The sequence below is a fragment of the Nesoenas mayeri genome, assembly GCF_963082525.1.
Source record: "Nesoenas mayeri genome assembly, chromosome: 1".
In the NCBI taxonomy this organism is placed as follows: Eukaryota; Metazoa; Chordata; class Aves; order Columbiformes; family Columbidae; genus Nesoenas; species Nesoenas mayeri.
Window position 1 is genome coordinate 72638236 of NC_137541.1, and position 144179 is coordinate 72782414.

Genomic DNA, 144179 nt, shown 5'->3' on the forward strand with positions numbered 1-144179 from the left:
AGCATATACTGGTGCTTGGGGTTGTTCCTCCCCAGCTGCAGGACTTTTCACTTCTTGTTGAACTTCATGAGGTTCCTGTTGGCCCATTTCTCCAGACTGTTGAGGTTCCTCTGGATGGCAGCATGACCCTGTAGTGTATCAGCCATTCCTCCCAGATGGGTGTCATCTGCAAGCTTGCCAAGGGTTCATTGTGCCCCATCATACAGATGAGATGTGAGACTTATCACTATACTAAATGTGTTCTTTTATCCACCAGATTTCTGATTATAATCTTCTTTCATGAAATCAAACCAGAATAAATATTTGCAATTTTTTTTTATAATGGATTACTTCAGAACTAGGTGACCAAGAACTAATTCTCAGAACTGTGGGATAGCTGTATTTTCTGTTAATATAAGCAGGAGCTCCTATCTACTTAAACCTGTACTTCTCATGGATAGAAACAGCTCTTTTTCTTAAAAAAACAGTTTTACTTCATGCCATTTCATGCTCTCTATTCAATTGGCAATAGAATAGACATCTTATAGTCATATTTTTATTGTGTGACTCACAATTATTTAAAAAATAATTATTCAGGTAATGTAACATAATGTATTCTAGAGAATCTGCAATTAGAGGAACTGTTAACACTAAAATGTCATTTGAATAACTCTGTATTAGTGGCTTTCACTTTAGTTAATTGATCCTTAGGCTGCTTACTTCCAGCAGTCTCATCTGGGGATTCTAGCTCACAAGGTAATAATGAGTTTCAAAAATGCATCATTAATGTCATCCTTTCTTTGTGATAAAAGAGAAAAAGCTGGGAAGAAAGTGGGAAATGAACCTATTTTAAAATTTTGTTCATGGCAAAAAGATACTGCTGATAATAATACTGCTGATCCAGATCAACTGCAAACTGCATTAAATAATCTGAGGTTTTCTGAAGCTGTTGATTGTCTTTCTCCTAGTTCATGGGGACAACTTTTCTCTAGCTCTTGACACTACCTGCCTCACATTGCCATTTCAGCTTTGGTGAAGATATACTTCAGTTCCTGGAATATCCACCTGGTTTATCCTCAGCACTGCTTTGGCTTCATTCAAGTAGGTACCTGTAGATAAATCAAAAGCATCCCTACCTTGTCAGGCTCAGTGGAATTCATTTCAAGTGGAAAACAAACTCAAAATTTAAAGAATTAGGTTTATTCAAACAGGACAGAATTAAATTTTCATTTAAAACTGGAAATAAAAACATAAAAGCAAGAAACACAGACTTCAAGCAGGCATATCCTTAGGTTTTGATCTGGGGTTGTCTGAGGCACCTTTTAGCTGCAGTCACTAAGGCCTGAATCAATAGAACTTGGCCTCCAGGGTGTGGTGCCCAAGGCTATCATCCCATCTCCATTTATATTCCTGGTTTCCTGATGACTCTTGAGTGTCAATGATGCTTCAAAATCCACCACAAAAAAAACCCCCTATTTTCAGAGGACCTCACCTGAGGCACTGCCATAGGCATCTGAGAGATTGCTGCCAGAGTGCCCTTAGCTTATCTGAGAACTAATGCCTTTGAAGGGTGGAGGGGTAATTCAGGAAGCCCATTCCTCTTCTCATGTTTATCTTTTCCTTCAGGAAGTCTTTTGAGTAATAGACTCAAATCACATGATAAATGTGTGTGGGGTTTTATTGTGTAGCAGTTTCAGTTGCCTTCTGGTTTACTGACATTTCAGGGGGACCACATTTGCATGGTAAAATGAGATGCTAGTTTTAAGGGGCATCTTGTCTCAAGGCAGCTGCATCTATTTTTTTGTTTTAGCAATCCACAAATGGTAAGTGCTCTGAATAGAGGTTTTAGCTCTATTATAAGAGGAGAACATCAATTTGCAAATGAAGTCCCAACTCTTCACAGGTTCAAGCATCTCTCAATAAAACAACATTCATTGAGTGACATTTAAGTAAAATAGCATTCCATTTTGGACAGTTTACTGCAAATTCAACTGTTGGCTATTCTTTGGGTTTTTTCACTTATTTCTATATCTTTTTTCAAACTCGAACAAGTTTGCTCTTTCAAACTTTATTCTTTAGAAATTTTTTTCCAGCTGCCCCAAATGAAAGTTGTTAGGATGCATATGTGGAAAGAATCCACTTCCAGATTGGATTTTGGTGCTCGTAGCAGAAGTCATGTAAAAATCCAAACTTCCAGACTTGAAGACCGAAGTAGGGTCAAATGATGGGTTTATTCTCGGTAAACATATTTATTTTTGTCACAGAAGGATACTTTATTTAAATATAGCTAAATGTATCTGTTCCCTTCTGGCGATGGTATTGCTGTTAAAAAGGGAACAGCAGGATCCCCTTACTGAGAAACTGAAGGCAACTTTTGTTTTATTGTGTTTGCAAGGTCCTGGTAAGGCTGTAACACAGAACAAGGCTCCTGCCTGCTCAGTGTTGTCAGGCACTGAAGACCTCACAGAACTGCAGTTTCTGGAGCTCTGGCCAACTCTCAGCTGAAATAATTCTGTATTTTACTCCTAGTAATTTAGCCTGTGTTTTTGGTTGCAGAATCCTTCCCTTCTGAACTGTAATGCTACAATGTTACCACATAGCTGTTTTTTTCATGCCCTGACAGCATCTGTATTTTACCAGTAAACCACATACTGGCAATACAGTTTTCATTTTCCTTTAAGAGATACTCAAGACTTCATTAATGTGAAAAAAGGTTTTTTGAAAGGTCTTGTTGAAAGACATTATACAAACATGAAGTATTTTTATTCACAACTGTTATTATTTGAGTACCTTTTTATTGCTCTAGGAATTCTCTACTACATGAAATAAAATCATTTATAGAGTGCTTGGAAAGCTTCTGAACTGTGTTTGTGAGGGGACTGAGGAATAGGTAGTAAGGAACCTTTGTTCAAGAGCGATTCACAGTGTTAGCAAATGAGACACATAACCACGGACGTAGTTATATGCGGTGCTTTTATTTCAGCGCTGGGAAACCAGAGGTTCGCACCCAAAGCTGGCTCCGACCACTGATTCGAACTCCACTACGTTTATACAATTTGGTTACATATATATTCATTAGGGTTACAATGTATGTATTGCATATTCATCAGATTACACAACTATTTCACAATATCAGTTGCAACACCTTGGAACTACTCTAAGCATGCGCAGTGTCCTCTGGTGGTCGTTCAGGGGGTCTTCAGGATGAAGTAAGGAGTCTTCTTCACTCGTGTACTTTTCACCTTTTGTCACTGCACATGCGCGCTATTCCTATGTTCATTGTGAAATCATGTAAAATTCTTGGATTTCTTAGATGTGCATTCTCAGCACATCCTATCCTTTCAAGATAAGATAAGGACTAACTGAGGACTAACTTTCACTTCTCTTTTTATATACAACCCGCAAAGCCTCAAGATAAGGTAAGAATCTTGGATATAGTTTACAAAACTTAGTTACAACTGTAACAACAGCTTCCCTCTTTCCCCTCCAAACAAAATCATAACATCAGCATCTACTGCTCACAGTACAAAATAATTTGTATTGAAATCACCCTTTTCTACAGTGCTTCCATGTGAGCTTTCTTCTGTTGTCACAAATTAAAAGTGAGGCACCTAATGAGTAGTGCTGCCCATGGCAATGAGATCTGAGCCTTGGCTTGAAGACAGTAGAAAACTAATTTTCATACAGAGTAACCTTTCTAAGTGTGGTGCTGGCTGAGGCAAATTGAGATAACTAACTGTATTGATTAGAATCAGCCTTAAAGATCGATGTTTTTCAGGGGAAAAACAAAGAAAAAGGACACTTTGGGATATTGGAAACTTAGGTTCTTGTCAGTACACCTATTGTGTACAGCACAATCCAGCTTCTGTTTTGGACTCTATAAAAACTACTGGGTGAAGTTAAGGAGTTTCTTAAGAAGCAATGTAATAGAAGGAACTGAAATGTAAACATGGCTGGATTGCAGTTTGAGGTATGTGCTGTCAGCAGTAGCCAGGAACAAAGTAGTGATAAGATATAAAGAGCTAAATATTTGGCTAGGAAATGCAATGAGTGCAGTAAAAATTCTTCCTGGAAAGGGTTGTCAGGCATTGGGACAGGCTGCCCAGGGAAGTGGTGGATTCACCATCCCTGGAGGTGTTTAAAAGGCGTTTAGATTAGGTTCTCAGGGACACGGTTTAGTGCTAGAGTTAGGTTGTGGTTGGACTTGATGATCTTGAGGGTCTCTTCCATCTGAAATGATTCTATGACTATTTCTGCATTACAGTCCACCTCCTCTTGGGCCTTGTCTTCATGGGAAACTACTGTAGAATACACAGAGGTATGAACATTGGATGCAAGAGGTATTCTGCACAACATTTTTTCTCACCACAATTATGCATATACTCACCCCCCACCCCCCCCCCCCTTTTTTTTTTTTACTTATTTTTGGAATTAGACTAAGTTTACCAAACAACCCTGTGAAAAAGCATCCTTGCATTATAAAAAGGCAAGCAGAAGGTGAATTGGGTACTCTGCAATCAGCTTTGTTGCATACATATGGGCCATAAAACACCCTTAGGCTGTGATGTTTTGAGGTAGGTTCTTAAATCCTCAGTTTAAATTTAGCGTCAAGAGGTTTCTGGAGCCTAAAGACCTTTTAATATCTGGCCCCTAAATGAACAGCTTGGTCCTCAAAAGCCGAAGCACCTTAGGCATTTCTCACTGACTTAAATGTGCCGTAGGACTTTTGAAAATCAAATCATAGTGGGCATACCAAAAATAGGACTTCAGGGTTCAAACTGCACTTCTCTTGTTTTGAAAGTGTTGATAAATATCTGTAATACAGAGTATCTCTCTTCTGGGAGGCTCCCAATACTCTCACAGTCCATCCAGGGAATGAACTGGGTGGTCTACTCCACTCGGTTTCTCTAGAGCTGAGCACACCACATGCAGTCTGTACGCAGGTTTTGCAACAGGTCAGAGACACTGTAGCTCAGAGGCAGCAACGCTGTCTGCAGGGGAGCAATGCAGCATCTCTGCAGCCCACTGCAGAAACCTGGCGTGAATCCCAATTCCTGACTTCTTTAAGTAGCTGTTCTTCCTGCCAGGACACAAGCACATACAGGCTGGAAGTGGGGAAGGGGTTAAAGCTTTCTTTTAAACCCTTCTCTCATTCAGGTCAACCCTTTTACAGTCACACCAGGTTCCAGGCTTCATAAATTCAAATTCCCCTTCGTGCTGATAGGGTGGTGCATCTTTAAGTACCAAAGATGAGGTCATCTTCTTTTTATAGAAACTGAAATCATCCAAAAAACTGCACAGCAGCAGGCTGACTGCATTTCTCCAGCAGCACGGAAAGAGCAATATCTGGGAATTTTTTTCCAAATGAAAAGAGAGCACATACCCTGCTAGATCTTATCTTGAAATATGGCTCCTAGACTCTGCTTTTATTTCTTTGAGAGAACTGAGAGTTTGACTGGTTTTATGCTATTACTTCTCCTGTCATTTAATACCACCCTTACAGTCATGGAAGTGAAAACCAGGTCTTTCTTTTTCCACTGGCTATCATGGAGAGATAATTATGACACTTTGAATCTCATCTCAGAAAGGAGAAATCTGTTGCAGTTATGGAGCTATTACTGGTCATCAAGATAAAGCACTAAAGCCCACGTAGAAGAGTGTGCCACCCGAATAGTGTTCGTTATCAGATATGCACATAAGAGTGAATAATTTTCATAAAAAAGGACACACGTAAACTCATGTAGAGACACAAACAGATACATACTCACATAGGCTGAGTCATTAGCTGGTTGAGCAAGGCCAGGCAGAGGCCAGAACTGGCATTCATTCCTGCAATAGCAATGATAACGTCACAAGGCATGTTTACAGTCATGGCTTGCCCCCTATAAAAATTCCAAGAACGTATTCTAAAATTAGAGTACCACAGGTGTATCCATAAATCAAAGTAATGCCTACATTTTAACCACACATTTCGAAAGCTAAGTGAGGTCACTTTTTTCCAGCTGTTTTGTACCTTACATTGCTTAGCATAAGTCATGCTAGAATCAGCTTCTCTCATGGTTCTTAGTTTTAAGCAAAGGTTTGGTAGTTTCATGCAAGAACTGAATATGTTGTGAGGTTTGTCTTTGACTGGTTTCATACACCATAGCTTTGCCTGGCAGAGCAGAAACAGTCCTTAAACTCAGGGAAAGCTCACAGAGAAGTGAAGTTATCTGACCAGCAACACATGTTGCATCAGTGGTGGCCAGAGATCAGGTCTAGGTCCCCAGACTGGCAGTCTGGTATCTTGTTCACCAGACCCTGCTGCTTCCCAGTGCCAGTTCAGAGGACAGGGTTCAAACAGGATTTTAATATTTGGTTTAAGTGGGACGGGAGGTGCTGGGCAGTGAGATGTGTTGAAGGTCTGTGAAGGTCTTTACTGGTCTCAAAGTGGCGAGGAGATGAAGCGCTGCTCTGGTGTTCAATGGCTTGGGTCTGGATCCCATCTCTCAGTCACAGAAGAAAGAAGATGGCCATGTAGGGTGACAACTATAAGGAAGCATTTCTCCTGTCATTAATGAGCCTAGACTGTGACAATAAATAAATGCCATGAGACAAGAATACATACTGGGCTGCTGGATCCTCATACAGACCAGAAGGAATCTGGGCAGTTCCTTAGCCAAGTCCGTTTCGGCAATCTTAAACTGCTCCACAGCTTAGAAGCCCCGTTCTGTTGAGACCTGTGAATGAGTGACCAGTGTGACAGGCTGTAGCAGGAGATGTGGCCACCCTTCACCATCCTGCAGCACTTCAAAAGCCACGTTCTGCAAGATCATCTGGGGGAAATGTAAAGCAAGGGACTGGCTGAGAAAAATTACCTCACCCAGTTTTCAAAAGCAGTGTGTTTGTGTGTATGTGTGCACTCCTCAGTAGATTTTTATGGGTATATTTGCTGAGTTTCACAATGTTACAGGCAAACCATTGTAGTATAGTATTACAGTATAGGGAGTCCTATTAGGAATGACATAGATCATAAAACCACAAAGAGAAAAAGGTCATTACCGTAGGAAATAATACCCTATTTCAGAAATGGAGCTCACATGCTATCTATCCTTTCAGTTTTGGCCTGCATAAGCCTCTTAAAAAATCAGCTGTGAAATTTCACTCCACCTTCATTAACAAGCAAAACCCAAGCACACTGCAAGCTATGAAAAGCAGGTAGTCTATCTGAGACAGTAAATATAATAAATCTTTAATATTACTAACACATGACCACTTGTAGACTGGCACAGCTCCATTGGTATGTAGTCAATACATCCCAGCTGAGAAGCCAACCTTAATATCTTATCCCAAGGACAGTCATAATACAGTCACTATCAATTTATAGAATATTTTGTTTCTTCTTCCTGTCATTTTTGATCTATTTTTTTAATCAAAGGGAAAGCCCTCCTTTTATGTGTTTTTGTATGAAACAAAGTGTATGTGATGGATATATATGGTGGGTTTGCATTTGATTAGTTTATTATGGTCGAATTCTCAAAGTTTATTTACAGCAGGAGAATGTACTTGAATTGCAAAAATATCAGAAATGTTCAGATTGCAAAGTCAGTCTTTCATTGTATCCTATTTTCATTTTAATTTGGGCTCTAAGTTAATTCATAGAAGATGGATTATGACCAGTAAATGGAATGATTACTGATACCTTACTGCATCTTCAGTAATCATTGTCTGGCCTTCTGTCATACTATGATGACTTCTAACTCATTCTACCATGGAATAATCAATAATCTTACAGAAATTCTTATAGTTTTTATCATAACTGTGTCTTATTATTTTAAATCCAGTAGCTGTATTTTCATACAATTTTTTAACGTGAGAGTGATATATACTCGTTTAACATTGAAAGCTTAATGTACGGAAAGAATCACACAAAAAATAACCCAATTACACTCATCTGGAGTACTCCATATAAGAAAGCAAGAACTGTATAATTTTCACCTCTTTTGCATTTTGTGTCATTTGTTCCAGGCACAAAAAGTGTGGACTTCAGTTTCAACTGATCTGATCTTCAGGAAACCATATTTATTATACTAGATGCATTCTTAGCTTCTGCAATATCTGAAGCACATATATTGTAGACTAGCTAGTCTACACAATCCTAAAGCAAACTAAGAGCACCTCCAGGTTGTGAGGCAAGTGTAAGAAATAGATGCATGAAGTGACAAAGGCTGCTTTCAGGTCTCACACACTGTGTTAGCCCAGGCATTGCAGAACTTCTGAGTTGTGCTTGGTTTTTTTCTCCTGCCTTTTTTTATGCCACCCCCAACATTTTAAAAGTGTTGACCAAGATGACTTAATATGATGATAAAAACTCAGTAAAACTCTGTAATTTTTATACACACAAGTCATCATCAGGTTTAGAACATCTCAATATGCTGCACAGTGCTCTGCCACTTCACCTGGAAGGAGGATCACCACTGTGGTCGGTGGCCACCCCTCCTGTGGACCTGTAGTTATCAGGATGTTACTGTCCTTTGACAATACATTCAACAGCATTTGTGGGCAGACAGTGGAACAACAGGGCTGAAAGGAACCAAACTCACATGGAAGACAATATTCCCTTGCAATCACAGACAGCCCTTCTGCTCGTGTTCATTCAGCAATCCTGGCATTTCTCATTTTGTTCTGCCAATTGCCCAACGCCAGCAGAAAGATATTCCTTGTGATTTGCTAACAGGCAAAGATAATGACAATCGCTACATCTGTGTGATTTCTGCACCTTCCAGTCCATTTTGGTAGTCAGGTGGAACCCTGGTCAGCCTAAGGCTGGTTGCTGCTTGCACTGTAGCCCACTTTTCAAGGTTTAGGAAAATTGGTGTAGCCTTTAAATAGAAGTATCATCCTACCTTTATGGTTATTACCCAAACTGAATGGGTAAAGTGTTTGAGAGTCATTTACTACTAACAAAATTAATATATAACCAGGAAACCAAGCAGAAGTAGGAGAGAAACCCCAAGCCAGATAACAACAAAGAATGAGTGTTCACGTACATGTGAATGTATGTTTAAAAGATTTTTGTATCTTTCCATTGTTTTTTCCTAAAAAACTGTCATTCTATAAGTTACACTATAGATTTAAAGCAGTCATTTCAAAGCCATTCCATTAAATAATTACCTTTTTTTTTCCTGCTGTCTAGCTAAGATACTGACTGTTGTAACACTAAAACAAATGTCAATAAAAGGAAGGTATAAAAGGAAGGTAGAGGAATACATATGGCCTCTTGCCACTGAACAATTTTAATAGCTCTAAAATGAAAAGCTCTGGCTTTTTTGTTAAGGTCCATCGTGTTGCACAAACAAAAGAAGGGAAGGGAAGGGAAGGGAAGGGAAGGGAAGGGAAGGGAAGGGAAGGGAAGGGAAGGGAAGGGAAGGGAAGGGAAGGGAAGGGAAGGGAAGGGAAGAGAAGAGAAGAGAAGAGAAGAGAAGAGAAGAGAAGAGAAGAGAAGAGAAGAGAAGAGAAGAGAAGAGAAGAGAAGAGAAGAGAAGAGAAGAGAAGAGAAGAGAAGAGAAGAGAAGAGAAGAGAAGAGAAGAGAAGAGAAGAGACATAAAAACAAAGCCCAACATGACTAACCTTCTGCCTTAATTGTGTCAGGCTAGTAATAGCTGAGCTGCTGCAGAGCTGTGCAATGTACCTCCTTTACAGCTACGCTTAGAGTGCAGTGTGCGTGTCATTAGGCGATGACATACTGCTCTGGGCTGCTTATCATACTGGCGATATCAGAGCAGGAAGAAGCGCTTCCTGCACTGCCCACAGGCTAAGCTCATAATATCCTGTTAAGACATGATACAAATGCTGAGCCATCACTGCAAGACAGCCACGGACTGAAGCTGGATAGTGGAAGAGCTAATGGTCCAACTTCAATGCCAGGAGAGCACATTAACTTCCATTTTCTTTGACTGATACAGAGTTGGAAAAAATGAAAGTTATCCCTTTAAACTGCATTTACCCAGAGAATAAGCTTGGTCAAGTTCTGATCTCAATTCTTTGTGATCTTGCCATGTTGTAAGTTCTGATTTTATAGGTAGCTGATATGAGAAAACACTCAGAGCCATTGTCCCCTTTAGCAAACTAAATGCAGCCCAAGTCTGAACAGATTTCAGCTGGACAGCTGTGGCTACATTTTTTCGGTGAAACACATGGCAGAGCAGCTTCCAATATAACATAAAGTTTGGGTGAACTTGCCTAGGCACAGTTCCCTGCTAATGCCATCAAGTCTGAACTAGCTTATTTTAAGCTACTTGTGGTATTTCTACACATTATAGACTGTAGACATATGGAATTATTTGATCTATAATTATAAGCCAGATTCAGCACTGTTCTTGTATAGTTACTTAACCAGTACAGAATAAATAATGCAGCCATTTTGATTTGTTGTTATTTTCTGTCAACCTTCCATAACGAAAAAAACATGCACAGAGATGATAAGTTATGTCTTTGTTTCTTTCACTTGTTTGAAAGCCACAAACCGTCATGCATTTGTCTCTCCACATACAGGAAGTTACCGCTTCCAAAATAGTTAGCCAAAATTCAGAGTTGCAGGTTTATTTCCATTTGAATCAAATATTGATGTCATAAGGAATGTGGATTTTTTTCGAGGAATTTTGTTTATTCACAAAATTTCATCTAGACATCTGTGAAAGGAAACAACACTTAAACATTTCTTTGATCATGAAGAATATAAAATATACTTCTCCATGTTTTCTCATGCTCTTATCAGTACTTTCCTACCCTGTTTTATATACACTCTGCTATAAAGTATCTTAACACTTTCTACAATCCACACGCCATTTCTTCAGCAGACCCTCCACTGTGTGCAACTGTCTGCCATGGGGAAGGAAATATATTTTCGTTTTTCTTCTTAGTATATCTATTTATTTTGATTAGTTTTGCTATAAACTTTGCATCAGATTCACCTAATAGCAGCTATTAGCATCTTTCTAATTTATTTAATTATGGTAATGAAATACATTAGTGTATTATAGCATAGAGACTATGGGAAAACATATTTACCGTACCATTTCGTTGAAGAACAGAAAAACAATTACTTGATATTTTTGCACACAGGATATTTACTTTTCTGCAGAAAGGTTCTTATGTCTATGAATCAGTATAAGTTTCAGTAAATATTTCAAAACTGAACCAGATTTTCAAAAAGATCAGAGTTTTACCTGACCAACACCAGCAAATCCTTACATTTTTCAGAGTCCAGCAACCACAACTAACATTTAAATTTATAATGAGTTTTTTGAAATAAATCACTGCCAGATATATGCAACATTTTTGAAACCCCCACTTAGCTGTGTGCATTGAGTTACTGTGAACATCCTGGTCGAATGATGGTTTAAGCTGTGTGCTCTGCAATGGCTGGCTGTACCAGTGTGAACTTCATGTACAAATCACAACCTGTCAGAAACTTCCTCTCAAGTTTAGGATGTTGATTGTCCTACCTAATTCTTGCTTCTTCTACACCACATATTTCCACAAAAACATGCTGAACAGGCACAGAAATCCATAGCCTGGATTGGCTAGGAAAAGAAGTAACATTTTCATAGACAATAAAAATATAGGGTCAGGATATAGCCCTGACAACTGGCATGAAATTGTCCATACAATTTATATTGTTAGTACAATCATTTGTACACTTTCAGCCCAGACCAACAGTGGTCTCTCAGACATCATGAGCAAGTTAACACAGCTCAGAGACCATTCCTAGTAGGGAAATTTGGAAGTACCCATATTTGAATGGTAAGAGTATCTAGCTTTGAGTGCAGACTCTCAAAAAGTTGACCTTGGCCTCTGTTATTTACTAGTGCAAACATAGAGATTAAGCCACAGAATCCATAAGTCTTTATCTGCAAAAAAATTAAGGGGACAACTCTGAATTGTCATAGCCTCAGTTCAAAATTTTGGATGTTTCTCTTGGCTGTTGAACCATCTTGACCCATCAAGTTTGCCTTTTTTCCTTACTTAAGTGGCATTTGGCAACCTTTTTCAATCCTACTTAAAATCAGAAAACAAAACAAGAAAACAGGCAAAACTTCAGAACTTCACAAAGCACTCAGTTGAATATGGAGAAGTATTTCACTATATGTTTCTTCTTCTTGGTACATACCAAGCATTTGAAGTTAGAAGCACAGGAGGATTTTTGATCACTTTCAGGAGTCACATTGTGGTATTGCATATATTCTCTGGCCCTTTTCATGAGAAAACCATGAATCCAATATCCTTGAACACCACTAAATTCACAGATGTTTGAATGCTAATCTCATGGGTGCACATTAGAGGCTCTCTTCAGACTGTCACCATTACTAACAAAGGACTTTAGTTTGAATCACCAAAGGACACAAAAGCAGCCATATAACTTTTCTTTGGTCGGAACCCAGGTGAACTCCATTTCATGCTGCTTTTTCCTATATGAGGGAAAAATTACCGCTCTTCAGTGAGTTTTTTGCCAGTTTCCTTCAATTACTGTTATTCTATTGACAGATTCAAGTCACTCAGCTTTTCTGATTTCATATTTCCACAGTCAACAAGCTCTCCTGCTCTTAGCCTCTTTCTATCCCTTAACCTTTTAGGATTCGCAACAGGTTCAATTAGTCATCTAAAACACTGCAATGTCTGTTAGAAGGTTGATGTCTAGCATCATTCTGCTTAGGCCCAGTTGATCATAGCAATGTCCATTTGTCAAGGCAAGTGCCAAGGACCATTTCTGCTATCTATGTAATTCCATGTGCTCAGGAGCCTCATGGAATTCTTTGTTGTTTCATGTCACCTTTGAGACAGTCCTATGACTGGCTTGATTTCTTAAATTTAGTAGATACTATAAGTTAAAGATGCTGTGTCTTCATGGACTGTTAGGACAATTCAATTCTGTTACCATACTGTTTCCTGAACTTAACCATGCTACAGTTATCAGTATTTTCTTTGCTCTCAAATATTATAATATGCACCAGTTAGTGAGCCAACATAGGAAATCTGAATAGCCATGCATCATGGATTGCTCCTGAACATCTAAGACATTCCAATAAAATTAACATCAAAAGTGCTGTGCTCATTTCTTCTGTTTCTAAAGTCTTCCTCATTACAGGAGTGGATATTAATGAATGATAAATAACCCCAAGGTCTTCTACCTCAGAAAAGCACTTCTCTGTCAACTGTTTTGGAAACAAGTGAAAACATCATTAATGTGATCTATTCATGACTCTAGAAATGGGATGAGACATCTGGATGCGGTTGCCTAATATCATTAGCATCACTTGTCATTTTGACCAGATCATAAAAATCTAATATGAGACAAAATTATTTTTCATACAGTTTTGACAGTGCAGTACCAAATCGTGTTCTTACTGGCAATGGAAGGAGCCAAGTCCTACTCCACTGCTGGGCTGAGAAGCTAGATTATTTTCTATCGATAGATTTGTCCTTCCAGAGCAAGATACAGACATATTAGAAGCAAGGGAAAGCTTGTATTGAAGTTCCCCTGTATATATCATTCACTGTTTAAATAGGGAGCTTCCTCCTTTTTAGCATTACTATTCTGACACTGCCTAAAGGATCCACCATGCTAAATGTATCAGCGCTTACTGTCTAGAGAAGTTTGACACAGAAGAGGTTGGACAGGGAACAGGCACACTGGTCTCATCTGACTCATTCAGGACTGGCCAACATGTCAGTGACACAGCCAGGAGGAGAATCCAGATTTCCCACATTCCCAGCTTGTGAAGGGATTTCTGCTCTTTGCCACGGATGGATTGCAGAGCCTCATTGCCTTGCCGTAATGCAAAGTGACGATCATAAAACACGCAGCAGAACAGCACACGCTGCGAGGCACCCAGTAATGCCTTTAAGGACTAGAAAATTATCTTGCTGCATCAGGTATGTTTCTGTGGAAGGTGGAGTTTCTGCAGATTTAACAAGGAACAAACTGTGAATTCATCTATCCTGAATGTTTGTTTTTCAGCCCATATTAGAGACGTAAGGCTACTTGCAAGTTCTAGTCTAGACAATTTTGAATGCATTAGAAGCATTTCCATAGTGTCCATGCTACTGTTTTGCATTTTGCTGTGCTCTTCATCTGTCTCTGTTCATTTTCTCTTGTTTTATGGTGGGATCATACAGTCTTTAAGGAAGAGTTTGTATTTCTGTTGTGTTTTTGGAATATTTAGCACAAAAAGCATCAGGTAATAATTACCACTATTATGGCAAAAATAACATTTTTCCATTATAGCCAGAAAATTTCCTGGTGTTACTCACAAAACTATCTCTTTATTGTTCTTTTTCCTTTCATTCACCATCTCATTTTCCTTGCATGGTTATCCATTTTAGTTGCTTGTAAGAGAGCTCAGGTTCTCCGTTGCCTAATTTTTTTCAGGCATTATCTCAACCTGAGAGAGAGGACACTCTGTGAGGTGAAGACGTATATTTTCAGAGTGCTCCTTAATCCCTGGTGCACATTCAGGATGTGGAGCTATCACCATGGCAGAAAAATGTTGTACGGCTCTCTGATAGAAAGTTGTTTTGTTGATTCTCTCTCTTCCTGAGGAAAAAGGAGAGTAAAGAAATAAGGGAGTTTCTGTGAAATATCAGCAGTCCCAACAGTCCAGTGCAGCTATATATATTTTTAACCAAAATCTCTTTTTAACAGAAAAGGAATACATTTAATTTGAAAACAAAACCTTCTACGGAATTGGTAACATATATTTCAGTTAGCCCACGCTGTCATCGCACCCCCTCAGTACTGGACCATTTGAGCAGCAGACCCACACTCCTCTAGACCAACGTGAGTTCCAAAACAAAGCATCCTACTTTCAGGCTGATGTATTTTGGTTTTGAAAGCAAACAAAACCAAAAAACAACCAACAAAAAAAACCCACAAAAAAACCCCAAACCAAACATTGACTATGGCAACCTGCTGTATATTAGGTTGTTACATATACCTACCACTTGCAATAATAGCTTTTATAATGCAAGATTATGACATTTGTTGCAATGACATCAAACCCTCATGCTCCTGAGGGCTAAGAGAATATTGCATCAAAACTCCTTTATATTGGCACATGGTCTTCAAAATTGAAAACCTCTCTGGGGTGACACAGTGGTGAATGACTGCCAAACATATCTCTTGTCAGGGTGCTGAGACAGCTGGCTGCTCCGCAAGAGGACGGCCATGAGCTACTGGGGATCCCCATGGGGCTGGCAGGGCAGGGTCCTGACCAGCTAGAGCCTGTCCCACTACCCCCAGCCAGGGAACAGGGCAGATTTGGGGGGCAGAGGGGGACAAACCCAGATCATCAGGCAAGTTTATGGCAACAGACTGGAAAATCAAGACCACAAGTTTGAGTCAGTGTCCAGATCAGTGGGGTATATTGCCAGGCCTCAGCTGTGAGCCTCAGCTTGAAAGCAGCTCCCAAAAGCAGTGTGAGGAGCCCTCACTGAGGCTTCTCAGCAGACATCTTCAGAGATAACCTCTGCTGAGGCTCCTTATCTTTCCTTCAAAGCTACCAGCTACATCTACTCTGGGCTGGCCTTGAGCCCCTAAAGCCCCAAGGCTCTCACAGCTCTCTCAAGCACCTTTTCAATTTTTATGCTTTGTCAGCTCTCTGCTTCTTTTCAAGGCTCTGCTTAGTCATATTTTTTTCCTTTGTGCGCTGTTAAGTCTGTTTACATTTTTATTATACCTCTGTAACATTTGAGGCTGTGGTACATGGCACTTGAATTCAACTACAGCAAGTTCCCCAGGCTGAAGGTGCGATCCCCTGGTGTTTTCCTGATTGAGTACCTTTCAGTGAATGTCTTGGGAGGTAAGTTCAGTAGGTGTTACTGCTCACTAGTTTGAACTTCCCCTACTGAGCTTATTTTTACCTTGAATTCTTTCTGAACTCTTCTACAGCTTCAGAGGCTGGCATATAAAACAGGACAGAGAGCGTTCTCTGCCCTCTAGATAAACTGGCACAACTGACATCCAGATAGCTGAGCTCCCTTATCCTCCAGGACATGCTGTCACCACCACAAGTCATTGTCCTGTGCAAGCCCCCAAATTACAGCTGGGAATCATTTCCCCAGACTGAAGTTGTGCTGGTGACTCTTACCAGTACAGAAGAGTTTTGTGGCACGGTTCAGGGCCAGTATCATGTTTGCCTGCTTTGCCAGTAAAGATGTGGAAAAACATTTCAAGAGTGAGCAGACTGAGCTGTAAACAGGTTTCCTTTCTCCCACGAGTTGCAAGATTCATCTAGCTTTGACAAAAATGTTGGAGAATGGAAAAAGAAAAATAAAAGAGGGAACGAGGCTTGCACCCAACTATATGGAAGACAGATTTTTGCTGATGAAGTGTCAAGTGACATCCAAGTTATAGCAAAGACCTGAGACTTTGGGATGCTATTGTAATGCCAATTTATTTATCTTGATTACTGCCATGTCTGATTTTTTTAAAGACTTCTAACATCTAATTTCTAAAGCTTTATGCATAAGGAATGACTAATCTCTTCAGAACAGGGGCTATCTCTTCCTTTGTGCATGCATAATAATTAGACCCAGCATAACTCAGAGCCTCTAGATGTTGCATGGGAGACTGGAGCATTCAAAGGCATGGCATTTTTCCTTTAGTTTAATTTTAAAATATTGCCCTTATTCTTTTCATACTGCCCAACAAATGAATATGATCTTTCTAAGTGGAATTGTCCCTTTCTATCTATTGCAAATACAGCTGTGTTTACATCTCTGAGCATATGGGCTTTACAAAGGGAGCCCTGACCCAAGCTTATCTGCAAAGGTGCAAGCAAGCCACTATAATAAAGAGTGACATCAAACCAGCTCATTAAGAGCAACTCTGGCAGTTATCAATTACACTGTTGAATGAAAGCATTTGTCAGAGGTAATATAGAGCCAGGCACCCATGAACAGACAATGAAGCACTAGCTAATTACCTACCAAGTCTTTCCATCTACTTGATAAGAGTTTGGCAAATAGATACAGCATGTGAAATCACCATTCTGCAGGGACTTAATGCTCGCACTTAGAGACATTAGCTCTTCCTGACAGGAAATTGCTTTTCTCCCTTAATGTTTCCACAAGGAGCTAGTAAGACGCAGGAAATACTTCTGTGCATTTGGCATCTGATGTTCATAAACCAGCAGTCCCCCTAAGCAGCTAGGAATTGTTGGCGCACACAGTAAATTTTTTAGACTCAAAGCAGCCACAGCAGCACCCCTTGGCACTCCTGACATGCAACACTTACTAGATAAAGGATTTTCCAGGAGAGAAGCTGACAGCAACAATGGGGGTGGATTGAAAAAAACCAAAAAAATTGTGTGAAAGACATTTGCAATACACTTTTTCTTTTGGCCATAGGAATAAAATTCATCTTTCAGGAGTGAAAAGTTTCTGCCTGAATGCATGACAGCAAGTAATCACACATAATGCTCTACAAGTAATTAGAACTGTGAAATTCAAATTTATGTTCTTCAGCTTATTTATGTTAAATATGCTAAAAGAAGCTTTTATTTTTTTTCCTAGTGGAAAGAGGCATCTCACTTTGTGAAGCTCCTTAACTGTCTGTTATTCCATTACAGTGCATCAGAAAAAGAAAGTTGGAGGAGTTAGAAGCATGTGGCTTTCAAAAGAAGGAGCAATATTACCTAAGAGTAAAAGGAAATGCCACGGTAAAAGTAGTAAAATGGAGATCTCAAGGATGAGTGATTTCAGTAATGACTGGACAGCAGCACAGGGAGTGAGATGAAGAAGAGGAATAAATGAAAAGATGTTATCTTGATATTTAAAGACGTTTTCCTATAGGTTCCTCTGGAACAGCAGTAGGTAAAGAAAAAAAGTGACAGAGATAAAAACCAGCCATTAATTTCATTACTCATGACTCAAACTTTCATGATTTAGGATAGCATTTTTCAGCAGGCTGTACATTTATCGAATGTGAAGATGTTGAAAAGTAGACATTTTAATAGATCCTGAAAGCATTAGTTCCACTTCAGCTCCACTGAAAAGTCTGGCTCCATATGCAGCATACACTTAAACTGTTTCATAAAGTCTGAGCTTAGCATTGTCCCCAGCTATGAATGCCAGTGACAGGAAACACTAGGAACTTGGCTTAGATCTGTTCATATCAATAAGCTGGGAAAAGTTAACAGGTTGTGGCTCTTTGCTTCTGCAAAGTTCAGAATTATTTTTAAAAATATTTGCTTTCTCTCAATAGGCTGCTTCTGCTGAGAATTTCAAAATGCCAGCAACTGTTAATTAAGCATTCTGCTAGTAACACCACACACTTACATGGGTAGGGAACCCAGAGCTCAAAAAAAGGTGGGTGGCACTAAGCACACTCTTGTCATTATAATTTGTGCACACACCTGGTATGTCAGTGACAAAGGGACAAAATGACAGAGTCTTCATATTTTTTGTCACTGTTCTAGCTCTTCCATAAAGCTTATGCCCTTTGTTGTCACTAATTACACCTATGTAAATAACTAATGTCTGTGCTGGAATATACCTACTACTCCTCAGATTCATTTCACTATATGCAGGTGGTCTTCATAAAGGCTGACTTAACTTTAAGTCTAGCTTTCTTTCATAGTCATTATTAGAATTTCAGATTTTTTTTTCCCATCAAAATAAGTTATCTTTCTGCCTCAGAATAAGTCAATAAAACAGATAAGCAATTTGTGTCACCAAGGCCAATGTAAAGCTTCTAGCACTTTCTTACTTTATGGATTTAGTGGCAAGCAGCGAGGCAAAATTAGTCTAAAGTAATACAGACTAATCGGATAGTTTAAGTGAGATACCAGTTTCTGGATCCATGCAAAAAATATTATACCATCTAGATTCTTGGTTAGTCAAGAATTTAAGAACTAGTGCATGGTATTGTTCAAGACACATTTGTCAAGACTACTGGTCCGGGTGGCTAGGTGCTAGCCTTCTGGCAAAACACATTCTTGGTTATAGACTTTCCCCGACCTCAAAAGTCTCTGTCCTTCCCTCTGTTGCTGTTCACCTTCTCACTCTGTTAAGTTTTGCGTTAAGTATGGATTAGCTTTTTGCAAATATGTACTCTGCTTGGATCAGTAATGCCCAAGGCTTCTTGAAATGTCCAAGTCTTATCAGGATTCAAGTCTTATTTATATATTTTCTTATGTTTCACCTTGTGAAGATGAATTTGCTTCATTTTACTAAGTATATGTTCATTTTCAGAGGTACAGTTGATTCAAATACAAGGCATAACTTGCCAGGCATTGCTGTACATAAGATACTGCATAATACACTAAAAGCACAATGTGTGACTATCAAGACATATATAGTCTGAAACTTAGGAGGTAATTCTTTTTTAGGTGGATGAAGAAAATTTAGGATGATTTGGAGTGATCATAAATTGTTGTTGTGAACTCACTAGATGGGTGCCAGTTTAAGAAATACATACATATTTCTCTGTTTTCTGTAAGAATAGCAGATCCCATGATTTATAGAAACATTTATTGAAAGGAGTATGGCTAAGAGTTCTCAGAAGTAACAATCACTCCTGGGCACTAATAAATGCTTTACAAGTCACTAAACAGTTGAGACCATTTTCACAGCTGAAGACTATAGCTACCTTAGCTAAATGTGACTTCTCAGTTCACCACTGGTGAATCATTAACATTGGTGGAAAAGGAAGATCTCATCGAGGCAACTGAATAGGCTTAATATCTTAGCATCTAACCTTGAGCTAGTGCTGAGAAAAATGCATGATGTCATCATGAAGATACTGAAAATCACCAACATACTGTAACAGTTGGAGACCCATCTTGAAAGTAACATTCCCATTTTCACAGGTTTCCTTCCACCCACCTCTGACCAAAATAATGATCATTATGTTTTGACCCTGAAGAGAGAAAAGGCAAAATTTCATGTATGTTCCTTTAATCATGAGTAGTGCCTTCAGCCTTCACCTTCTCTGTTTTGCTTTACAACTTGAACATAACTTCTCCTTCACAAAATTAGACATTGAGCTTCTTGCACATATAAATGCCTTGATGCCATTGTAAGAGACATTTACTATCTATATTCTACAGAAGCACATAGGAAAAGTATTAAGCTTAAAAATCACAAGATGAAGTCCTGACCTCACTGACACCAAGGCAAACTTTCACCTAAGGTCTTCTTAACAATAAAACTGTTTTTTCCTAAGCAGGAAAGAATTTGCCTAATTTGAAACTTGATTTCCATAATTCATGTACTATATAATATTACATGTATATTTATACAACTACCAGAATATTTTGCATAGGTGAAGAAATATTCTAATTAGATGTTAGTGAAAGAAGAAGCTCTGAGCAGAGTTCAGCCAAGTGATCTGTAGAGAAAACCTTTGTCCCAGAGGTTAAGAGTTTAAAATTACCTGAATTGCCTTGAATGTAGTTGTCCCATTCTGAATGTTTGCTTAAGTAATCATGAATCCAAAGAAAAGCAACCATACAGAGTGCTTTATCTAGGGCTGCTGCTCATGCAGTTTATTAGATCACTCCAGCTTATAAAAGCAGATCTTCTGGAGAGTATTGCTTTTGCTCTCTACTCACACGTTCTTTCTTATTTTGTGTGTTATTTTAAACATTAACTAATGCTAATTATACTTAATACTGAAAGACTAATACAACTATACAATATAGTAAAATCAGCCTTACATTAAAACTGCCAAAATAAAATTACTGTCCTATTACAAAAATTGTAAGCTTTTAAAAGACACTTCTGGTTAGGTGTTTCTAAAAATAAAAGATTCAGTCATTACTAGTTGCATTCATGCAATTGTTACTCATTCTCAAATTTGATTTTGCCCCTTCATTTCTGGAAGTGTACACAAAAATTCATGAGTTTAAAATCTCATTTCCAACTTCCAATATAATTATTTAGAATTACCTGCTGAAAGTTCAGCTTATTTTTGGAAAGTTAACACACATCTTTTCCCAAGAGAATTAAGAAGTTAATCACTGCATTCTTTGTAAACTGCGCATGATTTGATCGCTTCTCTGAACAAGTAATTTATTTTATACCCTCTATTAGTGTCTGTTAGACTTTAACTTTCTCCTTAAGGCAGGCTGAAACCTGTTCTTTGTGGTTACAAACAGACCTTGCAAAAGCCTTCAGCCTCACCCAAACTGGACAGCAAACATGCAAGATCCCAGCAGCAGCCAGACTGGTACAGCTGGTGTTAAACAAAGGCAGTTCACAACCCCGACTCATCTTGCTTAACCACTGCAGACTCGCCAACCAGTTCCCTTCAACCAGGCTTGTTGTCTCACAGGATACAGGTAATACTTGAGCACTCTTTTACACATTCAGAGTTCAAAAAACTTGCGTCCCTAAGAGGTGGCGAAGATTTACCTATTGCTGCCTATGCACTCAAAACCTGCAACATACATATAGCCTAAAGAGGACAGGCACATGAGGACAGATAAAGTAAACACTTCAAAGAACTTAGCAATATATTAGCATCAAGTAGCACTCCACTGAAAAGCAATGCCGAGTGTGTCACTGCTTTGGACAGACTTCGCAGCAGATATGTGGCCTGTGCAAGCCACACGCTACCTCTGCTGTCTGAGGCAACTTCCCAGACACTTCAGTTTTCTCAGCAAAATCCTGTACCCTGAATGCAAAGCCTTGTCCAGACTGGCAAGGTGTCCCCTTGCAAGGGGCTTGCCTTTACCAAGGGGCTGCCCTATTTCATCCTAGGCAAGAGCTTAGCTATGTAATTTAAAAAAAAAAAAAAAGAAAAAAAATTAATGAATTCCTACCTGGACTTCAAATTTGCTGAGCTGATGGAGGGCTTGGGGTGGGTTCATAAGAGGTGGGTTGTTTCTGGATACAATACAAGTACAGTTCAAGAAAAACAGTGAAACATTGATTCTGTGCAAGGAGCTTATGAAACTCACAAGCCTGTTATTACAAAGGCCACAGTTCACATCTCCGTCCTATTAAGATAATTGCACTCTCAGGAGCAGCACAGGAGCAATCTAAGATAAAAGGCTCAGGTGCAGAAGACTCAGTAGTTTTGCCTGCAGAAAAGAAGGATCAGGCTGAACTGAAAGCTATTCATACAAGTTCAAATATGTTTTACTCCTCCAATGCAAGACTGAGCACCTCTGGCTTGCATTCAGCATACCTTGTGGCAATTAACTGATAAAAGGAGTGACAGGTATGACAAAAGTAGTACAAAGAAAGAGGGAGGGACAAAAGAAAGCTAAACAGGTAGAACACCTCTAACTTCAGAAATACATGACCTTAAGTACTCTGCTGTGCATTCTGGGGAATAACTACAAAGAATAATTTTAGCTGGAAAAATCTTGTAACATTGTATAGATAAAATTTTCAGAAGCTTTAATCATAAATTTAATCTCTGGAGCAAAATTTGTCCAGTTCTGCACACTGGAAATCTCCACAAATAACTTCAAATTATATTTCAAGCTGACCAATTTAATACAATTTAAAATGGGAGACGCAGACCTGCTGTGTCTTAAGCCAAAATGCCTTGATGCAGTTAGAGAGGCAATTACGTAGAAACGGCAGAAGAAGTTTTTGCATATAAATTCACTGGATGGCCCACTGACCCACGAGCATGCATTCAGCAGAAAGCAACAGACTGTTGAAGATGGAGTTGCCCCTATTTATCCTATTTATGACTAAAATATGATTAGGACCTTTAAGCAAATTGCTTAATCTCTTCAGCACAAAACTGCATTTTACGCCCTGTGTCTTTAAAATGGATGCAACGTTCATTTGCCCAATGAAACTCTTATAAATCAGAAGTTCTTATTATCAGTAAAGAAAGAAATTTAAAAAATGAGGGTACTTTGCATACTTATAATGGGTTGAACAGGACTTTCAAAGCTTCAGAATTACAAAGTCTATTCTTGCAAAAGTTTATGCACCTACAGAGCTTGAAATATGTAAGTAATGCTGATCTTTTTGACAAGCTATTAAGTAGCTACACAAGTTTTGATGGGGTCGCTACCATAAGGCATATATAGTATACAACTCATCCACTAGAAGTACATTAAAATCCATTAAATAAGCCTACATCTGCTAACTTGCAAGCTTGTTTTCATTGTTAGATATTCAAACACCATGTAGTCTTATTAACATGCACTAAAGACTATCTCTGTTAGCTGCTACTAAAATAAGTAGCAAGAAAAATAAAACCTTACATAAATAACTTGTTTGACTTTTGTGTAAGTGTAGCATAGGTTGACTATTATTGACTAATTCAAATACACACTTCACAACATTAAGTCGGCTGGTTATTTACCATGTACTTGAGGGTTTTTTATTGTTTTAGGCATCTGTTGTATAGAACACACATCTTAAGTTAAAGAGGTGCATTCAACCTATCCTCTGACCCACACCCTATCCATTTTGTTGATCAATATACATATTTTACATCAGGACACAAAGTGCATTATTATATAAGAAAGCACAGGGATCTATTATCAGGACCCTGTGCTGGCGGGAAGCCCCCTGGGGGCCAGGGAACTGGGTGAGGAGGAGGGTCCCAGGTTAGCAGGGCCCTTGGGAGCCACAGCTCAGCCCTACAGAACCTAAGCAAAGGAACAGGGTAAATCAGAGCTTTGGTCAAAAGGTACCTCCCCAGTGATGAGGCAGGTCCACAGCCAAGCTGAGAAGTCAGCCTGCAGGTCAGGGTCCAGAGGAACATCATCCATAACCAAACACAGCTGTAGCAGCACCAAAGACAAACATTCCCTCACCATAACTCAGGTAGAACCTGAGAGCTGAGCTTAAATAGTGTCTCCAACTTGTGGGTGGGTGTGTAAGCCCCAGATAAGGCTGGTCAGGACCACTAAGGCCTATTAGAGCCCTTGGGGCCCTAATACCCATTAACCCCTCCGCAAGATAAAATATTTATTATTTTGTGTGTAATTGAGTTCAGTGAGAGCATGCATGGTATGATAGGGATCCTGATACCCATTACAGTGATAACATGGTGCTAAGTGTTGGTGAAGAAGACATTTATGAGCAATATGTAAAGATAGAATATAACCCTCCTTCTCCATGAAGAGTTTGGCTAGACAGAGGGGTTTGTTGTTTTAAAATGTACCATGGGATCTTTAAAACCAAAATCAATTAGCATTTCAGATTTCTAACTGATCCCAAGGGTACTTAATCAATAACCCTTTAAAGAAAACAGACTTTATCCCTCTCTGTTCTGATCAAGACCTGTGGTATACTAGGAGGTGTGCATGGCTAGGGAGGCCTATGAGAAGAAAAACAACCAAGGATTTTATCTGTGGCTTGTTTTGGTAGAAGTCAGAGAAAGTTGAAGGCAGGGTTCGGAACTGAGTAGGGGCAGCAATACCATTTTGTACAAAAGGCCTGGATGGGGCAGCAGAAGGTTAGCTTAGTTGCTTTTTTTAAGCAAGGTCGCTGGAAATTTAGGGTGGGTGTTCACGGCTCAGCAGAGGGGCTGAACTGCTGGAGGCTCTGGAGAAACTGCTGCAGGGTTGTCTACTAGCTGGTGACACAAGAAATGTCAAGTATTTCCATGTACCCATAACATGGCAGTGGTGGGGGAATCAACCAGTAATCTACTAGGGAAAAATGCCTGATCCTTAGCTAGTACAGTATGACGTGAGGAAAATGAGACTGCCACCTCCTTGGGCAGCACAGAGATTCCTTTCTCCTATCTCAAGTGCTATAACTTGTCATTGTCAAGAACAACTTGCAGGCTAACAGGACAGTCTTCTGCTGCTCTTCCCCTTTGTAAACCCATGGGATAAATAACTCTAAAGCATACATTACGGGGCCAGCGCGTGACTGCAAACCTTCATTCTCTCAGAGAACTATCAGATTTAAGAATGGAAGAGGTGCTTGAGTCCTATGATTGTGTGTCCACGCTTTCCATTTCTTCGTAAAAAATAGATATATTTTACTAGCAAAACACTGCATCGATTTCAAATTTACCTCATATTTCTGGTTCATAGTAGAGGCCTTCCGTACTCCTGTCTATACCCCTGTAAAGGGAGAGCAGTGTATGGTTGTAAATAGTATTCAGCAGATGTCTGACTGTTAGTTTATTGTGTTAGAAGTTGACATGAAATTGAAATTGGAAACATGGCATAAATGTATGCTATTTTGGAGAATGATCATGCAGCATTTGAAAAGTTTTCTTATTAAAATATAGCAAAAAGCCCAGGTCTCAAATGATGTCAGCTCAAGTTGTAAGTCCTCTGTCCCCTTCTCTCCTTCCCACCATGTCCTTCAAGGCCCACTAACTTTCAAATAGGACTTTAGAGAGAAGAAAAGGCTCCATAAGCCTTACAATATTTTTAGGAACTGAGGATAGCATAAAGGAATATTATAAACAAAAAAACATTGAGCAAATTTTTTGCAGAAGAAATGGGCATGCAGCTGTATTGCTCTTCATCTGTGGCTTAGCAAATCCTTAATTTATGAGCTGAGGAAGATCTGGCCGTTGTTGGTATCTGCTGGGGACAAGCAGCAGTGGGATTTGGGGTCCAATCTCTGCACCACAAGCTGGCTTATTCCCCGATCAACCATTCCTGTTTTATATTACGTCTCACTAGTAAGATGTCCCAATGCTAAGGGAGAGGTGACCTGGCTCTTGGAAGATGTTCTGGGGAATTCCTTACATTGGGTTTTGCCCCATAGTGCTGTACCCATATGGGCAGCAGGGAACAGGTGAGGAAGAAGGCAGATTTGATGTAAGGATGCAAAACAGTCAGTGAGGCAGACAGCAGAACTCTGCCTGTGGTAGCAGGAGTCTGGGGCCAAGTCTGTGGGACAGAGTGGAAGGGAAGGGTGTGGAAGAAAGTGGCCAGAAAGCCTGATTTGAAATAAAAGATCTCTGAACATGAGGGACACAGGACTCTGTGGGATGCCTTAGATGACAGTCAAGCGTGTGGCTCTGCTCTCCTTGCAGAGCCTGCCTGCAGGTAGATTTTTTGATCTTTCCGCTTGGCCTCACGGGGCCATCTCAGACCACCTGAAATACTGTTTTGCATTTTTTGCTTGGACAAACTTGGTTCTTTCTACAGGAAAATATATTTTTCGCCAGTGTTTGCTGGCGTCCTCAGAAGACCAGCCCCTTGACCTGCTTTTCCTGATGAAGTTTAACGAGGGCAAGTGTAGGGTCCTGCACCTGGGGAGGAATAACCCCAGTCACCAGTACAGGTTAGGGGCAGATCTGCTGGAAAGCAGCACTGCAGAAGAAGGACTTGGGAGTTCTGGTGGACAACAAGTAGACCGTAAGTCAACAATGAGCCCTTGTGGCCAACAAGGCCAATGGTATACTGGGGAGCATTGAGAAAAGTGTGACCAGCATGTTGAGGAATGTTATGCTCCACCTCCACTCTGCCCTGGTGAGGCTACATCTGGAGTACTGCATCCAGTTCTGGGCTCCTCAGTTTAAGAAGGATAAGGAATGACTGGAGAGACTCCAGTGGCAGGCTATGAAGATGATTAGGGGCCTAGAGCACCTTTCTTATGAGGAGAGACTGAGAGAGCTGGGTCAGCTGAGTCTGGAGAAGAGAAGGCTGAGAGGGGATCTCATCAATGTTTATAAATATCTCAAGGGTGGTTGTCAAGAGGATAGGATCAGACTCCTTTCAGTGCTGCCCAACAATAGGGTGAGGGGCAATGGGCACAAACTGAGGCATAAGAGGTTCCATCTGAATATGAAGAGAAACTTCTTTACGGTGAGGGTGCCAGAGCACTGGAATAGGTTGCCCAGAGAGGTTGTGGAGTCTCCTTCTCTGGAGACATTCAAAACCCACCTGGACACATTCCTGTGCAACCTGCTCTGGGTGAACCTGCTTTAGCAGGTGGGTTGGACCAGATGATCCACAGAGGTCCCTTCCAAACCCAACCATTCTGTGATTCTGTGATTCCTCACTCTGTTTGTAGCTTCCAGATGAAGTTTTTTCCTTTTCTAATCCGTTCAGCCGAAGGCATGTTTGTACACCAAGAAGTCAGATCTCCAGCACGTTTGCGTCGCGTAAATATTTTAGGTTTGTAGCCAATTATTGCCAGGAAAACTCCGCGGGGGTCAACGTCCCGTCAGCCACGGGAAAGTGGGCGGTCCCGCCGGCTCCTGGCCCCGCCCAAGGGCGGGGCCAGGAGCCGGCGGGACCGCCCACTTTCCCGTGGCCGCTGTAGCAGGAAGCTGCGGAGCGCGGCTGGTCAGCGCCTGTGGGAACGATCGTTGCGTCCCGGGGGCTGTCGGCAACGCCCGGGAAACTTTCTGAGGGGGAACCGGGGAGGGCGGCGCCCCCTCGCCCGTAGGCTGAGGAAGCGGGGCCGGAAGGGTTTTTCGTCGTTTGCCACCGGGCGGCTCCCGGCTCCGCCCGCCGCTGCCGGGAGAAGCCGTGCGGGGCGGTGGGGGCGGCAGCGCCGGGTGCCGCGGCCGCCTCCGCGGGGCGGCCTGACATGAGATCATCGCCGGCAGCGGCAGCATGGCCTCTGCCAGGAGCGGCGGCCGCGCCGGGCCGAGGGACGAGGAGACCAACGGCGAGCCGGACCGCTCCCTGCAGCAGATGCTGCGGGCGATAGCGGAGGAGCGGAGCCGCGCCGGCCTCCGACAGGAGATCAGCGGCCTCGGTGAGTCGGCGGCCGGGGCCTCCCTGCGGAGCTGGCGGGGGGAGGGCGGGAGCGGCGCCCCGGGGCCGGGCGGGCCCCGGCGGGAGCGGGGACCCCCCGCCCCTCCACGGCCGCGGGCTGGGTCAGTCTCCTGGTTCGGCGTATGCGGCCGGTGGCGGTGGCCGGGAAACCTGTTGTGTGCTGCCGGGCGGTGCTGCTGTCACAGGAATGGGCCCTTCTCCCTTCCCAAGTCCCGAGAGCCGGGGAGGGCAGCTGTCTGCTCCATTGTCTGAAATGCCCTTGGAGAAAAATGGTCAGAAAGCACCACGCACACAGCCTCTTTTATTTTTTATGTTATGGTATGAACTATGCATTATGTGTTTTGAAATGCAAACAGAACACATTTTTCATTACTCTTGCCAGCGCGTGCGATTGTATAGCTCTCAAATGATCTCTTTGGATGCTTTTTTCCCTCTTCTGAGTCAAACACCTCCCTTCTCTGAGTAAATGACTTCACACCGCATGCCATGGTCTAGTAAGCATATAACGTTGTGGCTTTTGGTGGTCAGTTGATTTTTTTTTTTTTTTTTTTTTTAAATCGTGGAGGTTTTCTTTAGCTTTATAGCGAGCTTGTTTATTTACATCTTGATCGATGCAAATTTTACATGACACGTCTTTCTTTAGCTTTTCGCAAAGCCTACGCATTGCGAAATAAAAGTTTGAAGTTGAAATTCTATTGACTTTAGGCGACGGAGTAGTACAACAGCTCCCTTAACCAAAATCCTTCACATCAGGAAACTCTTCTGGCTAAGCTAATAAATAGAAATAGCTTGTTTTTCCATGCAACAATAGAGATCATAGACAGAGGTTTCAATGTGAGGAATGGTTTCTACCTTATTCACAACTTTCTGTGTGTCCTGGACTGGATGTGTGCTCCAAGGAGATGATTTCACAGAAATCGTTGCAGGGTCAGGGCTTTAAATTATAAACTGCGATGTGCAACACTTTCTTGTTTCCTCCACCTGGCCTTTATTAATGGCTGATCCTCCCTCAGCTCATTTATAAGGTCTCAGAAGTCTCAATTTCTGAGTCTTCTTTAAACCTCAGAATGAGTTTTTATTTGAGTTTTACTGGCTTTGTGATGTGGATTGGCATGGGAAATCTCTCTGGTTCTCCATCTGAACTTTGTGCATCAGTTTGTCTGCCAGTGCTTACTGTGGTCTGCACAGGGAGAAACAGGCTCTCCCTTCTTTATTTTTGCCTTGCATATAATGAAAACTTGTGCAAATAAAGAGAAATGATGAGTCTTTCTTGTTTCTTTATGCTTTTTTCTAATGGATTTGGATCTTCAGGCTTTACTGTAGTGTAAAAATGTTAAAAGGCCAAAGAAAGTGTTGTGGCAAAGAAACTGTGAAAAACAAAACAGAAAAAATACCACAAAATCTAAATGCCTGTGAGATTGTATTCATTGAAAAGCTGTTGTGATTTCATGTTTGGCTATATCATGTTTGAATGAAAATAAAACCTCCCAGGAATAGAAATATCACCGTTGCTTTCTTTTACTGAAATTGGAAGAGGAGATACTGTGTTGGCTGGTAGCAATGTAGAAATGCTTTGTTTCCTCTTGTGTTTGAAGACATAAACAGAATAGCTTATCATGAGAAGTCCTGCAATGTAACTTTGGGATGATCATGCAATTAATGGGACAGCATTGCACCTTTCTTCTACTGGATGAAGGCTTGAAAAGAAAACCTCAGGAGAACTGCCTGGGTCATTGAACTGAGGGGCTAATCCTGACTGTGGACATTTGCTTGTCTCTGTACCTGCGTGGAGATAGGTTAAATGACACCACAGCAGTGCTTCAGATGTTCAGTTTTTCTATCCAGGGAATGGAGCTGCACTTTAAGCTGAAAATGCTGCAGTTTGCCAAGCTGCTATGCCTCTCCCACCAGTGTGGTGTCCAGCAGGTAGAGAACTGCCATGGAGCTCCTTGCCCTGGGAAGCGATGGGTGCAATGGACCTTCAGCCCTGGTGGTTGTGGGACAGTGTGACAATTTTAACGCAGGGAGAATCTGCTCTGTGGTGGCTATTTCTGAGCACAGTTGCTGAATATCAGTTTCCGCTGACATTCCCCTTGCTAGTCCCCAAGCACTGTGGAGTCACAAAGTGGGACCCCTCTCAGGATTAGAGGTTGCAGACTCGGGTTGCCACAGGGACATTTAAATTGTCACAGCTTCTGACCAGCTTTTAAAAATCTATTCATATTATTACATAAAGCTTGAGAGGAACATATTGGAAAGCTTCCTTAAGGCCTAGAAGACAGATAATCTCTCTGTGCTATAAATCTCCAGTTCTGTATATTGGAAGATTTTCCAAGATTTTCATTTCATTGTGTGCTGCACAATACCTGATATATAACAATGTCACTCCCAGTGAATGAGAGCTCTTTTTCCCTATTCTGTGATTTATTATGAGGGAAGTAAGTTGTTTAAATACTTCTCTTAGGAAAAATGGGGTGCTTTTGGAGTGGTGCTCCATAGAAATGGTAGATGAACAGAAGGTTATCAGGTGTAATCCTTTGCCTGAAATTTGTGCATGTCTTGACCGCGCTAGCAAATGCTGTTGCAGGGCATGTAACATAGCCTGGGCTGTTCCAGATTATGTTGGACACCCACAGCACAGCAGATGTAAAGGCTTTTCATTGAGTTTAGTGCTCATGAAAGTAGCCACAGTCCCATATGGGTTCAGGTGGGTAACACAGAGGATTTGTCTACTCTTTGTGCCTGGGTGCTGTTATTCAAAGGAGTCCAAATGACCCAGCTTGTGGCATGTCACCTGTTGGGCTGTGGGATGAACATACAGCTGGCTTTATGTTAGTGGTGTTTCTTTTTGTAGTGGCCCAGTCCTTTTCAGCTGTGTGAGTAGGTTAAACCTGTTGTGAGGTTTTTCTGAGCTTTCTTGAAACCAGCTGGCAAATACTTTGACCAGGTTAAATTCTGGGTTTTCCCTCAGCGCTGTTAGCCCCTCAATGATAAAATGGGACTCACTTGGTCATCATTTGGGCGGCCTCTCTCTTTTTGTGTGTTTTGTTTAAGTGAGCACATACTGTCCAGCCTAAGAATGAAATTGCTGGTTTTGCTGACGCTAGGTTTTGCAGAGGTAAATTGCCTTATTTTGGGAATATCACATAAGCATTTGGATAAGTATTGTCTGAAAATGTAAATCCGCTTCCATGGGATTTCCCATATTGTCCTGTTTGTGTAATTTAGAAAATATAGCAAATCTGACATCATGCTTCAAAATAATGACTCATGTGTGACTTCTTACCAAGGAAGGATGATGCCTCTTTGAGAAGAAGTCTTAGCTGGATGTTAGTGTCATCCAGTTGTGCACATTATTACACTACTATTGTGTGCAAACTCACTCTGAAATGCTGTTTGTTTGAACATTTCTCTGGCAAAATCATTCTCCTGGGGGAATGACAGACTTGCTGGGTGTCTCCTCAGCCAGGCTGTGTGTAGTGTTCTAAAAGTACCTTTTTGGCCAAAGCCCTGAACTGGGATGATTAATATTTGGTTGTGCTTGAAACTACTGTGTAATGTTGTCAGATGCTTAATTTCCTTGTGTTCTTTTGTTCTCTAGTGACAAATGGCCCTGCCTTTAGTGCAGCGAAGTGTGCTTGGGTGGAAGTGTGACTTCGTGCATATTGTAACTTAAAATGAGTAAGAAAAAATAAATAGGTAGATCTGAATAATATCTTGAACTGTGGCTGATCAGTAATGAAGATACGTAGCCGGGCAAAAGGTGAAGTCATAGGGATCCTGAGAAGCTGGTGGCTGCGGGAGACCAGGAATAAACAGGCAGTTGAAAACTGCTGCCAACAAGCACTGAAGGTCTGTAATGGTGGTGGTCACAGGTGCTGGTGGAGAGGCCGGACCCTGCAGTGGACCCAATAGTCTTGTCAAGTAATGAAGTGTTTCTTCTGTTTGATTTCCTGGTGGTAGAGGAGATGCTCTCGTATTTGACCAACTGTGGATAAGAGGAGGGCAGAGGAGGGTGTACTTGGCATAGGAACGTTCATCCTCTTAAGTCTGAGGATTGCTTGGGCTTGTTTGCGCAGCACTGCACCTCAGGGCCTGTCATGTGAGTACAGACAGGGATGATTCATGTGCCAAATTATCTTGATGAATAAATCCTAGAAATAAATAGGTCTCTAGCTTTCCTGAGAGAATGAAAGGTGAGGTGGCATACAGTAAGTGCTCGTGCATGTGAGTGTTGTGAAAATATGATCGAAACAAGGACCCAAGTGGGAAAACATCAGTAGAAGGATGAAGAACGGTGGAAGAAATTTTTGGAAAGCCAAAGGGGTTACAATGAAGAATTGAGAAGAAGAATGAATAACTTAGATTTGAAAATACTAGATTCAGGCTTTAACTCTATCACAGTGTAATAACTTTTAATTAAATTATAGTATTAAAGAACGACATATTTGCTTCTGAAACTTTGAAAAAAGTGTAGCCACTGAGTAGGTGGAAGTGTCTGCTGAGAATTTGCTGCAGCACGGAACTGGTTTGACAGGAGAAGCTTTCATGCAGAAACAAAATGTATTCTTCATTTGTGGTTCCTCCTGGAATTACTTCAGTGAGTTCTCTAGTCAAAGGTGAGAAACTACAAAAGCTGGGAAGCGTTGTTTTCTTTTGATCTATGAATAACAAGAAGGTATGAAAATCCCATTTGTCCTAACAAAAACTCAAGGGACATATACAAACAGATTCAGTAACTATATGGGTAATGTCCCCTGTAATAAGTTAGTTTAATAAGTATGTTGATAAATTTACTTTCTTTTCATTCAACACATTTAGAAGGATTTGAGTTTAAAGTACAGTTTTTACAACTTGTACTTGAGTATCTGTAAAAGTTCTTTTGTCCTATCTGTAAAACATTTTGCAGCTAATGAATATGAAATGTTCAGTTAAAAAAAAAAATGAATAGTCAAATACTGAAGGGAAATAATACTAATGTAAGTAACTTATAAATAGTAAAATAAAAAAAATGTTCTTAGAGTATCTTCCTAATCAGTGTAATAAAACCCAAACAACAACAAAAAAAATCAACCAACGCCCCCCAAAAAACCCCAAAACAAACAAACAAAACAACCGACACCCACCAAAAACAGTAGCACAGTGTTCCAGCCAGGAAAAATCTGTATTTCTTTCCAGGAAAAGTTCTAGGAAGTACAAATGCAAAGCAAGATCAGAACAGATTATTTAAATCAGAGTTAAAGTAGGTTCTTTGAAGTTAAGTGATTTAACCAGCTCACCCTGGGTATCAAGCCTCAGATTTGTGTTGGAGAAAGATGAGCAAATAGCAAAGAAACTCCTGTGCAAAAGTGGGTATAATGTGATGTGGTGGTTTTTGTTTGTATTTTTTTTTGTTTGTTTTGTTTTGTTTTTTTGAGGTAGAAGAGAAAGATTATTTTAAAGCTTCCTTTTTCTTTTTTTTTTTACCTGGCATAGAAAACTGTCTTTGAGGAATTTCTGAAATCAAGTGTGCATGTAGCTATTTGATGCGTAGTTGAATGCTTAGATGGGGTGGTGTAGCAGAAACCACAACTGGAGCCTTTTCTGAGACGCAGTGGGTTTGGTCATGGGGTGGGAATGTGCTTCTGCTTGTCCAGCATCCCTCTGTGCAGGACTGATGGGGCAAATGATGTTCTTGTTAGCTCCTGCCAGGGATCTGTCTCGGTGCTGTCCCACCAAGGCCCAGGGGCAAGGCGCAGGTCTGGACGTGCTGGAGAACAGAGGGTGGGAGAGAGGAGCTTGTGGTGCTGCTCTGGGGTGAACCTCAGCAAATAGTGCTGCTTGTGTGAGGAGAACCATTTGTACTGCAAGGACATCAGACTTAGACAAGTCTGATGGAGGGTAGTTTGGGATGCCTGTATAAGGGCTGGAGCGAGGGTGCAGTGCCAGTTTTTAAGGTAATGTCTCTTACTGTAATGTATTAGTTCGAACAAAGTACTTGAAGGTGGCTGCTGGGGAGTTTCCTTTCTGGCAGGGTTGTACTAGGTGACCTGCTTTGTGCTGTAAGAGCTATAGGTGCCCCTTTAGGTCACCCAGCTGTCAGCACCTACAGCCTCACACCTGGGGATGCCTCAGCCAGCACCGGCAGCCAAGCCCAGCCTTCAGCAGAACCACTAAAGGTAACTCTACACTCTCTTTTTGCTGGTTTGTGTTGCTTTCTCCTCACTCTAATACTTCTAGTCTTTAATACTTCTATCATCCAGAGATGTGGTAAATGCCCCATCCCTGGAGATGTTCAAGGCCAGGCTGGATGGGCCTCTGAGCAAAGTGATCTAGTTGAAGATGTCCCTGCTCATTGCAGGGGGGCTGGACTAGATGGCCTGTGAAACTCCCTTCCAACCCAAACCATTCTATGATTCACCTGTTTCTGTTGGTATCACAGAGCAGAAGAGAGGCTGTGCTTTTGCTGCTGTGTGTTTCTGTGCTGCGGTGATGGGGACTGAGAGGGGGACAAATGAGAAACTCACACTGGGACAGGGAGACCTTGTGATGTTGGGACAGGATTGTGTAGGATTATAGACAGAGGCAAATAATGTTGTTTAATATTAAGGCTGAAGAGAAAATAATGGGTATCAGAAGGATTACTGACATCTTTTGTCCTAGGATTACATCCTCCCACTTCTGCAGTCAAGCATAGGATATCTAGGAATATCAGTGTAGGATCAAGTCATGGAGAATGGCAATCTGGCGTAAACTCTAGGGCTGCAGCCTTCCAGGGTAAATACCTTTTCCTTTTTTTTTTTTAATGTTGGTTCATTTAAAATTCCATTTTCATTGTTTATTGGAACCTCGTTCATGCTTTGTCACTAATGGCCTGTCAGGCTTTCCATTATACACCCGTGTTTTCAGGGGATTTGTAATTTGGCTGTGAAGGTTAGCTTCTGTCAGGAACTTGACAGACATCATCCTAGATCAATAATATAATGTGGTCTTTCTTTTATTACAGCTTTTATGGTTTTTTTCAGCAGTTGGGTTATTAGTTTATTCTTTCTTTTGATGGAGGTGGAGCTTTATGGGATTTTCATGTCCTGCTCAAGTGTATACGTGTTCAAATTATAAGACTCAGACTGGAGATGCTGAAGTAAGGAGGTAAGCTTTTTTTTAAAAAAACAACAACACTGAATAGCACAAAGCCCCACTCCCCAAAAAATCCAAGATACCCTTCAGAACATTGTTTCCCCAACTAAATAAGCAGGTTAGTTTTTAAAACAAGTCATGGTGGTGTTTTTTTTTTGGATGCTAGCAGAAGTTGTTGGATATACTTTTTCTTTAATGTAGTCCCTCAGGGCTGAATTATGGATCTGTAAGCTTCACAGTGGGAATAGTCAAGGTATTTTAAAACACCCGTCTCTTATGTATGTAGTACTGTAGTTCTAATTGATATCCTAACTGTTTGGTTTGGTTATTGTAGCAGTGTATTCTCAAAGTCTTTAATAGGGTACTAGTTGTAAATCCATTTTGAAGTCTAAGAGAAGGATGGGAGGTGTGGTTTAGGGATTAAAATACAGTTTACCTTTACAGTTCAGGATGGATCTTCTAAGGATTTAACAGTATATCTGGTTGTGTTCTTTCCAAATACATGAAAAATTTGATTTCCTGAAGGATGAAGCATAATAGTCTCCCCTCTCATTGTCTATGTTCAGAATGCTGATCAATAAAGAAAGCTCAGAGGATGCAAAGTTTTCAGCAATTGAAGTACACTATGTTTTACGTTCCAGCTACATTTAGGGAAAAACAAAACCATGTGATTGAATAGTTATAATAAATGTTGCATGTACTTATCCTTGTAAATGGGCTAAGTAGGATCAGGGTAGCAGGTCACTGACATTGAAAGTATTACCATGAAGTGAATGATAATGTGTAAGAAGGAAGTCTGTACCAAATCAATTCATGGTTGCAGGAGCCCACTGAATAGTGAAGCTACTTTAGTCAGTATTCAAAAGAATGTGAAACAAGCTGGTTTTGGTCTGTTTGCAGCCCCTTGAGCTAAACAGGGTCAATGTCAGAAAATCAGGATTGCTCTTTTTTGTATGTGTGTGAGCCCAAAGAATGTATTGATTACTTTTCTTGATGAAGGCAATAAAATACAGTCAGGGTACAGAAGCACCAGATACAGCACCACACTGTTCCTGTAAAGGAGTTACAGTACCCTGGGCGCACTTCAGCAGCAGTTCCATTGACTGAAGTTAATCAGATGCAGCAACAGTCCTAAGTATTTTTTTTTACCTGAGTTCTTACTGTTTAAGGCATGAATACTACATGTAAGGATTTATAGGGTTTTCTACAGTCCCATTTTAGAAACAAGGCTTTAGAGCTGAAGCTCTTATTTTGGTTTGCCTGATCTCTAGTATTCTAGTACTGAGCATGTGCTAGTACTACACAGAAATTGAACCCTGAAAACAATAATATTATTTATCTTCCTTCTGTGGGGGGTCCTTAAACATGTTTCATTAGGGGGCTCACAGTTACATCCCTCTGAGGTGAGTGTATGCAGGCAGTGTGTTGCAGGCAGATAGGGTGTTGTGCCATGAAGAGCGATCCCTTTTGGGGCCGTGTCCTTCCTGCCCCTGCAGAATGAGGAAACAGCTACTGCTGCTGGTATTTAGGCTGTGTTTGGTGTTTCAAAATATTCTTTGCATAATTTTCTTTTTTTCACAGCTGGATCTGTCAGAAAGCATAGCACATGGCAGGCAATCAATAGTCCTTCATATTAGGACCAGTTTCGAAGCATTCCAGGGTGTTTCCTGGTGTGCTGGATTTCCTCAGTGAGTGGGGCTGAGGCTGCCTCTGGTTTTGATATTAGTGTTGAGGTAATGAAAATCTTGATCGCTTGATAGCGACCTAGTTTATTGTAAGCTACCGTGCAGAGGAGAGAGGCAGTGTATTAGTAATTGCCAGAGGCTGCCTCCGTGCCTGGATTTGTAATTTCAGGAAATTTGGCATTGTGTTTGGCACTTTAGCAATCCACTGGGGCTGCAGCATGTATGGTCTTCTGTAGGAAGATAGGCTGTGCTTAGCCTTTGAGCACTTGAGTGGTGTTTCCCTTGATCAAATGGATGTGGAAGATGTATTAATTCTGATTGTCTATATCTGGAAGTAATGTAGATAGTTTTAGCTCCATTCTCTGTTTGCATGTCTAACTACCGAGTTTGGATAAAAAGAAGTGAATTGGGAGTTTTTGGTCCTGTCTCACAGGGCTCCTTGTGATCAGCAGGAAGTTGAGAGAGAAATTAAAATGCTAGTGAAGCTTAAACTGTCTTTACGCTATGAAGAGTTTGATTTAGTTGCCTTGAGATGCGGAAACATCATCGAGGTGAGGGAAGTGTTTTGAAATGGATTTATAGTTTTCTGCTAAGACTTGTGAAAGATTTTACCAGAAATTTATTACTCTGCTATTTCAGAGAACAAATAGAGGAGTTCTTGAATGTCTAGCAATGTTTTATCTTCAATAAGGAGTACATTTACTTGCCTGCCTTAAGGGACCGTGAGAGGTGGATTTTAAATTTCCATAAACCTTAATGCACCATAATAATACATAGGATGTTTAGTGTGATTTAAGTAGTCCTGAAGAAGATGGTTTATGACCTCGTAAGGGTCACTTCTGCTTAGTTGTTGGCTGAGTTCATCCTTTCAGAAAGAAAGCAGCAAGCTCATCACTTAGAGCTGAAGCTCTGTGTAAGCCTATCGGCTTCCTAAATAATCATAATTTAGCTTTTTAGGAATGCTTAGTATTTTATTTTCTTGGTTTTAATGAGAAGTTTAATTCTGCCTAAATAATGAAGGTCTGAATGGATGACCTGTGTTTTTTTTAATAACAAGGCTGATGAAACTCTAGTCAAAGCATCATGTGAATTGTTAGTGGGCCATGTTGTACGTGAATAAAGGGAAACTAATTTCATCCTCTTTGATCTTTGATATTATAAGCAGAGATTACATTATGCTGTGTTCTTTAGTCTGACTCACCAGATTTGCACTGGATTGTTTTTCATAAGCAACTTTTTTTTTTTTTTCCTTTCAGTTAAAAAAGAAACAAAGATGTAAAGGTGTACATGAGGTGCTTTGGGGATGCAGGTGCTTTAAAAATGTTCCAGGATCAGAGTAATGATTGTGAAATTTTTCACTTTCTTCTGTTCAGCAATGTCAGGCTAACTGGTTTGTTTATATCTATATACATGCATATGAATATTTAATTAAATGCATTGAGCCTATGACAAGATAAAACTGTGTTTGTTTTTATGGAAGAGTGATGCCTTTAGTACTTGTTCCATTTTTGTGTGCCTAGTTGCTCCTAGAAACCAATGGGGAAAAAGTGATCCTAAGCCTAACACAAAAAAGTGAAAGAGCAGGCAAAATGTAAGATCCAAAGTATGCTGCTTGCTACTATAAAAATGTCGCTGGTTTGCATTTATTTCTAAAGTAAAATTTCTGGGTATCTCCAATATAAAGAGATTTAAAAGTTTGGACTTGCTTGGAATCCTGTCTTGAAGCTCACTCTAATGTTTTGCTCTGAGGCTTTATGATTTTAAGAGGCTTAAGCTTTGAGGCTTTTGTAGACAGTACTAATGATGTAGGTACTGTGCTCTGAGGAGGCTGGTGTCCCGTTTTGGGAAGCTGTGCAATCCTCTGCATGCAAGGCAGTCTGTCTTTCCTCCTTACTGCCAGGAGCACCTCCTTCAGCTGGTGATATTTTACTGTAATGAAAATTTTCAGGTGTTGCCAGGGTATAGAGTCATCGACTGTCCTGAGTTGGAAGGGACACACAAGGATCATTGAGTTCAACTCCTGTCCCTGCGCAGGACAACTCCGAAATTCACACCAGAAGACTGTCATCCATCTGGTGATTGCTTGAAACTTTGAGTCCTGAGTCAACCTGAGGTTTTATCTTTCATAGTTCTTTTTGCTGGATGTTCCTGACACTGCAGAAGGGAGAGGAATGAGTCGCTCTCTATATTGGAACATAGTTGAAGTCTGTAACCCTGCATGCAGACACCGAGGAGGGATATACTAACCATTAATGCTGAACTTCACAGATCTGCATTTGGTGTCTGCTCTTCTGTGGATTTCTTTTGTGATTTTGGGCAAGTTGCTGGCAGTCTTTCCACCTGTGTTCACCATCTGGTATTGGCAAGTAATAGGCTGTTACCTCAGAGGGAAAATTCTCCTATGGTTCACAACTACTAATATCTCAGGGACAAAGGGTGAGAGGGACATGAGAGTTCCCTCCGTAAGCAACATCCCAGGGGAGAGGAATAGCGTAGCCACAGTGCAGTGTACCAGGGAAAGCATGGGTCTGTCCAGCATGGACAGTCCTCTTCAGTCCTGAGCTCCTTGGTTTGGCAGAAGGATTGTTTAAATGAGAATAGAAAGGAAAAGTGAAGACTGATAGTTCACATCTTGCAGAGTTAAGTGATTTCATGGCTTTTTGTTCCCCGTCCGAACAAAAACAATGCCTGTAAATAACATAAATTTTGCTTTATTAACAAAAACATAAACACAGAGTTGTCTGTGGGTTTTTTGGGTCAAAACTTCAGTTCTTAGGTCCTTTCCAACCTGAATTGTTTTATGTACCTGTGTACGTGCCAGAGAAGAAGAAAGGTCCAGGTTAAATTTCTCATCCTGTATTGTTGTGAATGGGGCAAAAGGGGGATATCAAGCATAGGCATGGCCTTCTTCTTTCTGCTTTCCTGGCAAGAAACTTTAAAAGGAATTACAAATGTTTCTTCTTCAGCAAAATGCTGTGGAAAATGCAGCAATTAAAAATGTAATGCTTACCTTGCACTTGTTACTGTATCTTAAACATGAGGTTGAGGACATTATCTAAAATTTACAGAAAACAAAAGGACAGAGGGGAAACTGGAGTTTCTGTGACTGTATCTGAAGCCTTTATGTGGCTTTTCAAATGTAAGATCTGTGCTTCAGTGCTTTGATTGAATGGAAGAATATTAAGATTTATATTCTTTGAAACTCTAGAGGCAACATCAAAAGGTGGTAAGCTATGTAATCAAAATCACAGGGGAGGGTGTTCGTAAGCCCAAGGGTAGGAAAAAGCAGAAAAAGACATTGGCTTTTTGTGCTTTTGCTGAGGAATTTTCTAAATAAGACCTTTCTTTCTCAACTCACATGTTCCTACTTGAGACCTTGTAACTGTCATGAGATGGAGGTAGTGATTTCTCAACAGATAAAGGTTGCGACCGTTTCTGGTTTTATAAACCATATTTTGTAATGATTTTTTTTTTGTCTGTAGAGGGTGGTTGAGGGTGGTCGGTTGATGGTGAGGGAAGGCATGAGAAACAGAGCTGAAGTGTCAAACCATAGTCATGTTAGAGGCAAAAAACTAGGAAGGCTCTTAAATATTTCATTCAATATCATGTTCCCTGGGCCACTTCACTGTACTACACCCATGTGCAAGCCTTCCAGATCTGTAGGGATCTTAGCAGATCTTAGCTGTGCAAGTCTCTAGAGGAGAAATTGGAGTAGTGATGCTGGTTACAAATGGAAAGAGGTTGCATGTTTTCAGCAGCTAACATGTTAACACTAGGCTAAACCTCCATTTATTAAACCGAATATCATAGAACCTTTGCAGTAGTTGCTCTCTGTCTTAAGGAGTAGGGTACTGCTGGCTTTAGAGAAGTTGTTTTAGATTCTTTCTGACTGAAGTTAGCTTGTCACAGATATTACTAAAATTCCTCCTTTTTTTTTTTTTTTTTCCCCTCCTTTCTCTCTTTTAACCAGTAATGACCATTTCCTCAGAAAGAAAATTTCTTTTGTTTTCAATTGTTCTGTTGTGAACTACATGGAAATCTTGTGCTTTACTTGAGGTTGTCAAGGAACAATACCTTTCCTCACACGTGCAAGATGGCTGCAACACAAAAAGCCTGTGTGCTCTCAAGGGGATTGGTGTTCAGTTTTGGGCCTCTCATCATAAGAAAGACATTGAGGTGCTGTAGAGAGTTCAGAGAAGGGCAACGAAGCTGCTGAGGGGCCTGGAGCACAAGTCTGATGAGGAGCAGCTGAGGGAACTGGGGCTGTTCAGCCTGGAGAAAAGGAGGCTGAGGGGAGACCTTATCGCTGTCTTCAGCTACCTGAAAGGAGGTTGTAGCATGAAGGGTGTTGGTCTCCATGTAGCAAGTGCCAGGATGAGAGGAAATGGCCTCAATTTGTGCCAGGGGAGGTTTAGATTGGATAGCGGGAAAAAATTCTTCATGGAAAGCATTGTCAGGCATTGGAACAGGCTGCCAAAGGAAGTGGTGAGTCACCATCCCTGGAGGTGTTTAAAAGGCGTTTAGATGAGGTTCTTAGGGACATGGTTTAGTGCTACAGTTAGGTTATGGTTGCATTCAATGATCCTTAGGGTCTCTTCCAATCGAAACAATTCTATGATTCTATGGTCTCCAGATCTGCAGTTCTGCAAGCTACTTGCACTGCCTACTGGCCAGCCTTGGAATGGTTTCTTGCCCCTTTGATGGTTTCCCAGTGAAGTAATAAGCTTTTAGAAGAAACATTTTTATTTCCTTGTATAAAAGTGGTTTAAAGAGAGGGACCTGCTTTTGCAGTAAGAGGAGGTTTCACTGGGATGCATGTGAGTGGGCAGACACTTTTCATTTTTATTTTTAGCTAAACAGCTATATTTGTTATCCTATGTTAATACTAATGGAAATGCTAAAGGGAGTGCTGCCTAATTAACTGAATTATCTAGACACTGGCAAAGACATTAAATTTGGACATAACGTTACGTATCACTTTGGGTTGCTTTCTAAAGTCTGCAGGCTAAAGCAAAGTGGGATTTTTAAAGGACTTTTTTGAGAAGTACCTTCTTCTGTAGATTAGTCGTTTTATGTGTGTCAAGTTGGACATCCAGTTGAGAGATACAGTATCAAACATTATTTTTTTTTGTTTATCTTGGCTGCAAGATGGATGAACAGTGTTGGTTGTCAGCTTCTAAAAGTGAGTGGGTTTATGGTCTAGAAGGTGAGAATTACGACTTCTAGTGCGAAGTTGCCAAGTGCTCACTTGGAAAGCTGCTGCCAATGTTTCTACTTAAAACAAAGAAACTGAATTTGGAAAATACTAGTGTGTGCTAGTAGGCATGTGTAGGAAATAGCTCTGCTTCTCTGCAGACTGCTGTTGTAAGAGTTACTTCTTCCTTCTGCTGTGACAGCATGATGCTAACTAGCAGCCTGCAGCGAAGCTAAGGTGCTAGGGCAGGTACGGACATGAAAACATCAGTTACAACCACACTCTAGCTAGTTTTGTAAGGCTGAAGTTCTTCCAAAGTGTGATTTACTAGTTTTACCTGATCTACCACAGTAGCCTCTCAGATAGTGCTTTGACGATGGTATATATTAAGTGTGAAAATGGAAACATTACAGGACTCACAGTCTTTGATCAGGGTGATTGCTTTGGCAGAGAACAAAAGTAGCATGTGTATATAACATTGAAAATGCACATTTGTCCCATTACAGACAAGTGTCAGCACGCCAGCAGTGCCAGCAAGTGATCTTCCCAAACTGGTTTTAGGTCTTGGAAAGTTTGGGATTGTTGCTGGTAGATCCTGGAGGCAGCAGTAGGGAATATGTAACCATTTGTCCCTTCTCTGCTGGTTGCACCCAGTGGGATCAAGGTTGCCTTTGTTAAGGGAGGGTGATTACACCTGCATTAAATTCCCACAGTTCTGTCACTCATGAAACACAGAAGCTTTCTGCATTAGTTTCTTATGTGGAAGGCATAACTGATGCCTCTGGTGTTATCCTAGTGAATAAATTAAACCTCTGGAAGTGATGCTTCACTCCCTTATGGAGTTGCACAAGGGTTTGAATGAGGTTTGGATGCAACTTGTGGGGAACTGAACTACCACATGCTGTGAGACACTGAAGTACAGCAAAGTAGCCAGTGTCTGTTGGATGAAAATGAGTTTATTGTTTCTGTGCACTAAAGTTCAGTAGCAGGTAACTGTATCCTGTCAACTGTGTTGACCCTTGCTATGGTTAGATATTTAAAGTAAACTGGCAGATGCCTGTATGATGCTGTCTCAATTTGGTATTTCATACTGACACATGATGTTTAATTGTTTCTCTCTAAATTGAACATCTAGGATTGTTCTGTCTCAGAAAATATTTATCAAATTTTTTATGGTTCAATTTGAATTCCACTTTTTCAGAGTGGATATCTTTTAAATCTAGTGCGCTTTGATTCAATGTTGAGTGGTAACTAAAAAAGATGCTTTTCACGGTGTATGTAGTAAAGTACTTTAGAAAGCAGTTGAGGATGTAGGTAGGATGTGTTATTGGTATCTGGAATGGTGAGGTGAGTACTGGGCAGAGAATCTTCGTTTTGTAAGACAATATGAAGAAAAAAGAGAACCAAAACTACAAGAGGATGCTTACCAAATCTGGTACTTGAACCATGGTGTCCTTTCTCTCACAAGGTAACAGCCCTTAATGGGAGTTGTTCTACAGGTTTTCAGCAGTTTTCTGTATAAGGAGGTGCTCAATTTGACCCAGGAAAAACAATTCAGTCTGTGAAAGAACTTCTCTTTGTGTATTGTTCTCCTTTAATTGTGCATTACAGAGATGCCTAAAGCCACACTCAGGATAACTTCTGCGAATCACTTCCCTCTTGCGAGAAATTCAGTAAAACAGAAAGTAGTAGAAAAGAATGGTTTGAATTCAGAAACAGCTGTACAACATCTTAAGAGTAAGGAGGCAACTGAGAAACATGTTGTTTTGGTTGATTGCTTTTCAATTCTAAGGGTGTTCCTCAGGTGGGTATAATTGTTTCCATTGCTGATGCAGTGTGCTTTTTGGAATTTAGTCTCAGAAAATTAAAACATATTAAATACTGGGGTTTTATTTTTCTTAGGGCTCTTTTCCTGTGTTACATATTGTTGATAAAGAGGCATTCAAAGATCTCTGGGCTGAATTTACTTAAAGCTGTCCAGTTTCATACTATATCCGTATTTTAAGTGCTGCCAGGGCTCTATTGTACCCCCATCTAGGCCTGTTGATGTGTTGTCTTGTACAAGAGCACATTTGAAGTCTTGTTTGTTGTTCCTGGCTGTGCTTGAAGGAAGATTCTTTCTTCTGGTCACCTTGGAGCTCTGTAATGAGGAGATTGGAAGAGCAGGGAAGAGAGAAGGTAGTTTTGTGGAGGGGCATGTGTTTGCCCAAAACCTAGTTGCATTAGAAGCTCTGCCACTGGATTTAGCTGATTTACACACGTTGTGTACACAGAACAAATTGGTATTACCTGGGTTTGGAGCTGTAATACTTTCATAATAGTTCCTCTGTTCAATGCGATCCAAAGAGGAAGTCAAGTGTTAGAAGTGATGAGGGAAGGGGTAGAAGTCAATGTTTTGCTGCAGAATGATTCCATGGCATATGCTAATCTTTAATACTATAGACTTGAAAATGCTCAAAGAATGGCAGCAGAGGTGAGATAGGGATGGCTTCCATACAGGGGATGTTTAACAGGTAGGCTAGGACTTCTCAACCTGGAAAAAAGATGCTTCAGGTCTTGTGTGTGATGGAGCATGGTGCATGGGCATGGGCAGTTGTAGGTTGTAAAAGCTTCTGTGGGTCCATGGAGAGCCTGAACAGGTGATTAGAACAGAGATCCAGTGGAAGCTGCCACATATGCAGGTCTCTGGCACAAGTCACTGACCTGCCACTCACGGGGGGCTGTGATGGGACTGAGGAGAAAGGGAACGTGCTCCTGCCTTGGTTGTCTGCTCCTCCCTGTCCATCTACATTGCCTACAGTTTAAGACGTGATAACGGGATAAACAACCTTTGGTCTTGACTCACAGTTCTCATATGCTGGATTTGTATTCCTTGGAATTAAAAAGGAAAATGTTCTCCAAGGGACTTCCTCATCATGAATGCCCTGTAATAGCATTTCAGTAGGTAATGGCTTAATACAGAAATAATTTGAAATATCTCTTCTTTAATTTCATACTTTACAGTTCTTAGCTATCTGAAGGTAGCTTCTTTGTGCTATTTCTATGCTGTCCTTGTAGTAACTCTGTACTGTTACTGGATATGTAACTTTGATCATTAAACCCAATGTAAGAAATTGTGCTGCAGAATAATACTCCAGTGTTAATCCCAAGCAGCTAATGAGATTAAAAAAATAAGCTCTTTGTGTCATTGTTCCATTAACCAAGGCAGATCAGGTACTGACACGGAGCTCATTTAGGAAGAGGTTAAACTGCAATTTTGTGGTTTTGTGTCAGTGTACCTGAAGTGGCAGTTCTAAACGGTTATATCTAAAATATATCTTTGATATCTTTTCTATCCATTGATGCTCTTAGCCTTTTCTATGCTTACACTATATTGGAGTAGTAATAATCTACAGAACCAAGGGCATTTTTGGCAAAGAGTAGGTTAAAGCACGTTTTAATTTAACTACAAATGAAATATTTGGAGGATTTTTTTTTTTTTTTTTAATGAGCTGAGCTGTCTGCATAGGATGAAAATACTGCCTCATCCTGACAGACGGAATAGAGTCAAGCAGGGCTACTAAGTGACCTACTCAAACCAAAAGAGTTGGTGACAGGTGGAGACAACCCTCTTCTAGTGGTTTTTGACTTGAGCTTTTTTTGAAATGCTAACATTTTCAGTAAAATCTCAGATTCATGTAAAGGGCAGCATACTGCATTCAATCCCTACGTTAATGTTTTTGAGGTTTGTTTGAAGTCCATGGGGCTTTTTTTGGTCAACTTTGCAAAAGTTGAATCTTCAGTAATGTTACGCAGGGAATCCTGAAAACAAGGACATCTAAGTTTTCGTGGCTCCTGAACAAAACAGGATCATTTGGGGATAATTCTTTCTTAACTTAGTGTCTAAATATGTGAAAGAGCTCCTTCAAAATGGTCAAGTACTATGGTTATAGCTATCTGATTCTTCCCTCTGCTGGTTTATCTCCTTCTGATTAGATTCTTTTATGATGTGGATGTGCAGAAGTGTTGTGCCTTTTTTTCCGCTCACTTGGCTACTGAGGAAGTACTTAACTTTTGGACCCTAAAATAAAGGTTGAAAAAAACCCTTCAGTTGTTGAGTTGTTAAGCCCTGTTCTCCACTTTGTGTTCACTCCCTGGGGAGGTTTGCAAGGCCAGAACCTCTTTTGGGTGCTGTAAATGATAGAATTGGTACTTGTGTCTGAGGATTTTCTTTGCCCCTTTCCAAGTGTCTTTGAGCCTGGTAGTAACAATGGGGCTGAATTAAGTCCTTAAATGCATTAGACATGCATTAATTGTTTGTGTCTTTGACTAGAAGTGCCATCATTGTGTTCTTACGCAAAGTATTAATGTTCTGGAAAGACTGCATGGTATTATATTAATGAATCTAGAAGCTGTGGTCTGGTGTCCTTTCTGTCTAGATGCGCAGAAGGGAGGCAGTTTCTGTTAGGAGGAGGAGAAGTTAAAACTGTAGGAGATGCAGAAAAAGGTAGGTAAGCAGATAGCACGTTTTAGAGGTGGTTGTAGGATATCAAGACCAACTTCTTTAACTTCAGTAAAAACATGATTTAAACATAAAAGGCAAAGTAACAGCACCTGACGTGAGATGCATGTAGGACTTAGTTTTCTAGTGATAAATATTTAAAAGGAATAAGCACAATCACCTCTGAAAAATTGTTCTAGAAGCCAGGATGTCAGGTAGTTATATTCGCTAATGGTCATGTATAATTAGGTGTCTGCAGTATATTTAAGCACTTTTATTCCAGCACTTCCTGCTGATTTCCTATAAAAGCGCTACCACCTTTTCTGTTCTTTGTACAAAGTATTTCTTTTGCAAAAGTCTGCAAAGGGGAGCAGGTCAGTGCTTTCTCTGTATTTGGGAGATCATTACCGAGACTATTAGTAAATGGAGCTAACTGGTAGATCCACGACCTTAATGTCTCATTTCTGCTAACGTGGTACTGACTCGGATGAAAGTAGCTTCACAGAGGAACCGTGCTCTGATCTCTCGGCATTCATGGTGTCTGCACTCCTCCTGCTTGCCAGTGGCTAATTAGGAGGTAGAAAGAAGTACACGAAATGCATTACAGAAATACTATAATTACATTTATTAGGAACTCTGTGTACATGTGTTAGATTAGCACTGCCTATCCTCTTTAATTACTTGATTTTGGTAATTCAGTTGTGCAGACAAGCTTCTTGTAAATCAAGGCAGATTTACACAAAACCCTGATGTAATGCTTGAGTGTGGAAAGGCAACTGGGTGCAAGGATTTTGGCGGTGTTGCCTGTAGATGTCTCAGGACGGGAGTGGGGAGATCAGGGTGTGGATTGCTGAGCTGTCTGGGAGCAATGTGTTGGCAGTTCCCCTGCAGAAGAGTCCCTTGTCATGCTCATGTAGCCAGGCTGGTTGTTGTGATCTCAAAAAGTGACTTGCAAGGGCTTTTCCAAAGAGTCACTTGTCATGCTCAAGTAGCCAGGCTGGTCGTCGCGATCCCCTGGTTACTTGCAAGGGCTGTTCAAAAGGCTCATAGCAAGAGACGGAAAGGTCTCTAAAACAGACTAAGCGCTTTGGTGGAGGACGGCAGTGCAGGGAAATTTGTGTGATAAAATTTGGTGTGACACAGGAGGGAAAGATAATGCTGCTTTACCAGATGTCTCCTGAGGTGTGTTTCATGGGTCAGGCTGCTGTAGTTGGTGGCACTAAGGCTGAGGCAAGGGTCACTTGTGTGTGACAGGGGAGAAGAGATGTCACCTGCCAAGTCCTTCCCTTATCTCTTAACTGGAGAGGAAGGACTGGCTTTTGGGCAAGTTTGGCTTGTGGGGACGTTGTGTTTGTTTATCCACGTGGATTCTGTGGTTTATAAAGGTGAGTTCGAGCTTCATTCTTGCCCTGTAAGGAAGAAGCCTTGAACAGAGAGTTCCTTTGTTGTGCCTCTATTTCCTTGACGCTTCTGGGTGGATGTTATTGTGGGATGTGCCTTCCCTGGCCAGATGCGGTTGAACCTGGCCTGGGGGCTCAGAGGCATTGGGAGGTTGTGGTGGGAGATGTGGGCTCTTGGCAGCTTGTCCAGCGGCCGTGGAGGCAGAGAGGTGTGCAAGGAGAGGCTGTGGAGAAGGAGCTGGCTGGAGACCATGTGTCCCTCCCTGGTGCCATGTTGGTAGCTGATGTCACCGTGCTCATTTGCATGTGGAAGCCCATTGGCTGCTTGCATGTTTTCCCAGGAGCCTTAGCTCCCTGGCGCATGGTTGTGTGTTGCCGGGGTCTCTATTGTGACAAGGGGAGCTGGTGGCCATTCCTGGAGTGACCGCAGACGTGGGAGGAGGTGAGAGAGGCGGCTCTCCGGTTCACCCCAGGAGCTGTGCTCGCACGCCTCCCGTGGCTTCCGTGCCTCCCGTGGCTTCCGTGCCTCCCGTGGCTCCCACGTGTCCGGTGGCTTCCGTGCGTCCCGTGGCTCCCACGTGTCCTGTGGCATCTCTGGTGCGGCGTCTGCATCTCTGCGTGGCCTTGGTAGCTATGTTGCATAGGGAAGGGCAGAGGAACAACCGCCCCAAGCAAGTCCGTTTCCTGCTCCCCACTGTGGACTGGCGGGAGGAGCGTGAATGGTCGAGGAGAGAGGCAGCCACTGCGGAGTGGCAGAAGAGAGAGGCGGTGGCTCCAGATTGTCGGAGGAGAAGGGCTCGTGCCGAGTGGGAGAGGAGAGAGGCAGCTGTCACTGAGTACTCAGCCCCAACGGATCCGTTGATGGGTGCCCCATGTGCCTTGGAGGAGCACAAACAGGTTGTCAAGGATGGTTGGCCACCCGTCAAGCAGAATTGGTGGAGGAGGCTTCTTGCTCGTCTGCGTAGATGGAACAAGTGCTCTGGAGTGAAGACAGCCCCCATGGTGCAGACAGCCCCGCCGGCAAAGACAACCTCACGGGGGAACGAAATACCTTTTGCAGAGCCTGTATATCCTACCTTTGCTTGTTGGTTTTCTTTGTGTCTATATTGTAAATTTAGCTAATTTCACTTTTTAGAACAAAAAAACCCAAAAAAACTAAAAAACTCAACAAAACCCCAAAAGCTGCATTGCATTCGTAATGTGACCTGAATAGAGAGCCCCTTCTTAGCCTACTGTGAAGCTGTTCTTGTAGTTCCTGTTGTATTAATCTGTTTGTTAAATAACCAATAAAAGAATGTTCTCAGCCAAAAGCCTGGCCAAATCTTTAAAATCAGCATGGTGGGAGGAAGGTGGCAGCTCATGTACTTCTGAGCAGAGCTTTTTCAGATACGGTATTTGGGAGGAGCTGTAAGAACAAACTGATGGGAATCACCCTAGTTTGGTTTTGAAGGGAGTTGTTTTGTGAAAGTGAGTCTTCAGGAAAGTCTGTATTATTTGTGATAATTCAGTCACTGTCATATTCAAAACAAGAATTTTAGAACAACACTGGTTTTAAATAATTTGCAGGTCTACCTTTGGGCAACTGATCATTTTAAGTGATGGTTCTGAGTTGATGCATACTGCCACAGTCGTGGAGAATTGGCTATTTAATGATTAACCGTTAAGAACAATGAGCGACGAGCTGCTGGTGGTGGGCAGAAGAGCAGGATGACAGGCCGAGAAGGAACCAGGTGTGTGTGGCTGTGTATCAGGCTCTTGGGCATGTCTTGTGCTTCAGGAGCTGGAAGGAGGAAGGGAGAACTCCCGTGCTGGATGCCACGGATGACTTGGGGAGGTCCTGTCACTGTTGGGTTGGGGTGGGGTGGGTGGGACTGTTGTGTGGCTCTGGACCATGGTCTCCCCCACATGCAGGTCTTTATGCTTCAGGTGCTTGGTGAAGTTGGGGTCCTCCTGAACCTCTCGAGTGCTTGGGTTGACCCGTGGGTCTCCCTCTGGTGCCTTTGGAGGACTTTCCCCCAGTCTGGCTCGACATGGCATGTGGTAATCTTTCGATGCTGTATGAAAAGCCAGACTTTTAAAACTGCAGTGTGATGGTGTTACTGTTTTGCAGGTCTAGCACTGGCTAATTGGTTCACCTTTTGATGGTAGGAGTCGGTTGTTGTCAGTCATGGTTGGTTTTGGATGAAAGCACAAAACCCTGGTGCAAAGCTTGAGTATGGAAGGCAACCAGGGGTAAGGATTTTGATGTTGCTGCCTCCTTGCCTGTAGCTGTTTCAGAATGTCCATGGAGAGATGAGGGTGCGGGTTGTTGAGCTGTCAGGGAGCGATGCCTTGGCAGTTTACTGTAGAAAAACCCCAAGAGTCGCTTGTCATGCGCACGTAGCCAGGCTGGTTGTCGTGATCCCCTGGTTACTTGCAAGGGCTTTTCCAAAGGCTCATAGCAAGAGACGGAAAGGTCTCTAAAACAGACTAAGGGCTTTGGTGGAGGACGGCAGTGCAGGGAAATTTGTGTGATAAAATTTGGTGTGACACAGGAGGGGAAGGTAATGCTGCTTTACAGAATCACAGACTGTTAGGGATTGGAAGGGACCTCAAGAGATCGTCTAGTCCAGTCCACCTGCCGGAGCAGGAACACTTAGATGGGGTTACACAAAAATGTGTCCAGGAGGGTTCAGAATGTCTCTAGAGTAGGAGACTCCACAACCCACCCCCATGGGCAGCCTGTTCCAGTGCTCTGGCACCCTCACTGAGAAGAAGTTTCTTCTCAAATTTAAGTGGAACCTCTTGTGTTCCAATTTGAACCCATTACCCCTTATTCTATCATTGGTTGTCACTGAGAAGAGCCTGGCTCCATCCTCTTGGCACTCAGCCTTTATATATTTGTAAGCATTAATAAAGTCACCCCTCAGTCTCCTCTTCTCCAAGCTAAAGAGCCTCAGCTCCCTCACACTTTCCTCATAAGGGAGATGCTCCACTCCCTTCATCATCTTTGTTGCCCTGCGCTGGACTCTCTCCAGCAGTTCCCTGTCCTTCTTGAATGGATGGGCCCAAAAGTGGACACAATGTTCCAGGTGTGGAATTATTATTACCAGATGTCTCCTGAGGTGTGTTTCATGGGTCAGGCTGCTGTAGTTGGTGGCACTAAGACTGAGGCAAGGGTCACTTGTGTGTGACAGGGGAGAAGAGATGTCACCTGCCAAGTCCTTCCCTTATCTCTTAACTGGAGAGGAAGGACTGGCTTTTGGGTAAGTTTGGCTTGTGGGGACGTTGTGTTTGTTTATCCAAGTGGATTCTGTGGTTTATAAAGGTGAGTTCGAGCTTCATCCTTGCCCTGTAAGGAAGAAGCCTTGAACAGAGAGTTCCTTTGTTGTGCCTCTATTTCCTTGACTCTTCTGGGTGGATGTTATTGTGGGATGTGCCTTCCCTGGCCAGATGCGGTTGAACCTGGCCCGGGGGCTCAGAGGCATTGGGAGGTTGTGGTGGGAGATGTGGGCTCTTGGCAGCTTGTCCAGCGGCCGTGGAGGCAGAGGGGTGTGCAAGGAGAGGCTGTGGAGGAGCTGGCTGGAGACCATGTGTCCCTGGTGCCATGTTGGTAGCTGATGTCACCGTGCTCATTTGCATGTGGAAGCCCATTGGCTGCTTGCATATTTTCCCAGGAGCCTTAGCTCCCTGGCGCATGGTTTGTGTTGCTGGGGTCTCTATTGTGACAAGGGGAGCTGGTGGCCATTCCTGGAGTGACCACAGACGTGGGAGGAGGTGAGAGAGGCAGCTCTCCAGTTCACCCCAGGAGCTGTGCTTCCGTGCCTCCCGTGGCTTCCGTGCCTCCCCTGGCTTCCGTGGCTCCCACGTGTCCTGTGGCTTCTGCGCCTCCCGTGTCTTCCACACCTTCTACGCGTCCTGTGGCATCTCTGGTGCGGCGTCTGCATCTCTGCGTGGCCTTGGTAAATATGTTGCGTAGGGAAGGGCAGAGGAACAGCCGCCCCAAGCAAGTCCGTTTCCTGCTCCCCACCGTGGACTGGCGGGAGGAGCGTGAATGGTCGAGGAGAGAGGCAGCCACTGCGGAGTGGCAGAAGAGAGAGGCGGCGGCTCCAGAGTGTTGGAGGAGAAGGGCCCGCGCCGAGTGGGAGAGGAGAGAGGCAGCTGTCACTGAGTACTCAGCCCCAACGGATCCGTTGATGGGTGCCCCATGTGCCTTGGAGGAGCACAAACAGGTTGTCAAGGATGGTCGGCCACCCGTCAAGCAGAAGTGGTGGAGGAGGCTTCTTGCTCGTCTGCGTAGATGGAACAAGTGCTCTGGAGTGAAGACAGCCCCCATGGTGCAGACAGCCCCGCTGGCAAAGACAACCTCACGGGGGAACGAAATACCTTTTGCAGAGCCTGTATATCCTAGCTTTGATTCTTGGCTTTCTTTGTGTCTGTTTTTTTAAATTTAGCTAATTTCTCATTTAAAAGACCAAAAACAAAACAAAAAACTGCCTTTCATTTGTAATGTGACCTGAATTGAGAGCCCCTTCTTAGCCTACTGTGAAGCTGTTCTTGTAGGACCTGTTGTATTAATCTGTTTGTTAAATAACCAATAAAAGAATGTCCTCAGCCAAAAGCCTGGCCAAATCTTTAAAATCAGCATGGTGGGGGGAAGGTGGCAGCTCATGTACTTCAGAGCAGAGTTTTTCAGATGCAGTATTTGGGAGGAGCTCTAAGAACAAACTGATGGGAATAACCCTACTCTGGTATTGAAGGGAGTTGTTTTGTGGAAGTCAGTCTTCAGGAAAGTCTGTATTATTTGTGGTAATTCAGTCACTGTCATATTCAAAACAATTTTAGAACAACACTGGTTTTAATAATTTGCAGGTCTACCTTTGGGCAACTGATCGTTTTAAGTGATGGTTCTGAGTTGATGCATACTGCCACAGTCGTGGAGAATTGGCTATTTAATGATTAACCGTTAAGAACAATGAGCGACGAGCTGCTGGTGGTGGGCAGAAGAGCAGGATGACAGGCCGAGAAGGGACCAGGTGTGTGTGGCTGTGTATCAGGCTCTTGGGCATGTCTTGTGCTTCAGGAGCTGGAAGGAGGAAGGGAGAACTCCTGTGCTGGATGCCACGGATGACTTGGGGAGGTCCTGCTGCTGTTGGGGTGGGGTGGGTGAGACTGTCGTGTTGCTCTGGACCACGGTGTCCCCCACATGCAGGTCTTTATGCTTCAGGTGCTTGGTGAAGTTGGGGTCCTCCTGAACCTCTCGAGTGCTTGGGTTGACCAGTGGGTCTCCCTCTGGTGCCTTTGAAGGACTTTCCCCCAGTCTGGCTCAACATGGCATGTCGTAATCTGTCGATGCTGTATGAAAATGTATGCCATTAATACAAAGAGTGTGTGTACACAGATACTACCTGCCAAGATGGATGCAGCCACCCAGGCTTCTGGCTGTGCAGAGTGTCTGTGCCTGGCATTAGTACCAGAGAATGGTATGGGAGGCACCTGTGTACGATGTGACCAGGTCAATGACTTACTGTGCCTAGTGGCAGAGCTTAATGAAGAGGTGGAGAGACTAAGGAGCATTAGAGAGAGTGAAGAAGAAATTGACTGGTGGGGTAAGGCTCTTTTGACTCCTAAGGGTGTGCAACAGGAGATGGCAAAGCCTTGTCCCTTCTGCCATAAGGCAGATAGAGCAGATCTAATTGATGGGGGGGAATGGAAACAGGTCCCTGATCGGAGAGGTAAAAGAACCCTCTCTCAAACCACATCACCACCCTTGGTGCCCTTAACAAATAGATATGAGGCCCTGGACCCTGAAAATCAGACGGAGGACAGCCAAGAAGATCCACCTGGAGAGCCCCCTGGATGGACCTCATCTACAAGAAGGATTACAACTGCAGGTGTAAGAAGGAAAAAAAAAAGAAGAGTGGTAGTAGTCGGCGACTCCCTTCTGAGGGGAACAGAGGGCCCTATATGTCGCCCAGACCCATCCCACAGGGAGGTCTGCTGCCTTCCTGGGGCCAGGGTGAGGGACATTAATAGAAGACTTCCGAAGCTAATTCAGCCCTCAGACTGCTATCCCCTGTTAGTAGTCCAAGCTGGCAGCGAGGACATCAACAGAAGAAGTACTAAGATAATTTAAAAAGACTTTAAAGCACTGGGTCGGTCAGTTCATGGGACGGGAGCACAAGTGATATTTGCCTCAGTTCCTGTGCTATCTGGGATGGATGAGGAGCTAAATAAAGAGAGGAGTAGAAAAGCCCATCTCGTCAACAGGTGGCTTAAGGGTTGGTCAAAATTTTGGGTTTTTTGACCATGGGGCAAACTCCACGGTACCTAGTCTCCTCAGATCAGATGGGCTTCATCCTTCTAGGGAGAGCAAGAGGACTATAGCCCATAAGTTGGCAGAGCTGATCAGGAGGGCTTTAAACTAGGTTTGAAGGGGGAAGGAATTGAAACTGGGCTCTCCAAAGATCAGCCTGAATTAAGAGTGAAATCAGCAGCCCACTTGAAGTGCATGTACACTAATGCACGCAGTATGAGCAACAAACAAGAGAAGCTGGAAGCCATCGTGCAGCAGGAAAACTATGACATGATTGCCATCACAGAAACATGGTGGGATGACTCTCACGACTGGAGTGCTGCTATGTGTGGCTACAAGCTCTTTAGAAAAGATAGGCAGGGTAGGAGAGGTGGAGGGGTGGCTTTATATGTTAGAGAGTCACTTGACTCTGTTAAACTTGAGGGCAGCAGTGACAAGGTTGAGTGCCTGTGGACCAGAATCAGAGGGAAGTCCAACAAGGCTGACATCCTCGTGGGTGTCTGTTATAGACCACCCAACCAGGACGATGAAGGAGATGAATTATTCTACAAGCAGCTGGCAGATGTCTCAAAATCGACGGCCCTTGTTCTTGTGGGTGACTTTAACCTGCCGGATATCTGCTGGGAGCTCAATACTGCACAGAAGAGGCAGTCTAGGAAGTTCCTAGAGTGTATAGAGGACAATTTCCTTCATCAGCTGGTAAATGAGCCCACCAGGGGCAAGACCCCGCTAGACCTACTGTTTACAAACAGAGAAGGGCTGGTGGGAGATGTAGTGGTTGGAGGCCGCCTGGGTCATAGCGACCATGAAATAATAGAATTTTCAATACTCAGAGATGCAGGGAGAACCATTAACAAAACCTCTACACTGGACTTCTGGAGGGCAGATTTTTGCCTATTCAGGAGCCTAGTTCAGAGCATACCCTGGGAAACAATGCTTAAAAACAAGGGGGCCCAGGAGGGTTGGACATGCTTCAAGCAGGAGGTTTTGAGAGCACAGGAACAGGCTATACCAGTGTGCCGAAAGGCTAGCCGGTGGGGAAGACAACCGGCTTGGCTAAACAGGGAGATTCTGAATGAAATCAGAAATGAAAAGAGACGTTACCGACTGTGGAAAAAAGGGATGGCTACTTATGAAGAATTTATGAAAATAGCTAGATCATGCAGAAAAAAAATCAGGGAAACAAAAGTGCAATTTGAAGTTAATTTGGCCAATTCTGTCAGGGATAATAAAAAGTCCTTCTTCAAATATGTTAACAACAAAAGGAGGGGCAAGGAAAACCTCCATTCTCTGTTGGACTTTGAGGGAAATATAGTTAACAAAGATGAGGAGAAAGCTGAGGTACTTAATACCTACTTTGCCTCAATTTTTACCAGTAAGACAGGTGGCTCTCAGGACAACTCATCTCTGGAGGTGGTCGACAGAGATAGGAAGCCAAATAGGCCCCTTGTATTCCAGGAGGAAATAGCTGGTGATTTACTGAGCCATCTGGATCCTCACAAGTCTATGGGACCAGATGGGATCCATCCTAGGGTGATGAGGGAGCTAGCAGAAGAACTTGCCAAGCCGCTCTCCATCATCTTCCAACAGTCCTGGCTCACTGGGGAGGTCCCATATGATTGGAAATTGGCCAATGTTACCCCAGTCCACAAAAAGGGCTGCAAAGCTGACCCTGGCAACTACAGGCCTGTCAGCCTGACCTCGGTGCCTGGCAGGGTTATGAAGCAGATCATCCTGAATGGAATCACACAGCACCTTCAGGATGGACAAGGGATCAGACCCAGCCACCATGGGTTTAGGAGGGGCAGGTCCTGTCTGACCAACCTGATCTCATTTTATGATCAGGTGACTCAGCTGGTGGATGAGGGGAAAGCTGTGGATGTGGTCTATCTGGACCTCAGCAAGGTCTTTGACACTGTCTCCCATAATATACTCCTGCAAAAGCTGGTAGCCTGTGGCTTGGAAAGGTGCACTCTACGCTGGGTTAAGAACTGGCTGGAGGGCCGGGCCCAGAGAGTGCTGGTGAATGGGGCTGCATCCAGCTGGCGGCTGATCACTAGTGGTGTTCCCCAGGGGTCAGTGTTGGGTCCAGTCCTGTTTAACATCTTTATTGACGATTTAGATGAGGGGATTGAGACCATCATCAGCAAATTTGCTGATGACACCAAGTTGGGAGGGAGTGTCGACCTGTTGGAAGGCAGGAGGGCTCTGCAGAGGGATCTGGATGGACTGGAAAAATGGGCTGATTCCAATGGGATGAAGTTCAATAAGGCCAAGTGCCGGGTGCTGCACTTGGGTCACAACAACCCCCTGCAGCGCTACAGGCTGGGCGCAGAGTGGCTGGAGAGCAGTCAGGCAGAAAGGGACCTGGGGGTACTAATTGACAGGAAGCTCAACATGAGCCATCAGTGTGCCCAGGTGGGCAAGAAGGCCAATGGTATCCTGTCCTGTATGAAAAATAGCATGGTCAGTAGGACAAGGGAAGTGATCCTTCCCCTGTACTCTGCATTGGTGAGGCCACACCTAGAGTACTGTGTTCAGTTCTGGGCCCCTCAGTTCAGGAAAGACATTGAAGTGCTGGAGCGGGTCCAGAGAAGAGCAACACGACTGGTGAAGAGACTTGAACGTAAGACCTATGGGGAGAGGCTGAGGGAGCTGGGGTTGTTTAGTCTAGAGGAGAGGAGGCTTAGAGGTGACCTCATCACTCTCTATAACTACCTGAAGGGAAGTTATAGCCAGGTAGGGATTGGTCTCTTCTCCCAGGCAGTCAGCAATAGGACAAGGGGGCATGGGCATAAACTCTGCCAGGGGAAATTTAGGCTGGATATTAGAAAGAAATTCTTTACAGAGAGAGTGGTCAGGCATTGGAATGGCCTGCCCAGGAAGGTGGTGGACTCGCCGTCCCTGGAGGTTTTTGAACTCAGATTGGACATGGCACTTAGTGCCATGATCTAATAAACGGACTAGAGTTGGACCAAGAGCTGGACTCGATGATTTTTGAGGTCTTTTCCAACCAAGTCGATTCTGTGATTCTGTGAAACAGACTAAGGGCTTTGGTGGAGGACGGCAGTGCAGGGAAATTTGTGTGATAAAATTTGGTGTGACACAGGAGGGGAAGGTAATGCTGCTTTACAGAATCACAGACTGTTAGGGATTGGAAGGGACCTCAAGCGATCATCTAGTCCAGTCCCCCTGCCGGAGCAGGAACACTTAGATGGAGTTACACAAGAATGTGTCCAGGAGGGTTCAGAATGTCTCCAGAGTAGGAGATGCCACAACCCACCCCCGTGGGCAGCCTGTTCCAGTGCTCTGGCACCCTCACTGAGAAGAAGTTTCTTCTCAAATTTAAGTGGAACCTCTTGTGTTCCCATTTGAACCCATTACCCCTTGTCCTATCTATCATTGGTTGTCACTGAGAAGAGCCTGGCTCCATCCTCTTGGCACTCAGCCTTTATATATTTGTAAACATTAAGAACGTCAACCCTCAGTCTCCTCCGAGCTAAAGAGCCCCAGCTCCCTCACACTTTCCTCATAAGGGAGATGCTGCACTCCCTTGATCATCTTTGTTGCCCTGCGCTGGACTCTCTCCAGCAGTTCCCTGTCCTTCTTGAACGGAGGGGCCCAAAAGTGGACACAATGTTCCAGGTGTGGAATTATTATTACCAGATGTCTCCTGAGGTGTGTTTCATGGGTCAGGCTGCTGTAGTTGGTGGCACTAAGGCTGAGGCAAGGGTCACTTGTGTGTGACAGGGGAGAAGAGATGTCACCTGCCAAGTCCTTCCCTTATCTCTTAACTGGAGAGGAAGGACTGGCTTTTGGGCAAGTTTGGATTGTGGGGACGTTGTGTTTGTTTATCCACGTGGATTCTGTGGTTTATAAAGGTGAGTTCGAGCTTCATCCTTGCCCTGTAAGGAAGAGAAGCCTTGAACAGAGAGTTCCTTTGTTGTGCCTCTATTTCCTTGACTCTTCTGGGTGGATGTTATTGTGGGATGTGCCTTCCCTGGCCAGATGCGGTTGAACCTGGCCCGAGGGCTCAGAGGCATTGGGAGGTTGTGGTGGGAGATGTGGGCTCTTGGCAGCTTGTCCAGCGGCCGTGGAGGCAGAGAGGTGTGCAAGGAGAGGCTGTGGAGAAGGAGCTGGCTGGAGACCATGTGTCCCTGGTGCCATGTTGGTAGCTGATGTCACCGTGCTCATTTGCATGTGGAAGCCCATTGGCTGCTTGCACGTTTTCCCAGGAGCCTTAGCTCCCTGGCGCATGGTTGTGTGTTGCCGGGGTCTCTATTGTGACAAGGGGAGCTGGTGGCCATTCCTGGAGTGACCGCAGACGTGGGAGGAGGTGAGAGAGGCGGCTCTCCGGTTCACCCCAGGAGCTGTGCTCGCACGCCTCCCGTGGCTTCCGTGCCTCCCGTGGCTTCCGTGCCTCCCGTGGCTTCCGTGCCTCCCGTGGCTTCTGTGCCTCCCGTGGCTCCCACGCGTCCTGTGGCTCCCGCGCCTCCCGTGTCTTCCACACCTTCTACGCGTCCTGTGGCATCTCTGGTGCGGCGTCTGCATCTCTGCGTGGCCTTGGTAGCTATGTTGCATAGGGAAGAGCAGAGGAACAACCGTCCCAAGCAAGTCTGGTTCCTGCTCCCCACCGTGGACTGGCGGGAGGAGCGTGAATGGTCGAGGAGAGAGGCAGCCACTGCGGAGTGGCAGAAGAGAGAGGCGTCGGCTCCAGAGTGCTGGAGGAGAAGAGCCCACGCCGAGTGGGAGAGGAGAGAGGTGGCGGCTCCAGAGTGTCGGAGGAGAAGGGCCCGCACCGAGTGGGAGAGGAGAGAGGCAGCTGTCACTGAGTACTCAGCCCCAACGGATCCGTTGATGGGTGCCCCATGTGCCTTGGAGGAGCACAAACAGGTTGAAAATGATGGTCGGCCACTCGTCAAGCAGAATTGGTGGAGGAGGCTTCTTGCTCGTCTGCGTAGATGGAACAAGTGCTCTGGAGTGAAGACAGCCCCCATGGTGCAGACAGCCCGGCCGGCAGAGACAACCTCACGGGGGAACGAAATACCTTTTGCAGAGCCTGTATATCCTACCTTTGCTTGTTGGTTTTCTTTGTGTCTATATTGTAAATTTAGCTAATTTCACTTTTTAGAACAAAAAAACCCAAAAAAACTAAAAAACTCAACAAAACCCCAAAAGCTGCATTGCATTCATAATGTGACCTGAATAGAGAGCCCCTTCTTAGCCTACTGTGAAGCTGTTCTTGTAGTTCCTGTTGTATTAATCTGTTTGTTAAATAACCAATAAAAGAATGTTCTCAGCCAAAAGCCTGGCCAAATCTTTAAAATCAGCATGGTGGGAGGAAGGTGGCAGCTCATGTACTTCTGAGCAGAGCTTTTTCAGATACGGTATTTGGGAGGAGCTGTAAGAACAAACTGATGGGAATCACCCCAGTTTAGTTTTGAAGGGAGTTGTTTTGTGCAAGTCAGTCTTCAGGAAAGTCTGTATTACTTGTGGTAATTCAGTCACTGTCATATTCAAAACAAGAATTTTAGAACAACACTGGTTTTAAATAATTTGCAGGTCTACCTTTGGGCAACTGATCATTTTAAGTGATGGTTCTGAGTTGATGCATACTGCCACAGTCGTGGAGAATTGGCTATTTAATGATTAACCGTTAAGAAAAATGAGCGACGAGCTGCTGGTGGTGGGCAGAAGAGCAGGATGACAGGCCGAGAAGGAACCAGGTGTGTGTGGCTGTGTATCAGGCTCTTGGGCGTGTCTTGTGCTTCAGGAGCTGGAAGGAGGAAGGGAGAACTCCTGTGCTGGATGCCACGGATGACTTGGGGAGGTCCTGTCACTGTTGGGTTGGGGTGGGGTGGGTGGGACTGTTGTGTGGCTCTGGACCATGGTCTCCCCCACATGCAGGTCTTTATGCTTCAGGCGCTTGGTGAAGTTGGGGTCCTCCTGAACCTCTCGAGTGCTTGGCTTGACCCGTGGGTCTCCCTCTGGTGCCTTTGGAGGACTTTCCCCCAGTCTGGCTCGACATGACATGTGGTAATCTTTCGATGCTATATGAAAAGCCAGGCTTTTAAAACTGCAGTGTGATGGTGTTACTGTTTTGCAGGTCTAGCACTGGCTAATTGGTTCACCTTTTGATGGTAGGAGTCGGTTGTTGTCAGTCATGGTTGGTTTTGGATGAAAGCACAAAACCCTGGTGCAAAGCTTGAGTATGGAAGGCAACCAGGGGTAAGGATTTTGATGTTGCTGCCTCCTTGCCTGTAGCTGTTTCAGAATGTCCATGGAGAGATGAGGGTGCGGGTTGTTGAGCTGTCAGGGAGCGATGCCTTGGCAGTTTACTGTAGAAAAACCCCAAGAGTCGCTTGTCATGCGCACGTAGCCAGGCTGGTTGTCGTGATCCCCTGGTTACTTGCAAGGGCTTTTCCAAAGGCTCATAGCAAGAGACGGAAAGGTCTCTAAAACAGACTAAGGGCTTTGGTGGAGGACGGCAGTGCAGGGAAATTTGTGTGATAAAATTTGGTGTGACACAGGAGGGGAAGGTAATGCTGCTTTACAGAATCACAGACTGTTAGGGATTGGAAGGGACCTCAAGAGATCGTCTAGTCCAGTCCCCCTGCCGGAGCAGGAACACTTAGATGGGGTTACACAAAAATGTGTCCAGGAGGGTTCAGAATGTCTCCAGAGTAGGAGACTCCACAACCCACCCCCGTGGGCAGCCTGTTCCAGTGCTCTGGCACCCTCACTGAGAAGAAGTTTCTTCTCAAATTTAAGTGGAACCTCTTGTGTTCCCATTTGAACCCATTACCCCTTATTCTATCATTGGTTGTCACTGAGAAGAGCCTGGCTCCATCGTCTTGGCACTCAGCCTTTATATATTTGTAAACATTAATAAGGTCAACCCTCAGTCTCCTCCAAGCTAAAGAGACCCAGCTCCCTCACACTTTCCTCATAAGAGAGATGCTGCACTCCCTTGATCATCTTTGTTGCCCTGCGCTGGACTCTCTCCAGCAGTTCCCTGTCCTTCTTGAACGGAGGGGCCCAAAAGTGGACACAATGTTCCAGGTGTGGAATTATTATTACCAGATGTCTCCTGAGGTGTGTTTCATGGGTCAGGCTGCTGTAGTTGGTGGCACTAAGGCTGAGGCAAGGGTCACTTGTGTGTGACAGGGGAGAAGAGATGTCACCTGCCAAGTCCTTCCCTTATCTCTTAACTGGAGAGGAAGGACTGGCTTTTGGGCAAGTTTGGATTGTGGGGACGTTGTGTTTGTTTATCCACGTGGATTCTGTGGTTTATAAAGGTGAGTTCGAGCTTCATTCTTGCCCTGTAAGGAAGAAGCCTTGAACAGAGAGTTCCTTTGTTGTGCCTCTATTTCCTTGACTCTTCTGGGTGGATGTTATTGTGGGATGTGCCTTCCCTGGCCAGATGCAGTTGAACCTGGCCCGGGGGCTCAGAGGCATTGGGAGGTTGTGGTGGGAGATGTGGGCTCTTGGCAGCTTGTCCAGCGGCCGTGGAGGCAGAGGGGTGTGCAAGGAGAGGCTGTGGAGAAGGAGCTGGCTGGAGACCATGTGTCCCTGGTGCCATGTTGGTAGCTGATGTCACCGTGCTCATTTGCATGTGGAAGCCCATTGGCTGCTTGCACGTTTTCCCAGGAGCCTTAGCTCCCTGGCGCATGGTTGTGTGTTGCCGGGGTCTCTATTGTGACAAGGGGAGCTGGTGGCCATTCCTGGAGTGACCGCAGACGTGGGAGGAGGTGAGAGAGGCGGCTCTCCGGTTCACCCCAGGAGCTGTGCTCGCACGCCTCCCGTGGCTTCCGTGCCTCCCGCGGATTCCGTGCCTCCCGTGGCTCCCACGCGTCCTGTGGCTTCCGCGCCTCCCGTGTCTTCCACACCTTCTACGCGTCCTGTGGCATCTCTGGTGCGGCGTCTGCATCTCTGCGTGGCCTTGGTAGCTATGTTGCATAGGGAAGGGCAGAGGAACAACCGCCCCAAGCAAGTCCGTTTCCTGCTCCCCACCGTGGACTGGCGGGAGGAGCGTGAATGGTCGAGGAGAGAGGCAGCCACTGCGGAGTGGCAGAAGAGAGAGGCGGCGGCTCCAGAGTGTTGGAGGAGAAGGGCCCGCGCCGAGTGGGAGAGAAGAGAGGCAGCTGTCACTGAGTGCTCAGCCCCGACGGATCCATTGATGGGTGCCCCATGTGCCTTGGAGGAGCACAAACAGGTTGTCAAGGATGGTTGGCCACCCGTCAAGCAGAATTGGTGGAGGAGGCTTCTTGCTCGTCTGCGTAGATGGAACAAGTGCTCTGGAGTGAAGACAGCCCCCATGGTGCAGACAGCCCCGCTGGCAAAGACAACCTCACGGGGGAACGAAATACCTTTTGCAGAGCCTGTATATCCTACCTTTGCTTGTTGGTTTTCTTTGTGTCTATATTGTAAATTTAGCTAATTTCACTTTTTAGAACAAAAAAACCCAAAAAACCTAAAAAACTCAACAAAACCCCAAAAGCTGCATTGCATTCATAATGTGACCTGAATAGAGAGCCCCTTCTTAGCCTACTGTGAAGCTGTTCTTGTAGTTCCTGTTGTATTAATCTGTTTGTTAAATAACCAATAAAAGAATGTTCTTAGCCAAAAGCCTGGCCAAATCTTTAAAATCAGCATGTTGGGGGGAAGGTGGCAGCTCATGTACTTCTGAGCAGAGCTTTTTCAGATACGGTATTTGGGAGGAGCTGTAAGAACAAACTGATGGGAATCACCCCAGTTTAGTTTTGAAGGGAGTTGTTTTGTGCAAGTCAGTCTTCAGGAAAGTCTGTATTACTTGTGGTAATTCAGTCACTGTCATATTCAAAACAAGAATTTTAGAACAACACTGGTTTTAAATAATTTGCAGGTCTACCTTTGGGCAACTGATCATTTTAAGTGATGGTTCTGAGTTGATGCATACTGCCACAGTCGTGGAGAATTGGCTATTTAATGATTAACCGTTAAGAAAAATGAGCGACGAGCTGCTGGTGGTGGGCAGAAGAGCAGGATGACAGGCCGAGAAGGGACCAGGTGTGTGTGGCTGTGTATCAGGCTCTTGGGCATGACTTGTGCTTCAGGAGCTGGAAGGAGGAAGGGAGAACTCCTGTGCTGGATGCCACGGATGACTTGGGGAGGTCCTGTCACTGTTGGGTTGGGGTGGGGTGGGTGGGACTGTTGTGTGGCTCTGGACCACGGTGTCCCCCACATGCAGGTCTTTATGCTTCAGGTGCTTGGTGAAGGTGGGGTCCTCCTGAACTTCTCAAGTGCTTGGGTTGACCAGTGGGTCTCCCTCTGGTGCCTTTGGAGCACCTTCCCTTAACATGGCTTGCTGTGGCATGTGATTATATTGGACCTCTCTGGCCTAAATGTCACATGGGACATCTCACCAGATAGACTCATCTTACTGGGTCTGGCTTGTGTGGAGTTAACTTTCTCTTTAGCAGCGTGCATGGTGCTGTGTTTCAGGTTTGAAACTAGAATAGGGTTTCCAATGTGCATTTCTGCTTCGAACAGTCTGTTAAAAGTTACAACTCAGTTTAAGTGTGCAGTATCCTAATATCCCAATTTATTTATGGAGCTAGTGATTGAAATGAATTTATGCCAGTTTAAATAGTTATTTTTCGTTTAGAAAACGCATTGCTTTTTCATGCTTTGGGATATACTTAGAGATGCTACATACGCAGCATCCTTAGGGTGTTACATCAAGCTCGATTGGCTTCATGTGATTACTTTTGAGTTTAGGCCAGGACACTTTGAAGTTTCCCAAACCCAGGGGAGATCACGGGTGCCGAGATCAGCTGGAGCTGGTTCCCGAGCCTGGGGAAAATCCCGGGCCCTGGGGTCGGCCCGAGTTGGTTTCCGAAACCGCGGTGGCAGCGGCCGGAGCCGGTTCCCGAACTCGCGGTGCTCCCGGGCGCTGGGAGCGGCCGGAGCCGCAGGCGGGGGCGGGGCCGCCGGGCGGCTGTCCCTGGTGCTGACGCGCCCGGGCCGCCCCGCGGGCGAGCTCTGGGGTTACCTGTGCAAGTTTCAACAGGAAGGTTTTTTTGTGTGTGTTTGGCTTTCCTACCCTCTCTCTTACCTGAGGATAAGATGTTCAGGTGGCAAGGGGTAGATGATGCATTTTTCAAAAGTGTTTTGTTCAGTGCAGATAATTATGGTAAATTTGCTTTATACTTTTTTTTTGTGGTACTCTCCTTATTGCTGTGTCATCTGTGGTTTCTACAGTGATTTCATTCCGTTGCTTATGATGCTTTTAATGTGGCATCGGGTTTTGAAACTGTTTAATCATTGTTGCTAAGAACATAAGCATGCATGATAACCTGAAGAGAGGAACAGAGAAGATTCACAGCCTGAGCAGGAAAAGATGTATGTGGCATCATATAAGACTGTTACATCATTCCTGTCTGGTAGGGCAGAGCACTGGAAAATCTTTGGTGACAAGGGGATGCATAGATCTGGGAGGAACATGTGTGTTCAAACATGCCCATTCATGGCTATTCTTTGTAGAAGGCTAGAGGGACCTGCCAGGGCTTCTGATGTGATGTCTAGGGCTTGAGTAAAATAATCTCATCTCAAAGAGGAGGAAATGAGAACAACGTTGAAAATCACCTGCAGGTTGAAGAAAGACAATTGATACACTTTTTTTGATTAGTCAATTTTTACTTTTCTGGACACTTAGTCTTTATGCTGCTGGGTGAAGCAACATAAGAAAACCTTTGAGTTCTTCAGTATCTGCTTCTCTGTAGTGGTGCCTTCTGCTGGTCTCCTTTCTGTTTACCTCCATGAGGTTCTTTATTCTCTGAAGTTAATGAAAAAGAGGAAAGGAGCTCATCTTCCCAGACTCAAGGCAAGGAAGGGGGGCTGATTGCTTTCTCACTTCTGTTGGAAGACAACTTCTTCCCATTCTAATTCTCTACAGGTAATTTGATTGGTATCAAGCCAGCCACAAACAAAAGTCACTGATGCTGTGGGAGGACTTCCTGAATTTATAACTTCACAGCTTTATAGTGCAGTGTGTAGGTATGGATTTCCTTGAAATCAATACTTGCTTGACTGCAGCGAGGTTACACATCCTTTTATGGATTTCTTGGCTCATGTACGGCTGTGTTCTGGATAAGCATTAAGCTAGAGATCTCAGTTTTTCTGGCTGGGATAATATTGAGTCTAATTATTTTATTAGCTTAGTGCCTTTAATTTGCTGTCTTTTCTGTGAGCTCTAGAAGGCAGTTCTACCCTGTAAGCACTACTTATCTGTGAGACTACTGGCCCGGGCTTCTAGAGAACAAATACCTGGAATTAAAGTGAAAAGACATGTAGTAGATGATCAGCAGACTCATGCTGAGAGGATTTGAGAGACTGCCAGCCCCAGCTGTGTCCATCCTGCTGTCTGCTAGAGATGATTGCTTCCATAGCAGAGAATGCAGAATGGTCACTGAGTCTGTTCCTCAGGTGTTTACAGCCTGGCAGGCTACAAAAAATATAAATCAATGTTAGTTCATATTAATACTCTGAATTACAGCTGTTGAGGTGCAAATTTGACATGTATTCTACTGTCCCTGCTCTAGGGGCAGTAATTTATGGTGGAAAAAGGAACCATCAGCCATAGATGGCAACCTTTGAATTTTTTCTATAAATGTGTTTTGAGTTGCCTTGTGCACATCCATGGTGGAAAGGTGATACTTTTATATGTTCCCTTTTGTCCCCAGGCTACTTGTGCTAGTGTTGAGGATTTGGACTTTAGTTCATCCCAGGAGAAAATTTGTGATCCAAATAGGGCACTAAGCTATTTTCAGTAAGTGCTGTGCTAGAGGAAGGCTGTGTTTTTTCTTAATTACACATTTTAGTTGAGAGATTGATCTAACTGTACAAAATTCTAACATATGGAAGTGTCTTCCTCATGGCAATTGATTGTCCTGATATATCAGATTTAGGAATACTTTTTTCTCTATTTCAGGTATTACAATTATCCATGTTAATATTTGGAGGAGAGATCATTTCATACTTAACTTGTGATTTATTTTTTCTTTCCCCAGCCAGTTCACAATGATCATTTCACAATTATTTCTGCTGTTTTATTTTCTGTATTTTAATTTTACAGAAAATTTCTGACAAATGCTCTTAGTGCTTAAACAGGACAACAATAGTGATGTGGCAGTGATGTGAACGTTAGTCATCTTGACAGCTTGACAAGTGATACACTGTGAAGAAAGCTCAGTTTTTTCATGCAGAAAGAAATGCATATGTCAAAGGTATCAAGATGTCAGATTTCCTACACAAAACAAAGCTGGATAGGGGAGCAGATATGAATTGAAGTTTTAATTTGTGAAGTCCAAGTGCTGGGTCTCAGTGGTAACTCTTTTTTTCTCTCTCTTTCCCCTTTAGCAAGTCAGAAGCTGTTTATCCCTAATCTGCCATGCTCGTTTTCTTTCTCTTTGCCCTATGTACCCAAAACACCAGCCACCCATTCAGCTACATTTTCTTCGGTGTATTCTCTAACGGGATGAAGTTCTTGTTTCACCAGAAACAAGAAAGTTTGGGTTCTTTGTTAGTAAAACCAGAAATATTTCATTTCTCTTGTCTTCTCAGCATATGCCTTTCAGGTAAATGCCTGGTATTTTTCAGCTATGTTGAAATGCTGTAGAATAATTGTTAGGTATTTATGGCTTTTAATCTAAATTCTCCTTTCCTTAAGTTATTTTTCTTACTTTGATCTTTCACATGTTCTGAATCTTGGTGATATTTTGCTAAGAATAATTGACTCAAGAAGTCCATTAATTCTACATAGCTAGAAGTATTTATGTCAAAATGGCATTCAAAGCCTGATGGTAGATTCCATATTTTCCCCAAAAGATGCAGGAACATCTGTGATTTGGTCCATGGTATCAGGTGACACAAACACCAGAGGAAGCTGGATGTTGGCTTGCATGGCAGGTAAATAGATGTAGATTTGACTTTGCAATAGCATAACAAATCTGGGCTTTATGGAGACAAAATCAACAAAATGAGGTTAGAAGATGAAAGGTTAATTGTATTCCCCTTTTTATTGCTTCTGTTGTACCCTTATGTTACTGTTTTCACTGAGAGTAAGTTACAGTGGCTGTAGGGCACCTTATCAACAAAATAGATGTTGACTGCGCTGTGTAGTCTACTTTGGCTACTTGGCAAACAGGCTTGTGCTGTGGACTCTGCCCTGTTAGTTCCCTGCTTGTTGATGATATCATCACAGTTTGTATTTTATTCATGCGCTGCTTCAGGTCAGCCTGGGTAACATTCAAACAGCGTTCAATTAAATCTCAGTATGTTTTTTAGATATTGGAGCAGTTACAGGTACTAAGTTTGGAAAGGAATCTTGGTTGTGGCTCAGTGTTATGGCTAGAAAGCTAAAAAAGCAAAACAAATGCCAAAAAACAATCAACCAAAAAAAAACCCAACAAACCACCCAACCACCAGACCAAAAACCAAAAAAACACCAAACCACAAACAAACAAAACCAAAAAACCCTGCAACCAACCAAGTAAAAAAAAAAAGAACAGCCAGGGAGGATATCCTTTCTTATTCTTTGCCTGAGTATAAGGAATTTTAGATACTTAGCCTGTGAAGAGCTGGCATGTAATGCTGGTATCGCTGTTACGCTGTGAATGGGAAATGGTATTGACATGTCCCAGCAACCAGAGGCAGATCATGCAGGTGTGCCAGGTTGGGAGGTGTGTACATGAGGGTGCTGCATAGTTACTGACACCCATGCAAATGTCAAGCAGAATAGGCTGGACAAGGTCTTGAAATAGTATCTGAAAGCGTACAAAATGGAACTGATGTAGGGATGGGTGCATTTCACTTTTGTAATGTTTTTATTTTAGTCAGCGTAGCTTTCATTGCATGTATTATTATTATACTAGTGGAGAATTCAAAGACCATTAGAGAAATACAAAGCCTTCAATAGGAAAAAACAAAATTAAACCAAAACCAAACCAAACAAAAACCCAAACCAACCAAACAAAAAAACAACCACCACCAACAAAAAGCTGTATGTATTTTTGCAACTTAAAGAAGCAAAGAGAAAGCATGTGTGTGAATTAAAAGATTTTTAAGACATAATCCTATTCTACCAGGATGTTTATATCTCTCTGTTGTTACTGCTTTCTACCTGTTAGTGCTGTTTAAAAAAAAATACTCCTGTTTACTGAGAGCGCTATTTCGTGCGTGTCTTTTGCATTACATTTTATAAAAAAATGAAAGACTTCTTCACTCCAGTTTGATCTTGTGATGTAGGTATTTGCCATTCAGTCGTTACTCCTGATCTCCATGTGCAGTCACAACAAATCACAGTCCATTTAAAATTCCAGTTTTGTAGCCAGAGGAGGTATATGAAATTCAATACATCTAAAAGGTTATTTTTGTTATACTGATACTAGTTGTCTTATTATCTTGTGTTCTTAAGTGACATATATTTTAAGTATGTAGCTACTAGAATAGCACTAGAATTTATACCAATTCTGGTAATGATGACAGCTTGCAAAATCTGGCATCATTTGTGGTAGGCTCTATCTTGACTTAGTAGATCTGTTAGCATTTCCAGTAACCTTTCCCTTCTCTTTATTTAGTCCTTCATTTTCATCCCAGATGCTTTTGTTTGCATTAAAAAAAAAAAAAGCCATTCATTTATTTTTATGGAAAATAGCTTAAAATAAATCATATTTATGGAGAAATTCAGGGCTTTGGAAGGGGAGAAAATATTCATTTACAGATTCCATGCATGAATGTATTTGGGTTTTGAAAGATTCTATACGTTTGTCTGCTCTTCCTTAGCTGTTTCGATATCCTGATTTTATTCTGTTTGTTTTACGTATTTTCACAGAAAAGGAAATATACCATGAGAATTTTGAAATAAAGCCAAGGGATAAAGCAGTGGGAGATGTGTATAATAGCAATAATAATGTCCCATAATAAAACGGCACTTAGAAACCCAGGTACTTTGACTTGCCATGAAACTAACACTTTGAGTGCTTGCTGTTGCTTGGAAATGGGATCTAGATTTCTAAGCTAGATGTGTTTTTAAAGTATTACCATTTTCCATTGTAAGTGTGCTTTGTTGCCTTTGAGAAGCTTGGATTGTCCTTGCTTGTGGCAATGTCTGTCTGTAGGAAAAGCACTGTAGTGTACTCTAAAACTTGTAATGTTTGTCCATGGTCATTGCCCTCCGAATTATACACTTATCACCTGCTGCTAGTAACCAGGAGCTAGTATTGCTAATGTGTTCCTATGACAATACACTTGTTTTCTGTAAGCTGCAAGAGGAATTTTGTCTTCCTCCAGGAACGTGCTAGCTGGCTATATTGCAACCTGTTTTTTCCAGAAGTTGCAAAGTTAGTCTTGACATAAGCAGTATCACGTTTTCTTTTATTCCCCTTATCAAAATCAGTTCTGCATGTTATGAAATATTAAAACAAACAAACCCACAATGAAACGAACACCCCTCTAAAAATACTTAAACCACCACCAACAAAAACAAACAAACAAAAAATACACAGCTCTTTTATATCAAAATTAATTAAACAAATCTGAGAACCAGCCAAGTTTCAGAGAAGATTTCCTATATTCATAAGACCTTTTTTTTTTTCCCCCAAGTTATTGAGGCAAATTAGGGTAATTCCAAGGTTCTAGAAAGAACAAAAAAACTTAATGGTTTAAGATGCAGCACAAGATCCAGCTGCCAAGCATTAGGATGAGACTTGGGTGTGCTATGCATTATCCCATAGCGACCTTTTCGCAAGCACTATTTAACACTAGTATGAAAAAACTATTATCTTTGATTTCACTGAAAGAAGTGCATTATTACCTGATATTTATTCCTCAAACATTTGTATTTCTTTAGAATTTTTTCCAATGTAAGAGTAGTTGGTCACTGTCATCTTCAAGGGATTTAATTGCACCTGTAGGTCCTTATCCATAAAATATTCACCCTTTGTCATGTACCTTCAGTATTTTTATCCTGTCTGTGCTGCTAAGTTCATCATTGCAATAGTCGGCCTAAAAAGCTCAGGAAATACTGTTGTTCCAAAAGGTGGGATCATTACCCAGTGCACACACACCGGTTCACACGCACAGTCAAGGTATTTACTTTATTGACAGTTCTGTGCAGAAAAGGGTGCCAGGTGAGGCTGGCACACCGGAGGCAAGCTGGCTTACATATTTATACATTTCAGCTTTTAACCGTTCCTAACATCTTATACATGTTTATGCCTACTCAAAGTTCATTGCCCTAAACGTTTCTCACTTCAGTTTAAAGGTAACAGTCGGCTTTATTCTGCCACGTGTGCTCATTGAGTGATCGGCTTTTCTGAGCAGGGGGTGTTTTTTGAGTTGGAGGTTGTGATCCTTTCCCCTACTTCCTATAGCTGTGTTTCCATCTTTGCAATCTTTCATCCTTTGGCCACCAAAGCTTTGAATTTCTTGTCTCTCTTCCTTTCTATCCTTCAGGTGAGAGATAAATTTCAACTGAAAGTTCAACCAAGATTGCTTCTCCACATAATACTAATCCTAAGGTCTAGGCAGTAAATCATTACATTTAAAATCATATAGCAGCAAAACTGATTCAAATTACTTATTCAAATATGTCAAAGCTCAAGAACTGAGACATCAATACCACTCTGAAGCCTAATTTCAATGAACTTTTTTTGCCAAAAAGTGTAGAACATCTGCTGATTGTTGATGCATATAATGTTACTTGTTCTTTTTTACAGTTCGGGGTAATCTGGTGGCATTAGAGCACTGAAAAATGATCCATCAATGTGCAGAATTTTCCTTGTCTTACTGATATGGGTAACAGCCAAGGCAATGGATGACTAACGTTACGTTTGCACCCTTATAGCCTTGATGGTCAAGTTTAGTTAACTGAGGATTTGGCCTTCAGTTTGGAGCTATTAAAAAGCAGGTTTCACTAGACCCTTTCCAGAAACATGGCATTGGCAGAACTGCTTTAATGTTTCCTAAAAAAAATAAGTTAGGAAAAAAATATATATATTTTAATATCTTATAGGGAGTGTTGCTCTAAATTTTAGGCTGAAATCTGTGTCACTCTCAAGACAGATAATTTCTCTGTCTGGAAGTTTGTTATCCTTGTGTTTTCTTACTGTTGGAATGCAAGCAAACATAGTCAATATTAGAAATGTCTTCTGTGTATAACGCACCTTGTCCTATTTTCTGCAGACCATTCACAAAAGAAGGAACTTTTAGCTAAATGATAGATGGGTGTAAAGTTTTTTGTCCGATTCTTGTCTGTCTCCATTCTACTGGATATTTCAATAAGGTACATTTTGTGGCATCAAAATTATTCATAGATGATTCTTAGTTGGGAAGAATATGCACTCTTAACAACCTTGGGAGATACTGGGAAAGTTTAATTTACATGAATTATATTCTCTTCTAGGTAGAAGAGCTTGTGTATGATACCCCAAGTGATGCTGCAATATAAATGAACTATTTCATACTTCCCAGGGACATAGGAAACTGGTTGTAGTTGGCATGCATGCTGTGTTGAAGGAGGTAGTAAATTGTGGTAACAAACGGTCTGTGAAGTGTCTGCTGTTTCAATGTTTGGAAATAATACTATATCGAAACCAAAGCTTTCTGTCTTAACATTTATGGCACAAACCTATCCCATTCAATGAAAGAGCAAGTGGTTAGGTAGGAGTATGGTTATGGTGAAGGGAATCTGTACTTCCTAAAAACTATCTCTGCATGTCCCTTGATGCGTCAGCCTTCACCCCAATTGTATAGCCTCTGGGGCTAAAAGCAAAAGCTTTAGAATCTAGACAAAGTCTATATCTAATTATATAAATGAAAATGCATTTATTAGGCTTGAGGCAGAGTCTGAGGGGTCAGGAGGAGCCTGGGGCAATGAAGGGCCACCAGTAGTGAATGTCAAAAATACTTGAAGGTTAAATTTTGATCCTCAGAATCAAAAGGTTTTACATTGTGGCATTTTCTTTCATTTTTTCTGAAGTGATACAATTCCATTGCTTTGCAAGTAGAGGATAAGCATGTGAAGTGATTGACAGGTGCTTTGCAAGTGCGGACCATGAAGCTGCATCACTACAGCTGTGGCTTGAGTTCTATAGAGAGTTTCAAAGTTAAATCTCTGTGGTTTAGGAGGGAAGCTATTACTGGATAGGATAAACTGTGATGTTTAGAACAGAATTACATTTTACCTGCTATTTAGTTCAGCATAAGGCTTAAGCACAACTTATGTTTAGTCAGCTCTGAGTCATTTCTGTGTTTTAGGAAATGGAAATTATCAGTTGAAAATGAGATCAATTTCTCAGAATCTCAAGTGTTTTGGACCTGTTATTTCATTGAAATGTTCACAGGCCTTAATGGAAGACTTTATAGTCTATTCCTGAATATAGAAATGTGTTTATCTTTCCCTCTCCACACAGAGGAGCACATTTGTCTTTGATCCAAGTGGCAGCTTCTGCCTCATGTTATTTTGGGCCTTTGAGTCTATTATCTGGTGAAAACAGGTTTTAAATTTAAGGTGTGTACTGAAACTGCGTATTGATTCTGGGGATCGCAGTGATGCCAACCATTTAGTTGTGCTTAGAGAAGGTGATAAATGAGAGAGGTGATATCATCTATTGGCAAATGAATAAATATGGCACAGCAGCTCTAAGGGTAATTGGCCTAATGTTTTTTTAAGCCTTTTAACATTGATGACTCAATGCTTGAAGCTCAAATTTTGTCACCTCCCTTATAGATATGCTAAGAAGCCAAGGTTTAAATCAATTATAAAGCTTTAAAAAAGTCTAATATATGTGTACACCATTGAAAGCATGATAGAGCATGTATTCTTCAAATGCCCATGGAAAGAAAGGGAAGAGCAGCAATATTTCTGTTTGGTTTAGACTGCTCTTCTTCATTCAACTTCACATCAGCTTCCATCAATCCTTCTTGTAAACTACTGTCTTGGTAAAGAAGTGCGTGTTGTATTTGTTATAAAATGATTCTTTTATCTTTAATTGTGTTACAGAATCGCAGAATCACAGAGTGGTTGGGGTTGGAAGGGACCTCTGAGATCATCTAGTCCAACTCACCTGCTAAAGCAGATTCACCCAGAGCAGATCACACAGGAATGTGTCCAGGCGGGTTTGGAATGTCTCCAGAGAAGGAGACTCCACAGCTTCTCTGGGCAGCCTGTTCCAGTGCTCTGGCACCCTCAGAGTAAAGAAGGTTCTCCTTCTGTTTAGATGAAACCTCCTGTGCTTCAGTCTTGCCTGTTGCCGTTCATCCTGTCATTGGACAACACTGAAAGGAGTCTGGTCCCATCCTCTTGACACCCACCCTTGAGATATTTATAAGCATAAATAAGATCTTCTCTCAGCTTCTCTTCTCCAGGCTCAACAGACCCAGCTCTCTCAGTCTCTCCTCATAAGAAAGATGCTCCAGACAAAATCTGCTTATCCTCTTTGTGTTTTATTGGTGGATGTGTGCATGCCACACACAATGGGATAGTGGAATGGTTACCTCCATTTTAGAGTGAGGAAAAGAGGAGGGTTGTGTCTGTATCAGAGTGGGTTGCCTAATGTGTGGCATCTGTCTTGTCCCTGTCACTGCTATTACCATTATGCCTTCCTTTTCTAGCTAGAGTTCTGCCAGAAAAACTTATGTTGAAAGTGTATGTTGTGTTTTCTGGCAGATTTAGGACTTGCGTGCTTGCAGAAGCGCACTTCTCGCTGTGCTGTGTCATTACATGTGGCATCTGTGGTGGTGCTCCTTTCCCAGCCCCCATCTTTATGAAACAATACCTTGCTGCGAGGTTGTGCTCTGGGGCTTTTCATTGGGTAATGTGTGACCTGCTCTCAAAATGGTTGGGTGCCACTGAAATTCTGAAAGTTTGGTGAAGTCCTGTGTTTGTACAAGGTCAAACTGTAGGGATTAAATGGAGTCCTTTTATGTAGGCATGGGAAGAAGACTGAACTTCTGATTTCTAATGATGTGTCTCGCTGGCAACTGTCACTGAACAGGGAACATCCATTCTGATTTTATGCAGTCATATTATAGTTTTTTAATATCAAAGGTAGCTTTAATCTGTGTGAAATGCTTATCATATTGTCCTTGCAGAATACTTGGCTAAACTCAAAACAAAAATTAACTATAGTGTGAATCACTCAGAACTCTAGTTTACTTTCCATGCTGGGGCTGTAAAGATCTTCATGAACATTTGATTAACCCCTAAACATCTAAGGATGCTCATTTTACAGATAATAATACTGTGGCAGAATTAGATGAAACAAGTTTTATGATGTTTCACAGTTAAGAGCAGCTCATGGCAGGCTAAAGGAATAAAAGCATAGGAAGAAACACTGTCTAGCCAAAATTATTGTTCCTCCAAGCTCTGAGCAGTACATGCTGAAAGAATGATTATCCACCAAATAGGAAATCTTTTCTTCTATTCTTTTGAAGCAAAATAATATGCTGACACTTCTCTTTATCTACTGATTTTATTTGAAAGCATTAATTTAAAAAAAAAGCCCACAAACCAACTTCTTATGTGGATCTGGAGTCAGTTCCCCGGAATGAATGCTCAATATAAAAATCTAATAGGTAAAAAGAAAGACATTTATTACATAGCAGCTGGCATAAATCTTGCTTCTAATGAGGATAAAATCCATGTAAATGAATCATTAGAGTAAATTGTTGTAATTAGGATTTATTCATGACAAAGGTCTCATAATTATATAATCAACTTTTAGTGTATTAAGATTTATAGTCTGAACTCTTGATTCCATTTTATTCATTTAGAAGCAGAATTTGTTAGAGGAGGAGTGTTTTTGGGAAGCTGTCTTGCTACATCCTCTCAACTATAGATGGAATTTGATTCCTTTTCAAATATCATCTAATTCTGGGGTTGCAGAAGGCTCAGATTCTTCTGTGGCAAAAATAAAACTGTTAGCATTTTAAAAGGTCTCCCCAGATACTGAGGTCAAAGCTTCAAGGCCTTTTAAGTGCTAGGCGTTTAAGTAACTTCCAGCTTAACTGTGGTGTGTATTTGTGTGTGCACATCTTCTGAGTGTTGTGCAAATGGCAATGGACCAACATGACAGCAAGCTGCAGCCAACTCATTATTGTCTGGGCTATAGAAACTGGTCTCAGTCCTTGCCAGGTGAATAGAAGCCGGATTGACTATAATAGAGGAGATTTAAGGTCATCAGCAATCCAACTGCGAGCTGTGTGTGTCCACTTCTCCGGTGGGTGGCAGGTAACGGGGATGGAACTGCTCTCTGAGCCCTACCATCTCGAGTGCAGCTGAGACCCCTCAACAGGGTGCTGTGGAAGGGTCTGAGAAATAGAGGTCAATGGCTCAATATCCAGATGGAGATTGGGGCACAAGTGGTGTCTCTCAGGGGAAATTTGGGACCAGTACTGTTTAATACCTTCATCAATGAAGTAGATGGTGGGATCAAGTGCACCCTCAGCAAGTTCATGGATGACACCAAGCTGAGTGCTGCAGTTGACACGCTTGAGGGCAGTGATGCCATCCAGAGGGACCTGGACAAGCTTGTGAAGTGGGCCCTTGTGAACCTCATGAAGTTCAACAAGGCCAAAGGCAAGGTCCAGCACCTGGGTTGGGGCAAGGGCAACCCCCTGCATCAATACAGGCTGGGGGATGAAGGGATTGAGAGTAGCCCTGCGGAGAAGGACTTGGGGGTACTGGTGGATGAAAAATTGGACACGAGCCAGCAATGCGCACTTGCAGCCCAGAAAGCCAATTGTATCTTGGGCTGCATCAAAAGCAGCATGGCCAGCAGGTCCAGGGAGGTGATTCTGCTCCTCTGCTCTGCTCTGGTGAGACCCACCTGGAGTCCTGTGTCCAGCTCTGGAGCCCTCAGTACAGGAAAGTCATGGACCTGTTGGAGAGGGGCCAGAGGAGTCACCAAGAGGGCTGGAACAGCTCCGCTGTGAGGACAGGCTGGAAGAGCTGGGGTTGTTCAGCCTGGAGAAGAGAAGGCTCCAGGCAGACCTTATTGTGGCCTTTCAGTACTTAAAGGGGGCTTGTAAGAAAGATGGGGACAAACTTTTTAGTAGGGCCTGTTGCAATCAGACAAGGGGTAATGGTTTTAAACAATAATAACTTTGTCTGCTGGGCTGTTCGCCTGACAGTTTCAAAACCATTACCCAAAACAGTTTTGAACGCAGTTTCCAAGTTTCTTCTTGGCAAAACTGGAAGGCTTCCAGTGAGATGTTGTAAACCACCAAAATAATGCTTTACTTTTATTAATCTAGGAGTTGAAGGCAAGTTTGAGCAGATATATTGGATCTGACAGTTTCTGGCTTGAAATTGGAATAGATTTTTCAACCTCTGAAGTTTTAAGAAGTCTGAATTACAATTACAAATTTTCTAGTCTTCTTTCCAAGTTAATGCCATTTAATAGTTGATTTTAAAGGCTAATTCTTCTGTGTGCTGTTCCCCATCCTTTCTGCTTCTACTGAAATACAATAAAAGCAGCTGTGTTGCAGTGATTTGTCTCTTTTTGGCTTCAAGTCCTTTAGACGCTGCAGTCAGAACAGTTAGAACATCCTCAGGCTGGTTTTAATTACAGCAATGTCTGCAAGCATCCCTGAAGCTTGAAGGATGATTTTACATCTAATCTGTTGCAGGCAGGGTTTTGAATTGATGGCCATCCAACATTACTATAAGGGGTTTCAACTTTGTTTTTTGTGGCTTTGATTTTTATTTTGCCCTGCATTATGCTGCAGTGCTGCCAGCACTTCTGTCCCCTGGTTTTCTGTTCAGACTGGCATTGAATAAGTTGGATCAATTTGTCCTGTGTTCCCCAGCAAGGGCATAAGCTCACACAAAGTCCTGGTACTTGACCCGGCTCTGCCGCTCTCCTGCTCTCCTTGTTATGATCACTCATAAATCATTCAGAAGAGCATATTAACTCCTGTGCTTTATTGTGTAAAACGTATCTGATGGTGTAAGCAGCTCGTGTAACATCTTCTCAGATTTTTGCAGGTACTGCCAGAATCTTAAAGTTGTTTAACCCTCCTTTATACTGCTGGGTTTAGATAACTTAGTGATTTTTGCTTTATAAGGGAAAAATATTTCCCTCTGGTAGAAAAGCATTATTATATATATTTAGGTGTGGCTTGGGTAGGGTTATTTTGTGTACTCATGAAGCAAAACCAAAGTGGCATACTTCTCAACAACAGAACTTTTTCAGAGGTGGTTCTTACAGAATATAGATTCTTTTTTTTTTTTTTTTCTTTTTCCTTTGATTTTCCTAGAACTCCAGGTGAATTCAGGGCAATCCTCTTTCCACCTTTTGTCTCCTCTCCTCATTTAATTAAGTCTGGGCATTCAGGTACTCAAAACCCATGAGATTTAACAGGTTTCTTTGAGACCATTAATGACTCACAATGAATGCATGCCCTGTTTTCTACTCTTTACTAAATATAGAGGTGGGACTGGGTCACAGCATCCTCGGCTGTCATTGGCACCACATCAACCTTCTTAACCAAGTTGAGTTCTGTCTTTACAGCTGTAGGAATTTTTGCCTTCAGTATTCATACTGAGGGGCCTGCTCCTAAACTTCACAGCTTGAATGCTTAGGAATTGGCTTTGAATTTCCAGCCTACATGTGGTAGGTAGTTTAGAGGCATTAGTCCTTGTGTCAGTGGTATATCCTTCAGTGTTTAACTGTGGATATACTGACTGATGATAATCCTGTCCTTTCTCAGGCTGGTTCGGGGAGTCTGAATACTTTTGAACACATTTGAATGCATTCTTATGTGGTAGTCTCTCAAATACAGCTGTTTGCCACACTGTCCCATTGAGCTGTGCCCAAAGGAGGGGATTCAGATGTCCAGCATCCCCTGTATGATCTCTCCAGTGATTGATTCCCTCTCTTTGCTGGAAAAACTGGGCAGTGCTCAAGTGCACTGCAGAATTTTATTCATGACTGCACATTATGTTCTGTGCTGCCTTAAGTAGTTGAAATGACTTTATTACAGCCGTGCAAATGAAGCAATTGCAGCATGGCCTGGAATTAACTTGCACTGGGAACTATCTTGGCCTTTTTCTGTTCTCTCTCAGCCTTTTCTTTTTTTTTTTTTTAATAGATTCAACTATATGCATATTTTCAAATACCATCCTACTTGATGTTGATTAACACATTCTGTACACAGTCCATCAGTGGAATTTCATTTTGTCTTCAATATTACTTTTGGATTTAGTTAGAGAGACCTAAGACTTTCATTTCAATAACGCCTTTGTGTGCTAAAAAATTTGAAAGTCTAATTTCCTGCACACCACAGTAATTAAAAATTGGAAAAAAAAGATTTGGCTTGCAAATATTGCACACACAGTGAAGCAGGAAAATGTGCTGAGTTATACTTGTGGATTAAAAGATTGATTGGTTGCTTTATGAAGCCCTGAAGTTAGCCACCAGTGTCTAAGAAAAATCGTGTTCAAGGTTATGGTATGTGTCATCTTTCTTGGCAATTGACTGGAAAATCTTCTGAAGATTAATCCAAGTTTTGCTGTGAATAAATGTCACTTCTGTCTCCTGCAAGATGTCTCATGTCCCCTTCAGCCTTGAAAAGAGAAGGCTTAGGGGAGACCTTATCACCATGTTCCAGTATTTGCAGAATAGCTTCATATAGAAGATGGAGGTTCCCTTTTTACAAGGAGTCACGCAGAAAAGACAAGGGGAAATGGGTACAAGTTACTCCGGGGGAGAGTGATTGCACACAAACAGGAAATCTTTCACGATGAGAACAATCAGCCATTGTAATAATCTCTGCAGGGAAGAGGTGGATTCCCCAGCACTGGAAATGTTTTAAGATTCAGCTGGACAGGGTGCTGGGTCAGCTTGTCTAGAGTGTGCTTTTGCCAAGAAAGTTTTGTCCAGGTGATCGTTGAGGTCCCATCCAATTTGGTATTCTGTGATTCTATGATGAAGGTTCTTCTCTCTCCACAACTATTTCATACATGCAGCGTACCACTGGGAAGGAAACACGCCAACCTGAGTGGTAGCTGAGGGCTGGGAAGTGACGTGTATACCAGTCTGGCAGCCACTGTGTAGCTTTTAGGGAAATAAGCCACTGTGAAGGATATATGCTTTGGAGGATGGGTTGTCAGCTGCATGTGGGCACATACACGCACCCCCACCTGTCTCCCTGTCTTGTACATAACACTACCATCCGTCATCCCTTTCAGGCTTTTGCTGTTTCTTAGAAATGTAATTCTTTTTTTTCAGTGTTTCTTCACAGGTTTTTAAACAGCTAGGCTGTGGCTAACAGCTGCAGTTGTGTCTCAGTAGGGCTTTGGGTTGGAGATGCAATTACTCCATCAAGGAGCCTGCAGTAGGACTGAGGAGCACTGGAGAAATTCAGCTGCCTTGTCACTAGGCACAGTAGTGACTTTTCTCTTTGTTTCTATAAATTTTGGTCTTTAACAGTGTGCAAGTGTTACAGCACAAAAGAGTTGCAGCACCTTTTGCTGTTTTATTACAGTTCAGTGCTTTGAAGAATTTCACAAAATGTGATGTCATCTCTGCTGTACCTCTTTTGCCTGGTGAGAGGACAACTGCCATGCTATTGCTGATGCTGATGTAATTTGTCTCCTTGGAAAAGACTTTGTTGCTCGTTTTTCCCCTTTTCCTCCTACTTTTTTTGTTTAATTGGGATTCAGGGCTTTAAAGCTCCTCATTTCTTTGAGAAAGGGATGGGTTTTGTTCCTTCTCAGAGAGAGGGTGAATTACAGTTGCACCTGCACAGGTACATTCTTGTTCCTATATATGATTTAAGGAAGATGTCAGCTGCTATTTTCTGAAGGATTTGCTATACTCCCTGAGAGCATATATAAACCTGTTGGCAGCTAAGGGCCTCATGTCATTAAGTGGAGCATATATTGGCATTACATGCCTTTGAATTTACTCTTTGAGTGCTTCTCTAATGGATTCTAGCTCGCTGCACTACTCTTGTATTTCTCTGTGGCACAGGCATATCCAGGGTATACTCATGGCCCCTGATTTGTGTTTGTTCTGTAGGGGAGCAGATTGATTGATAGAAGATGGTTTTGGTCAACAATGGCCAAAGGTGGGTTGTGAGTTCATGCTAAATGACAGCTACGCTGTATATGTTAGAAAAACTTACTCTGAGCTGTACAGGAGTATTTCTGCTATGGATGGGCTTGACTGCACCATGTATGTGTAGCAAAGATCTCAGGTGTTGTCTTAAGCACAATCGAGTGTGACATGCTAATTCTACAGCTCATTTCTCCTTTCTTTTATGCCTCTTAGGTTGTTTCAAAGATGACCGGATTGTATTCTGGACTTGGATGTTTTCCACATACTTTATGGAGAAATGGGCCCCCCGGCAAGATGATATGCTCTTCTATGTCCGTCGAAAACTGTCCTATGTCAGTGGTGATAGTACAGAGGGGAAAAAGGTAAGTAATGATATATTTTAACCTAAGAAATTTAAGGTAACGTGGGATTCGGTGTTCTGGAGTACCTGAAACATCTGAAGAACTACAGACCAAGGATAAGGAATCCCAGCTCTGCCCACCACAAGAAGTTATGCAAAACTGGCCCGTAGAGAAATACTGTGATTAACACTGTGAACATCATCAGCAGTATGAATGGGCTTTGCTAGCGCATACTCAAGGAGATCAGAGAGTTCGTGTGATTTTTTGGGAAGCTTTTATGTTGGTCAGCCTGTATTTAGGGGGAAAGGGAGGACATCCGTGCTGATTTTTGTTTTGCTTTTCAATGATTATAATTTATATTAATAAATGGAAAGTTTATAGAAAGAGAGAAATAAAAGAAGAGGAAGATGGTCACTCTGGTATTTCTGAAGAGCCCTTCCTGAGATACCAGAGTATCAGGAATGAACACCTATTGGGTACTTGGTAGCAGAGTACATACAGTCTCCTGGAACTGGAATACAGTAGTGACAAACAGTGGAGAAATGACTGTATTTTTATAATGTACATTTAAAACAATATGCCCTCCTGTTGAACACATAATCACGTACCCTAGTGCTGCTGCACAGGTATTTTCTCATTAAAGTTCTAAGAAACTTCCCAGCATTTCATGGCAGTTTTTATCATAGTTGGGTGAAACAGAAGCAGAAATATGATGATTTTAGTGGGAATTAAGGAGTTGGCTGCAGATGATCAAAAGCAGGAAGAAAAAGAAAAGACTGTGCTTAACATATTGACATATGTAAATAACTTACATTGTTGTTGAATCACAGATGTATACTAATGGTGTATGTGGGTGTTTTTCAACCAGCTATACCAGAGTTCTCTGGGTTTAAATGTGGTGATATAAAGAACCATAGTTGCTAATTCTCTTGAGAAAAGGATATCAAAAGATTTATGCACATTTTTGTTGGAGATACAGAAAATAGGCAGAACTATCTTCTCTCTTTCCCCCACCCCTCCAAGTTCCATCATTACAATCACTGAGGAGAAGATGGCAAAATATTATTCTTTCTCAGTCAGGTTAGTGGTTTAGTAATCTTCATCCAGCATGCTTGGAGTTTTAAGAGCTTTTGAGTAAGCTTTCATCCTGATTGTTGTTTAAATGACTGTTCCTGTTTCACATCAAACAATATTGTGGCTTCATTTAGCTTAATAAAAGCATAGGTGGTTTAAACTCTTGTCCTTCCCAACAAGGAAGATGAACCTCAGAGGAAGCCTGCTCGCTTAGATACATTCAAAGACCCCGATCGATCTCTGTTTAACTTATTAATCAGTTTAAAGTGTTTGAACCTTTCATGGAGAGGAGACAGTGAAATAAACACTTGTATTTGCTCTAGAAGCTTTATTTAAGCCTCCTAAAAGCATCATAAATAATTTTTGGTTTTGAGAGTGGTAGTTATTACACAATCAGCATTAATTAATTGTTTGGTGTAACAACTAAGACGAGGAGTTTACCTTATAGCACACACAGTATGTTATAACTCCCCCTTGACTGTTGGCATTTTGATTAGCCTCTGAGAAATGAGCCTTTCCTGTGGCTTTGAAATACTTCAGATGCTTTGTGAAACTTCATAGTTCGGTGGTTCTTTGGTATCTGTTCAGCTTTCCTCCTGTTTGAATTAAATGACTCCTCTTGCATCTTATTTTTGAGCCTGTCCTGTGCCACACCAAACAAATACCTCTACTTTGAATTATGACAAGTTTTTATTTTCCTGTATGGTTTTGGCCATTCTTTCTTGACAGATGGGTGTCAAAATACCAAAGTCATATCATTAAAAGTGGAAAAAGCTAGAGACTGATATTTATAGAAGGTAAATATAACTTCAAACATCCCTGTCACTCACCAAACTGTGTGCTCTCATTCACATCCCCAGAGGTGGACTCTGAAAAGGCAGATGAAAGGGAGAGATTCGGAGTTGCTTGGCACCATGAAGGGCTAGAACCAGAGCTGCACTGTTGGGTCCTGCCTTGTGCCCAGGCTGTGCTGAATGGCCTGGTGATGATTTCTCCATGAGCCACACAGAATTTTAACCATTAGGTAATCGTAGAAGTGGGTCTCTTTGTAGCTTGGGTATATACTGAAGCAAGTTCATTGTCGTTCTTCCATAGATGCCATGTATTTGCTCTGCATTTGCCTGGCTGTAGCAGGTTGTGGCTGAAATTCTTCTGGCAGAGACATGGGAGGTGAATCGTTGTCCTATGATGTCTGAGAGCATTCGTTTATATACATGAAAATGAGATCTGCATGGCTTTGAGGACAGTAATCTTCTGTAGGGCTGATGACAATGACAACAGAAATGAATTGAGTGGGGAGGGGCTGTTTCCCTGAATGCTGACAATGGTGATGTTTGTCTTCTGAGATGACGAGCTCATGCGGCTTGTTCACATCATTTGCATGTCATGGTGTGATGATTCCTGTCAACGAGAAACAAGTGTTAATTTGTCAAATGGTTTCCAGGTTTTGATGGCTATCCTGTGTGATTAAAAATCATTCCTGCTTGTGGTTGTTTTTTTTATTTTTCTGTGCTTACTGGAGCTGAAGAGTGTCAGCAATAACTTTTGATTTCAAGTTGAAGTGTAGTAGAGGATAAGGAGAAAAAATCCTGATAGATTAAGATTAGAGGTTCTGCTCAGTTTTAAGGTTGAATGAGAAGGGCTTTGGATGCAGCTTAGTTACAACAGCTTGAAGTAATAATTCTCACGATTTGGTGTATTTCAATAGGTGATGATGGTAAATTTCCCTATAATTTTAAATTTATTTTTAAAAGGCCTTTTAAATTACCTGCTTTATAGACCCCTGGTCTAAGCAACTTTCCATTTGTTTCTCTTTTCCACTCCACCAATTTCTAAACTGTGCATGTACAGGTGAAACAGAAATTGAGCTCTTAATATGGTGTGTGCCAGGGCAGAACTTCTGTATTGAATTTTGGGCTGTAGCTGTTACACAGACTCTTGGATCCCAGAGATGTGCATTCAGCTCTGGGTTTCCTTGCTGTGTCACAACAACAATCTTGCAGTTTTTCTTGCCAGGTTTTGAAGATACTTCTCTTAGTGTCCTTAAGCAAAACCACAGACCCCATCTGTCAGGATCTGTACAGCAGGGTGCTGTGGAGCAGAGCTTTTCTCAAGGTGAAGGGATTTATTAGGCCTTTTTAAGGTGGAAACCCTTTGACTTGTTGCTCTTTATGCACTGTTAAGTCAAGACTTGAGAAACTCCTTTGCTGCTGCCTTACGCATCAGCTGATGTGACCTACTGAACAATCCTAAGCCCTAATCTTCACTTACACAGGGTCCCATATCGTGCCATAACATAGAGCTTTAAAGTTTAAAGTGGTTGGACTTGAGATTCTGATTATAAAACATTATTAGATCAAGATTTCATATTTTGCACTCTTTCCAGTGCAAAAGGCATTTATAAGGATTATGCTTTGTTACAGCTGCAAGCTGCTAATCTTTCTGTAGAGAGGAGCTTTACTTTCTTATGGGACTGTAGAAGATGCCAGTATGGTGTTAACAGAGACAACTGCTGGGTAGGGAAGCTGAAGTAAAACTTCAGTGACACACGAGCAGAGTTGTATTAACCCCTGCAGCCTTGCATCATGTCTTGCCACCTGAAAAGGGTGCTCTATTTATAAGGCTAAGCAATAAGAAAGATAAATTGAAGATGCTGTTGGTATATATTCTGAGCTTGCCTAAATTTTGGAGTAGGTCCTGTTTTCTTCTGTGTCCTATAATTGTAGAGGAGCAGAGTTGCTGCCAAATGCATGGGGTAGGCATTCAGGCTGCTAAGGCTTCAGAAAGCTGAAGCTGCTGATATTGTGGCTGCAGCTTCAGAAACAGAACTGTACAGGAGCCATGGTTTACACGTTTATGTGCATCTGGACGTGTGACACAACAAATATTGACTGTGGTGGGAGACCAGTTAGTTTCTGAAGCTAAACGACTTCAGGCACGTGTCTCTCTCTGAAAATCACAGGATTTTCCAAGCTGAATCTCTGATTCACTGCCACCATCTGTCTGGCTGGAAGATTTGACAACCCAAACTTAGCATCTAGCAGAAATGCAAGTTTTTAAAATCTTACATTGCTGTGGCTGTTGGTCTGTTGTATATTTTAGAGCAGTGCTGCTTTTTAAAAAAATTATTTTATTTTTTGAACACTGTAAAGAAACAGGATGTGTCCAGAAGAGCTGTTTGGTATACTTCATAGCAGTTCCACATCACCATCTGAATGCATCAGAGGAACAAATGGCAAAAAAAAAACCAACATTTTTTTTGACACATAAATTCTCTCCTTGTGCATGGATAGTATATGGGAACAAACAACGATTGCAACATGTGCAAGTCAATACAGAGACTGTTCTGCCTCAGCTCCTCTGTTGTGCAAAATGCTTGGAAGTGTTGCACTGAGTAGGAACTGTGGCTTCTGTGGAAGAGGACAGCATAAACACGTTCCTCTCATTTTGAAACATGAAAGAGGAACACTGGCATTATTGGATTGTTATTATGATTTCCTTTAAGGAGCTCAACATCTTAAATGCAAAGATTTGGCTTTCCTTTTACAATTATCCTCCTCAGAAATTCCTGTGTGCTCTCATGCTATTTTGCTGATCTTTGGTTCTCTAAATACATGAAGGTAAAGGAGCTGCTGATAGCCTCTGCTCATGATGCATCGTTTGCAAAGACCATCTCCATTTCCTACATGTGCTGTGACAGACTGCTTGGCAAAAGCGAAGAGAAGAATATTGCCACAGGTTTGACAAGAACATCTTTCTCACACAACATTGATTCCGGCTGGAATATGCTCATGACATACTTGGCAGGCTAATGAGCATTTGAGGTGGAGATGCTTTCATATTTTGTCCTATTTCCAGAGTAAAATTGTGTCTGAGGCAAAGCGAGCGTGCAGCTGAAACATCCTCACAGTGTCACTGTCGTAAACTCCTGACTCAGGAACAGAGCGTGGGTTGTGGGGCCATTTTTAATGAGCTGCTTTTTCTTGCTTCCAGTCTTTGAAGAACTCTCCTTAAGTAGTCAAATAGGGTGACAAGAAAGCCAGGATCAGAAGTTAATTTAATAAGAATTGCACTGAAACATGGCAGCTCTGAATCATGCGGCTGAGGAGGTGCTCTGTTCCCTGCGGCAGAGAGAAACTTCATTGGGAAGAAAAGCCCAGACTTGGTTCCCCTATCTGATAGAAGTGTAATGAATAATTCAGTGTCACAAATGCAGCATATCTGAGTCACTAGAGGGTTGAGGGACAGAAGAGCACTGCTGTGCTGGGCTTTGCACCCTGGAAAAGGTTAAAGTGTCTGCTTGAAGCTCCCTGAAAGCCTCATCAGGCTACTAGTTCAGCAGAGCACTTTGTGTGTTTGATCTGTGGGTTACAGTCAGTGTCAGCTTGCTTATTAGAGGTATGAAAATGTTTGTTTTCAGCGTTGAAATTAATATATAATTGAATTTATGCAATGGAATATCATAATGGAGTCTATAATAACAGTAGTAATTAAAACTTAAATACCTAGTCTATCCACCACCAGGTTTTCCCGACACACACATTTTCTGGTCAGTAACACAGTTTGTGCATTTCCATGTTCAACAGAGATGGTTTGAAATATGATGATTTTTTAACATTCTCTGGTTGTATTTCTCCCATGTCTTTGTCTGCTGCCTTCGTTACTGACAGAGCGTGCCTTCCCTGGTTTTGCTGACTGTATTTGGCAGGAGGTACAGTGTGTATTGCTGCAGGTACTTGTGCTTTTCTGCAGATTACTTCAGAAAGGCTGGGAAATAATATTACAGGAATAAGGTAACAGTGAGCAACCTGTTACATCTGAAAATATTGATTACTCTGTGGTCCGGGGCCATGTTTGTTAATGCTTAAATATTCACAACTGTATCTATCCTTTTCAAATTTTGAAATCTGATTTAGCAGATTTATGGAGCATTTGAATTGGGGGATGAAAATTTATGTGATTCACAGGGTACAAGTGTCAGGTAATGGCTAGGATTACTTTGTCATTATCTCAAATACAGTTATTTCTTGCTTCGTTGATACTTATAAGCATGTTTTAACTCCTAGCCTTGTATTGCTTAGCCACAGTTACAATGGCTTTCTTGGTGCCAGAGCTGTGCTGAGGGAAAGCAGTTTCTACAGCTTGTGTGTCTTATAATTTTCATGTTGTTGCTCTCCCCTCATTAGTTTAAGCATCATCAAGCATTCACACTGTTCCAGTAATTTGAACAACTTGCTCTTTTCTTATTTTTAACATTTTGTACCTCCTCTGTTATTGCTAGAATTGCAAAGATAAAACTAGACTTTCTGGTTCCTTTTCACATAAGGAATTTCAATTATGGTTGGTTGAAGCCAATTTTTAACTCTCTGGGTCCCATTAGCTTTTCTCAGTCTCACAATGGACTCATTGTTATCACTTCAGATTCTGCTGCTTCATGTACAATATGCAGATATTGGAAACAGTTACATGTGTAGGCTTGTCAAATCTTTGTTTTCTGTGACTGTGACCTGCCAATGCAGAAGGAATGTCTTGTGTTCACTGAAAAGAAGAAAGCAGAATACATTTGGTAGGAATTCTGTGTGATTAAGAATTACCTTTGCAAGAGCTATGATTAATTTTAAAGTGATTTCTTTATTACTGAGATGTAAACTTCCATAATAATGAAGAAAGAATTCAGTGAGAAAACACAATCTCAGGGTTGTGCAGGATCTAAAAAAAAATAGCTTTTGGTGTGTGCCCTCAAATGAGGAGGGCAAAGTATTTTTTACTACAGATTGGTGCAGTACAAAGGTTACAGGAGGGTGTCTTTTGTCTTTGAAGAGAGGGGAGGCTGCTGTTTGTAGCTGCCAACTGATGCTGTAAATTCCCCTGTGCACCTTTTACTCTTGTCTCATTAGAGACAAATAGGGTCTGACTTTTAAAGCTTTACCATTCAGTTCAGACCTAGTCAGAGACCGAAGTCTGTTCTTCTCTGAAAAATGAGTGGAAGGTGAGGATGCCAAGGGATTGAACTTGGGGGATGTTTGCAGTGTTGCTTCCTCTTTTTTGAAAGTGACTGGGATGATGAGCAGCATAATTAACCTTGAATTTCAAGGGCTGGGCTTCACAAATCAGAGCACTTCTCACTCTAAGGTAAGCTAAAATTTTGACTTTAGGGCACTCTTATGTCATTAGGCCATCATCTGCAACCAGATCGGTAACAGGAGAAAGATTAGGTTGTAAGGAATTACAGCAGCAATGACACTCTTGTGAGCAGTGGGAACTGCATATCAAGAGGAAAAGAAATGAGAAGGAATAAAGGCTGCATATGAGTTGGCATTGCTGTTTTCTAGCTTCAACTATGACTGTGCTTGTTCAGTGAACAGGTGATGAATTAACTGGTCTGTGGGTACAGTTACCTCTGTTATCCCCAGTTTGAGCCTCTCAGCGTTACTATGCATTAGTCTGTGGAAAATAGAAGAGGGTTCTATAATGAAGTGGTGCAAGATCAGAATTTCAGCATATCTTGCTCAGAGCTCTGTTCAAGGAATAAAGCCCTGCTTTGCTCTCCTTCACAGGTATATGAGGCTTTCCCCATAAAAGCTCTCAGCCCAAGAAAAAGTTCCCAAGCCATTTAGTTCATAATCATCTTATTCCCTTAAGGATTTAAGTCCTGTTTGATTGTTAGAAATGAGAGCAGTCAGCCTAGTAATTTTACTCTCTTTAAAATCCCAAATTAACAATGAAAAGAAAGTGTACTTCTAGCTCTTTACCTGATGAAAGCTAAACTTAAGTCAACAGCCTGGAAAAGAGGAGGCCCCAGGGAGACCTCATAGCAGCCTTCCAGCACCTAAAGGAAGCCTACAAGAAAAGTGGGAGAGGGACTTCTTACAAGGGCATATAGTGATAGGACAAAGGGTAATGGCTTTAAACTGAAAGAGGGTAGATTTAGATTAGAGATAAGGAAGAAATTCTTCACCATAATGGTGGGGGGACACTGGAACAGGCTGCCCAGAGAGGTGGTTGATGCCTTTGCTTGATTCCTTGGAACGTTCAAGGCCAGGCTGGATGGGGCTCTGAGCAACCTGGTCTGGAGAAGGTGTCCCTGCCCATGGCAGGAGGATAGAACTAGATGATCTTCAAGGTCCCTTCCAATCCAAACCATTCTGTGATTGGGAACCATGCTGAACCTTATCAAATATGGTGAAATCACTGCCCATTTTAACATCCATAACCAGTATAAATCATTGAGAATAAAAAAAATAATAGTACATGTTATGAAAATCATGCTAATAATTTTCCGTATAACGGCTGTCTTTCCAAAACATATTTGTCCACTTTTGTAATTGCAAGTGGAGTCTTTAAGTGATAACAAAATATAAATTATATTTTTATAATGCAGTATTTTACTGTCCTTTGTATTTTTGTATCAAATAGACGTGTTTTATACAGTCACATTTTCTTTTTAGCTTCCCCAGCACTCATTACCTCATTTAAAACCGTTACTGTTGCTTTGTATATTTCTTACATGAAGACTAATAAACCTTACAAGGCCTGTGGCTTTTAGTGATAGGACTGCAAATAGGTCTATAAATCCAGTAAATTACTTTGGTCCAAAAGAAGAGATCCTGTGTGGTGAGTCTTCATATTAATGAATGTCATATGTAATTATTCCTCTTTGGAATCTGATCATAGTTACAGTGGTTTGCCTGGTTTGTAAACATTTAGATCTAGACTGCTGTAGATACACCAATGTCAAATTTACCTTGAGGTATGTGTATATAAGTTAAAAATAGCTGGAAAATCTCCAGGTGAAATCCCAGCTCCTCTGAAGTTACTGAGAATTTTGGCATTCATTTCAGTGGGAAGAGTTTAATTCCTGTTAAATATAGAGGTCTGATTAACTGGTTGTCATGATGATACAATCTGTGAGATGTCTGTCAAGTTTAGTCTGAAGTTGACCAATGCATTTGATAGATGGGGGGAGTGGGAAGGAACTCAGTTGTGTAAGTCCCATTTTCTTAAACCAGATGTTGCATTCCCCCCCACCCCCATTAGATGCACCATTATGTCAGTTACCCAACAGCTTTATATGCACATCACCAGTTTGCTCTGACATCCATCACCTGAGGTCATTGCTGCTTATGTGGAGCTTTAAATACAGGCAAGAGATGTGAGGAAGAGGACAGGAGGGGCGGAGACATTTTGCAACAAGTTTAACTGCTTATTTAAACTAACAGGGCTTCTTCAGGGTAGGAACTATTGTAGCTATTCTTGCAAACTAGTCTGGATGATGTTGACTTGAATGTGCCTCCCATTTAGAGAAAAGTGTGACAAAACAGAGTGATTTGTTTGTTTACTTTTAAATTTAAAAAGCTTATTGGCTGGTAGCCTCCTGTGAACCCCCTGTTTCTGATTACTGTGGGCTGAATTAGGAGTGGTGTCTGTTGCAGCAACACCTTTCATGTGTGGTCAGCCATCCTGCAGCTTGGGTGAGGAAAGAAGATAATCCACTAATGTTCTCCAAGGCTCTCATTCCACCAGCAAACACCTTCCCCTGTCCTTGCCCACAGATACATTTAGCGTTTGCAGTAAATCTCCCAAGTTGAATGTTGACGCTAAATATCAGCATGGTATTGGCAGGAGTAGGGCATAAATACTGCCTTTTGGGATGATCCAGGCTGCAGGAGTTCTCGCCTGCAGGTCATGAATGAGTAGCAGAAATTACTGTCACCCAACATTTCTCATGCCGACAAACGTAAGAGGGTGTCCAAAGCTGTGAATAGACTCTCCTGGGTAATTGCACCATGAAAAAGATGAGCAACTGCTGTTGGGCATGCAACCTGCTCCATTCAGACCTTCGAAGGAACCTCTGCAAGACGCTGGAGTGCGAGATATCTTCTGCCTGTTCTGATTTATTCAGAGACTTAAATTACAGTCAGCTTCCTAGATCATTTACTGCTCTTTCTGTTGGTTTGGCTTTTGATTATACAAAGTGGTTGTGGGGAGAGAATTCTAAGTAATTAATATTGAAGTGAATTTTTAGAAAGTGGGTGGTTTTGCCTGTAGCTGAACTTTTGTCTCTTGCACAAAACAGTTTATACTCCCATTATTGCAGTGGACATTGTTTCAGCTTTATAGCTAAGGTGGGTGTTGAGTTGCCATAGCTACTGGATATTATGCTGCCTTTATGTGGGCTCCGGAGTGTGTTCCAAGAGGATCTGGTGCAACTTCTAAATAATTAATAGTATCTGGGCAAAAGGAACTAGAATTTTGTTTTGGAGGGTTTTCTTATTGTCCTCTACAGTTACTGCCTGTAAAAATTACAGTAGCCACGATCCTAAGAAGAAGATTCAGTATGACATCTGAAAGACTCTTTCTTTTTTCGTTTTAGTACATTGTTGCATTGTTAAATACAGTTGTCCTCTTTTAAGTAGTATCTTGGATATAAATATTCTAGGCAAGGCTTATAACGTAATCTGTTGTCAATGTCATTGTCCCTTCTGCAGCTTCTCTGTGTGACAGGACTGAGGATGTTCCCTTCCCACAGGGCTTCTCTGCACGCTCCAGAAAATACCAGACTACTTTGATTTTCTTCCCATTTAATAGAGACAGGTCTGTCGATGTGGAGCGGATGAGTGAGCAGATGGATTTTCATGGGTGACTTGGTCGGATCAGTTCATGTTGTCTTATTGGGTGTATATTCTATAATGATGCCTGTTACAAAACACAAAAACATTGCTTCGTGTGCAGGTCTGTGTTATTGCAACTCCCAGCTTGTTAAATACCTGTGAAACCAAAGTCTTCGGAGATGAGAGTAGTCACCTCCATGCCATTTGTGGTGATTTTTCATTCTGAGAAAATGCCGTATTTATGTGCCAAATAGTCCTGGCAGCTCCTGAGGTACTGTCTTTTCCTTCTGAATTGCATCATGTTGTTGATATGTTCAAGTACATAGGCAATGAAGCAGAGTGAGATGTGTCTCAGCGGTCCAGAGATGGAGAATTTCTGCCCAAAGAAGCAAATGGTGTTGTAATGGCACCTCTGCTCTGTAGGGAAAGTTTGGATGCATTTTGGCAAATTTTTGGCAGGGCAGTCTCTGTGCAGGCAGCCTTGTTCCGTTCAGCTGGAGGAAGTGCCAGAGACACTGCAAAGATTTCAGCGTTTGTCACACAGATCTGTATTGCTGCTGAGTTTCAGGCAGCAGTCTTATTTTTCACATTTCCATCTTTTCAGTGACTTACCTCCACCCCCTCCCCAAGGGCAAGGTGAACAGGAATTGCTGCACACAAATCCTCCTCTGAGTGGCTTTGGCTCAGACCGAATCTGCCTTCTAATATGTGCTGCTCTCAGACCTGACACCTGCTGGTAAAAATACCATAAAATGTTCTGGCCAGGACAGAGTGCTCTGCATTAAATCATGATCATGGAGCTTATTGATTTTTTTTTTATTATTCTTTTTTTAGATGCAGAAATCAATATAACCCTTTCTTTTTCTCACCACTAGTGTATTAAATTAGCTTGAAACCTTTTGTGAAGCTGATACAAAACTTAGGGTTGCTACATCTTTAGATTAAAAATATTCTGAAAGTTATAAGGGAGAGGTGAATGTATTTTTTTCTTTTAGATAACTTTGTTAGGAGTGAGCCTATGCTGGAGACAGTAGGAGTATTTCCTTGATGAACTTGTGTTGTGGAACTGGTGTAGAATTTTGTTCACAGTATCTTCTTCTTCTCCCTTTTCATGTTCAGCTGCCTCCCCTTTGCTGTTTTTTGAATGTGGTCTGAAAAAAATCTGACGAGTGGTGCTACCACTAGATAGACCTGTAATCCTATTAGACTTCTCTTTAACAGAAAACCAGAATCTGTTTGGTTTGGGTTTTTGTGGGTTTTTTTGGATGGCTTCTGAATGCCAACAGAATAGCACTTCTTACAAACCCTGTTCTTATTGCCCCATCGTTTTTGTGCCACCCGTCTGACAGCCTGTATTGATTTTGATTGTAGATTTCCTTGAAGGAGTTTTTCAAAGGCTTATGCGCTAAGCAGTACAAACAAGGTGGTTTTCAATTCACACGGGTTTCAGCAAATGGCTCTAATGCCTTGGGAACTCTATAGAATTAATACTCTCCTGAGTGAGAGTTCTTCTTGGGGGTGGAGGATCTAAATATCCCAGTGATCATATTCTTAATACCAATTTAAAAGACTGATTGTATTCTGGAAGTTTTGGGGAACAAATAGGCATTGTGGAAAAAGTATCCAGTTTATCACAACAATTTTAAACCTAGACTGAGGTCTTAGATGGGTTTTTCTGTGTTTTATGATAAAAATGTTCCAACTGCCTGTAAGTGTATAACTTAACACATGCATTATATTGGCTTCTAGTACAAGACCTTGGATGTCTTGAGTTCTTTTGTAAAGATAACCAATCCATAATATATAGGTCTATGAAAGATGTATTTCTATATATAAAATACATCAGTGTTAATAAGCACCTTGCACTTAGCACGTTCTTTTCATGCAGATGATAACCCGTGACAAGAGTCTTGGTAATAATGTGTGTTGTGGGTGGGAGTAGCTGCAGCTGGAAGTGGCTGTGAGGGTCTCCAGGACCTCTGGTCTCACTCCAGAGTAGGCACAAGTACTGTGGCACAGAAGCTCATGAAGTCCCAGGGATGGACCATACTAATCCACGAGAGCTGTGCAAGAAGGTGGCCAGAATGTTTGCCAAGAGCAGTGAAGAAGTGGGCTGAAGAAAAGCAGGATGATGGGGTCCTGGCTGGCAGGAATGGTCAAATGGAGCAGGTGAATGTGGAAAGGGTGGAGGTGTTAGTCAGGGGGCTCTGCGGGGATCAGTGGCTGGGATTGTAAAATTGCACAGGATTCAGATTTGCAGATGACACACATTGATGCTGCATAAATTACGAGGGAATGACTGTCGGCCTGCGCAGCCTGACCCCTAGGAAACATGGATCTGTTTATTGATATAGTTCAATATTTCTGTGGCAGGAGTGCACACAGGCTCTGGAAAGGACAGACAAGGCACATTGTGTGAGTTATTTACCATGCAAATGTGTTGATTTGCAGGAAAGGTACAATCCTGAGGGAGGAGTAAGGGTGTCTACACCAGCGCTGTAGTGGTACCAGAAAACTCCAGTGCTAGGGAAATGCTGAGAGGGTAGGAAAGGAGCCACAAGTTCTGCAGAGATGCCCTGCTGAGAGGCAGGGAGAACTCCTAAAGGAATTTTGTCAGGTTTATCTGCAAGAGTAACAAATGACAACAAACCAATAAGCACCAAAAACCCAAACGAACAAAACAACCACAAAAACCCAAAACAAACAAATAATAAACCCAAAGACAACAAACACACACAAAACCACCAAAAAAACCCCACAAAACAAAACAAATGAACAAAAAATCAACAACAGGAAAAAACCCACAACCAACCAAACAAAAAACCACCAACAAAAAACCACCAAACCAAAACTGAGTATTAGAGAGCTTCTTAATATAGTGGAAATAGGCATGACAAGAACCAGAGACTGTCAAAAGGAAAGCAGCTGAATGAAATGAAGTTGCACACTTTCAGCCAAGATGATGATTAATCATTGGAATGAGTTCTCAAAATAAGGTATTTTCCCAGGCACTGTCTAGTCAAATGTGTTTAACTGGGGTTTGTGAAGAAGTAAAAGGATAAAATGTCTGTGACACATAGGAGGTTGGCCTAGCTGACGTAATTCTCCTTTACAGGCTTAGCTCAGTAACCCTGTGAAAACTTTATAAAGGCAGCATAGTGTGTTTTAACTCACTGAAACTGTAGAATGGCCATTATCTTGACTTGAATGAGGAAATACCCAGCTTGGCTTTTGGATTTAACTGGGAAGAAATTAGTGTTTATGTAGTCTATTAGTACATTATGTAGTACATTAGTACATTTTCATGCTTGCACGAAGGTACATCTGTTCTAAAGCCAAACAAGCATAGAAGTGAGGCATGGCCAAGTGAATCAGCAGCAGACCTGGGAAAAGACCCAGCATCTCCTGGATCCCTGACTGGGACCGACTTGTTCTTTTTTAGGAGGACTCAACTCTCTGAAATCCAGCATGTTCTGCATTCCATATAATTTCTTAACTCCAGAAGGCCACACATAACAACATGAATTAAACCTACAATATCACAAAATGATGTTCTGATGAAAAGCATGAGGTAAACAAAGAAGTTACATTTTAATTGTTTGTTTATATATACATATTTTGATATGTATCTAATTTTACATATATATATACATACACATATTAGTCTCACATTTACCATATGATTTCTGTGTAAATATAAAGGCTTCTGTAATGCAGGTATTTCTCTCCACTGAGGAAGTGCTGTGCTCAGCACTGGCAACACTAACTTACTTAAACTCAGGTAGTGGTTTCTGTTACTGGGAACTCATTGAGATTTTGACGGCACCCCTATTTCTTGATGTCTGAGAACGTAGTGCTCAGGACAGTGAACACATTGGTCTTCTGTTTCCCATGCTGCCAATCCCAAATGCCTATATTCTCTTGAAATGATTCACTTAAATATAAAAGGTTAGTACTTGCCTCTTGATCTTTGGATTGGGACTTAAATGAAGAAAATCCCTTGGTGTCAGCTAAAGCAGCTGGTTCTACAGTATTTATGTGATTTTACAACTGCAGTTCTTATGCACGTAAGGAGCCTGAGTAATAGGGCTTTCTGAGGCTTCAGGTTTTGATTTTATGTTCTTGGCATATGTGCCATTTATATCTAATACCAGACAGATAAGCATGCAGGTGCTGAGCAGGCTTCCTTGGGACATGGAGAAATTAGATCAGCTGCCAAGAAATTTAGATTGCTGATTTTAAACAATAGTGGTTAAGATGTATGGAATGGTGAAAATTTGTGTTTAAAGTTCTTTGTATGAGGTATTTTAAAACTGTATGTTGTGTTTAATGGTTGATTTGGATGCCTCCTTTATTGACTAATGCTGAACAAGTGGCTACAGGATCTGAATGGAGTCAGCCCCAGACTTCCTGCATCCTTGTCCTCACCTGAGACTCCACAGTGTCCCAGTGACAGCAGGATCATTTGCTATGCATTGAACTGAGCCTGTTGATTTATTTCGTATAATAACCTCATGGCCACCTTCACATGTCCAGCGCCATGGCAGTAGAGGGTAGCTGAGATTAATTTGTGAGCTGCAGCACTTGCATGGGAAATTGAGCCCTTGGAAAGTGTTCTTTGTTTTGGCCTACCTAGATTTAGCACTTTGCTTTCTGCTATGATGTCTTATGGATGACTCTTTGCCATTTCTGGAAGAATTGTGTAGAAATGAGTAAAAGAGATGTTGCAGATAGAGGTGTTTATGAGATAAGGGGTGGGGATTTGTTTTTTTTTTTCAAAAGTGACTTGTAATTTGGGTGCCTGCACTGTGAAGCGTCTTGCCACTCAGATGAGAAGCGGTGGTGCTGCTTGTTATGGCACCCTGGTGAGGGGCATTTTATAAAGCAAATCCTGCGGTGGTGCGGGAAATCACGCATGCAGAACTGCTGGCTGCTGTAGCAAACGCTGGCTTCTTGGTGTAGCTGGATCATTCCTCTGAGAGTCACTGAGGACACTCACCTGGGCACGAGCAGGAGCTGCAAAACACGTCCAGCAGATGCCAATGCCGTGGAGAGCGTGTGGAAGTCCATCTGCTGCCTTCCCAATGTCAGATGAGAGCTGCCTCTGGCTGCTGACAGCTCCTTTCTCTCTGGGAACAGGTCGCCCCTGTCCTGCCCAGTTTGACCTGTTGAACAGAGATCTGTATCCTCTGCAGTTTATTGCCTGGCGAAAGACAAAATTTCTTCAATTCCCTGCATTAATTGCATTTGGAATACAGAGTGGCTTAAGCACTTGGCTCAGGGAATGGGTGTTGTGGCAATTGACGGTGATCCACCATGCTATAACCCACAGGTTGTACCGCCTGGGAATTCTACCCCGAACTAGTGCATAGGCAAAATGTGATTAAAGAAAGGCACTTTTTTTGTCTTTATCTGTGGCAGGGTTTTGGGGACTTTCTGTGAAAGAGCTGTTGTGCAATGGTTTTGTAATTGCTGGGGAGGAATAGTTCAGCGTGTGAATTAGTTTCACCAGCAGAAAAAATTGGTGACTGGCTTCTGCAAAGGGAGGCTTAAAATTTATTGTTAAGAAGAAATTAAACTCTGCCTGGATTAAAATTAAGGCTGCACAGATACGGAGGCAGAAGAGACTGAGGTGGTGTCTGCTGAGCCTTGGTCTCACCCTGGCATTAGTTAGAGCTGGAATTTTACCCTGCAGTTACTCAGTCCTGCATTCAGCCTGTCCTCTTGCTGAGTCTTCCCTTCAGACACAGGATGGCTTTTGTTTCACAGGGTATTTCTGGAATCTTGCAACTGTGATGTTTCTGTGCATTTAGGCACGGAAGTGCAAAATATCACCTTTGTTTATTTGGAGATGAATTTAAATTAGATAACTTCCCTCAGCTGCTCACATCTTATTTTTTTTACAGTAACTTTCATTAGTTTGTGCAATTACATTGCCAATAGAAAAAATCATGGTTAGGAGCGTTAGAAGAAATATTAAAAAACCCCAAAGGAATAATGATGTATGAGTCTATAGGCATTTTTAAAAGATATTTGTAAGTTTAAAAAATTATGATAGAAAACTGCATTTGGCTTTCGTGGTATCTGATGATGCTGTCAGTCTTGAAATATTGTACTGTTTCACTGTTCTTCACTATATTTAAGTCTTGTAGCTTTATCACAGAGGAGTAGAAGTAAATATAGTTACTATAGGGCTTAATCTTACTCCATTTGATTTAATCCACATATTCTGACTTTTGTGACAACCTGTTTTCTAACACATCAGCCCTACCCTTCTTTGTCTGCCCTGACCAAAGTAAAAAAAGGTTGTGAATTGCCCTGTTTACAGCTGTGTGAACTGATCACAGTATTGCAGATATTTCTTAAGCATCCGTTAAAGTACGTTACTGTTTTAATAAAAAAAAGGTATTTGACAAAGAGAAACTAATGCTTTTCCAGGTATTCTGTCAAGATAGTGCATAGCTTTGACATCTGTTAAATGTACTACTTGTCACCCTATTTTTATTACACACCAATTCAGAGATTAAGCCATGCTGCAGATTTTTTAAGTTTCAAACTATCGTTTAACTTTGTGTACTACATCAACTGAAGTTTTGTATTTATCTAGTTGCTTCATTTTTTTTTAGCATTGGTAGACCTGTTTCTGCTTTCTGAGATTATTTGGGATTCTTCATTTGCTTGTTTTTAGTTCACCTGTGAGTCTCACATGTTATTGGGTCCAATCAGTACTGTCAGTGTGAAACCTTTAGAGGAGGGGTTACCAGAATGTCCCCCATGAGGTACTGATTAGTGGACACCACAGAGTCTTCACAGAGACTCCCACCTCAATGGGCATCAAGAAACAACTACCTGCTAGACAATGTTGAGCATCAATCAGCCAGCTGAACATCAGCCAGCTGAACATGAGCCAGCAGTGTGCCCAGGTGGGCAAAAAGGCCAACAGCATCCTGGCTTGTATCAGGAATATTCTGGCCAGCAGGACTAGAGAAGTGATAGTGCCACTGTACTCAGCACTGGTGCGGCCACACCTCGAATCCTGTGTTCGGTTTTGGGCCCCTCATCATAAGAAGGACATTGAGGTACCAGAGAGAGTGCAGAGGAGGGTGAGGAAGCTGGTGAGGAGCCTGGAGCACAAGTCTGATGAGGAGTGGCTGAGGGAGCTGAGGCTGTTTAGCCTGGAGAAAAGGAGGCCGAGGGGAGACCTCATTGCTGTCTGCAACTACCTGAAAGGAGGTTGTAGCATGGAGGGTGTTGGTCTCTTCTCCCAAGTAACAAGTGATAGGACAAGAGGAAATGGCCACGAGTTGCATCAGGAGAGGTTTAAACTGGATATTAGGAAAAAATTCTTACTGGAAAGGGTTGTCAGGCACTGTAACAGGCTGCCCAGGGAGGTGGTGGAGTCACCATCCCTGGAGGTGTTTAAGAAGCGTTTAGACGAGGTTCTTAGGCACATTGTTTAGTGCTAGAGTTAGGTTAGGTTATGGTTGGACTCCCTGATCCTGAGGGTCCCTTCCAACTGAAATGATTCTATAATTCTATGACATGTTTGGTTCTGAGGGTATGTGTTAAGAGAAATACATGTCTGTATTCCTGACTTTATTGATTTCATTTTTGGTAAAACGTACCCATCATAATGAAGCTGCTGTCCAAAACTGAGATTTCCCTGCAGATACCTTTCTCACCTGTTCTCTTTCATATCCCCTGTCCCCCTGCTTCACTTCCACACAAACCCTTCCATGAGGGCTGACCTTGCATAGTTAGCAAAATCCCATCCTGACAGAAAAAAAAAACATAGCAGGAAGGTACACAACATGTAGCTTCTGGCATCAATTTTTTGTTTTGTATTTAAGTACCTTTAAGTGGTATTTTTCAAGGAGATGTGATATTTTCTTAGCAGGTTGAAGTTGAAGTTTACCGGAGAGATTCTAAGAAGCTTCCTGGCCTGGGAGACCCCGACATTGACTGGGAAGAGAGCGTCTACTTGAACCTCATCCTGCAGAAGGTAACAGTGATGCTTCTCTAATTTTTGAACACTTGTGGAGTATATAAAGAAAACAGGGCTTTTATTTTGCCTTTCAGAGTCTAAATGAACATAAACAGAGATGTTTATTTTTCAGTGAAGCTGGGCTGAATTTTATGCTCTGTAACAAAATTTTGCAAAATGGAAGGTTTTGTCAAGTTTAATAGTTTTTGTGAGCAAACAGCTCTGTCAGACAAGCAACATTTCTGTTAGAGTTCACAGTATGGGAGCAGCTAAGAAAGGGAACTGCCAAGTGGAAAAGCAGTAAAGGTGTTCTGTATTACACTGAGAGTTTGCTGCTCTTGACATCAGAACTTGAATAAAGCTTCTTTTTATTGTTGGTGGAAACATGAAGCTAGCACAAATTATTTCTTTAATTAACTCCTAGGTTGTTTAGTTATTGCATATGCTACATTGGTGCTTAGGGAAGCTGAACACTACTGTAGTCATTTGAAATCCCTTAAAAGTTTTGTTGATTATGATCTCAGAATGAGGCACTGCTGGCTCATTGCACGCATCCTGGAAAATAAATTGTTTTCATCTCTCTCTCCTTCCTCCCAAAAGTCTCATTGCAGAACTTCTCTGCAGACAGCAGTTTCTGCCTTTATTTGATACTGAACAAAACCAGAATCTGTTTGCTACAGTCAGAATTCAGAAATACTGTTACAGCTGGGTAGAGTGTCCAGAGCTATCGTGCTTGCTCCTTACAAGTTTTCAGTTTGTTTGGCAGGCTATGTTAGTGATTTCTGAGCTCTCTAATGTGGGTCTTGTGTTCACTACTGTTTCTATTTTTCCCTTTTCAAAGGGAGGATATATTTTCCATTTCTGCCTTAAAGTGTGCTTATGTGTGTGTGGCCCAGCTGGCCAGTAAACTAGTGTTAAACAATATTGACAGGAGTTTCTTTACCCATAGGTTGTGCACCTCAGCAAGCATCTGTACAAAAGAATTCAGTATCACTGAGTTAATAAACACAGACCTGAAAATTGTAGGAGGCTCAGTAAAGAGAATAAAGAAAATGGCATTAGCAAAATATTTTACTTTTTAGCTGGACACCTGAAAAAAAAAAGACAGAATGTGTTTTGCTTCATGCACATGAATGTTTTGTCTTTCTGACTCTAAACCTTTATTTCTCTCTCTGGTGCTCTGTTTTAGCTGGATTATGTAGTGACATGTGCTGTGTGCACACGCTCCGATGGAGGAGATATTCACATTCACAAAAAGAAATCTCAGGTGAGATTACTCTGTTATTACTGTGGATAAAAAGTTGGCAACCCATATTACCTAATTCTAAAAACTATCAAAACCCAGGGCAGTTGTTCTCAGTTTGTGCTCTGGCAGATGCCTCCTTGCGAAGCATCTCAAGTCTTTGTCTAGTGACATTTCATGCCAGTCATCTAAATGTGAGATCTAAATGCCCTTTATAGCCCCTCTCAAAAAATTGTAAAGACCTCTGCATGCTTTCAAGATTTATATCTTTGCCTACTGGATTTGGGCAGGAGGAGTGCTGGGGGGGAGCATGCCCAACTGTTAACAAATCTGAGACCTGACTTATGAGAAGCCTTCAGGGTAAATCTGTAATGTACGACTATTAAATAGTAGACAATTTACTGATTACTAAATTTCTTATTGTTTCATGAGATTCTTATTTTCTCAAACTGCTCATTCCTTCCATCTCTACACTGAAGACTTCTTTCACTTGCTTGTGTGCAGCACACAGTTAATGCAGGGTTTAGCATAGTGGAGGAGACTGAATAGTAAGCATAGAGGAGGTAGGAACAGGAAAACCCAGGTTTCTTAGTTTCCAGCAGATCTTGTAACAGCTTCTCCTAGTTGGCAGAGGAGTGGCTGACACGCCAGAAGGCTGTGCTGCCATCCAGCGGGATCTGGACAGGCTGGAGAGTTGGGTGGGGAATAACCTGATGAAATTTAACAAGGGAAAGTGTAGAGTCCTGCATCTGGGCAGGAACAACCCCAGGTTCCAGTATAGGTTGGGAAATTACATATTAGAGAGCAGTGTAGGGGAAAGGGACCTGGGGGTCCCGGTGGATAGCGGGATGACCATGAGCCAGCACTGTGCCCTTGTGGCCAGGAAGGCCAATGGCATCCTGGGATGTATTAGAAGGGGAATGGTTAGTAGATCGAGAGAGGTCCTCCTTCCCCTCTACTCCGCCCTGGTAAGACCCCATCTGGAGTATTGTGTCCAGTTCTGGGCCCCTCAGTTCAAGAAGGACAGGGAACTGCTGGAGAGGGTCCAGCGTAGGGCAACAAAAATGATTAAGGGAGTGGAGCGTCTCCTCTATGAAGAAAGGCTGAGGGAGCTGGGTCTCTTTAGTTTGGAGAAGAGGAGACTAAGGGGGGACCTTATTAATGTCTATAAGTATATAAAAGGTGAGTGCCATGAGGATGGAGCCAGGCTCTTCTCAGTGGCAAACAATGATAGGACAAGGGGTAATGGGATCAAGCTGGAACACAAGAGGTTCCACTTAAATTTGAGAAGAAACTTCTTCTCAGTGAGGGTGCCAGAGCACTGGAACAGGCTGCCCAGGGAAGTTGTGGAGTCTCTTCCAATCCGAAACATACTGTGGTACTGTGAAAAGGCTCTTGTTGCCTTTAAAAGGCTGTTTTTCCCAGACATTTCCATTCCTTTAGCTCATTCAGCTGTTTTTGTGGCTTTTCCTAAAATAAACCAATGCTCTTTAATCCTTTAATTTTGTTTTACCATTTTTAAATGATTGTTGCTTTGCCTACAAACAAAACTAGCAATGCCGATTATTGTAGTTGTAATTTGCATTAATTAGGCACATAATTCCCTTCTGCTGCTGTTGAGACATCACATTACACCACTGATTTAGGCCTTTTATTTCTCATTGCTTTTTTCACTCTTTACTAGTCCAAATTACACCCCCAGTTAACTTCTGCAAAATTCTTTTGAGAAAAATCTGTAAATATTACTTGCAGACTTGAAAACTAGGAAGATGAGGGTGCGGGACCTGCCCTCTCTGCATGTGAGCAGCGTTCAAAATGAGGATGAGATTTTCTGTTCCTCCTTCCTAGAGGCTCCTACTGTGGGACTGTGTATAAATTTTTCTTTGTCTCCCTTTTCTAGGAGAAACTCAGCACACATTAGGACTTTCCTGTACGTATTAGTAACATTTCAACGTCATGAAGTTGATCTGTGGAGAGAAAAAGCAATTCCATATACAATGGAAAGCATATTTGCAGTAGGACATTTCATTGTAACATACACCATTGAGGCTCTTAGTTTTAAATGAACAGAAGCCAACTTTTTTGCATCTATGTTACTTGCCCTTATGGTTCTTGCTTTAGAAAGTGTAAATTATGCTGCCAGTGTGCAGCCAGATATTAAATAGGTAGAAGCCCTATTCAGGCAAAGGACTTGCTGCTCTACTCCAGACTTAGGACAAAGCTACTGTGTTCATACCAGTAGAGTACCTAAGGCACGAAACCAGTGTAAAAAAGGCTGACGTTCCCCTACATTTATTTTTGGACTGCATTGATTATCTGCTGGCTTGACAATGAGACCTCTACAAACTGTGTTTTCACCACATGTGTCTGTCTGGAAATGAGTTTGGATTTTTTTTTGCTTTACATTGGATAGCATGAGAACAAAGACGCCTGGAGGATGTTCTTATTTCAAGTGCTGGTGCAAGTGTCATTTTTGAGGAGTCCTGTTACTTTCTAATGCTGTTTCTTGTCATAAAGCGACCTTTCTTTTTAATTATCTGTATTTAAACATGCATGTAGGCTTCATAAGTACAAATAAGGAAATCAACCATCTCGAGAATATCTAAAATCCTACCCTTCGTCATGTTTTGTGTTGAATAGTTTGTAGCAAGAGTATCACAAGCCTGACAATCCAGGCAGATTCAGAGCTTTCAACACATTCCCAGTGGGCTAAGATTTGACAGGCTTCTTTAATTCAAAGCTTTGTTTGTAAACAAAGGTAGAAGCAAAGCAAGCTACGTGGTATGAATTCTTCTCCCTCTTTACCTGCTCGTTAATCTCATTGGAATCATAAAATCTAAAGCCTTTAGCTATTTAAACATAGGATTTTGGGAGTGAAGAGACCAAAGGAGTTCAGAAACTGTTTCAGAGAGAGAAACATGCAAGAGGAAGCACAGTGAATAGAGAAAGAAACAGAAGCAGAAGAGGAAGATAAGAAATCAAGCACTTGTCCTCCTGAGGGCCATGCTTCCCATTACTGAGTGATGTTGATCTTATTGTGACACTAAGCAAACAATAACAATGAAATTAACTGTACAAGCAAATAGTGTTAAGTCAGCTACTCTGTGGTAACTTTCTTGCTGTGTGTGCTTTTCCTTTGCGGCGCATTGCAGTAACTTAAAGGCAGCTCAAGGTGGTTTTCTCTGCTGATGAAAATATACCTTAGCTGTGCCATAGGATGGTGAGAGGTCAGGCACGCACAGGGACGTTTATTGTGGAGCAACTAGTATTTGATAACTTGCATGTGAAAACTCAAGGATTTCACAAGTGTCATTATTGCAAACCAGGCCGTAATCAAAAACCAGCTCAGCTTTGCCTGCAGGATGTCCAGCATCTCTAGTGTAAGTGAAAATGTTGGCTGACTGAGCAGCATTGGACTGTGCTGTTTTGCTGTTGCTTGCCTTGTATTCAGTGTGTCCATTCCTGAGTACATTTAACTGACAAGATGTTTGTTTTGTTTTGTTTTGGTTTGGTTTTGTTTTTTTCCCATATCTTTTTCAGCAAGTGTTTGCATCTCCTAGCAAACACCCAATGGACAGTAAAGGAGAGGAGTCAAAGATCAGCTATCCAAACATATTCTTCATGATTGACAGTTTTGAAGAGGTGAGTTCCTTGTTGCAGTAGCAAAGTTTTGTCCTATTCTAGTCTTATGTCCTGATTAGCTGTTTTCTTGTACCTCTTGAACACATATTCTTGGCTAATTTGAGGGTTATCTTCCATTAGTTTTTGTTTTATTTGACCATACTATTCCTTTAACGTTTGAAATCTGAGCTTAAAGCTGGGTTTTGGTGTCCATCTTTAGGATGGGCTAGAGCAAGACAGGCTGATGTGAGAGCTGCTTGTTCTTGACACATGATCTACAGTGGGAGCTGCCTGAAGTCTGGTTTTCTGAGGGCCTGGAGTGGAGCTTACAGCTAGCTCCCTGGCTTCCTGCCATTTGCATTGAAACTGCCTTGGGCCCAAGGAGAATCATAGGAATCTGAATGTATTTGAACTTTAACACCTGCAATTTGCCTTGAAATGTTTCATCTTGCATCTTTGGCAGGTTTTCAGTGACATGACTGTGGGAGAAGGAGAAATGGTCTGTGTGGAGCTGGTGGCCAGTGACAAAAGCAACACTTTCCAAGGGGTGATTTTTCAGGGCTCCATTCGCTATGAAGCACTCAAGAAGGTCTATGACAACAGGGTAAGATGCTTCGGAAAGACAGTGTCCTTTGCAACAATGATACTCTGACCGCAGTTTTTCTTTGCTGCTGAGGCTGTTAGCTTTTGGACCATCTGCATCATGGTCTGTCTTTTTTGGCTTTGAAAGTTACCTGAAAGCTAATACTTTTGGCAGACAGCTGGGGGTATTTAGATCAGGATACATTACTCTCGTGTTTGCAAAAAGGAGTGAAGTTGTTAAGTAGTGAAGAGTGTGACACAGGAATGGATCTGAATAGCAGAGTTCTGGGAGTCCATTTTCTTGAAAGCTTGTAGATACTTCTAGTTGCTTCAGAGAAGACATGTTTTGCAGGGAGATCTTAACTTCTGATGACTACCTTGCTATATGTAAAACTTCTTTTTCTTTAGAGTGTTTGGTACTCACAACTATTTCAAAAGACCACTGTAGTTTTACTGCCACAGAAACAAGCTTTCTTTGCTTTCCTACAGAAGCATGGAATGCCAGTGCTTTCAGCTTCCAATTCAGTACTTAGCGTGGAAGTCAAGAGGGTGCAAGAGCCAATAAACTTCTCAAAGAGTTGGTTATGAAGAGAGTCCTGAGAGATTTTTAAGGGACAAACAAAAATAATCCTGGCAATATCTACTGTGACTGTAAATTTAATTTCCCTTTGTTCCTACCCATGTCAGGAGAGGTTCTGAATTAATTCCACTTTTCCCTGTTTTAAATGTGAGTAAATATACTCTTCTAGAAGTTTTGTGAGAGAATATGAAACTGAAATTGTTTATCTGTCACACCATCATCTTACGGCCTCACACAGTCAGCAAGTGGGTAATTAAAATACATGGGAATGTAGAATCACTGAAGACAACTTAAAAGCCCTGCAGTGGAAAGACAAGATTTGATGTGGTAAAGTCACCTCGTAGCCTAGGAATGTCCTGTTTGACCACACAGCTACTTTACATTGTTTTGTTAGATTAAATAAAATTATTAGCTCTTCAAATACTCAATTATGGTTGAAGGCAAAACTTGAAATTTGACCATTCTTTTAACAGAACAGAAGCAGTCTATCTGTGCTTTTTGATGGTTACTTGATTCCAGTTGTGTCTGTATTAATTCTTAGTATAATATGAGTTGTGTTACATGATGAGCATCCTGGCCCTTTCAGGCAATAAACTGCTGAAAGTTGTGATAAACCACTTAAACTTACGGATAAGTCCTACTTACTTCACTTGGCAAAACCATGACTGTTTTCATATTGGTCTGTTCCTTTTTTCAGTTCTCAGTTCAGTTTTCAGTTCAGTTGTGTTAACTGGAAAATTGAGCCCTTCTGTCTGTCTGAGAGGGTTCAAAAGCTGTCAGGGTTTTGCGGTGAGCGATGCGACGCAGGTCAGTTGTGCATGGAGGCTGGTTCTTTATGCTTTGGCCTTGACAGTGTGGGCACACACATGTCCCGATTGATTGCCACGAAGTAGTACCAGAACTGTGCAGTGCGCTTTGCTGGTTTGAAGCATCTGGTGTGCGTCTCTTGCTTTTTGGACTCTAACAAGTGTCCCTGCACAGGCTGCGTGGGGTTGTGCACGTGCCTGCTTGTGCTTTGGTGTGCCACGTTGTGTGGATCCAGATAAAAACCTTTTGTTTTATCTCGGTGTGCCATTGAGTAACTCTGCCTTTTGGATAGCTGAAGGAGTTGATTCCTCTCTGAGCCACTGTTTTTCTATCTGTAAAATTGCTTCCCTTTTGGAGATCACTTCACATTGTGGCTTAAAATGCTTCTTAGGATTGACAGTAATTATGATTATCCACTATGTTTTTGGCTTAGATAAATGCTTTCAGAGATTATTATTTTTTTTTAATATCAGGGTGATATTACATGGTTTTCTCTCATCTTGATGCATTGTAGGTGAGTGTTGCAGCTAAGATGGCTCAAAGAATGTCTTTTGGCTTTTATAAGTATAACAACATGGAGTTTGTGCGGATGAAAGGACCCCAAGGCAAAGGACATGCAGAGATGGCAGTGAGTAGAGTTTCTACTGGTGACACTTCACCGTATGGAACAGAAGAAGATTCAAATCCAGACTCACCAGTGCACGAGAGAGTAAGTAGCAGACAGAAATTCTGACTTGAGGTTAAGCATGAACATGTTTTGTTCCAAAGCCAGTAGATGGACCAAAGCTGGGATTAACTCACATCACAGTTTTGAACTTAAGTTTGCCTGTGTGTATTTTGAACATACTCAGTATATGCAGATGTATTTTTAGCAGTTTCCCTTGACCAAATACTGAATACAGAGATGACTGGATGATTCATACTCTGGAGGAGTGTTTTGTTGAAACAGGAGCAATGTTGATGCCAAGGAAAAGGACGATTCTGCTGGTTTCCTATGAAAATTATTAGATTCCATTTCTGTACAAGATGGGATTTACCTAGAAACATGGAATTTTTGTATTATGTAGATTCCTTGCTGACTCTCACAGGAAAAGGTACTGTTAGGAGATACTGCCACAGATGAATGCTGCCAATGTGAAGCTCATATAATATTGAAACAAAAGTTATAGATCTAGATGCAGTACCATATTAGTCATATGTTTAATTTTAACACAGGTACAGTAAAATAACAGTAGAATCAGTCCGTAGATGCTGATTTCGCCCTTATTCAGGCCTAAGCCTTATTTTCCATTAAGGCATTTTACCTAGTTAATGGGGATTTGGCAACTCATCTTCAAAATAGCTGTACAGGTGTGTCCTGACCTGGGCTGGGTAGTTCCTGATGAATTCTAGTCTGGTTTCCCGTGTAACAGAGCTAACCTGTGTAGTTTAAAGGTTTACAGGACTGCTTCTAAAGGTCTCCATGCAATATGTGTGTTGGGTTGGTTTGTTTATTTGTATGGTGGAGTTTTTGGTTTTTATTTCTGGCTTCCTAAAAGGCAAATGAGCTCCCAACACACAGCTCATTAACTGGATGTGCTTGCTCTCTACAATAGAGATACAACCTGGAGAAATCAGGCCTGGAAGGACTTCCTGATCTTTTGGCTCCAAGACTTCAAATGTCAACTGGAACATGTCAAAATAGATTTGATAATGTGTGATCATTGCTTTTTGCTAATGGTTTTAACAGTGATTTGTGTGTTTCTGGTTTGCCATCCAGGTGTGATATGAAATGGCTACAGAATTAAAAATACAGACAAGCACAAATTACAGATCAAGTGTACTAAAGAGAGGATCAGTTGGGTGGCACAATGCTTCTACTTCTGTTTTTTTTAGTGTTAATGATAGAGAGACGACAGAGTGCTTCTGCAGTGCAATACCAACCTGGCTGTCATCCTTGCTCACAAATCACCTCCCTCCTTACTTGTATGGACAGATATGAGCAATATCAGCTGTCATCTGAGGGAGACTCATGGGATTGTTGAATTAACTGTGTGAAGAAGGAAGGATGAGATAGAAGTTATCCCTATTTTTTTATTTGAAATGAAACTATTAAAATATTTCTAGCAAAACCGATACATAAGCACTGCATTTCCATTCTTTCTGAAATCGGGATGGTTGACTATAATTGTGGTTTACTGGAGAGCACATAATGTTCTGAAGGAGGAGTGTCTCTATAGTTTCATCTCTAACCTGTATTTCGCCATAGACAATTATATTCTTCTGCTTGTTGTCACTTAGACTAACTAAAACATAAGGGGCATCTCAGCTTGTTTTTCTCCATCCTGTGTTGAAATATAATCTACATATGTAGATTTGTAGTTACTTTTGCTTTCTCTGAGAGACTGCAAATAATAAGATGTAGACATTAACACTTCGTGAATACATTTAACTTTTCATCTAGCTATAGCTTTATTCAGCATGACTGTAGATAAGGGTAGCAGCAAACAATCGTTGGAGCTTAAAGAACATTTTTAAAATAAGTACCAAGGCCTCATATATGTTCTGAAATGGTTTGTTTTGTTTTCAGGGAATACTGTTTAATTTAATTGTCTTGATTTTTTTTTTGCACATTGCTTTCAGTACATTGCCTTCACTTTTGTGTTAGCATCTTGGGTTAAGTAATTGCCATGTGACCCTGCTTGGCAGAGACACTGTGACCTTCCACAGTGATCCCGTTTGGCATCCTTCTAAGCAGGGAAACTGCTGCTCTGTGTTTGCCAAAGAAATGAAGATGCACAATTTTAGCATGTCCAGTCCAATGGATTCTTAGGCTATTAAGTCTTCTGAATTTCAACATGCAAAAATGAGATTGTCATTCTTGGTGCCTAAATTATTAATCTTGTTCCTTTGTATGACTATAAATCCTTGTTAAAAGTGATCAGCTGAGGAGAGAGGTTTTTCATTATTCACTTAACCATTGAGAGAGATGATATATCAAAATATTTTCATCTTGATGATTGTCTTGAAGCTGAGATGACTATGATTGACATTCTCCGGCCACTCTGATGAAACTTACAGCTAGGCACCAGTCGTGATTCTGATTTTTATGCATGTGACAGCCTTAAGGCATGTAATTGAGACTGATTATTTCTTACTAGAAGCACAGAACTTTTTAAACAAAACTTTTTCTAGCATTTCCTCTGTTCCCCTTTCAGGTCACTTCTTTCAGCACACCGCCAACCCCAGAACGCAACAATCGCCCGTCTTTTTTCTCCCCATCCCTCAAGAGAAAAGTGCCACGAAATCGAATTGCTGAGATGAAAAAATCCCACTCAGCAAATGACAGTGAGGAATTCTTCAGAGATGATGATGGTGGAGGTGAGAGAAGTAACATCAGCTGAACAGACTTGTCTGGAGAGGGCACAGAGGGATCCTAATGCTGGATTTTCCAAAACATTTGCAGTGTGAAAAAAACGAGCTCCACAGAAAGCGCAATGCCATGCCACTCTGAAAATGGGGTTGTTCACAGGCTTAGCATCTTTTTGAAGACTGGAGAAAAATAATTCCTATGTGTACTTAAAGCTTACCTCCCCTTTTATATAAACCCATTTGAGTGCAACTTGAGCAGGAAAGATCCTCCCCATGTCAGAGATACCACACTCTCAGGTGGAGTTCTCCCAGTAGTCACAGTGTAGTGGGGTAGAGCGTGCTCTCATGGGCAAGTTCTTTGAATTCCCTGATTCGATCCAGAGCTGGGGAAAGTTGGTGAAAAGGTATTTACTTCAACTGGCTTTGAATCAGTTCTGAACCCTCTAAAAAGAAAACCTAACAAATTTGTTTATATAATGGTTTAACGCCTTGTGGAACTCTTCCTTTGAATTCTAGTTACTCAATATGAGACGAGCATCAACATAAAAAAATGAGTCTGATTCAGAATATAGTGTATCAATCTGACCATATTGCAGTTTTGTAAGGTGGGAAACTTGAAAGTGTCAAAGTCGAAACTGCTTCTAATATGATTAAAAACAATTTTGTAGAAAAGCCAAAAAAACCTTAAGTATCTGTTGGCATGCTAATAGATAACACAAAGGTAATTTCCAGATCACAAGTTCGGTTTGTAGTAGCGAAGGTATTGCCCATTAGTGGTACTGGAGCAGCTTAGCTAATGAGAAATTGCACATTAGAAAGCAAGCTTAATTGATAAATTTTAATTCAAATTTTGTGCAACTTATACTGGTTGTAACTAACTCAGGGTTCCTTCAGCACAAACCTTTCCTCATCACTTTCTCCTTAATTTGCCTAGTCAAAGCATCTGTTACTTCAAATGAGAGGTGTTTTAGCGTGTTTTACTAGGCAAGGAGTAGGGCTTGGGTCAGTTACTATGCAGTGTGGGAGAAGGGCAGCTTTCCCAGGTGGAGTCTTGCTTTTGATATCTTTCTCCTGGAGGCTGCACAGGGTAGAATGGAGTTCAAGACATTTATCCAGCACCCCCCATGGGTGTTGGTAGTGTCTGCTCAGTATTGTTTTGCAGGGTCTGATCCTAGCATACTTAATCATAATGATGAACATTCTTATTATTTTCATTTTGTCTTCCTTCTAACCTATTTACAGAAGTGAACAAATTCCAGGTTTTCCAGACATTTCATAGCACGCATATGAAATACCAGGAAGTGTGGTTTCACTTAAAAATGCTTTGACCTTACTGTTTCTGGTCCTAAAAATAAATAGAGAACTATTTTAACAGCTTATGCTAGGAAGCTGAATTTATTCCAATGTGAGATTTCTACATGGAGAAGTAACTAAAATGAGATTTTCTTACAAATTCCAGAAACCTGAGTGTCCTACCAGTGTTTGCTCAGGAACTGCAGTGGTGAATTTTCATATCATGAGTGGGAAAGCTGACTTCAGTTCACCTACTGATGGGTTTTTGTAGAATAATGGTTTACCACTGCTGCCAGCTGCTGATATAATTCATTAATTTCAATGTAAATGCTCTGCTAGGCAAGATCTGAGTGATTAAAAAAAAAATACTAATAATAGTGACCTGCATGTGATTTCTCTAGACAATGACTAGTAGGCTTTTCTTTTTTTTGACTTTCAGAAGCTTTCATTGGGTCTTCCAGTAAAATGCAGGAAGCATAATGACTCTAACCTTACTGTTTTCTACCTTTACAGATCTGCACAATGCAACAAATCTGAGGTCGCGGTCCTTATCTGGAACAGGACGGTCTCTGGTGGGCTCCTGGCTGAAGCTGAACAGAACAGATGAAAACTTTCTACTCTATGCACACTTAACTTACGTCACTTTGCCATTGCATCGAATTTTAACAGGTACATGTTAATTTGTATTATTCATAAACAGGGCATCCTTTGATTCCAAGACAGCCTTCTGCATTGTGGTATTTCACTGTTAAGACAGAGGAACGAGTATTTCTCTGTAGGGAAAATACTGTAGCAGCAAATGCGTAGGAACAAGTGGAATGGTGGCAACCTTTTTGTCTGGCTTTGGGCCAGTTTTGCTCGGTGACAATTCAAACAAGTCGGTAAAATGTTGTAACAAACTTCCAGAAGAACACTAGTTCCTTTAATACTGGAATTCAAGCTTCGTCCATCTCAGGGGTGCAAGGCAACTCATTGTGAGCCCATGAACCCATGTGAGCCACTGACAGCAGTAGTTGTAGCAGAGACCTGTGACTGAGAGGGTAACAGAAAGGCAGCTCTGGAGTTTGGAGTGACCTTCTTTGTCAGTTTGGACTCTTAGATCTCGTTTCCATGTGTCGTGGTTTAACCCGAGCTGGCAATACAACCAGGATAGCTGCTCACTCATCCCCTCCCCTAAGCCCCCCAACAAGGGGAAGAATCAAAAGGGAAGGGAGAAACTTGGATTGAGATAAACACAGTTTAATAAAATAATAAAATGCTAATACACTACTAGTAATTTTATATATATATATATATATAAAAAAAAATATAATAGAAATGAAAGATACTCAAGGCAATTCCTCGTGAACTCTGTCCACAACTGAGCAGCCAGTCCCAGCAAGCCACACCTGGTCCTAAAACCAATCCCAGAGAGAAAAAAAGAGAGGAAAAAGGCAGAAAAGCCCAGAGGCCTTTTCAGGATGGCAAAAGGCTGAGCTAAACGTCCTGACTGAACTCCCCTGGCTCATTAGCAAGAGAAAGCAGAAGAGCCAACCAGAAGGCCCCACACTTAAATCTGGAGCATGATGCTAATGGGATGCAATACTCTCATTGATCAGTCTGGGTGTCAGTCAAGCTCTGCCCCTTCATGCCCCCCTTCTTGATGCCTCACACCTGTGGGCAGAGCGCTCAGAGTGTCCTTGGCTCTCAGACCAGAGCAATTAAAAACATTAACTCTGTGCAGAAAATAAGGGTTTCTAACTGCATGAAGAAAATTAACCCATTTTCAGTCAAACCAGCACACCATGTAAGCTGCTTGGACTGATCAGAGTGTTCAGACTGATGCCCATAGTCTGTCTTCAGCTAGACATAGTAATGCTTGTGTGTTCTACCATGAATAATCAGAGTTCCCCATGTTGTTGGTCTAACCGTGCCAATTACTACCTTGATGACAGACAACTCTGCATTTGTTCAGCTGGGCTAGGATAGCACAATAATTTGGGTTTTAAAATCTACAGGCAGTGCTGAAATTCTGACTTTTCATCCAGATAACTCATCAGCCTACAAATATAGGTGGACTAGAGAAAAACAGCTGGTCTGTTTGAAATCTATCCATCAGCGAGCCTGCCAGTCTTTTAGGGATACAGCTTGCAGTATGGGGGTGCCCACAGGACTCTTGAGTTACATCTGAAAACTGAGAAAGCAGCAGCAATTAAGGGCTCCCTATCTAAGCGCAGTGGAAGTTTCTTTCATATGGGCATTACTAGTGTTACTGTCCATTCTCTTCATTCTTCTGAAGTGAAGCCTTGAAATATTTCGTCATTGACCATTGTGGGCAGAAAGAAAGTTTGATCCAGCTGCACAGTAGTTTCTTAGGCAAAGGTATTGCTCAACTCCACAATCTAGACCAGAATAAAGCCGTGATCCCAGGACCATGTAAAGTCCTATCTCTGTCCTTGGGAGATCCTTATAGCTAGTAACTCCTCTAAGAATTTAATCTGTTTCCTTCTCTTCCCATCCTGCAGCTCGGGTGAGTTCTGAGTAGGTTTGTCTGGACCGTGAGCTTTTGATTAGTGCCTGCTTTTTCTTGTCTGGGTCTAAAAAGAGAACACAGCTGAAAACAAAACCGATCTGTTACACAATGGTTATTTGCAGACTTTTCCTGAGAGGTAGCTAAGAGGAGAGGAGCTGGGAAATCTCTTGTTAAACAGGTTAATCTGCTGCTGAAAGACATGAGAAGATAGTATGGGTATTAATGTCATCAGTTTTACGATGCTAGTGCAATAGTGATAGCTGCAGTCTTCTCACTGCAGGCTGAGAACTCAGAGCCTGTTGCAAAGGTACACTGGCTCTTACTCTACAGAGAAGGAAATTGTAGCCGGTAAGGTAGAGGTGGAAATTACACTTAGCAAAGAGGTATTTCTACTTTTGCCCCTTCACTGCACGTAGGGATTGATTTCAATTTAGAAGAAATTATGGATTCCAGTAAAAATTGATCCTCAGTAATTAAGGGTGGATTTTGAACAATGTTTCAGTAAAAACCATAATTACTCCTTATGATAATTGTGTTCATAATCTTACAGCTAGTTAGCTGGTGTTTTCAAGCTCACTCATTCTCCCACCACACGCATTTTGAACTTCACAGAAGATGTATTGTTCCTGCTGGCATTTAGTATTCACTCAAGTGGGTGGCGTAAATGCCTCCATGCTCAAATATTTGCTTTGAGCTTGAACATCCTTTTTCGGATTTAATTTGTTTAACATACAGTTGCAGGAGTTGGTGTATATATTGAGATGCACAGAAATAGGACATGAAATGTCTGGGCTGTAAGGCAGAATTTTAATCTCCAGTTTTTCACTACCCATGTTTGCTTTAGCTCTGGCACATCAGGTGGAGCCCATTTCTAGTGCCCGTTTGTAATTAATGCATTTGCGCCAGCAGCAGCTTTCCAGCAAGCGGGAGCATTACACGTGGGGCAGGGTAAAGTGAGAAAGATGCTCATCTCTCTTGGGTAGTTTAGGAAGCCTGTACTAAGAAATTAAAATCCTAGTGATAGTCATCGAAGTACATTTTAAAATGTCTGTAGTTCATACATATTGATAAGACTTCCTTTGCTCTAAGCCTTCTCTTCATGCTAGATAATCCCAGTTCTGTCAGCCTCTCCTTGTATGTCAGATGCTTCAATCCCTTAATCAACTTTGTGGCCCTTCACTGAACTCACTCTGCTGTGTTTCACTCTTCACAAGTGTGGCTTGAGGCCTTTGGAGCTGTGGATCAATTTTTACTCACGTCATCCTCTTTGTGCAGCTGTGTGTGATCAGCCTGTTAATTAAGCATGCGCTCCCTTTTCCCGTGTTCTTTATTCTCTGTGTAGCCTTGGAAAGGACATAGCGGCCTGGTTTCTAGATATTTCTATGTACTGCTATGCCAGTATGTTGGGTTTAGTGTCCACATTTGGAAAGATGCCTGTTATTATTACAGATATTTTATAGGCTCATATTCTGTCACATCTGGATGATATGGAGCTGAGGAGCCAATAAAATGTTTTTTGTGGCAGCTGAGTGCAGAAATGTAGGCTTTGGGCTCTAGAACTGGTGAAACAATTGAATTATTTGTGCCCACATCTTCAGAGCCAAAAGTCTCCTTAGGGGGCCTTGAGGATGGTGTATTTTTCCCTTCAAGAAAGGGAAACCCCTTGGGATCTCCCGTCATGGCAATTCCACTTGTTTATCTGGAAGATTACGCCATTCTGCATCTGACACTTGTTGCTTCATTCCGCTATAAATGATATTTAGTAGATTAGCTGTCATCTCTATGTGATGGGATATATTTGTGGCTTACCGCCTCTCAAGTGGGATGCAGCTGGGGAGGAATTAAATTGGATTTAGTTAACAGTCAAAGTTGCGTGCTTGTTGCGTTTTAAATTCCTTTAGTGGTGTAACGGGGACTGTGCCGCAATCCACAATTGCATCTCCAGTTCTTTGTGCTTTCTGATGCTGTGGCTCCTTCCAAGAGCATCCTAAGTTTTCTATATCTTTTTGTCTCTCTGCCTTGCCCAGATATCCTGGAAGTGCGGCAGAAACCAATTCTGATGACATAGCAGAGAGCGGGCACTGCCTTGGAGCCTTGTTGCCAAGTGCCTCACCACAGCGGTTTTCTGTGCTAACACTACCATCTAGTGTCAAGAACATAAACCTCCGCAGGAAAAAGGGAAGTCCAAGAATACCAGCCGATCAAAAGTGCCTCTTTCTTCCTTCCTCTGCTGTCACACACCATATGCACACTTGCAGTACATCGCTCGAGCGTTTCTGACTGGAAGAGGACTTTCAGCGAGATAAAACGAGAAGGGGCTGTTCTTAAAACGAGTCAACGCTTCATGGACAGTTTGTTACTGTGTTTACTTTATATAACTGAGAAACCAACGATATGTACAAAATGTGTAAAACTTTATATTCTTTGAGAGAAACAACCTGGGAATTTCATAATGATGTACTAATGAACGTCGTTCCATAGACTCTGGCCCGTACACTGTCCTTGTCGGTTTGGCTTAACGTGTGTGTGAGTGTGTGTGTGTGGGGATTGAAGGGATGAGAGAAAAATTTCCTACTGTGGGAGGAAAAGGAAAAAAGATGCTACAAGGGTACGTCGCTATTTTGGTACGTGCAGCGGGTCAGGTCAGAGCTTAAAAGAGGCTGAAAATGTTCCCGTTTGTTCATGTGTCAGTGTTAGGACAGGTGAACTCTGCTTACAGATTATCCGTATCTACCAAAGAACAGCAACATTTTCATCCTCAAGAACTGGCCAAGAAAATGAGCCAGTGAAAGGCAGGCTAAAATGTGCTGCTATAGTAAAGCCAGGGTTCATATCCAGTACTAATGCTGCTTATCTCTCTCTGTTAGCTGAGCTGATACAAGTTTGAGTCCAAAGTGGAAAAATAGGAGACCATAATTGGACTCCAAAACCTAAAAACCTTACCAATAACCAACACCCTCCTGCGTGCACTGAACTTCAGGGTATGTAGAGTTGTCCTTGAGTTTGTAGCCAAGGAGGGCATGAGAGCTGATTAATGGTTGGGCAGCTTGCCCGGATTCTTCATCTCCTGGTGGTGTTTTTCTGTATTGTTATGTGCTGAAGCGCAGAGAGTTTTGTTGAAAGACAGAAGATTGAAATGTAATTCTGCTCTGAAAAGTGACTACAAATTGCACAGTGGGAGGTCTGAAAAGTGGTGTGTCAGGAGCTCTCAGGAAAAAAGCCTTATGTTTACAGGTAAAATGCAGCTTTCTTTAAATAGCCAAACTCTGCTGTCCTTGACATTTGAAAGCTAAATGGTTGAATACTGAGACTACTACGGTCTGGTTCACTGTTTTGATATGGGAGCCAGTCAATACTTCAGTTTATTTGCGCCTGTGTGACTGGCACAGCAATGGGTGGGGTAGCGTGCCGCTTACAGCACGTGAGACTCCAATACACGCACAGAGGGAGAGCAAAGATGCCATTTTTGTCACTTTTCAGACTCCGAGCACCTAAACTTAATGCTGTTGGCACAGTAACCAAATGGCATGTGCTCCGAGCCTGGACCTTAGTCTCCCTCATACTCAGCCTTTCCCAAAGTGCTTTGTTGTTATTCTCTCAACAGAGAGGATGATGGCACAACCTCTCAAATAGGACTTTCTGCTTTTTTTTTTTTCCCTCAGGCCAGGTTCCATGTGAATAGCTCCCCTTCAGCATAAAGGTAGACTAACCTCATCATTCAGTGCGGCGTGGTGAATCCAGCATGGTGAGGAGGTCTTGTTTTCATTAGAGGCTAAGCCTAGCAGCAGTCGCCTTTGCGCAGATCGATGGCATTTCTAACACGGGCAGCACAGGTGCGTGACGGGGGAGGCTGACCAGTTTTTAGCTTGCTTCCAATGCGTTGCAACAGCATCAGAAAAATGTTCGCTTTGTCATTCTCAGCACGGTCACTTTTCACGTTGCAGCCTTTGAACTTTGCTCCGCGGGAGCGTGCGGTTGTGCCCGTGTGCGTGTGAGGGTGTTTGCACAGTCAAACCTGAGGCGGGTAATTGGGGTGCCTGGGCTTGCATCCTGAGGTGGAGTCCTAAATGAGCAGCTGAAGTGCCCTCTCCAGGAACTCGCTGGGCAGCCTCGGTGCTTACCAGAGATCCCTGGGCTGTGTGCCTAATGTTGGTTGTTATAAATATTCTCCCCTGCGCTCATGCTGAGAATTAAACCGCTCTTAGGTGGAAGACCAGTCCTACTCTGAAGCCTTTCAAGATGCTGCTTATTCTACACTTACATACTGCTGGGCTGGGCAAATCAGTGCTCGGTTTTCCTTTAAATATTCATTGGGGAGGGAAGGGAGGGAGGATTAATATTCGTACTACTAGTGACAATTGATACCTTTCAGTCAAACAGCCAGAGGAATAACACATGTGAAAAGGAAATGTATCCAGATTGGAACCAAAGTGGTAGGTGCCTGAATACCTCTCAGTCGACAGTGATTTGTAATGCTTTCTTGATATCGTGTATTAGGTTTAGGTAGCTTAATTTCATGTGATCTGAAAGACCGGTCAAATCTTGCTGCATAGGATTTCAGAGCAAACGAAGAATTATTCCAAACTAGTACACTAGTACAAAGGCAACATTATAGAAAGGATATTTCAGATCCCAAATCTATTACACAGAAGGTATTATCTGCTTTGTTACATCTACGTGGGTGGATTTTGATGTGTAGTTTTTGAAGGGCTGCAATGTAAACGTCCTGAAAAAAAGCCAGTGTATTTCTTGTGTCTTGCTAGTGGATATGCTATAGGTAGGTTAAAGACTCACCTTTTTTAGTAGAAAAGGGCTACAAGTGTGCCCAGATGGACATTCATAGAAAACAGAGGTCAGGTAGTCTACTGAATGTCAATAGTGCTTTTTGGAAACAGATAGATGTGCCAGATTCTCAGTTATTCCTCCCTAAACAACAGACTTAGACTTCTCATGTATAGCCCCTGGTTCCTACTTTCTGTCTTCAGGTGGTGGAAAACAAATGCCATGTTTTGTTCTGCTTTTAAACAAACCTTGAAAATTGTGATTTGTTGTCCTCATATAGACAGACAGGGAAGAGTTTTGCTTGGGTCAAGGTGGTACAGCTGGGCCCTTTGCATGCTAGTGCACTACAGCAAAAAATAAAAGGCAATGTTAATAGGAACCTCTCGCCCCTTTAATTTGGAGGAGTTTTAATTCTGTAGCTCCGAACAGTAAACCATTTTGAGCCTCTGTTGGCCATTTAAATAATTGCTGAGGAACAAACTGGCATGTTCTGCATGCCGGAACAGCTGTGGCTGTCAGTCTCTCAACTGTTAGAGCACGGTGGTTTTCTTTAGTTGTGTTGATGCTTGAGAATGCAGCTCAGTTAACGAATTTGAGAAGCTTTGCAGAACAGCTTTATTTCTTTACAGAATCTCAGCATACCTCATTATTCACTTAACTCTTTCCATCTTTCTGCCCATTCACTCCCTCTGAAAATGGAGGCTTACCACTTGAGCCTCTCCATAGACGATGCACATTGATAGATGTCAAATGCAAGGATGTAAATCTTTTCACCCTTAACAGCTTTTTCACTGCTATCAATTTAACAAGTAAAAAGCCTTTGCTTCTAAAGAAAGATCTTAAATCACTTATTTTGTATTAGCAGATTATTGCTTTACCTTAGGGACCACCATGTATGTGAAATTGCATTCTCTCATTGCCAGCCAGCACAAGGTGGGTTCCAGGTGTCCTTGTTAAAGAAGACGATGTTTTCAGAAACACCACAAGTCTTTCAGCTGTCTTGGATAATCCGGTTTGTGTGGGTTCATGTTCCTTTTCTTTTTATACTCCCGGTCTTCATTGTTTACAAGACTTGAGCACATTGGGCTCTGGATCCCTGGTACTTGTTTTTTTTGTTTCTGGACATGGTGTCCTTTCCTGAAAAGATAATTGTTTGCAGGGTTGACTTTCCACAGTAGAATAGTTTTCCCAAAGTCTATTCTTACACCAAGTTTAAATTAAAACAGCGAAGTCCTTGGCTCTCCAGACAGATTTCTTCTGGCAGGCCCTCACGTACAGAATCCCATCTGGTCACTGGGGATGTGAAAGTCCATGTAAACAGTCTATGCTTTTAGACTATCGACCTGCTTCTTCCAATCATTATTTTTTGCCTTTCCAGATGATTGCTTGCCCCGTATTTTGTAGTCTAAAGCCTCCCCTTATTAAAGATAGATATAAGATAAAATCTTCAGAAGTGCCTAAACCCTGTTGTTATCCAGCGGGGTTTAAGAACAAATTTTTATTTAAGAAATGAATAGTCTTAAATTCTGTCTGTATTATGTGTAGCAGCAACAAGAAATGACAAGTTAATAGTTCTCGGAAGAACTGGCCGTCTCCTACGGACTCACCCTTCGTGTTTGAAAGACTCTCGTGGTCTCCTAAGGTCATGGCTGAAAGCTCTGGAAAATGGATTTCTGGTGATCACAGCAGTCAGATGTCTGCGAATGCCTTATCTTGTTTCGTGAGGTATGACTGAAAGCGTGTGGTGCTGGTGTGTAGGAATTCTGTGTCACAAATAGATGCGGTAGAATCCAGTTAAAGGCATTGTGAAATAAGTAGCTTTTACACCAAACCTTAAATGAAAGAGTGTTTTACACCAGAATGTAGCTGTTTGGATGCTTGGTCAAGATAATACAAGGCTGCAAGCAGGTTACAGTGTTGAACGTTCTCTGTGTAAATATATAAATACTCTCCGCCTCATTTTATCAGACTAACACATGTTGCATGGTTTGGGGTTTTTTTTTGCCTCATTGATCATCGGTGTTGATTAAAAGATGATGGGTTGAAAATCACGCTGGCGCTGTACTGAGCCCTCTGAACAAACAGCAAGGAGAACCTTTGTGCACCAAAAATGGAGTTGACTTTGCGTACGGCAGCAGTGCAGAAAGCGTCGGACCCTGCAGCCAATAAACAGACCTCTTAAATGACCCTGAATTTGTTTAGTAGTGTTTTCTCTCCTACTGTGCCTAGTGGTGGCTTTCTTACTGGTGTATTTCTTACTGGTGGCAAGAATGAACAGCAGAATAATAAATACTCTGTGGTAGCCAGGGTAAGCATTGCCAGACAGGCCCTCATGAGGCAAAGCAGCCTCTTCACTCTGTTCTTATTCCTCTTTGAGCCAAGCCCAACTTATGACTCTGCTGAATCTTTCAATGGTCAGCCTCTGACACCTTGACACTGTGTAAGTGGGAAGGTTAAAAGTCAATGCACTGCTTTATTTGCTTAAACAGGCTTTTTGCTTTTTCCTTTAGATGCTAGCATGGAAAGGAAAGGGGAAAGGAAAGGGGAAAGGAAAGGAAAAAGGGGAAAGGGAAAAGGGGAAAGGAAAGGAAAAAGGGGAAAGGGGAAAGGAAAGAGGAAAGGAAAGGAGAAAGGAGAAAGGGGAAAGGAAAGAAAGGAAAGGAAAGGGGAAAGGAAAGAAAGGAAAGGAAAGGGGAAAGGAAAGGGGAAAGGAAAGGAAAAGGGAAAGGAAAGGGGAAAGGAAAGGGGAAAGGAACCTAAACGGATCTGTGTTTTGTTTGAAACTTAATTAGATAGCCATTAACATTTAGGTTTGCGCAGTGTATGATATTGAGAGGCTGATGGCTGTAATGATTTCTTCCTGATAATTCTACAAAAATTCAATACAGGTTTGTGTAATGTTGTAAAAACGAGATTGCCCTTTAGCTCTTAACCGCTTATACTGCCTTAAACTGTGCAAACCAACATTGAATTGGTTCTGGTTTAAAGACCTGCAAGGCACTGCATCCTCCTCTACCTGGTTTTTGTCACTGACATTTCACAGTAGGCTTCTTTGGGGGATTTTTCTATCTAAATTAGTTAAAATGAAACACTCATCAAACAAACCTTACGAACTATAGATAGGGGGTGACTTGCTGGTTCCTGCTCCAGCAGGGGGATTGGACTAGATGATCTTTCAAGGTCCCTTCTAATCCCTGACATTCTGTGTGATTCTGTGATGATTCCATTTCACAGAATCCCAGAGCAGGACTGTTTTATGAAGCCGTGTGTGGTGTAACATCCTCTCTGCTGAGCCCTGCATGGCAGCGTGGAGATGCCTGGTATGTTAGGCAAAACTGAAAAACAGAGCTTAGGAAGGAGAACAGGGTGTTTTAGTTCTTTATATGGGTATTTGAGCGGATCGCTGGCAGTCTTGTTCTGTGCATGCACGTGCAACCAGACAGGAATCTTAACTGATTGGGAAACACTAAAAAAATGGCTGAGAAACAGTGTGATTTTCCCTGAACGCTTGAAATCGAAAGCTTTTGAAAGCAGCTGTAGCAGAGAAAGCGTTATTTAAAACAGTACAAAAGGCAAAGAGTAGCAGAAGTTGACAAATCGTTGTCATAACCCTCACCTGGTTAGTTGATCTGTCAACATGAGTTAATGACAGGAAAAGTGGACCTGATTTTGGTTTTAAGCCAAATGCTGGTGGGACAGAAGACTGCCACATACATCTCTGAAAAGCTTTCACAACTTCAATGACTTAATTTCATGAATATGCTAACAGTGTGGCAGTATATCTTGTTCAATAGAGTCCTTGCTTTGGGGAGCCGAGTTAACTCAGGTCCTTTTGTCCTGGAGTGTTGTGTCTTGCCTGTCCACATCTGGAGAGATAAAATACCGTAATATTGCTTTGCACGCAGTTTTATCATGAAGGTCTGATTTTACAAAGTAAAATAACACTTTGGAGACTGAAATAAAAATACGCATCTTTGCTAGCAAATAGTTTCATGTATATTCCTGTCAGAAATGTTGTTCCCAAAACTAGTAATTAAAATGTTGAGGTGTGAGTACACTCATGTGAAGCTGCTGAACATCAGGCAATAACAAAAAAATGTGAATAATAAGTGTGCAAGTAGTTAACTCGCATGGTTCTGAATCCCCTTCAAAGAAATTGGTTAAAGGAGGATGGGAACAAACAATTTTAAAACCTATTGAAATAAATGGAGCTGGCTGATAATTTTCAGAAAGACCAAGTCACCCTTCACAGGTCAGGGTAGACCACCTACATCTAAAAAAAGCTCTATCTCAAAGTGTTAGTTCCAGCAGCTTTAATCTTTTCCCTGCTACCTGTTTATGCCACCATTCAGTTGATTATGGTGATGCGTAATTTAGTATTTCACAATACGTGATTATGCAGCCCATGCTCTTCTGCCTCCCATCTCCCCCCAGCCTAACAGGGTGTTTATGGTTCTGCTTTTTCTGCTGAAGCAATATCGCTGAGGAAATCCAGCAAAAGCAGTTTACTAGTCTACAAACCCTTCAAAGTTTGACACTCAGACTTTGATGCAGCCGCTGCGTTCATCAAAACCTTATGGTACTTAGAAACAGAGAATGCCTTAACCCTGCACCAGGTCTAGAGCCATTTCTTTTCTTCTGAAGGACAAGAAGGTTGGCAGAACCCACTCTTCCATCCGTGCTCATTGCTGCAAATGTCAGACTAGGTTTTGGGTTGAAAATGAGTGATAGCTGTGGCATCATGGAGCAAGAAGAGTTATTATTCATGTTTCCTTCTCAGCAAGAATTCTGAATTATGTGCTTCCTGGTAAGTGCCTCCATGGTTGGCCCACCCAGCACATAAGGAGATCATCAGCATTAGGCGATTGTTCACAGTAGTCATTTCTTAGTTTTTAAAGGTAAGGGAAAAAACACTTATTTCATGAACTGCCAAAGTAATTAAATTTGATATATAATCTGATGTTTTCTCTTCAGCATTAGGAATTTGTTTTTTACAATGCAAAAACCATCTGTGCGTTTTCCCTGGAACTGGAGTCAACAGCATTACCGTTTGCAGGTAAGAATGCCCTGAGTGCCCACCAGTTCAGGTAGGGCTCCAAAACTGGCATTGACTATAATTTAAGCAAAATATCTTGTATGTCATCAGTTATGTAAGGTAGTAAACCAAAATCAGAGACTTTTACTTAGTGGTGCTGTCTGAGCAAGCAAATTCTATTCAAATATTTGAAGCTTCCACAGACTTCCAGAGATGATCAATTTCTTCTCTCAGTAAAGGTCATAATGTTCCTAATGGTAACACCCACTGAACTGATGATTATGAATATTTATGCTTATTGTAATACTTATTCAGGATGCTCAGATGCAAGTAAGATTTTCTAAATTAGTATAATGCCTTAAAAAAAAAATTAGCAGCATACTACCCTAACAGAAACTTGGGCAAGTACATCAATGATTACTTCAAACAATGTAAATTCTTCCTCTACCTCTTTACTCATCTTGTGAAGCCTTTGGTTCTTGTGTGCTGCTCCTCCTGTATTTCATACAGGGCAGCTATGGGTGTTTACACCGTCATGTACTGTAACGTGCAGCAGTGCGGAGGTTTGTAATCTGGCGTCATCTGCTCAATATCCAAGGCAGTTTGTTGCTTTTCTCCAGCTAAACTTCAGGTGTCCATCTGTCTTACAACCTTTCTATGAAGCAAGTATTTTACCAAAACAAGCTGTTTGCCAAGCCCCGAGTCTGTACTCATTCACAGCTTCAAATGTCATGTCATATGTAAAGCTGCTTTACTCAATTACTCGTCTGGCTGTTGCTCTTCATTTGCCTTCCAGTTTTGTCTTCTTAGCAGATGATTGGTTACAGTAGGTAACGTGTCCTGTCAGTATGTTGTTTGGATCATCATTAAAATTTGTCGTCTTCACTATTTTTCTAGTACCGACATGTACGTAGCCTTTAGCTTTATACCTGGTGGGATTTTCAGATGAATGAGTTCTGACTTCTGTACAACTCGGTTGCTGTAACTTGTCTGCTGTGAGGAGAGTTTTCCTGCTGGATTAGGAGACTGATTTTGAGCCATGTAGACTGTTCTTGGAGTGTTGCATTTTCTTAGGCTGGATGTTCAGGACTTCCTGTCTTCTGCGTTGTTGCTTTTGCCCCTCCCTGTTGTACAAATGCTGAAATCTTTGGCGATTAGCAAAGCATTAAAGCATTAGAAGTCCTAGATTGCACCAGCCTGAAATGAATAAGCAGCTTTGCTTTCTTTTCATTATGGCTGCCAAAAGATAGGGAAATTCTGCAAGCCGCGCTGGCTGTGTTTTTAAGATTGGAAGACATGTCCAAAATGTGCCATAATGCCAACATCTGAAGTGCATTAAGTTTTTTGTGGTTTTTCTTTTCTATTTTTTCTTTTCTACTGGGCAGTTTAGGTAGAAATGTGATTGTTGATAGCAACTCCAACCTTAAAACGACAACACAGGCTTGTGGTTTTCCCAGTCATTGTAATTGGAAGGTGCTGATGGGGAGACCGTAGAGATAGTTTTTGCTAACCAATAACTGTATCCTCACACAAGCAATTCCCACCTGTGGGCATAAAGCAAATAGACAGCTCCACAACTATGGACAGAATTAGGGTTGTGCTAAAGAGCACAACAGTGGCCAGTAGCAGAAAGTGCAGTCACGGTCTCAGCGGTCCCTGGTGCACTGGAAAGCTGATCTACACTGTTCATGACCTAATCTGTATTGATTTTAATCTCTTTTCTTGCCAAGCGGTCACAAACCACTGAAGAATCACTTTGTGGCCTGGCTTTAGGCTAGTGCTTTTAGGCTAGGTCTAAAATAAGTTCTACATATGCCATCGGGCAAACCCAGCTAACTTTTTGCTCTTAAATCTTTTAATATTCAAGCGGAGGGATTTTTGCATCTCTACAGCCATTCTCTTAGCATGTAAGATATATTTTTGTGTTGTTTTTTTTCTCTTTAGTCAAAGGCAGCGCTACCTCCTCCTCCTGAGCTGGTTCAGCTCATTGACCTTGCGTTTTGGCTGAAGAAAGGATTTTTGCTGAACGGGCTGTGAGCAGTGAGACAGGTTTCAAAGCCGGTCTGAGGAAGGGGCAGGGGAGGACACTACTCCGCAGGATTTTCTAGGCAGGAGTTCACCTGCAAGAAACTGATTCATAAAATTCATTTTATTAACACAGTGTCTTACAGTCAAAGTGAAACACACGAGACACTTATCTCCCATTCATTTATTCACATTTTCCGTGGATTTTTGTACAATTCCTCAATGTATTAGAACTAATGAAGACATTGTTACATTACATGACGAGTTATGTGAAACTTAAATATCCACTGAAGAATTCAGAACGGTTTGAAATCTATTAACAATGAACAAATCGTCACATTCAGCATTTTGATTGGATTTATACTAGCTCATGCCACTTCAAATTGTTTAATGTCAGTTAATTTCTGCACACAGGCACCAGCTACAAAATTTTAGCAAATGCAAATAAGTTAAGGCATCAGAAAGAAAGTCTTTAAGGACATTTTAAATGTTACAGTGCTGCAAAGGGAGCTGAACTGAAATTCTTAATAGCAAAGCGTACCTCCTAATTGCTTTATGTTCTACAACATGTTCATTTGAACTTTAAATTTAATTTAAGCCTTCACATCCATCAACCAGAAGGGATTATAGGAACACACTGTTATGCTCCTAAATAGATTATTTTAAGTACAGTACAAAAAACCCTGCATATAGTAATTTAATATTTTAAAATAAAATTCAAACCAACTGTAATAATCTCCCTTACAGATGATTCTGTTAATTAAAATAAGCAGAGACCTTGATTTTTTTCTATTTGTGGGAGGTGAGAGGGAAAGATTTCTAAGCAGCTGACATTTCAAAATTAAAGCAGAAGGAAGAATGCATGATCCATGAGATACTCCAACACCTATGTAGAGCTAAAACAGGAGGCATTAACTCAAATTAGGGAGGAAACTTGCATCTTTAACATCAGGTATCTGATATCCAGCTGTTACATATACTAAGTATCTACAAAGATACAGGAATGTCTCATTGAGTTGGAATTCTGATCAGAATGCCTTCCCTGTATAGAATGTGCCACTTTGTTAGGAAGGCATTAGTATATTGATTTCTATGCCCTCCACTAACTTTTGCTTTTAAGTCATTTTAGGCCTTTATTTCTGTATCATAATCTCTGGGTTTTTTACAGGATTTAAGTAGTTTAATATTTCTTAACTAGAAACTGACTTGAAGCATCATCAAAATGTGTTCTTATAGAAGTACTGAAGAAGGGTTGTGCTTTATAACTGAACACTGAGTGAAAGGCGTATGACTGACTTATCCTGCTTTAGTCCAGGTAATTGCAGGGTCACTATGCACGATGTTGATTAAAAACTCTAATTTGCAGTAAAATTCTTCCCTGTTCTTTCAGTGGCAACTTTCCCCATGTAAAACGTTTAAAATCGTTATGGTTTTGGCTATATTAACACAAGATTCCGACTACATACCTTCCCCTAGGCTTTACTGATAGATATGTATGTTGCTAAAGAATAAGGTGTCTTAAGTGTTTCCCACAGCTAACAGAAGATACTATTTGCTACCACGGATATTGAGATCTATTTTTTCCAACATAATTTATTATTATTCTACTTAATTTTCCTTGCATTCTGTGCTGTCCCTCAGACTGTCCACCCTTACAAACATGCCAGAGAGGCACCGGCCATTATTCAGTTTTGGCAGCTTTGGAATTGGGCCAGATACGTGCGTGCAAAACCCCAAGGCTGCCCCACTTCGCAGGCAAATCATAAGGATACGCAGGAAGTTCCATTTGTTTCTCGCTTGTTTAAGTTAGTTGGTCCACATTTCAATGGATGAAGAACGGGCTACACGTCCATGAACTTTTGGGAAGTAAACACACACAGACCTGAGACCACGGATACAATCTGTACAGAGTTGCCCTTCGAGCGGGATGCGCAACAAATCTGCTTCCCACATGTGGTCTATAAACCTTTCTGCGCAGAGACACGTGTAAGACACCACAGGCAAAAGACAAAATGCAAAATTAACTGAGCCCTTGGACATTAAACCTGAGCCTGTATTAATAATAAACTTCCAGGCAACGTTCTGCTTTTCATTCATACACAGTTAACATGCAAGCCTTCAGCTTTTGGCCTCCAATTTCTCTATTAGCAAGCCTTTTTTTTTTTTAAAGCACACATTATTTTGAGGAAAGTAATGTCACTTAGTTTTAAGTACTGAGCCAGATGCACAAATAAAAAGGCACCAGTTTATATTTCAAATAATATTTGAAATCCTAGCTAAGCTTCCTTTACACTTGTTAAAAATGCAATTCCTGTGACCTCAGTGTAGCTGATATGTGAGCAAAGGCCTTTGTTTTAGAACTTTGGTCAAGGGGGCTATAGATCATATAAAGTTTTCCCTCCTTTTAGTTAAGAGGGGATTTAAAAAGGCCATAACCTGAATTGTGCAGTCAGTGAGGACTAAAGGCAGCCATTTGTCCCCCCCAGAGAGCAGTGGGAAGCAGGTGAGATGTGCTGCATCTCATCAAACAGTGCTACTGTTTTTCCCCCACCCACAGGACACCACTACTGTGGATTTCCAGGTTGCTTGTGAATTTTTTTAAGAATGGGAGTTTCTTCTGTGCCACATTAGCCAGAGACAGGTTGGCGTGTTTTCATTCCCCAGAGCTGGTCCATGTGACAGATCACACAGCAGTTCAAGTTTAATATTAACATCTAGTTCTTGGATAGTTTCCAGAGCTTGAAGTGAAGCAGAAAAGAAACCACACTAGGGAAGGTGTTTCCAGCAAACAAGATTTGAAAAAGAAAAGGATTAAATAACCAAACAAGGTCTGATAAAGTTGAGATGGAAACTGAGACCACAATGATGTTCTGATCCACAAATTATTGCCAAATGGTTAATTTTAACACAGCTGAAAACTAACTTGTAGATTAACCCAGTGCTCCCTACTTTTGTGAAAGCTTGTCCTAAAGCTGCAAACTACTGCTTTACTTAATGTAACGCAGTAAAGCACTGTAGTTTTAGCACACGGGAAAAATGATTACTGACACACAGACACATTTATGCACGTATTCTTGGTAATGGCCAGAGGCAATATAAAGATCTATAAAAATCCTGAAATTTGTTTGTGAAAAGAGACATCTTCAGAAAAGTACGAGTAGCACGACAAGTACGACATTTACAATTCTGCCTCTGCTGGGTTTCAGTTTTAGCCCAAGGGACAAGGGAGGAATACCTGGGAGGGACCATAATGGAAGTGCAACCCTTGGCCTCTGCCTTGGCAGCAGTCAGCAAATGCCAGCTGTGGTTGTGGTCCAGGTTAAACAGTCTTCCAGTTTTCTGCTTGTACTATTGCACATCATTAGCCTGTTGCTACAGTAAGAACCAAACTGACAGTTCTTCTCTAAGAAACACTACTGTCAACAAGACTACGCAAGCAAATTTTCTTTTAAGTATCTGGAGATGCAGTCTCTGAGTCCCAAAAGCACACGAGTCTGTCAGAGTTAAACCACAGTACAATATATCATATCATTGTTGCTGCAGTACATTGTTGTCACCAACAGCCTGAAAAGTCTCATCAGAATATGACAGACCACTTAAAATTAAAAATCTGGAGTCTAGAAACAGTTTCAACAGTTCAACATCCTCCCTTCTTCAAACAGGAAGTTGTTGCATTGCACTGCAGTCTGTGAGGAAGCTCTGGTACCATTTTTGTACTCTTGATTTCAGTCCCTTTGATCAAATCGACCGGTGTTAAAAACATACGCTTTAGTTTACATCAGTGTGCTTTATCCACAAGAGGTCCTGCATTTAGACAGTGAAAAATGAGGGAGCACAGTCCAACACTTGTGTTCTGTTAAAGCTTTTATTAGCTAGTTTAGCTTTTCCTCACAGAATTTTTCCATAATTCCTCTAACAGTTCTTAATATCAGAGTAGAGTTAAGTGTTCAAGTGAAGATATGGAAGAAGAAAAGAGCAGCAGCAGTTTGGCAGTAATTCTTCAGATCACTGACTGCAACTTATTTAAGCCTCCTTTTTCTCCAGTAAGATTTTGTGCAACTCATCTGCATCCTCACTTGTTTTCACCCTTATTAACATAGTGACAGGAACAGCTGGATTCTTCTCATCAATCGGTGGATTAGGAACACAGACTATAAGAACATTGTTTTTTCCGGTTCTTGTACATGGCATCTTAGGTGGAATTAGAACATTCAACAGTATGTTTCCTGCATATGAGGAAAAAAATTAAAATTAGCAATTTTTCACCTTTTATCATAATACCAGTTATGTTAGTATACTTAATAAAGAGGAATTTAAGTTTGTGTTTGGAAGGAAGGCAATTCACTGATGTCATATATACTTGTGTCTTATTCTTCCCTAAGCATCTACTCATGGCCACTGTTCTTACAGATTTATTTCCTCATTAGGACCAAGGAAATCTCTGACACTACTGTGTCTTCCTTTTTTAATGGAAGGAGTTTAAACAATATCAGATTGTAGTAGGGACACACAAGAAAAAAAGAAGGGGACATGGGAGAAGCAGCAAATGAGGACACAAGTCACAGAGCTTAGTTTATGCTTATGCAAGTTACTCATTCTCACCATCAAGCACAGTTCATAAGCGGAAGCAAAATGTTAGCTTGAACACACAGACCTGTCAATTTAAAACTGACAAACTAGGGTAGAATAAGTACTTTGTATCCTCAAGTTGTACAACACATCTGATGTGATCTACCTCTGGGTTACTAACAATAGCTCTATGTCAAGTTGTTGAATTATGTAGGGAATTTGAGAGCTTCAGTACTACTGGTCTATTAAAACAGTTGCAAACAAACTCAAATTTGCTTCCATGAAGATGCACACATTTTGTAAACCTGGTAAATAGTTCAGAACACGGCAGTAGTATTTAGGGAAAAGTCCATCTTCACCTTCCTTTCCAGTTCAGTTTTTCAACACAGTGAGATGTTAGGAAAGGATTATGGCACTGTGTGAGACAGCAAAAAGGAAAGTGTGCATCGCTATGATTGCAGCGGCTTCTAGAAACCAATGCTTGGAAACAAGACACAAATGCCTTAGTGTACTCCTCAGGTCTTTCATAACCATATTTATTGCATTTTGTGGAACTGGATCTCAGATGCAAGTTCATTGAAATTAGGTACTGAAGTGTAGCAAAGCTTCCCAACAATCAGTATGAAAACATTGATTTGCACAGTTAGAGTGTAAACACTCTTCAGCCAGAATATTACACCTTAAAATCTTTAATACATCAGGTCCCTCTAGCTTCCAAAAGCAAAGAAATGGTTGGGGTTTTTTTCTCTTTAATTAGCTGTATGTGCCAATGTTCATTTCAGAAGATATTCTGAAGTTTCTCTAATATTGTAATCTCAGCCTACCATTTGAGATCCAACTGGAGGTAGCTAAAACACAGTGCAACAGCTGGACTTAAACATGCATTTTAAGAGCAATGCATCTAGCAAAATCCTGCATGCCTGATCTATATAGTGATAGTGCACTCAGAGTACAATGGATGTCCACCCACACAGCCAACTATTTACACATTCAGGATGAACTACAGATAAATGACAGTTGGCCTCAGCAGAAAGTTTGTTCCTCTTCATCACAGCTTATACACAAATATTTCACTGTGGATCTTAAGCCATGCTTCAAAGTCACTCAACAGTTCAGGGATGGAGAAAAGCTATTAGAAAAAGGCAGCGGGGGGAGGAATACCCAAACATACACCACAACTTTATACTTCCTTGCACTGCTTCATGTGCACTCTTTGGTAATCTCATTAGGGGCATCCAATTGCTTGTTCAGTACTTGAAATTATAAAAAACAAACAAACAAAAAAGGTAGAAAGGTTTTCACACTTGTCTGTTATGCTGTGTAACCAAAAAAAGAAAAATCCTAATGCTTAGCATGGAATTTCACTTCAAGACTTGCTACTAGAAGAAATTTATTTACCTAAATTGGTGTCTGCTCGGACTAGGAGCTGAGTTTTTTCATTTCCTGCTGGTTTTAAATGCAATGTTCCTACACCTTTTTCTTTAAATTCATTATCCTTTTTGTAGAACAGTTTGCACCTGTGGAAAAAAAAAAAACAGAAAACACAACCTAGTTTGTGAAGATATGTAAAGATTAAATACAAAGATATCTCACAAATATACACACACATATATATATACATGTATACATCTGACTCACAGTAAGCCAATACTTTAACAATAAGCAGGAGCTTACATGCTGTGAGTAGCATAAGTCTTTATTCTTCTTGACCTTGATTGTTTCATATGCTAACAGATCGTGCTTCCAGTTCACAAAGAGGAATTTACTTATTTCTTTCAGTACTAAAATAACAAACTCATTACTTTCAGGGAAAAGTAAAATGCACAGCAACCTGTACTCAGGGTCTATAATGAGTAACAACTGTAAGCTACTGTTTAAAACCACTAATTACAAAACCATAAGAATTTGCTGTATAATATATTGTGATAATATTACTTTTAAGTAAAATTTAAAGGCATTTTTTTAAGTGAAGCTCCAATAAACCTAACACCATTCTTCATAAATTAGCACACACCTTGTCTCAGATAAAGCAAATGACTTTTTGTAGAAGGACAAATTCTGTGCCAAGTGTTAAGCAAACATGTAATTATTTGGACTACTGAGCATGCTTTGAAAGACTGCTTCTAGTAGAGGGAGTCTCACTCTGAACTTAAAAGTACAACTTGTTCACTCCTTCATACAACAATCAGCATTTTCCAGCTGAAGAGTCTTATTTTAGGCTATACAAGTAGCTGAACACCTGACTGATTTTTTAGAAGTACAGTACGTTATTTCTGTGGTACAAGCCCTACAGTTTAAACTTACTAAACCTGATAAACGCAGAAACATCTTCATTTGTAAAAGAAAAAAAAAAAATCACACACACACAAAAAAATCACAGGTAGAACACAAACTAGTTATCAGTGCTGTGTCCAAGCTACAAGAATTTTGGGAAGATCTTACACCCTTTTGTCTGTGATTAACTTTTTTACAAGTGGAGCTTCATATTTTATATGGTTTCCTAACAAGCTTTATTAACTAGGAAGTCAAGAACGTATACATCATTAGTTACGCATGGCAGTGGTGAAAAATAGCAATACGCAGCTATGAATTTTAGTCATTATTATTCTATTCACTATTCCAAGTTGAAGTCACTTACTTCTTTGAGTAGAAAGCATCATCCTCTTTTATTTCATTAACAATGACTTTTGGTGGCTCTTCTTCCTCCTCTTCTCCTCCTTTAAATAAAAAGTTTTAATACATTCTATATGTTAGTGTTGTGTTGTAATGTAAATCTGGAAGGTATTTTTGGCATTGTATTAGAACTAGCTTATGGATGCTGTATTTGCCATAGACACATACAGCCTGTCAGTAATTGCCAAAATACATTTAAATCAATGTGGGCTCTAAAGCAGCTTCAGCTACAGACAAATATCTGTCTTCTCATTCAGCCACACCCCTGAGGCAACTTTACACTCATCTTCAGTTTAAATGGGATGGCAATATCCAACTGCCACCAAACAATCAAAAAATACAAAGCTTAACAAGTCAAACTTTAGTCAAAACCTTCTACTGGGGAGAAGAGTTGTAACATTTCAAAGAATAGTCTCCACAAACGGGCTCAAGTGAAGCATAATATAATAAATGCCTCCAACAGCTAAGTTTGATTTGGGGACAGGGTCATCAGTTGCAGGCATGACAGCCAAGAGACAGTGGCGGGATTATGCCGTTCCAGTCCCTCAACTGCTGGGATTTCTATCAGCTTACTGTATCCAGTTTAGGTAAATCGCAGAGTAAAACTGTCAGGTAGCGTGCAACATTATTTGCCTTACAATCATTAAGTAGGTTGTATGAAACTGTTCTATATCTCCTGCATTTTGCTGAGAGTATCTCTATTGAGAAAAGCACTGAAATGCCCTACAGGCTCAAAGATTAAAAAAACAGTTGCTTTAAATGTCATCAAGTCTTGTGTTCAGCTGAAGAATTGTATTCTATTACAGAAAGTATAAACCTGACAGAAATACATAGGTTTTGATAACCATATACTTTTAGTGTTACTTAAACAGTATGCAAGACTGACATATTTCCAGACTAGTGGTACAGCTTTGCACTTGCAAATTCAAGAACAATTATGATCTAGTTCAACTGAGTATTATTTCACCTTTGCAGTATTCTTAAGCCACACACATTCACAGCTTACTGTTAAAATAATCATTTTAAATAGCATTTACCTTTATCATCATTACTGCCACTTTCTGTCTGAGCTTCCAATATATTGGTGGATACTGCAGAGGCAGGTTTAGTCTGGTTTGTATCTTTTCCAAAAAAACCTGAATTCCCAGGAGAAAATGAGAAACTACTAAGTGTTCCTGAACCAATGGAACCCAAGACAGAACTGTCGACACTCTTGCCAAAATTAAAAGAGACAGTTGATGTAGCTCCTAATGATGGGTCTTTTTTTTCAGGTGCAGCTTCAGGTTTTTTGTCCGAGGTATCCTCAGTTTTGTTGTTGCTGAACAAAAATGTTGTTCCTTGCTGCAGCTTTGAATTCCCAAATGCAGAAACTGTTGACTGAGAGCCAGGTGTCTTGTTGCTTTCGTTTTCAGAGCCACTATCGCTATTGCTTCCATGTTGCTGTTCAATATTGGCTAAATACTTCTCATAGTCTCTAAAGATGGGTGTCAGGTCACATAGTGGGTTTGTGTTTACATGCTTAACTATCCAGTCACGCACAGAACAGTTTAAAGCCGCCAACTGCTTGTGATAAACACTAGAGCTACAAACTTTACTCTGAGCGTAGCCAGATGAGGACGGTTGACTGCCACCATTAGCTTTTGGGCTTGCAGCCTTTTTCTCAGTAAATGCAGTAGTAGTGGGACCATTGGACATTGTGGATCCTATTAGAAGAGAAACATGGTTTAGAACAGGGGTATTAAACTGATTTTCACCGGGGGCCACATCAGCCTCGTGGTCATCTTCAAAGGACCGAATGTAATTTTAGGACTGTACAAATGTAACTACTCCTACATTTATACAGTCGTAAAATTACATTTAGCCCTTTGAAGGTGACCGCAAGGCTGATGTGGCCCCCAGTGAAAATCAGTTTGACACCCCTGCTTTAGAACTTCTTTTTCCACAAAGCACAGTTCTCATAAAAACCTAAACTAAATGTTCTCAATATTTCTTTATCAAATCGCTCATTCTTGCTCAGTTATGTACCCTCTTTTATCACAACACTGTGTACTAGATACAAATAAACAGACAATGCTGTGAAAGTCATCTAAACACACTAAGTTTAGAAAAGTTAGTTCAGGGATAGACAAAGGAGATGGAGCACACAGTTGTATTAAAAAAAATAGAAAGAAATTGTACAGAATAACATTTAGTAAAATATAATTTTGTATTTTACCAAAATCCTCAAAATCTTAAGTTTTACCAAGCCGTAACAGTTATTAAGACAAAATACTCAGTTATCTCTTGCTACTTGTGCTTTAAAAAAAAATCCCTGAACACACTAGCCCATGATTTTGCACATTTTTGAATGGCATCTGTTTAAAACCATAATAAGCAAATCAAGAAAAATCCTCATTAAATAATTAAGTTTCTCCCAATTTAGTTAAGCTCACTGAAATTAAGTTACTCTAGACTTCAGACTCCACCATATTTCTACTCTGGGCCATGCTGACTCTAAAACAGTGGCATGCTTAACATTTCTGCATCTCCAACACAAAGAGATGGAATTAATATTCTTCAGGGACTACCAAAGCAAGAGCCCAGAGTTAGAATTGCCAAAATATTTCAAGTGTCTTGAAATGTAGGTATAAATGTAACAGATAAAATTCTAGTAAGACGGTTTGCAATATAAGATGTACCCGGAATAATGTTATGACTTTAGTTATGCAGCATATATGTAGCAAGAACTGCAAAACCTACTAGAACAAGACCTTAAAAACCAAACAAACAGACAAACAAACAAAAAAACCACAAAGAAAACAAAAAAGAAGCAAAACCAAACCACCCACGCACAAGGAAACTGCATAGTCCTACTAAAGGGACATTTTCCATTAGGATTTATTTTAATTAAATTCAGATAACTGGGACAATTATTTAACTGGAACATGTTACCAGGTGTTTTATACTGTTTAGAGGATGTCTTATGCCAATGTGTTCCATTCCCATTTTTTGCCATAGAGCTTTTACCTCTAATATTAGACCAAATATGAATTTAGTTTCCACCTCTTAAAAGAGAATGCATTTGATGACTTGTCCCTCCAGCAGTCTAAAATCTAAAGAGGAATAAAGTCTCAAAACAGAACTATAGGGCAGTTTGAATTTGTTTTTCTCTATTAAATTAACCCTATACATTTTACGGCTGAATTTGTGGATAAATATGTATGCTTATTTAAAACTTACCAAATGCTGATTGTGTTTCCGAGGTGGTCTTCAAACTGCTGAAAGAAGGAGTGCTAGAGACACTACTGCTTCCATTCAACAGCCCTTCTAAAGGCTTTATTCCTGCACCATTACCAAATCCACTGAAGCCACCTCCACCTTTTCCAGAAGGCAATATAAAGCCTTTAAATCCTTTAAAAGCTCCTCCACTTTCAGACTGGGGAGAGAGCAAAAAAAGACAACCAGTTACATACACCTCCTCCACAAAAATCTTATTCCCACTTAATATTCCACTTAGTTTACCCTGGTTCAGCATGTCATTCTGTGTATTATTCTAAGTCAGCTATGTAAACAAAATTAATAGCTTCCTTATGACACATATTGCTGCTATTTTTAAAGGACTCAGACGTTTAGTATGAAAATAAACTAGATCTAGGAAGTGGATACATAAAACTTATTCAGAGCAGCGGATGTGTTCAACTACCTATTTAGACATTCTTAGCATCTTGTTTTCTTTAAATAATTACTTAGCAATATGTAATTGCAGGCTTATTTTCAGCAACTTTTAGCACTTACAACCACAATTAGAGTCTAATACTTCAAGGCACTCATCAAAACAGCATACTTTGGTAGTCACCTATGCAAAGTTTAAGTCATTTACCAGAAGTATTCCAATAGAACTGACAGGAGAAGCAAAGATAGACTGTACCTGATAAACTCATATGTGTGGTTTCTTTCTTGCATCACCTTTTCCCAGTACAATCTTTTAATTAACCACACCCTTTGCCACATTTGTGGCTAATACTACTATAGGCAAAAATGGGATAGGACAGCTTCCTCATTTCCACTGCTTGGACAGCAGAAGGCAAATCAAAAGCATGGGAGAGAAGTATCTAGCTCCTAATTGTGTCTAGTCCCATTCAAGCCAAAAATCAATTTGAGTGACAGGTAAAGTTTCTGTCCTATTTCTAACGTGGGGCATGGACTGCTGAAAGAATGTTTCATGGAAAGATATAAGACAAAGGATCTGTCAGGGATTTTTGAAAGGACTACAGTTTTGTTGGACTGGGTTAGTGCTTTCACAGGAACTAAACCTGTAACAAAAGCCAACTTCCTTTCAATTTGTTGTTGCAAAAAGTAGGTGGCACCAAAGCCTCATGGGGGGTGGGGGGAAGTTGCAGCATTCTTAACAAAAGACATCTTTTTCATTCTCAGTTCAGCTTAGTATTTTGGCTTTTAGTTATTTAGCCTCTGAGTCATCCCCAACCCACCAGCATAGATAACTAGTAACTTTTGATTTTCAGGCTTCCACCTCTGCAAAGAATGAAACAAACAGTTTGCATGCTGTTTTACCCATCTGTAGATGACACTGTATGCGAAACACTCCGCATTTATACTTCAAAAATACACATTTCCCTTCACCCAGTCAGTACTAGTATTACCCATTTCTCATTCTCACCTTATTCTTGCTATGGAGCAGTAAGTGAAAATTAATTTGTGTGTATGAGCTGACTAGTTGCATATACCTTCTAAATGTTAGCTTTGTGCGATATTATTACAAGCCCAAATAAGAAAAAAAATGAACACTGATGTCATATTTTGCAACTGAGTCAAACTACAACATTAATGCCCAGTGATTACATTACCTCTGATCCAACATTTCGGCGCTTGGCTTTTTTAATAGCTCTGTTCTTCAGGACTTCCTCGCTAGCAACTGAGAATGTTCCCACCTTTAAGAAGTAGTTATAGAATCATTAGTGAAATTTTCAGAATGTCATAAAGTCTCAGAATCTCATAAAGTCATCATAGTCTAAAGAGATGGCTGAGATAAGCTTTTGGACACAACTGTAGCACTTCCCCCTAACAAATAAGAGGAGAAGTTAAAAAAAACAAAACCAAACCACCACACACACACAGAACACAGTACTGTGATTAGCCTGCCAGCTACTTGAACTTAAGTTGATACTTTCAAAACTCTGTCTTTCTGGTTCTGCATTACATTTTCCATCATGCAATCTCAATTTCATTACAAATAGATGAAGAATTTTTTTTTTTAACAAAGCTGTAAGATATCTTTGCTGAAAGTAATCTGTCAGTATCGCACTGTTACAAAAAAGCTTCAGCTTGGAGAAGGTATAGAGATGTATAACCTAAGTCAATCTCCTGCAGTCTGCTGTAGTTCGAGTATTAGAAAAAGCTAATGACTAACTACTACTATGACTAACTAATAAAAAAGGAAATTAAGTTTTCTTAAATTCAGATCTCTGGAAGAATACCATCAGTTTTCTTTCTCACATTTTATAGGCCTAAACATTTAATACTTTCAGTAGCACAGAGGCTAGCACAGTTTGTTTAGGGATTATACATGAGCCATAAGTAAGTATGAGACACTAAACAGGAAAATCTCATTTTACTATTAGATGAAATTTATCATTTGACTGTTGGCTTAATTCCTTTGGCTGTGTAGGGACATCCAGCTAAGCACTCCAGATTAACATATTTCTGAAATTAACTATTACTGACCTTTAAGAAAAACAGACACAAGATGTGAAGAAAATTTAGCTCAAGAAATCAAAACCACTTTTCTTGTGAACTCAATAAATACCCATCACACATCTGAAGAGTTCAAAAGCATTATGCATCTTAGCAAGCCTGGGGTTCACTTTAGAAATGTAAAATTCTTTTTCCCTGAGCTGCTCATGTCATTTTAACTATTAAAAGCTGCTTTGCCATATGGTCTGCATATACTGGAAGCTTTATTAAAAAAAAAAAAAAATCACATACATAGAATTATCTTTAACTGCTACACTTCTAACCAGTTTTACTGTAGATTTCACCCACAACATAAATATCACACGTAAATAAGTACTCTACTACCTGCAGTGGTGGGGGGGGGAATCTAATGTATAACTTACCTCCTCAGCCTCATCCTCCTGATCCCAGTTTCTGTCAGTCAGTTCCTTCTCTGCAATTCTCTTTGCCATTTTTCCACACCTGTGTGGGGGGAAAAAAAAGTATTCAATGAAATTCTAAGCAACAGTAATCTGCAATTTGTATTACTTAGAACAAGTAATGGGAATCAGAGTTTGTATAGAAGTAGGTCAAAATTGGAATGACAGTTGAAAATGAAATTGCTAACAAACATTGCAGCAACAATCAACAGCACTTGAAATAAAAGTTATTGTGATAAGCCACATTTGACCTTAAATTTAAACAACAGAAACACACAGTTCAATTATGGCATACATTTTCTTTAGTAGCAATGCTGGCTAGAGAAATTCCTTTCAGTCTCATAACCCATATCCCTGATCAACACTTACTCTGAAGGGCTACAAAAAAGAAAACACAGAAAAAAGATCTAGTTAAAACATTTCATGTTCTATTCCATCTTGCCTCAAGATACCCATGCAAGCAGCAAGATAAAAGTAACCTGGTTTACAGCATCTAAAATAAATACTGATGAGGACCTACTAAAGCAACAGGACAAAAAGCTTGGGTAAGACTCAAGACAATGCTCTACTACAAGAAAATACAGGATTGGTAGAAAGTTACTAATTAGAAACCTGAAAAATTCTATTTAAAATAAATTCGATCATTTTTTCTCCAAAGGACACATAAAGCGTATAATGGATTTTAGAGCAATTACTGTGAGAAGCCATCATCATTTAGCCAGTTACCTCTGCAATGTAAAGGAAAATCAACTCTGAAGAAGGAATGTCTGTAATAGGTCTGAGTTCAAGTTTACTAAAGTACAACTTACCAGCTGTGTGCAGAAACAAGGAACAAATCCAGCTATGCTAGTTTGTATCTGAAAGACTTGGCAAGCAATCACATTGCTCAGATTTTATATGAAGAAGTTTTTTTATTACGATTATGTCAACTGCCACTAACTATGAAAACTCTTCAAAGAAAATATGTCAGTTTGTAGCAATTTAAGTCTTGAGCAAGCACAAGAATTAAAATGCTTAAAAAACCTTGAGTTTGTGATTCAGACCAGATTAAAAAATTCCACAAATAGTTGAATTTCAGAGCTGCAAATGATAATGATACATGATTACAGCACATCTTGCTTAACCAATTAAATATTTTTAAACAGAACAGTAAATCCAGCTGCACAGTGGTCTTACAGAGATCACAAGTCAAAGCCATGCATTTTGGTTTGCCACACTTCAAAAATGCGGTCAAGTTATTAGGATCTTTTGGAAGTACAGTGCCAACAGACTGGTTTATGTAAATGCTTTAAAATGGCACAGACCACACCATCCTGAAAGTAGAGGCCCTTCCATCCCCTGCATGATTCTCAGCAGACTGGTGAACTATTTAAACGCATTAGAAATAAAAAATAAAAATACTTATTTAAAAATCATATTGGCTTCCCAGCTGAGTTTCCCACAAGGGTATACAAACACTTGCAACCAGAAGACAAGATTGCATCTCTTTGGCAGCAGCCAGAGCTCAAAGGCTAGCAGGACCTAGAATTACACCATTGAATTCCACAGAAGATCAAATTACCACTATTAACACAGCCACTGAAGCACGACAAACACATTAACTAGAAAGCCTGTTCTCCACTAATAGAAGAGGGGTAAACCTATTGGCCCTGGCTCCAGGTTCCTTGCACCTACCCGTGTTTACACGATTTCTCTATGTCAATAGTGAAAACAGAGCAGACAACAGAATCTTAAATAAGCAAAGACACTGGCAAGAGAATCCTAGACGTGTTTTCTAACCTGTGAAACAAGAAGCAACACAAAACCATCTCTATCTAAAATTCACAACCCTCAAGAAGTTTTTTGTAGCAAATAGTCAGAAGAGGTTGAGACGGGAGTATTTTGAGAAACAGCTCTTTTAATAAAAAACAAACACACAACTACAACAAAAACAAACCCACAATATAGATGTTTTGTTGAACTACAAAAATTCACCTAGTAACTACAGGTGCCCTATTCAACACAGCAGTTTGGAAACAAGATTTAGTTTCAACACGACATCACCCCTCTACCGGAAGGCTACAAAACTCGCACTGTCGGAGCGCCCAACCTTAAACCCCGGCAGCGCAAAAAGCCACTGGCATCTCATTCATCGCACTTGCGAGTCCGAGGGCACTCAGCACCGCAGACACTCCTGGGGTCCCGGGCTGTGTCCCAGAGCAAGCGGGGCCGGGGGCTGGTGCAGCCAGGCTGCCCCCCGGGAGCTGAGCCACGTTCCTCCTTCCCCGGGCAGACCTTCGGTTTCGGCGGAGGCTCTTTCGGTTTAACATGTCCCGCTTGCTTCCTTTTCAAAGGCCTCCGAAGTTCCTCTCTCCCCTCTTCTTCCCCCCGCTCCCAATTAGAGGGCAGCTTAGTCCTTTTAAAACATCGGGACGCGTTTCGACTCCCGCCACGCTACAGCTCGGCCAAAACGCCATCACCCCCCCCGCCCCGCAGCACAGCGAACCAGGTCCTACGGAGCCGGGAGGCTGCCGGGGTGAATTCCCTCCCTGCTCGGCATCCCCTCTGCCTCAGGCCCATCGGTGAGACCTGCGGCCAGGCCAGGCCACCCCTCCTCCTTACCCCCATGTGACACCCAAGCGCTCCCCCCAGGGAAGGCGACGCCGGCGGCCAGGCCGCCGTGGGGTGGGGAGGCCCGCAGGGAGACACGCACGCACGGGCAGGCGTCCCGAAGGCGACACCAGCTCGCCAGCAGCAGGACGATCTCCCTCCGGGGACGCCGGCACGTCCGCCCGCCCTAAGCAGCGCACCCGGGCCGACTGCCGGGCTGGCCCTCCCCGCGGCGCGTCCCGCACTCCCCCCACACCCCGCGCACGTAAAAGGCACCAGCGCGGGCGATCCCCGGAGCGGAGAGGGGAGCGCAGGTACTCACCCCGCGGGGCGTCCCCTCCTGTGCGCGGCGCCGGGCTGCGGGGCCGAGGCTGCGGCTGCGGCGGGCGGGAGGCGGAGTCTGGTCGCAGGCTGCCCGGGCCCGGAACCCGCTCACCATCCCCCAGCCAGGCCCTCCGCCCGCACTATACCTCCGCGGCTCTGCCGGCGTCGCTCAGCCCGCCGTCACGCCGCCGCCGCCGCTTTATCCCTCCTGGAAGACGGGGGATATGTTGTTTTTAAGAAGCGAGAGGCACCGTCCACCGCCGTCCCCGCAGCCGCCTCCTCCGCGCATGCGCCCCGCTCCTCCCGCGGCCGGCGCGGCGGGGTGGGCATGGGGAGGGCAGAGGGGCGGAACCGGCGGCCCCGCCTCCGGTGGCTGGGGCGCGGGTCACGTGGCCGCCGCGGCCCAATGGGCGGGCTCACCCTGCCAACGGCCGGCGGGGCTGCGCATGCTCACTGAGGGAGTGACGCGCTCGCGCCGGCCGTTCGAATTGTGGTCACGTGGCCGGCGCCTTCATTCCCTCCCCCTTCCGGTGCCGGCCGCGTTGAGGCACCGGGGTCGGGTCTGCGGGGAATGAGGGCAGCGATGCTTCTGCGCCCAAGATGAGGCCGCGCACGGCGGTGGAGGAGTGTCCACACCAAACGTGGCCGGATGGTGCGCCGCCGCCTGCCATAGCTGTACCCGCCGCCTTGCCTGGCTGGGCGCAGCTGCCGCTGACTCATGCAGGGCCAGCTCCGGCTCCGGCCTGGCTGGCGGCGGGAGGAGCGGTTTTTACCAGGCTCTGTGCCTGACTGACCTGTGAAGCCTTGGCCCGCTGGTTGCCTCGCTCCTGGCTTTTTCTCCCAGCGGTGTAGTAGAAAGAATCATAGAATGTTTGGGATTGGAAGAGACCTTGAAAGATCATCCAGTCCAATCCCCCTGCCGGAGCAGGAACACCCAGATGAGGTTACACAGGAATGTGTCCAGGCGGGTTTTGAATGTCTACAGAGAAGGAGACTCCACAACCTCCCTGGGCAGCCTGTTCCAGTGCTCTGGCACCCTCACTGTGAAGAACTTTCTTCTCAAATTTAAATGGAGCCTCCTGTGTTCTAGTTTATACCCATTACCCTTGTCTTACCATTGGTTGTCACCAGGAAGAGCCTGGCTCCATCCTTGTGACACTCACCCTCTATATATATTTATAAACATTAATGAGGTCACCCCTCAGTCTCCTCCAAGCTAAAGAGACCCAGCTCCCTCAGCCTTTCCTCATAAGGGAGATGCTCTACTCTCTTCATCATCTTTGTGGCTCTGGCTGGATTCTCACAAGCAGTTCCTTGTCCTTCTTAAACTCGATGGGATTAGTGCTAGTGTGAAGTGACTAGAGAGAAGGTAATGGCCTCAGGTTGAAAACAGTGGCTCCTAAACACTGTTGTGTCATGTGCTGCAATCATGTATCACCTAAGAACTCTTAACAGTATAAATTAAGGCAACCAAAGTAAACCTAAAAGCTGCAGTTCTCATGCCCTGTCTCAGGTGCTAGCTTACTGCTAAGGCTTAGGGTGCTAAGCTTGCAAGCTGGAACACCTTGACCTAACATTACAAAAACAAACAAACCAGAAAAGGTAAATTACTTTTTTAAAAGAACTTGCTCTTCTAAAGCCTATAAATTCCTCAAAAGGAGGCTAACCGCCCTCCTGCCCCCCAAAAAACCCTCTAGCAGTAGAGGTCATGAGGCATTGATTTTTATCATGGCTGGGACCCTAAGACTCCTGAGGCACAGGCTTACCCCCAGGTTGTGTTACCCTAGTTTTAACCTTCAAACAATGTATTTTCACCACGTGGTTTTGGTCTTTATAATGTACAAATATGTCAGATGTTTGTCAGGTAATAATTTAGAAAGCTCATTTTTCCAAGTATCACTTACTGTCAAAAATAGGACCATGCTATTTTTTTTTTTTTTTTAATTGGCACTCAGCTGGTTTAGATCCAATTTATGTTTAGATCCTATCAATGACTCCATGTGTTTTTATCATTCCCTTTAATATAGGAACACAAACCTCAACATCTTTTTGTTGCATTGTCTATCTGGTAGCCCTTTTGAAAAGTTCTACTCTTTTGCTAAAAAAATAAAATCCCTGAACTATCCCTATTACCTGTGCAAAATATCCCACCTTCACTCACTCCTCTGCAGGCTCCTAATAGTTTAAGGTTATCCTTTCCCAGGGCTTGGGTGCATTGTAGTTTGCCCCTTTATAATTGCAATAACAGAGATTAAGTCTTTAAAGAGAATTTCTAAAATAGTTGCAATTTGGTTCTGTTAGCACAAACAAAGCGCAAGCCTGTTAGTAACAAACACTGTGACCCTATTGTCCGATCACACCAGAAGACTTCCAGATGTTCAGATCCATGTTCCTGGACTTTTCTCTCTAAGCTGTGGAGGTTTCTCCCTGAATTTCATGGGGTTTGGCTTGTTTAGCCCCAAAACCCCGAAGTTGTTTCCTTCTGCAGGCAACTCTCTTTAAGTTCCTGCTTAGTGAGCTTTTTTCCTTCTGTAATTTTTAAAGACTTCCTTGGTGCTGGGAGTTCTTGCTTGCTTTCCAGTCGTTCCCTTTGCAATGCAGTAAGAACTACCGTTGTGCTCAGATCATTCTCAGCCACTGCCTGACCTCTGCGGTTGCAGGGAGCTGTTAATGGCTGCTCTAGTTGTACCACTCCCAGCATCCTTACAGTCTGCACAAAAGGCAGATAGCAGGTACCACAATGAGTAGATAACCCAAATCAAGCAGGATTTGCATAAAAATGCAGAAACGAGCCATGTTCTCCTAATGAGGTCTGCATCAGATGGGTAATTCTGATCACTCCCAATGAATATATATTTTAATTGTGCTTCCTAGTAGCTGTGTGGATGCTTTGTAACACAAAACAAGAAGGATGGTTGTGGATGAGGTCTGTACTGTTTACCAGGTATTTTGTGTTTTCTGTGTTCAAAAATGCTGAGAGGAGAATGAAACTATGTAGAGAGACAGTAAAGTGGTCAGTGAAGCCAAGTTGTACTTCTACAGACTCCATCAGGCAGGAATGGCTGCAGAAATAAGAAAGAAAAGATCTCTATGCATTCAGAGAATTCTGCGGTTCTA

General features: G+C 41.8%; 2 protein-coding genes and 1 long non-coding RNA gene across 6 annotated transcripts; 1 reads left to right on the top strand and 2 right to left on the bottom strand.

Moving 5' to 3' along the window:
* Positions 1–4103: 4103 nt before the first annotated feature.
* Positions 4104–9661, bottom strand: LOC308042228. The gene is made up of 4 exons (XR_013922332.1): positions 9590–9661; positions 6587–6698; positions 5744–5808; positions 4104–4280 (listed from the first exon to the last, which is right to left on the bottom strand). It is a non-coding gene; the product is annotated as an uncharacterized lncRNA (long non-coding RNA).
* A 17526-nt stretch (positions 9662–27187) lies between these two features.
* Positions 27188–119764, top strand: KIAA0930. 3 transcript variants are annotated; one of them, XM_080351928.1, is made up of 10 exons: positions 27188–27622; positions 80131–80279; positions 98838–98945; positions 100117–100194; positions 103711–103812; positions 104255–104395; positions 106275–106469; positions 108958–109120; positions 110918–111073; positions 119244–119764. In XM_080351928.1, exons 1-10 carry the CDS (start codon positions 27478–27480, stop codon positions 119420–119422), a joined length of 1416 nt encoding a protein of 471 aa, XP_080208054.1. In that variant the 5' UTR covers positions 27188–27477; the 3' UTR covers positions 119423–119764. The 3 variants fall into 3 exon arrangements, with proteins under 3 accessions (XP_080208054.1, XP_080208055.1, XP_080208056.1); XM_080351929.1 differs by having other exon boundaries at positions 106326–106469; XM_080351930.1 differs by lacking the exon at positions 119244–119764 and adding an exon at positions 114944–115625.
* An 8840-nt stretch (positions 119765–128604) lies between these two features.
* Positions 128605–141356, bottom strand: NUP50 (nucleoporin 50). Of its 2 annotated transcripts, XM_080343837.1 has the most exons (9): positions 141061–141356; positions 138114–138192; positions 136845–136928; positions 135220–135415; positions 133038–133703; positions 131966–132044; positions 130726–130844; positions 130499–130580; positions 128845–128984 (listed from the first exon to the last, which is right to left on the bottom strand). In XM_080343837.1, the coding sequence occupies exons 2-8, from the start codon at positions 138180–138182 to the stop codon at positions 130528–130530; spliced, it is 1266 nt and encodes a 421-aa protein (XP_080199963.1). In that variant the 5' UTR covers positions 138183–138192; positions 141061–141356; the 3' UTR covers positions 128845–128984; positions 130499–130527. The 2 variants fall into 2 exon arrangements, with proteins under 2 accessions (XP_080199962.1, XP_080199963.1); XM_080343836.1 differs by lacking the exon at positions 130499–130580 and having other exon boundaries at positions 128605–128984.
* Positions 141357–144179: the final 2823 nt, after the last annotated feature.

What these genes read in the sequence shown, in the direction of transcription:
- KIAA0930 (XM_080351928.1), top strand. Translation starts at nt 27,478, where the DNA reads ATGGCCTCTGCCAGGAGCGGCGGCCGCGCCGGGCCGAGGGACGAGGAG. An exon ending in ACAGGAGATCAGCGGCCTCG is followed by an intron (nt 27,623 to 80,130) that starts GTGAGTCGGCGG and finishes TATGCCTCTTAG; the next exon opens with GTTGTTTCAAAGATGACCGG. An exon ending in TGATTGACAGTTTTGAAGAG is followed by an intron (nt 103,813 to 104,254) that starts GTGAGTTCCTTG and finishes CATCTTTGGCAG; the next exon opens with GTTTTCAGTGACATGACTGT.
- NUP50 (XM_080343836.1), bottom strand. Translation starts at nt 138,182, where the DNA reads ATGGCAAAGAGAATTGCAGAGAAGGAACTGACTGACAGAAACTGGGAT. An exon ending in AGGAGGATGAGGCTGAGGAG is followed by an intron (nt 136,929 to 138,113) that starts GTAAGTTATACA and finishes TACTTCTTAAAG; the next exon opens with GTGGGAACATTCTCAGTTGC. An exon ending in GATGCTTTCTACTCAAAGAA is followed by an intron (nt 130,845 to 131,965) that starts GTAAGTGACTTC and finishes TTTTTTCCACAG; the next exon opens with GTGCAAACTGTTCTACAAAA.